Source organism: Copadichromis virginalis, linkage group LG20 (assembly GCF_057382275.1).
Source record: "Copadichromis virginalis isolate Kocher_CV1m ecotype Utaka linkage group LG20, C_Virginalis_male_GT1.1, whole genome shotgun sequence".
NCBI lineage: Eukaryota > Metazoa > Chordata > Actinopteri > Cichliformes > Cichlidae > Copadichromis > Copadichromis virginalis.
Window position 1 is genome coordinate 28,146,435 of NC_140637.1, and position 144,179 is coordinate 28,290,613.

At 40.3% G+C, this 144,179-nt stretch overlaps 4 protein-coding genes and 1 long non-coding RNA gene across 9 annotated transcripts; 1 reads left to right on the forward strand and 4 right to left on the reverse strand.

The window, feature by feature from the left end:
- Positions 1–3,019: 3,019 nt before the first annotated feature.
- On the reverse strand, positions 3,020–21,699 carry nfatc2a (nuclear factor of activated T cells 2a). 3 transcript variants are annotated; one of them, XM_085444501.1, is made up of 10 exons: positions 20,299–21,699; positions 18,994–19,915; positions 18,719–18,887; positions 16,179–16,381; positions 15,907–16,079; positions 14,089–14,229; positions 12,202–12,257; positions 11,974–12,106; positions 11,170–11,850; positions 3,020–4,944 (listed from the first exon to the last, which is right to left on the reverse strand). In XM_085444501.1, the coding sequence occupies exons 1-10, from the start codon at positions 20,429–20,431 to the stop codon at positions 4,889–4,891; spliced, it is 2,667 nt and encodes an 888-aa protein (XP_085300627.1). In that variant the 5' UTR covers positions 20,432–21,699; the 3' UTR covers positions 3,020–4,888. The 3 variants fall into 3 exon arrangements, with proteins under 3 accessions (XP_085300627.1, XP_085300626.1, XP_085300625.1); XM_085444500.1 differs by having other exon boundaries at positions 11,176–11,850; positions 11,947–12,106; XM_085444499.1 differs by having other exon boundaries at positions 11,947–12,106.
- Positions 10,435–44,990, forward strand: LOC146685040 (uncharacterized). Its single transcript, XR_014917233.1, has 2 exons — positions 10,435–10,687; positions 44,678–44,990. It is a non-coding gene; the product is annotated as an uncharacterized LOC146685040 (long non-coding RNA).
- atp9a (ATPase phospholipid transporting 9A) lies at positions 29,138–96,906 on the reverse strand. 2 transcript variants are annotated; one of them, XM_085444498.1, is made up of 28 exons: positions 96,724–96,906; positions 63,062–63,206; positions 59,664–59,777; positions 59,358–59,466; positions 58,281–58,339; positions 57,313–57,364; positions 56,232–56,326; positions 55,852–55,932; positions 54,927–55,002; positions 54,405–54,481; positions 54,017–54,177; positions 53,773–53,915; positions 53,058–53,170; positions 52,176–52,385; positions 49,825–49,986; positions 49,155–49,247; positions 48,954–49,037; positions 47,827–47,997; positions 46,288–46,386; positions 43,662–43,751; positions 43,263–43,407; positions 41,657–41,721; positions 39,514–39,669; positions 38,156–38,220; positions 37,843–37,951; positions 37,695–37,752; positions 34,659–34,862; positions 29,138–30,952 (listed from the first exon to the last, which is right to left on the reverse strand). In XM_085444498.1, exons 2-28 carry the CDS (start codon positions 63,176–63,178, stop codon positions 30,816–30,818), a joined length of 3,045 nt encoding a protein of 1,014 aa, XP_085300624.1. In that variant the 5' UTR covers positions 63,179–63,206; positions 96,724–96,906; the 3' UTR covers positions 29,138–30,815. The 2 variants fall into 2 exon arrangements, with proteins under 2 accessions (XP_085300624.1, XP_085300623.1); XM_085444497.1 differs by lacking the exon at positions 96,724–96,906 and adding an exon at positions 65,553–65,720.
- Positions 67,941–75,375, reverse strand: sall4 (spalt-like transcription factor 4). 2 transcript variants are annotated; one of them, XM_085444220.1, is made up of 4 exons: positions 75,133–75,375; positions 70,647–73,079; positions 70,258–70,562; positions 67,941–70,147 (listed from the first exon to the last, which is right to left on the reverse strand). In XM_085444220.1, exons 1-4 carry the CDS (start codon positions 75,197–75,199, stop codon positions 69,710–69,712), a joined length of 3,243 nt encoding a protein of 1,080 aa, XP_085300346.1. In that variant the 5' UTR covers positions 75,200–75,375; the 3' UTR covers positions 67,941–69,709. The 2 variants fall into 2 exon arrangements, with proteins under 2 accessions (XP_085300346.1, XP_085300345.1); XM_085444219.1 differs by having other exon boundaries at positions 70,258–70,565.
- A 536-nt stretch (positions 96,907–97,442) lies between the features above and the next one.
- Positions 97,443–101,838, reverse strand: zfp64 (zinc finger protein 64 homolog (mouse)). Its single transcript, XM_085444502.1, has 6 exons — positions 101,493–101,838; positions 101,160–101,327; positions 100,939–101,082; positions 99,833–99,895; positions 99,491–99,742; positions 97,443–99,384 (listed from the first exon to the last, which is right to left on the reverse strand). The coding sequence occupies exons 1-6, from the start codon at positions 101,512–101,514 to the stop codon at positions 97,973–97,975; spliced, it is 2,061 nt and encodes a 686-aa protein (XP_085300628.1). The 5' UTR covers positions 101,515–101,838; the 3' UTR covers positions 97,443–97,972.
- Positions 101,839–144,179: the final 42,341 nt, after the last annotated feature.

Here is a 144,179-nt window from a genome sequence, read left to right on the forward strand (position 1 = left end):
AGCATATACAAGTTACATACAGACACATACAATATATGTCATGCTGTTTTTTTTACAGTTAGGTCCATACATTTTTGGAGAATGGCCAGTTTTTAGAGGTTTTGCCTTGGTACATCACTACAGTGGATTTTAAATAAAACAATGGAGATGTGATTGAAGTGAAAAACTTTCAGGTTCAATTCATAGACAGTTAATGCATTGCATTAACTGTTGGCTTGTTATTGAGCTAAATAGTGCGTTCCTTCTTTTAATAAATGCACCAGATTATTGATTTGGCCACTCATAAGGTTTTTGCTGTCTCTCTGATCCCCCACACCCACACCCACTAACACTGACATGTCTAAATGCAGTTTCAACACTTGAAACTGCATTTAGATCTTTTCTCTAGATCTTTTGCTGCATAAAAGAAAAACAACAAGGAAGCAGGCCTCACCTGCCCATAAAACTGCTTGTTGGTCAGTTGTCTAATTATTTTTGAGCCTCTGAAAATGGGCAGATATGTATAAAAATGGCCATAATTCCTAAGATAGACTTTGTTAAGACTTTTGATGTAAAGCTGAAAGACTACACTTCAATAATATCTTAATTGCTATATTTAAAACACGTTGATGGTACACAGGAGCAAGAATACAACAAATGTGCAAAAATATATAGACAGAACTGTACTTAGGAGTTAGATACATGTAAATTAGTTGGAAGACTTAATTTTTTGTCTTGTTCATGATTTGTATCCTGATGTAACAGCCACTGACTCTTAATTTTTTTAAGCTAACACAACTATTCTGAATCAGTTTGATACGGTTTATGCAGGAAGATAAATAATCACGTTAATTGTATTTCTTCTCATTCTCCATTCTCTGGAGTTTACTGTCCAGGCAGAGATTTGTTAACGTTTTTAACGTATTAAATTAGTTATTGCAGTGTGCTCAACGATCAGCTCATTTTCTAATGTAGATCTCAATACATCTTACATTTCTGCATGTTTTACAGTCTGCACAGCACACACATCTCTTACTAACCTATCACTGAGAGTCCTTGAAACACTGATGATTTAGGCTTATGTTATGATTACAAAGTGACATCCGCTGTGTATATTTCCCATGCCAAACACATCTGTAACTGTGCACTTCTAGCTAACCATAAAGAGGCTCTTTCCTGTTTGTCAAATCTATTTTTGCCCATCAGCTCTTTTATGTAATTTTCAGTCTTTTTTGTTCATCCAAGGGAAACTGAACCCCTTTTAGAGCAATGTGATTCAGACTTGCATTTGTATTTCATAAGCTGCATTTGCGGCATCTACTGTTTAGGTGCCAAAAATGGTTTCAGAACGGTATAACATCATAAAATGTATTTAAAAGGCTAAATTAAGCATGCAGCTGCTTTGTCAAAGAAGCTTTTGTGAGCTGCTCATGTGTGCCCTGTTAAATTCAATTCTGAAGTGAGTGAATTTGCCAGTTCAGTGGTTGAAAAAATAGAAAGCACGCTGTTGAAGTATTCCCATTATTCCAAAAACAGTGTACTTGTGTTCTGTACCTCAGTAACTGTCTCTTGATTCCAGTGGAGAGCTGTCAAACAGCCCCTCCTGTTTCAGAGCTCCATTCACAAGTTCTTGTCTCCCTCTGCAGGACATCAGCAGAGCTCACCATTTACTTTTAGTTTTCTCTGGTCTCACTAGCTGTCACTGTAATACAAGCTATAAATTGTGCATGTTATGTTTCATCATTTTTAGCTGGGATACGCGATATTTATACCAGATTTAATCTTTTTTAAGGTCATTTCCCAATCTGTGTTTCACCTGAGTCAAAGTGAGATTATGATTAAAAGTTGGTCATTTTAAGTTCTGCTAAATGGACATAATCAAAAGCATATTTAATTTAAATAAAACCATAATATTGCCAAAATGCATCATGTCTAATTATGGTCTTTATTTTTTATAGCATTTAAAGTTTTTCACCCACTAAACCCAATACTACGAGGAGCAGTTACTCACCTGAAGCCCAGGACACTGACTCATGTCTGAAAAAATGAGTCTTCAAAGTGTCTGCAAGAGGATAAAGCCACCTTTATTCCACACAACTGTTGCTCAGCAGCTTCCACTGCCATATTTACTCATATTTTAACGCCATATCAATGCACCTAAACGGCCGGCTAATGAAGTAATTAACCAGTTGTGACTTGGGCATGTTTTAAATCTGGATTTAAGTGTGGCGTTTCATTTGCAGTTAACAAAATATAAATTTTGTGCTCAGTTGAGCTTGATGGCCTTTTTGTGAGGATGATCTCAGAGCGCTTTTTTTTTTTTTGGAAATAACACAAAAATGAGCTGAATGAAATGCCATGCTCATCATGTATTTCATTCTTAACCGATTTCACACAGTTAATCTGTATGCACTCCAAACTCATTACACCATAGAGTGCTAAAGGGCACATTAGTCATCCAGGCATATCTGTGCGCGAGTGGGCCGCAGACGCCTCATGCAGAGAAGCCCACGTGCTTCTTTTTCACCCATGATGATGTCATATCCAGAGACTTCCTGAACACAAGGTTCATTCACACAGCCCTCCTCCCGAAAATGGGCCGAACACCAAACAAGCTATCTCCATAGCAACTGCAGCCTCGGGGTAGCATGTGAGTCCCCTTCTTGTTGTTATTTGTTATTTGAAGGAGGATTCAAAACTGTGTGTGTACTGTCCTCCCTCACGTGTGCCCGTGTAAATACCGCATGACATTCAAAGGGTCGAGTTCTGGATATTTTCATTCCGTATAAGCTATTAGCAAACATACAGAGTCTCCAATGAATAGGACTACATCTGTCCCTGGCGCAGTACAGGAAGGGAGTAGTTGATGAGTCACTGTCTTCTTTGGGTCTATTAATTTACAATTTTCCTCTCGAAAATGAAGAGACCGTTTTAGCTTATATGCCCAGAATATTTAAGGTTGATCAGAATCTAAATGCATGTTAAATTATTCATTCACTCCATTAATAGGAAAAGTGACACATTTAAACAAACACCATCATAATGTGTGGCGGGATTATTTATTGCTTCATTCAGGAATACAAAAATGGCATCAATAGGTTTTTTTTATTATTTAATTTAAATTTTTTAGAGGCACAAAGGCTCAAACAGATTGATGACAATTCTCATCATAGAAAATTGAATAAGACAGTATTAATAACATTTCCATTACCATAGGATGTAAAATAATAAGACAGACAAAAATATACTATAAAACTACTATAGGTAAGGTTAATGTAAATCCCTTCAGATTACAGATACATGGCAATAAAACAAAGACAACATATGTGTATTCTAAAGAAAAAGAGAGAAAATGATATATGACAACAAATTACTTCTCTTAACGCTTTATTTACTATTTACACAAGAGGGGAAAAAGGTGTTTCATACAAATTACATTCAAGAAATGTCAGATGCACTTGTACTGCACTGGCTCAATGAGAAATATCCTTAAATGATCAATATTAGCTTTACGAATATAACAAAATATAGTTATTTTCTATCAAATAGGTCCACATCAAGTGCTAACTCTTGCGACTCAGGCCTACATTTTACTTTAATGTAATTTTACTGCTTTAGAGTTACATAACTGGCACTTTGTATTTAATGTACTACTGTTCACTCAGAATTACACTTAAACTTGTGCTTTTCTATTTAAGGCGAGATATATGAGCACATTGGTAATCCTGACTGTATAGCTATTTTGTGCTTATGTTTTATGGCAATTACAGAAAATAATTTCTATGCTCTTTGCATCTGCAAGCACAATAGTTCTGAATAGACAGGCAATTAGCTCCAAGCATAATGATGGCCATTGTGGATAAATTCAAAATGCAGCTATTCACAAAACAATACACAGTTTAAACTTTGGACATTTTGTTGCTGAGTTGTTATTACAATTTTTAAAAAAAGAACAAAATATCAAATTAAATCAAATGATCTCACTTTAGTTTGCATGAGTGAGACTTAAGTTAGATTGTTAGCTGCAATATTGGGAAATAAAACCTCAACTATTGTGCATGGAAATCATTTCAAAATGAAGCACACGTCCCCATAAAGCTATCTTGGCACCTGGATATAATTGAATATATACTATATGAATAGGAAACGGTGCATTATTCACAAATAATATATAAAAATAATAATAATAAACATTGAAATCCCATTCTGAAAAACAGTGCATATTAGGAGATGTCACAACAGTTCATTTGTATATGCTTAAGGCAGCAGTGTGCGCTTCACAAGAAAACTGCACTTAAAATGAGATGATCAACACGTAAGCTTTGGTCAATCTTTACATGTAAAAAAATACATACAAAAAGACAAAACACGCACTTTGTGCACAAAGGATGGAAAAAATGACCAAAAAACAAAGAACGTTGTACGTGTGATGACTTTACATCGCGACATTAACCTGTTGATGTCGTCTTTTATGATAAGGCAAACCGGTGCGGCTTTCTTGTCTGGACATTATGGCTATGCTGTTTGTGGACTTCAACATTTTATGTTTTTTCTCTTTGGTTATAAACAGTGTTTCCACCTGAAAAACATCATGAACAACGTAAGGCACAATTTTCTGCCTTTCCTCAGTGGTGTTATCTGTTGGAAACCTGTCGGGTGTTGATGGCAGACATTACGGGTCAAATGAAATCTTCTGTTTGCCAAATGTTTATGGCAGGAAAACATCCAAAACAAACACAGCAGCCATATTTCTATCACCATGGGTAGCGAAAATAAGGAAGAGAAGGTCTGATTGGTAGTGGAAATGCGTCACCTCGATGGACTGCCCGTTAATGTCTGTCTGTCTGTTTGTTTGTCGGCGGGGTGGGGGGGTAAGGGTATGTTGTCATTTCCTGCTGGAGTCCCTCCTCTATGTCTGACCTCTGGCCTGAACGCCCGTCAGATCCTTTCTTATGATTTCATTCACTGCAAGAGAAATAAAGACGCCAATATCAGACACTGACGCGATCAGTTTCACAAAGAAATTTCCAAATGATAAGAAAACAATGCCTTCCTGACAACGTAAAACAGTGACATTGATAACATTCCTATTGGAAATATTCCTCAGTGAGAACATTTACAGTCTGACTGATATCCTGTGAAGGGCGTCGATGGAGGGTAGACAAATGCTGCATTTATATAGAGTAACCTCTAGAGGTAGCAAGCAATTGCTGGTTGTTGCTCAGCCGATTACAAGTGTGTGTAAACACACACCGACAGCAGAGGAAGGGGGTTGAAATGGAAACTTTCATGGTGTCACAGCTCTAAAAATAGGAGCACTGTGTGTGTGGGGGGGCATACAACTTGCATTCGAAATAATAATAAATACACACATAATAGGTGCAGTTGTTTATCTCTCTCAGCAGCACAGGTTTGAGTTCATGGAGTTTTGTTTTTATCTGCTGAGTAAAACAGCCGAATAGTAGAGACAAGGAAGTGTAACTACTTGCTGTATAGTCTTACTTAAACTTCCTGCCTGCTTAGGTAGTTCAGCGTTAAGAAGCTAGGAATGATGACTATGTGTAATATGTCACTGCTTCACAAATGCCATGCCGTCTGTGTTGAGCTGTGGTGTTTATCTGGCAGCCTACTGTGTACACTCTGGCTCTCAGACATTATAGGCTGGTGCCACTGCTTCCACTATGCCCCGGGGAAGTCATTAGGACGGATGAGTAATAAAAGTATTTCAAAGAGGACCAAAAAAAGCTTCTTGCCTGTGACAAAGCCATTACAGAGCATATTATGCCTGTGATTCTGTAACCATGGTAATAGCCTTCATTTTAGTATTGGCTTATTGAACCGTTAAAATGTGATTATCCAGCTAGCGTAGTTCGTATAGCAGTCTGTCAGGTTTGCAGAGTTTTCTGCTAGAGTTTGTTTTTTTCATTCTTTTTTAAAAGGATGCTTCTGATTCTGTTTGACTTGGTATTCCTCATTAAATACACCTTAGTCAGATGTTTTATTTAGGAAATATGCCTCCTTATTAACAGGGTAAACAAGAAACCCACTACAGTCGTGAGCCAATTAGCTTAGTTTAGGGAATAAAAGCATGCTAACCAGTCACCTAAGCTGTCAGTCATTTTTTTTTATAAGAACCCAAACAAGGAGTAATATGTTTACTTGTGTCATTTATAAGGATACCCAACTTTCACACACATTTTTACCTTTAATTTCATGCCACTCGAATAAAAAACATGCTGGGTTTTTCTGCTCTGAGCGAGTTTTTGGCTTACAGCTGTTTGTAGGAGTCTTTCCTCTGATTTTATTAACTACCTGCAGCTTCGTGCGGTGCTACAGCAGCAGGATCCAGATAGTGAGACATCTGCATTTTTGTGTATGGCACAACAGTCATAATTTTCATGACTTGTTATTCCTAATACACAAAATAGTACGTTGCAATATGTACTTTTTTATGCCATTTACTGTTACTGTTGAAGTTGGTATTTCAGTGTCTGTGAAATCAGCAAATCATACATGAACCCAATAAAATGTCATCTATGAATGAAACATTTGAGTTATTATTGTGTTGTGGGAACCCAAGGTTAACATAAGTTGCCTTCTTTCTAACCTTACAGAAAATGACTTGCTCATGCTCATTGGGCTACATATGTAATAATTATCCATTGACAAGAATACAAAAAAGTTGATATATATTAAGATATTAAGCTGCCTCTGTAACTTCACACCTACGAATATGAAATATTCAAATCTGATTTTCTAACCACTGTTAGAAAAAAAACTGCCATCTTGCTTTAGATAAAGATAGATTAACTCAGTTCAGCCCAACTGTGTATGTTCTATTTCCATCTTTAATTTACATAGTGTCAAAGCTAAGGGTGCGACTACATTTAAGCTCATGTAAAACAATGTCTGACATTATCTCACCCACACAGCTGCACTTCTGAGCAGGCACAGAGCAAACCGAAGACCACAAAATATATTAGAAGCTAGGAAGAGTCGTGTTATGTTTTTTGGTTTGTTTTTCTGACTCGTTTTTGGTGGAGTGTTGTGTGGTTTTTAGGGGATACAAACTATAATTCTAATTCAAACTTAAAGTACCTTTAACCTTAACCCAGTCTTTGTTTCTTTCTCTCAGCCTCTCCCTTGTCTTCCTTTGTGAAAGAGCAGCTCAGCGCTGAGTGCATTTTTTCAGCCAAAGCAGCTTCTGAGACTTCCAGCACTGCAGGAGTAGCCAAACTGGATGCTCTGCTGTCGTCACAACATCGGCCTCCCTGTTTATTTTAGTCTGTAGTGGAATTCCCTCTGACACCCAATGCCTTAAAGAAACTTTCATCTATCCAGCAGTGCCACAGGATTTTTCCTGAGTATAAAACCAGCTTAGAGAAGGAGCAAGAGTGCCACAGAGGAGCAACATACAGTGGGGCTTTACTGATTCGAATGAAGGGTTGGCACACACTGGCAATTTGAGGCAGGCCTAGGGAACACTCAGACTAGTCTGTTCAATAGGTGAGTGTCTGGCTCCTGAGTTCTATACCAATGAGCTGGACTGTTTACCAACCAAAGGTGGGAAGAGAGGGGAGAGAAAGGGAGGGAGAGAAAGGGGAAACTCTGTACAGTAGCTGACTCAGTTGCCTGTTGTGAGCTGGAATGTGTGCGTTTGTGCATCGGCAAGTATCTGCATGTTCATACAGTGTACATGTTTGGACATACAGTATTTTTAATATTTTCATATGACCGAATCTATTTAAATGAAGCTCTTATTTCACTGCAATGACACTGAAGCTAAAAACACATCCACTGAAAAGAGAAAGTGGAGGGATCGGACTGACATCTAACTGCTATTCTAGCTACAGTTCTGGTGTGTCAGCACTTAGAGTGACAAGCTTGCATTTTCAACCAAAGCTCACACACACACACACACAGTGAAAAAACCTGCTCGCGAGTGTTATTGTTATTTTTCTTGACGCTGGCATGAAGGGACCGATTTGAATCTGATTTGCATGAAGACATTTTCTCCATAATTCATTTTCTGTTCCTATGAGAGTCCAACTGTCAGATTGAGCCTTAAGTTAAAAAAAAAAGAAGATTTTTTATAGGTGTTAAATCCTTTTTGGTTTAATACATTTTGTTGCACATTAGCATTCAGGAGCAGTTTGAATTAAAATAAATTACTCCCTTGCTGTATTCGTACTGCACACAGTGCAGACTGCAGATTTTCAGCACCTGAAAGACAAAACAAACAGAGGTTGTTTTGTCTTTCAGGTGCTGATGCAGCAGTTGGAGACCCAGCATGTCTGTTAGATTCATCCTAGACAGCATGTCTTTTGTCCCGTCTTCCTTCTCTCACCCCAACCAGTCACGGCAGCCGCCCCTCCCTGAGCCTGGTTCTGCTGGAGCTTTCTACCTGTTAAAAGGGAGTTTTTCCTTCCCACTGTCACCAAAGTGCTTGATCATAGGGGGTCATATGATTGCTGGGTTTTTCTCTGTATGTATTATTGTAGGGTCTACCTTACAATATAAAGGGCCATGATTTGGCACTGTATAAATAAAATTGAATTGAATAGACTTTTGTCGCCCCCACCCCTTTTTCCTCTTTTTCTATTCCTCCGCCACCTTCTCCTTACTTTAGCCAACCTGGCCTTCCCCCCATGTCTGCTCCAGCATAATACCCACTCTGATATTAATGCAAATAATAAAATAAAATAAATAAACAGAGAGTCTATAGTGCTCCTTTTGGCAAAGAAAATGTGTTTGGCACAACGAAGCATTCAGACCATGATTCTGCTTGCTAAAAATGTCGGACTGGACAGGTTTAAAAAAAACAAAAAACAATTCGCATTACCGTATTCGTATTACACACAGTGCAGACTGCAGATTTTAAAGCTGTATTGTAGCATAATCGCATCTGGAAGGGCGCGATTGAGTCTTTAAGTCTTTCAAATGAGATGTAAGTGAGCTGAGACTAATGCACGTCCACCAGGCTGTTGCTATGTGCTTTATCTTTCCTGCGCTGATCTCTACCTGCTGGAACAATTTCACCTGCTCCACTGCCTCCAGGCTTTATTCCACACCCACCAAATCTGTCACTTTCAGCCTTTGTACGCTGTGCCAGTTGTTCTATTTTTGCTCTGACAAACTATATGATATGTAGTAACTGATGGGGGTGATTCTTGACCTTTGCGGTTCATAACAAGGCAGGCTCTGACAGGCATCTTTCACCAAGTTGACTAGATAATGTAAATAAATACCAGTCAACAGAAGAACGGTCACGTCTGAATACCAGCAGAGGGCACGGGAACTTTTCGAAGGGCATAAAAATTCAAGCCCTCTGCATGGGAGAAATTAGAAGCCACACTTTGTAAGAGAACAAATAGCGGGTTTTCATTCAACACTCGTCTCTGGAGTTGACACACTTTAAAGTCCCTCTGAGATGTGACAGTTACGGACCACAACAGTGTGACGATACCAGGATGTGGCATCACCTCTTTTTCAAAAATGACTATAGACTTTAACACATGGCTTGATGAGTAATGTTGACAATCTCACTTAGGGCTATAAAACACTTTTTTACCTAACATAAATGAGTGTTATGCGGTCAGGATCAAACTTCAACAACCTTCCACTCAAACTGGAAGGGATTTTTTCTGCCTCACCTATCTTCTCACCCCCTAAAAATGTTTTGACTCTTGGGTAATCCCCCCTCTTTTTCTCACTAAATAGCAATGATGGCATGCGTAGGTGGCATGTCATCTGTTGGGAGTGATAAGACAATGGCAGAGCAATTGAGCTACAAATGCTACATAAGGTTAATAAGGTTTTTACATTCAGGAATGGTGTGAACTTATAGAACTGGCATTGTCATATTGAAAATTGTAAAATCACTTGACGCTCAGATTAATAAAAGACAGTTTTTAATCCCAGGAACTGCAAGTAGTTTTCATGAGATAAAGGGTTAAAGTTAAACTCAAGCAGGGGCACCTGGGGAAAATGACTGACCGTCATCAGCTTTTGATGATGGGAGGATGAAAGAGGGCCCCAGTTTGACCATTTCTCTAACTCCTTGTTAATTCACCAGCTCACAGCCCTGTTGCTGTTTACTGTGGAGGAAAATCCTGCAAGTTCCATCCAAAAAACACAAATTCCATTGCTAGCCTTTTTTCTTCGTTTCATTTTTTCCATTGAAGCACGCACATGTGCAAACACACACAGCTCCTTCCCTTTTCCTGCGAACTACCCTCCACCCTCCTGCTATCTTACAGGGATCAGGCGGGATCTCTGGAGGACAGCAGCTGCAAATAGGAATTTCTTGTGCCAGATTGGCAGAATCCCGTGGTCGGAAAAAACCTAAACCTCTGGTGGGCTCCCCGACAGAATTGAGGGGCATAGGGCCAAGGAGAAATCCTGGCCAACTATAACAAACAAAAAGGCTTTCCCCAGTTCTCCCAGGCAGCACGTTCCACTGTTTGACAATGGTTGCCATGGAAGTTGTTTTTCACTTCATAACAGTGTCAACATGTCCGGGCGGTCAGCACAGTGACACTTTTTTCTCCCTCTCGCCCTGTCTTTAATGCATGAAAAAGCTCATTTCCTGATGTTTGCCAGTGCCAGATGAACCCCTACGACCAGCAGAATGAGCATTTTTGAATGGAGCAGAGCATTGACGAGCAAAGTCTAACTTTAAAAACCACCCGGCTGACAAAAACCAAAGGTAAGAAAAATACTGCACCGCGTTCAGAGCTGCTCGTTTTATTTTAAAAGATTGGAGGTTTGGAGAAATTCTAAGGAAGAGGTATAACCTCATGCCTGCTGCTGGATGTGGCCTGACATTAATTTTGTCAGAGGGTAGTGGGGTTGACAAGCACAAGTATAAACATATGACTCACAATCCCTGTTATTTCCACCTTGAATGGAACATAACTGCACCTCCCGGCAAGGATTGTTTTAACAGTGCGAGTTTGTTCTGCTGGCTTTGTTCAGAGGAATACTATAGCACACAGACTGGATCAGGATATGTGAAAAGGAGATACTGTAAATATCCTTGAATTGTTCTTGGGAAAAGTCATATCTTTGTTAGTGGATCTTATCAAATCGGAACTGCACCTATCGATCACGTTGTCTGGCCCTGAATCTGGAGACTCAGACACAAGCTGCAATTGACCACTCACACTGAGTATAAAAGCATTAACTTACACTCACCATCATCTAGGTAGGCCTGGTCCAAATTCTCTTCCTTGACAGTCACTCGTCTCTGTCCATCTGCCGAAGCGTCCATCTGCCCCGTCCCAGCTGGAGTTCTGCCTTTCTGCTGCTGAATCACGGTGGGGTAGTGCTGCGGGTGGGTTACTGCTACCTGGGGGGGTGTGGGTGAATGGGTGGCAGCTGCCTGTGGGGAATAGCTATCGCAGTATATGATCTGCTGGTTGTCAGGTTGAGGCCCAGTAAGGGGTTGAGGTTCACCTGCTCGGATCAGGTGGTGGTTGGTGGGAGAGAACTGGATGATAGAGGGGTGTTGACCTGCATTGATTGGCCCCACAGACTGAGCCGGGGAGCCCGTGTGGACCAGGACCGATCTGTGGGGGTCAGGCATCATCCCTCCGGTCTGCCACATAGCAGGGCTGCCACTCAGACTCTTGCCTCCACGTGAGTACACGATGGCCGGGCTCTGCTGCTGGAAACGTGCATCCTGGTTTGGAAGGCTGGAGCTGAGGCGCTGGCAGGGAGCCATGCCAGAGACCAGGCCATTGTCTGGGTGGAGAATGCCACGTGGGCTATGGTAGTAGGAATGAGGAGATAAGCCCAAGATTTGAGGCATGGCAAAGCCCATGCGCTCTGCTTCATACTCATCTATAGGCTCCGTCTTAATGGATGGAGCTGAGGAGGGGAAAAAATGAGTAAGATGGCTGTGAACAATACCACGAAAATCATTTAAATATAATTCTTTAAAAGCAGTATGTGAAAAAAGCATACCAAAAAGAGGCTGAGCAGCATTCTTACATGCCAGTGGTGTGTAGGTGAAATGCTGAGGCTGGCTGCGCTTTCTTTTGCCATTGATGACGTAGAAGTTTACTTTGACAGGATGGCAGACAGATGCATCCCGGTAGGGCGGCACCTCCACAAACAGCATACTCTACAAGACAATGCTCTATTATGTACTGAAAGTGATTCATTTATTTGAACTAAAGGGTAGATATCCAGAATTTAAGTGTCATGTTTAATACATACAGGTTGGCTTTTGTCTTTATCCACCGTTGCTTCCATTTCCCAGATTTGCTGCCCATCTAGAAAGAAGGAAAGAGAAAGCGAAAACCTAATTACACTTAAGAACATGTGGTAATTAATTCTACAGGGTAAGTGAGGTCGATTGCTTCCAGATGTACTTGACAACGTGCAAATTTGGAAACCGGTGAAACTAAAACGATTGAGAAATTAATTTTCTTTCTTTTTCAAGTGTATTTTTGCTTATTTTATTTCACCAATTCAAACGTAGGGACGTGCATTACTAGACAAATCTACTGTATGTCCCCACGAGTCCCATTTGAGTTACAGTTCATGTCGACAGAAAAGGCATCTTTGTGCTTGGAGATGATATCACTTTTGAAACCACTTCCTCTTACCCCACAACGCACGCCCAACAATAGAGGATCGGTAGGTTTACCCCAAACACACATACAGCCTTCCATTGTTCGGAAAGACATGTGACTTTTGAACGTCCTGAGCCGACTAAATAGTAACGTAACAAGGTGAAACACCTTGGATTATATCTATGGCGGTAAAGGTTTACGTTATCTCACACTTCATTAGATTTAAATGCAGCTGTCATTTATGTGCAAAAGTTGAAAACAACATGTGCCTGCGAACGTAAACTCCACATGCCCCAACACATGACAGGACATGTGCTGTTTGGAGTGCAGTTGGGAAACCCTCTGTCAGATTGTGAATTAATAACACATGGCTAAAATGAGTCAGCAGGAGAAAAGGGGGGATTCCACACATGTTGACAACTTTTTTTCTTAGCTTTCTTTTTATGATCAACTTTCTCCACTGCTACAAAACGTGACCATTTCTGCTTTCTTGGCATTTCTATTTGTTTGCATTTTGTTGCAATTCTACTCCAAGGGATACCCCTGACTGCGTGTACTTTTGGAGATAATTGCATGTGGAGGGGGGGGAAAGGGGGCAAGGAATGAAGCTGGAAACAGAGAAAGAAAATTTACTTGGACAGAGAAGCTTTCCTTCTCTCCGTACAGCTTTCCCTGTCCAAGCACAGGAGTCAGGGGAGCTCCAGCCAATAGCAGCTGAGGGATTCAGAGGGATTTCACAGCCTCACTGATCCAGAACTTTGTGTCATACACAAACTCTTCAAAACATCGGCAACCCCTCTTTGTAAGATTTCTTTTTCCATCTCTGTATTACTATCCATTGCTGTTGTTTCATAACACAGCAGCAGGGAACCCCAAAGAAGAAGAAGAAGGAGGAGAGGAGGGGAAGCACCTGCGATGTGCATGTCCAAGTTTTATTTTAGGTAGCCTGTAGATTTAAAAATACAGCATTGATGCCATTTAATCAAAATAAGGGAAACCCAGAACAACAGAACTTCTGACCTTTGACCTAAGACAAGAACCATAAAAGCTCCCAATCATAGTACAAATGCTTCAGTCTGGCGTAAAAATGTCAGAAGGCAAGAAAAATTACTGCACTTCCTCGCTGCTAAAAATAAATCCTTTTGTTCCGTCCATTTGTTTCAACAAATAAAACAAACTTTTATGTGACACCATTGATCAAATAACGAGAGGCCCGTGTGACTGATAAGACATGAAGGTGAGGGAGAAAAGGTCAAAAGGAAGTCAGGCAGCAGCGTTATCCTTCAGATCATGCAAATAATTCACGCAGATTCATCTATTAAATGAAAGCGAAGACACGTAACAGCTATGACCTCGTGCACAGACACGGCCAATTATGACTCATTAGTTGTCGTTCGTGTCGTGTTGTTACTGTCACACAATGTTGTGCAACAGTGGAATTGACAAATCGACAGACACCACAAAGATTTTATGAATTCAGTCACTGATTTGGTTTGAAAGCAAAGCATGTTTTTGGAATGCCGCTTACCCTGTGTTTTCTCCATAAAAATGACCTTGGAATCGGAGCTGAAGTTCTGCCCAGTCAGGATCATCTGCTGGCCACCCAGAACAGAGCAGCTGTCCATGTCCTGCTTCTCGACCATGGGAAGCTCGTGAGCTGAACGCTGAGCTGCAGGGACACACAAAAGGGTGGCATGCAACATTTACTGCCTTTCTACTGGTGTCACTTTCTCCAGTGTGTGGATTTTCTGTTTTTCTTTGTTTTTGTGAACTTCTTTGCTTTCTATGCTGTTACTTGGACGCTATGCAGCAGGTATTGGCAGTTTTCCCCAGCTCTGACATATCACAGACTACATAACCAATTTTTTGTCATAGCCCAATACTGCAGAAAAGAAAAAAAAAAAGCATGTAACAGATGATCTGAAAGTTCACTATTGATTTCTCACAAATGCAAAACAACTCATTACCAAGAAGTGACAGTGTTTGGCACTAAACATTTGATGCTGAGTCATTCAACAATCTAACCCAGTGCTTTTGGTTTTAATCAGCCGAAGCTTAAAATCAGTCAAATCACAACCTGCAAGAGCAAAGGGGAGTTGTTGCTGTCTCAGCCCATTTACAATCAAGTACCGTACAGAGACAAAGAACAAAATAAAACTAACACCGAAAAGAATGATGCAACCTCTAAAAACTGTAAATGTGCTGTGCAGTCAAATCATTCAATCGGACAAATATTTCCAGTTGATTGAAATATGAGAACCGAATTGAACGTTTAGATGAGGCCGATACAAAAATGCATACAATACTCAAACGTGCGGAAAGAAATACACCTGCTTAACTGGAAATGGACATGTTATGTAATATGTATATGTTAAAGGGAAACAGATAATATTCCCGTAGCCATCAGCTTTGTATTCATTTATTCATCTTTTAAAAAAAAAACAAGACAGTTCCTCACTGGTGCCCTATTGTCATCAGTTCAGCCGTATCTCCTGTTCAGCTGAATCTCCACATTTACTGATGGGAACTGAGCTACTGACAAACACGCCGCTGACCTTTAAATCGGCCGGTTCAACCTACTACACTGAAAAAGGGTAGAACAAAGAGGATGACACAAGCAGGTGCCTCATCTCCTCAAACACCCCATCACTGACCCTCTGCTTAACAATACGCCTGACAGATGCAGCACAGGTGTTACTGTGCGCTGCTTTACGCTCGATTGGTTTTCACATACAATGATTTTTCAGAAATTCACCTTTAAAAAAAAAAAAAAAAAAAAAAAAAAAGAGGTAGTAACTGTTGTTTCTCCCTATCTGTGATCCGCGAGCAGATGGAAAAAAATACTTACAACATAATATTGTATTCTGCATCATGACTTTTTACAATGGCAGGAGCATATTGCAAGCAGATGGTGCAACACTTGACCAGGGTGTTGATTAAAGCCAGATAAAGGCCCTTCTTGTTTGAGTTTTGATTACACCAGGTGCTTTAATAACACTGTGTACACATTCGCTGATGTACCCAAACACAGACTTTACTACTGTGCACATACAAACAGGTACACAGACACTGTCACATGCTGTGCCCACCAACTGGATGGAAGCCCTGGTAGCATAAAGAGGTCTTTCATACTATCAGGCAAGCTCCAAACTCATTTGAATGTGGGTTCTTTTTTTTATGTTTGTTTTGTATGAAGTTTTGTTAACTCTTGAAAAGCAGTTTGACCTCAATGGGAAGCGCACATGCTGAAATTCAAAAAGCTCATGGTCTATCAGGACGATATTAGTAGTTACAATAACGCAAAAATAAAACATATTGTTAAATGTAATTGTGTGCAGCTACTTACAGCACTCAATGGGATGTGAGGCCACCTGGAGAGAGACGTGCTGTCCTCCGGGCTGAGGTATGTGCACGCGAAACACAAGTCGGACTCTGGTGTTTTTCCGACCGACGTCCGTCTCGCCCTTCCTCAGCTCGATGTCGGCGTTCCTGAGCTTCAGGATCCCAGCACAGTCGATGCTGCGACGAGAACGAAATGTTCAGAACTTTAATATTTAAAACATTAGACTGCGAAAAGACAGATCTGGGGTTTAAAAGTGGACACTATGCTTATCTCACATTGCTTTCATGTTGTTCTTTGGCTCCAGCGGGATCTCGAGGACTTTGGTGCCGTTGATAATCTTTTCGAAGCTGGTGGTCGTAACTGTTTTGCCAGTGATGCGGTGGACTTGGTAAAAGGCATGAGGCTTGAGGATGCGCTCGTCAGCTGTACCGATAAAAATCTGCAGGCCAAGAGGCTCCTTGCCTCTATAGCCATGTAACTGTAAACGAAGAAATAGCACTCAGTCATTTTCTTTTCTTTTTTTAACTTAAAGCATCCTCTGGAAAGCAAGGAAGCAGAGATACAGTACGAAGGAAATATTTCAGTCACGTTTAACTGGTTGTGCTTCTCCATAACCGCTTTCTCTAACTCTGCATTTCCAGATGTTGCCCCCCTCCAGTGATGGCAAATCTGTGTCAGACCCACGTGCAAACACATAAGTCTTTTTTCTGCAGCCTTGAACGGAAGCCAGCAGAGAGCTCAAATCCTACGGCCTTGTGCTTGTTCTTTCCGATGGGATGAAGGATTAAGCGGGGATTCTATCTTTTAAAGTTTAGCTGAAATGACAAGTACCATATTGATTAAACCGCGAACATGAAAAGACCAAGATGCTACTTTTAACCTGTGACTGCCTCCTAAGGAAACCTGCAAAAACCACAAAGCATCAACTTGCATCTAAATGCTGTTTTTATGCAAACTGTGTAGTGCATAACCTTTATCATAGAGCACAAACATGAATTGGATTGTGGGTAATGGAAAAAAAAAAGGCTTCGGGTCCCTCTGCCATTAGCCTGCAACACGCAAAGTTAATTTAAAGTTGTTTCGAAACATAATTTCCATTCAAAAGAGCTCCGTTTAACTGCGGTCAGGGGAAAAAAAATCAACTTGTTTGAAGAAATTATCATCTCAGTGGATGCAACTGTCAGGCTTGACAGCAGCTGCTCAGTGTGAACAGAAGCTATGGCAACATGAATGAGCATGCTCCCCTCCAAACAGAAGGAAGCTGACTGCAAACACTCAAAAGGCCATGTGAGCAGCCGGCCAGTCGTCATGGCATTGGCAGGACCCGTGAGTCATGACAGAGCGCAGTGTAGGAAAAGTAAAGTGGAGGGCAAGAAGCTTAGAGAGAGGCAAAGAGAAGAAGAGAAGGAGGGAGGGGGGGGACACAGAGAGTGAAAGAAGGGCAGAGGAAGGGAAAGAGGAGGTGAAGGAGTGCAACCGTGGCTAGCCAGGCCTGACCATCTGATTGGCCGGCAAAGCAGGCAGAACTGACCTCAGGGTGAGGCCTTTGGGGATGGGCATAAAATGGAAAAGAAGCATTAGAAGCTTAATTTCCACAAAGTCCCCACAGTCACAGACAAACACAGCAGTGAAATGTTGCCACAGTAACACAAAGAAAAGGAAGTTGTATCTATTTATGGACCCCAGCTGTAACTGTGTCAAGGCTAATTTTAAAGTGGATATTTGAATCTTATTTTGTGACTAGAGAAAAACTAAAATATTAGTATTTTTCATTTTCGTCTGCAATCATTATAACCACAGGCCGTATTCAGTTTCTACACATAGGGGCTGAACGCTTCGATACTTCAACGCAGCTAACGCAAGAACCACACAGTCAAAACCTCTTACACAGAGTGCAAGAGGAAGTCAGAACAGCATGAGAACAAATATGTACATGTGGTTAAAACCATACGGCGAAGGTGCACTATTGCAGACTATTTTAAGCTTTAACACCAAAAAGAAAAAAAAAATCTGAGTGTTAGAGTTGATGAGTGACCCGAGGGTTGTCCTGAGTGTGCACCCTGGTTTCAATGCGTCATTTTTCTGGGGTTACAGCAGCTATTTCAATTTGTTTTAGAAAGTGAAAAAAAATGGAGAGGTGCCATGACAGTAGCCACAATAACTAACACAGACTCATTTTCATACAGATGACCCCGGGCAACAATACCACCACTACCGCCGAGTGTATAATGAGTAGGAAATACTATTACACGCAAGCCCTCCCACCAGGGTTGCCTGAGGCTCTCGAGCTGGACGGCTAATTTAAAGCGGAACTGTTACTAGTTTCCTTATTCCTTACTTTGCTGCTGTGTATACTGTCAAAGCGGTGGACGATAACAGAATTCAGACTGCTCTAGAAACCGTTCTAGGCACTTTTTTCTGTGCTTGGTTCTGTATGATGTCAGTTAAACGGACACCTGTAATACAACGATTTGAGGCACACAGCTCTGTATGTGAACACAGAATCTCCACCCGTGTTCAAACCTCCTGTTTACAAGGGCCAGCCAATCGGAAGAAAGTTGGCAGACCAGTATAAGAAAAATAAGGATTAGGTTTAGCTGTGAATCATTAGACTACTGAAGTAGAGCCCAAAATATGGGAATGGAAATAACTATGAATGTGCACTTTTATGAATAACCCTGACAACATGACTTCATATGGTTATTCACCAAAGTAAAAAACAGATTTATTCATATTTACTGATTTAGTACTTAAAAATAAATCATAGGCTTAAGAATTTTACTTAATTTTTTTATAGTGATGCTTTTGGCCATACCTGCACAACAGGATGTCCTCCCGTGGGGGCTTTGACTGCACCCCTGCTTCCTTCTGTTTCATAGTGAGCTCTGTGATGTGGTTTAGGCTGCACATCAATGTGCAGTTCATACTGGTCGGTGCGACGAGGAATCGGCCATTCCAGCGGTGGGAGAGAAGCCACAGGGATGCTGCAAAATATTAATTATTCATAAAATTATAGAATTATTGCATAAATAAACACACATGGAGAGTGGGAGCTTATCGGAGTGAAGCCTCACTTCATGGCCAATTTACCTGCAGAGGCTGGAAACCAAAGGCTTGGGCCAGACTGAAGGAATAACAAAGAAAGGCTCTGCAGCAGGTTTGGTCTTTATGTCCTGATCACAGGACACCATGTAGTTCCCATCGCCATGATTCTCTGGATACAGAGTGTAAACCTGGTTGGATGTCTTCACTATTTTAGTGGGAACCAGGTTTGGATGATTGGTGCCAAAACCATTCATGGCATCAGTAAGGCTGGTGTGTGTATAGTGGGCGCCTATGTTGTGATCTTCATGGCCGTTATTGGGGGAAGGACTGCGGGACCGGTGCCCAGGGATTAATCCTGGGTTTCTGTACATGTCGTAGGTGCGTTTTCCCTGTGGGGAGGTGGAGCGAGAGCCTGGTCTTGGTGAGGGAGAACGGGGTCCGAGGCCGTCGTCACCTAGGCTGGTGTGAGGAGAGGTGCCTGGGGAGGTGCGAGGGGAGCCAGTGTGGATGTTCTGCAATCGAGGGCAGAGATCTCCAGGGTTCTGCGCACTGCTTGGGGAGACGCAAGGTGACGCCCAGGGAGAATAGTTCTCAGAGTGCCAGCTGGTGGAGGAATTGCTGCTGGCAGGACTCAGGCACTGGGGCTCACGGTAGGCAAGGTTTTCATGGCCCGGGACAGTAAGGGTAGGTCTGGGGCTAATGTTTAGATGGTGGTTCTGCAGAGAGTCCCGACCATGACTGTAGTGCTCACGTGAGGGGGTGATTTCAATGCGAGGGCTCAAGGCTGCAGGTCGGGTACTGTCCAGGTAGTTTCTGGCTTCCTGGTTCTCGTATCCTGTGAGAACTTCGATGTGCTCACTGTAGGCGGGGCTGCACGACTTGATACCATAGGGTGAGGTCTCCTCCAAGGGGTAAGCCTGCTCAGATTCAGGACTGAGGACTTTTGGGGGTCCAAGGTTGGAGTCATCTGCAGGGAACAAAATGTTTACATTTATTACAATGCACACATTTGAAAGAGAAACGGGCATATGTTTGTTTTTAAAGAAAAGCGCATGTTTTTCTTTACCAATATCACTCAATGAATGAATGAATCTTAATCAAAGACGTGTTTCTTTTCAAAAACAACACAGGTTATTTTTAGCTCAAGTATACAGTTATCAGCTGAAATATTGACTCTTTTTTTTTCACATGGCGAGGCGTCAGAATCCTCATTGCGAAGTCAACTTTACTTCCTCATTTTTCATTTCATTCACATTAAGCAACTTTAAAGGCCTCGCTAGTGGTCAACACAGCAGAGAAAGAGAAAGGCAAGCCAACTCAGAGTGCCAAAAAGAAAAGTCTCGGACAAACCTTGGTGCCCCCCTGCAAAGTCACTGCACGGCGGCTCATATTCAAACAGGTACTCAAACTGCAAATCCTCATCGGGGCAGCTGACTCGACTGAGCTCTTCCACCAAATCTTTTTCGTCGTAAAAGGAGGTCATCTGTCTATTTTTTTCCTAACTACTCCTCTGAGTTCACACGAAGCGGCAGGGACGTGGACGGCGAATTGCGGTGTAGATGTGGATTTGGGGAACCTGTTGTCAATTCATGCATCGGTGAGCAGCAGAAGGTGAAGCGCACACGTTTCCTGTTCAGTTCGCCGCGGTTATTTTCGTACGGAGGCGGGTCTATTTACACACTGAATACAAACTCTTTATGTTCATCCCCGAGAGTCCGATCACGCCTTCTCTCTATGCTGATGCGTCAAACAACAAAAAGCGCAAGTGCAGTTTGGACGTGAATTAACTGCTCAGATCAAACAGAATACTGATTTGACGGGCTACACAGCCTGTTGCTGCCCCCGGGTGTTTGACATGGTGACATAGCAGGGTGCCGACTATGTTCGACACCTGTCAAGCTGAGTTACCATTAAAACGCGGTTGTGCATCGCTTTTGCGTGGACTTAGATTAAAGAGGATAGATGGCTGAAAATATAAACGTTTATTTTATCTGATGCATTATCTCGTCAAACAATAAATCCTGTCCCGGACTGGATTTCGTAGTGACGTACTGTTTTATTGTCACTGAAAACCCACGGGTTCTCCTGAGGGTATCCCCGGATTTACGCACGACGCAGCACACATACCAGGGCGTTCCTTACACCGGTAGCATGTGCTCTGTCAGCAAAAAGCTAAACAACGGCAGTAAACTTTAATTTTTCTGATCTCGTTGGTGGTGTTATATAGAAATCACAACTTTATTAAATCGTTGATTATAGGCTTATTTGTTTAAATCCTTAATGAAGACGGAAAGCGTGTATCCCTATCAGAGAAGACGATAGCATCTTCAAGTTTTCATTAACTGATGAGAAAATCAATCTCTGCATGAGCCTATCGGTCTTTGCTACGTTGCATTTGGTAGACATGTGCAGAGTGCCCTTCTTTCTCCCGATCAGCATCGTGCAATCCAACAAGTAATTCTCAATGGCAATCAAAACTTTGTAGGCGACCGTGATTTCAAAAGCACGCGCTGTATGCTGATTTAAAGCGCCAAACATCAACATCCCAGCTGTCTCCGAAATGTTAGACAGACAGCCGACAAATGACTGCAGCATTTCAGGCATGAACACACTAGTTAACACTAGTCTATAAATTAAAAATCAAATGGGTTGATTACCAGATAATCACAACACTTCAGCAGTACCTTGATCCATCGACCTCATGGTGTGGTACTGTGCCAGCCTCCAAGTCTCTCTGAACATCTGGATACAAAAAACTGGAAACAGGAATGTAAAAAAAGAAAAAAGAAAGAAATATCTGGAAAAACTAGTGTCCTCTAATAACCATAGCAGAAGAAACTCTCTTCGGTTAAAATGCTGAAAGCGGAGTAAAACAGGAAAGAAAAACTCTGTAGACGTTCAAGTTAAGGCTGCGACACGGCAGCTGCGCGCAAACTCCTTTTCTGTTCAAAAACATGCGGCCGCATCAGCAGTGGCTCTGGTATGAAGCCCCTCTTCCTAGAGCTCTATAAGGATTACTTGAGTATCGAGAGCGGCTTCCTTCCCCGCTCTGGGTGTTTATAATGGTCCAATGCTGTAAAATAACGGGATTCCCTCAGTGTTTCCTCCTGTTTGTGCGGCTTTGCCATGGAAACCTGGAGCTGGTCCATGTCGGAGACGCAGGGCTTTCCTGCAAAGCCCCACACTCAGGAATCCATGACGTCTCCAGCTCCTGCGCCAAGGCATTTCTGCGGTTCTCTCAGACAGTAGCACACAAGAACCTCATTGTGGGTATGAAGAAATTACTGTAGGACATTGTAGGAAAGAGAGAGAAAAATGAAAAATAGCTCTGAAGTCTAATCACAGGCTACGCTACGTGAAATTTACTTAACATAGTTCACCCTACTCATTCTTCTACAGTTCAGTTTGAACTATGAGAGACCAGGCAGTAGTAAGATGTAGCTTTTTGGAGCAAAAACTAAATCCTTTTTTAGGCTATGGCTAATTTTGAACATGGAATATGGAGAATTCCATTGCTTCCATTGTGGGAAGACGTTACTACCCATTTCCATTTTAAAATGGAAATCTGCTGCATCTTCTAATACTTGGCTGGAAAAAAATCTGAACAAGACCAGGACATAGCGTGTCCCCAACAGACCTGTAGACACATTTATAATTCATATAGAAGTTATATAACCCAGCATTTGAGGAGAGGAAGAATAATGCTATTTTGGATTTAACTGAGCTAAAGATTTGTTATGTATGAAGGTTTCTGCCAGACATCTAAATCACAGGCTCACTTCTTCATTCCAAGAAACTTCATTTACTGCATTGTGGAGGGAGATCACCTGAGGTCACAAAGACATGGGACTTTACATTGTAGACTTCATCTTTTTACTCCCAGACGTGATCTTTTTGGAATAAATCACTAAATAATGAATAGGAATGATATTTCACACAGCACAGTTTTTCTCGTCTCATAAAACTTAAAATCGCACTCTTGGGAATTCAGGAGGGGGGGGGTGGCTCATCTATCTACCTGCTGAGGTTTCCAGCTTCTGAACAAATACTGACAGAAAACTTCAGGAAGAATGGTTCTGAAGTTTTATCGTCATAAATCACCCCTAGCAGCAAAAGGTCTTTATTTTTCATTTGGACAGGAGAGAAAAAGTTTACGTTGTAGATCAGTGCTCCTGCTAAACCGCTACTGTTTCACGACCATATGTGATGAATTGCGATGTTTTTAAGAAGCTGAAGTTTATCCAGAATATATTTGCATAATTAAGAAACTGGGAATAGAACATTAAGACTTTCACATATTGCCCAGGAGAGGAAGACATGCTGAATAAGCCATCGAGAAGAGCCAAGTTAAACTATACATTACCATGTCAGTGCCAAGAACTCAAGCCTACTCTGCTGCATTAAGTGTAGTGTGTTACTTATGACATCTGTGGAGTTTGTATGTATGTTCAAAATACCCCCAAAATAAAAATTTGCCAGAAAAACTGAAGTTTTTATACTATTTCATTGTACAATGTACTACTTTCTTCAAAGAACAGCACTGCTGGGATGTAGGGGTTGAGGACCTGCGAGGATACTTCTTACTTATCTTTGTATTCTAGTCCTTACTTACCACCATATGCGCTCTTCTGTAAAGGGAATTATGCACACTGTTATATGAATTCTTAATTTCTTTCAGGCACTGAACAGTCTTCATTTATAATAAGAACAATCTGAAGTGTTTCAAAAGATTTTGTGTGTGTTTGGCTATTTTGAGACTATATTTGTAACCAAACCCACAAAGGTGCTCCAGCTCAAACAGTCAAATGTCTCACTTCTTTAGTTAGCAAAATGGTTTTCAGCAAGTTCAGATATAGCCTTTAAAATTGCATTAGCTAACACATTGTGCTGCTGGAACACAGGAGTGATGACATGTCCAGTTCATGTTAACGTTACCGGTTAAAGCAAATTTAAAAAGCACATTTGCTTTGTCTCAGACTGCATCTACATTTGGAATGCCGAGCCTCAGTATAACCTCAGGGAGTGATCCCATGCTTACGTTAGTCATATTAGTCCCAAGGCCAGTCAGAGGAAAATGTGTGTACTTGAGAGAGAGAGGGGGGTGTAATCAGAGGATTTATTTTGGATTGAGATATTGATCAGTCTGTGTTAGGGAGTTTGTGCTAGACAGCTGGGCGAACAAGGTGACTGCAATGAGTCTGTAAACCACAGTGGCCAGAGCCTACGTTTTGGGGGTAACCATCCAGCAGGCTCGTCTACCAGCTCTAAATTCCTCCACTGTTACGGAACACTTATGCAACTTAAATCATGAATGAGTAAATGAATATGGCACAGGCTTAAGAAAGGAAAACTGCCTGTGTCCAGACAGTCGAGTTTGCACTTCCGTTGTTTTTTTTTTCATGAGCCCACTTTTTCCAAGGTCATGCAGTATTTTCCATCACTGTTAAAGAGCTAATTGAGGTAAAGTTGTCTGGGTTAGAGCACTGCCCTGTTAGAGTTTTCCAAGGGTAACATGTGCCGCTGAGCTCCTAAAACCAAGCATATGGAAATATTAAATTGTCCAATGGAAAGCTCTCCCAGGAAATTCAGGGGTCAATGAAAAGCATGGACTTTTGACTTTGTTTGGGTCTTTTGATCACCTCTCTTACTTGCCAGGTAAAGTATAGCTGCTTTCTATTTTGCAATAGCTCTGAACTTTTCACCTCTTGACAATAAGTGGAGTAACTGTAAATTTTCTCAGGTGAGCAGCAGGATACAGACCATAACAAAGAAAGAAAATTAAAAACATAACAGTATATCAACAGGTTTATTAGTTTTAGTGGGCTTAAGTCCATGTCATACACCGTTTAAAGCATGCAAACAATGGCTAAATACCAAAAAACAATCATATGAGAAGACTGACACCACTGACATGTTGGTACCCTGCAAAAAAAAAAAAAGGCCAGAGAAAACTGGCAGTTAGCTTAATCCAAAGACTGGAGATAGCAAGTCTCTGCAAGAATGGAAGGTACCCAGTTGAATCCCCCGCCCCACGTTCTTCTGTCAAGTCAAACATCTAAGTGAAGTGACACGAAGCAAAATAAATATGACTTTAATATTAGCACAAAGGAATCATTTTCAAAACTTATTGCAGAAGCTGTCAGCGCACACCTCAAACATTTATGGATCGCCTTTTAATGATGTGGAAGCCTTAAAAAATTAGAATGTGTTTCACAAGTATCACCAGATATTAGACAAGTGCTGCGGTGGCTGGCGAGACCACTACTGACAAGATTTCAGTTTGGGCAGTGCTGCCTTGTCATTGTGCAATAAAGAATCTTTATTTCCTTCCTGCCACAACTTGAGATCTGTGGAAAACATTGTCCTTCTTTTTCCAAATCGTGCAAATGAACTAATATGTTCCACTAACATGGAAACTACATACATCCACGCTGGACGAAACCAGCTCATTATGTAATAGGATTCTGATCAATACTGGAATGTCTGTAGAAAGAATTCAAGTGTCTTAAATCCAGTGGAAAAGTGGCAGACTGCAGCTCACGGATTTTCCCCTTTTCAGCACCACATAAAATCTCACGAAACAACATCGCCCCCCTTGTCGACACTTCTTTCTGTCTGTTGTCTTGAAGTTTCCAGTTCAACTCAGCAGTGTTTCATTAGATCTCTCTCTCTATCTATTATCAGTGCAAAAATGAAAGCATAAAAGTCAATATTTGGTAGTCATAACAAAGTTAAATAAATCCTATCCAAAACTGCAGCTAAAAAAAACCTTACTCCTCCTATTACAACTCCATTTATAACAACAATTGAAGGTATTTTGGGCTCAACAATCACAACTAATCACTCCTTTTTTTTTTTTTTTACTTATACTGCAACGAAAGTCTTAAAGTGTTTTGGGCGGTTTTGTTTGATTAGTTTGGGAGGTATTACCCAATGTCATTAGTGATCGCTGGGAGAGGCAGCGAAACACATATGCAGCCCTTCTTTAACAGTGGTGGGTGCCGAGACAAATCAAAGCATTCCAGGCCCACAGGGTTATAAATAGTGTCAGAGAAGGGTGTGTGTTCATGCCTTGCAAAGTTTCTGTGAGGAGCCTGTCATTGCCAAAATCCAGTGTTTACACAGAGCAATAACAGCGAGTAGTAAACAATTCATCTGCAGTGGCGTGTTCATTATTTTGTGTCGTTTCAAATAATCCGTCAATGGTTTCTGTTATTTCAAAGCAGCTCAGCAGATAAGCTTAATGTGGGCTATAATCCTAGGAGTGTTATTCAAATTTGGTCTATTGCGCGAATTCATTATGCCTTTAACCAATCCAGAAGCAAGGCTGACCTCAGGCTGAAACCATGCAGCAGAAGTTAGTGTTGTCTGTAGGAAATTGGCAATGGCTTTGGGACCTCGTTGATGTGGCTGCCTTGGCCTTAAAGTTGGGTATAGATCCCACATGTTTCCATGATATCATTTGTATTAACCACTCTAGTCAGGGGCCTGTTACAGCTGGTGGTATATTCTGTAGCAGATTCATGATAGTCTGCTTCTCTCTTGCGCTGTTCCACTGGGAGCTGTGTGGAGGATGTTTCCAAGCTGGAAACAAATTCATGTGTTGAAGTGCCAAAGATAAAATGCAGCGATGTTGTGGTAATTAGCTTAGATCTGTTACATAAAAGCTATATGCTACCTTTTTTTTCAAAGCCTTAAAGTCAAAATCTTATGAAATACTAAATGTTAATTTGAAGATTTACTGAGATTGTTAACTGGATAGTGAACTTGGCAGCGAGCCAGCAGGAGCTCTGTAGCTGGCATCGGGACAGGAGGAAAGACCAAAATGTTGAGGTTAGCAGGCAGCTCTGTTGATTCTGGAGTGGAATTTCAGTTTTCATGGGACAGATTAAGTTAAATGGTTTCTTTTAATGGTATAACTTACGCATTTGGGCATGGAACAAGAAAAAAAAGTTGGATAAACACTGTAGTTTTAATTTGAACATGCCGTTCTGAGGCGCTTGACTGCATTTTGAAAAAAGGAAAAGGTTTTATGACTGAGAATCTAGTCCTGTTTAATCCTTGAGCTGAAATGCCAAGCAAACACAAACACTTTTAACTTACATGAACAATTAATAAGGTTGCTTCTAAAAATTCTCACAGAGCATGGACATTGATTTAAAACAGATGCGTTTTCCACCAAGTTATGGATTTTATGAGCTGTGATAATATTTCTAATAAAGTCAGATGATATTTTGTGTTATATTATTTCTCATTAAGACTGAAATAAGATTAAAACATGCAGGTCGTGACCATGAATGGAAAACAGAAGTGTCTCTAGGTACCAGGGACTCCCTCCTCTGGTGAGAGAGAGCCAAACATCCAGGCTCTGTGTGTCCTGTGTAACTTGCACCTCATCAGAAACTGAAGTGGAACACAACCAGAGAAGCCAGGATTGCTTCAGCAGACAAACATAATTTGGTTTCAATCCAAACTCCATTAACAAGGATCGCTCAGAGGAAATGAAAGCATTAAAGTTTCATTCACAAATGTTTTCTTTATATACTCTTCTTGTCATAGCCTGTTGCTGACCACTGACGTTTGGTTAGGCAACGCTGAGCAAAAGGGATTACAGTTATCACCTTTATTTAACAAGGAAGTCCCATTGAGAGCAAATCTCTTTTGCAGGAGAGGCCTGGCTTAGGTAGCAGCCATATCTACTCAAAACATCTCAAAAGCTCTAAAAGAAACCAACATAAAATAGAGTATACAAGTAGCCTTATCAGTGGCCTCTCAAGAAAAATAATCAAGAAATCTCCTTCATCCCCTTTTTTATTTTTTATTTTATTGGATAGTAGACCAGTGAAGGGGGAAGACACACAGCAAAGGGCCAAGGGTCACACTCAAACCTGGGCTGCTGCACTCTGGCAATGCTCACCTATTGAGCTAAAGTGGTGCTCATTTGTGATGCTTTTAAATTCACCACCAAATATATATCCATGTTTAAGTTTAGGTTTTTTGTAAATTATGCCATGTCCGGTGTGCATAGTAACAAAAACAAACACCCTCGTTAATTGTAACTGTTGGTACTGAGACAGAGAAGGGTACAAAGGTCAAATATAGAAGAGAAATATACCAGTGCTGTTTTCTGCAAGTTGTATTTGATGGCCAAACTACCAAATCATAAAGACATGGTAAGTGACAAGCTTTGTAATAAAATAATCCACAGTACAATAAAAAAAATTTTTCTTATAATAAAAAATAAATTAACTTTAGTTTCTAAAAAGAACAAACAAACTTTACTTTGAGCTTAGAACTCAAAGAAGATTTGTGACATCTACATTAAAGAGAAACTTGTCATCTAATCATATACTGGTAAGTATGTACCCCTTCATTTACCATCAGATGTCACAAATTCCTGCATCAAATCATCAAATTCCTGCAGGCAGGAACATAAATTTTGTTAAATATTTAAAAATCACTTTTAAATACAGTTTGTAATGAATGTACACACATGCTGCCCCTGTGGGGCAGCATGTGTGTACATGACAGTATCGTCAGCATAAAAATGTATTTTCGCAGGAATGTTCTTTACTAAAGCATTCATAAAACAAGGCAATAAAATAGGCCCCACAATAGAGCCCTGCGGCACACCCTTAGTTAACTTTAGGGTTAACAAATTTAGGGTCCTCTACATAAACACAGAGTTCAATTTACAAAATAATTTCAAAATCCTTTAGCCTAACAGCCTCAGGACCAAGAGTAGCATTAAAGTGCTTTTTTCAGGGGCAATCCTTGAGCCACTGAATCAAATGACTTAGATCCAGAAACAAGACAGCACAGTGTACTTTCCTGCCCACGGCACCTATGAGATCATTTATCACAGTTGTAGCAGCAGTAATTATACTGTCTCTAGTCGTAAAACCAGACTGAAAATAACCTTAAAATGTAAGCAGATTAAAAACTTTTATAATAGCAAACTTACCTAAGATTCAAAGATTTCAGGATGATCTCCACCTTTAAAGAAAGGGAGAATAGAGGCAGCTTTCCAAATATTAGGTAGGGAGCTGGACTCGTATTAAAAATGTGAGCGATTGGCTCGGCAATGATATCAGCTGAGATCTTTAAGATATAAGGATCAGGATCGTCTGGAAATCATGGTGTGAAGAAGAATAGTAAAAGTAAAAAAATATCCCCAAGGATGGCACAATTAAAGAAAACATGTTTATTAATTATCATCACAACATTAACATCAGCACAGTTCTCCCTTTTTTGTTCTGCTCATTTGAGTGCAAACAACATTGTTAAATAAAACATGGCAATAAATTAAAAATTATGTTATTTACAAGCAAGCAAACCATTTTAGCATCATTTACGCTCTGCACTTCAATTACAACATAAAAATATACTAATTAGTTGTACAAAAAAAAAAAGATTCAGTGCAAACAGCTTGCTGTAGTCAGTGAAGACTGAAATTCCCATTTAGCATACAAAATTAATTATGGCACCCTGGATACTGACATATTAATTACATAAGAGAAAAGTAACGCCTTTTTAAAACTGAAACAATGTGGTCATGTTAGCTGCTGATTTTTCACAGTCCACCATCACACCACTAGTGAAATGAAATATGAGGAGTGTAGCATCGTGAAGCTTTTCTTTGAAGGTGCAGTACTAATACTTATTGACAATATTCACATTTGGATGAGTAGTGTGTTGATTTGATCCCTTTTTTTGTTGTTGCAGTGAGAAGTGAGGGGGCCCTGGATTAGCTGACATGAAAGGTGGCGGCTGGACGCCGGTCACCGGGGTATTTTCAGTTATGGCTTTAGGTCACTGTAACAGTGAGTCATCATGCAATGCTGAAGCGTGGCCGTTGCTGGCCTGCCCAAGTGGCCACATTAGAGACTGTGCATTCTCCTGTGAACAAACAGCCTGTCGGGAGCCCCGGCGGAAGGCTCGGCTGCAAATAACCGGCACTCCTTTGTGGTCGTTTTGACCACGCTCCACAAACAATAACAACTCAGGGTCCGCACAATGAGACAAGGACAGATTTAACATCAGACACCACGGGTCATGCTAAAATAAACTACCACACCACCTCCGCCGTGCTGGGATGTAGCTTCGAGGTGACGCATAAACAAATGCACAAACTTGCAGACGTCTGTTTTATGCAGTCTAGCCAGCAAACTTAACCGTAACCGTACAATTCTCAAACTCTGTTTAGAAATAACTGTTTAAGGAGAGTGTGACCCAAGTCCTGAGTGAAAATGCTACGTCAAATTCCAGTTCTTAGATTAAAAACTAATTTACTATTTAAGATGGAACTGGAAATTAGACCAAATTCCTTTGCAAAACCAGTGATACAGCTACAGATGTCTAAATGAGTTAACTTTCCAGTGTAATTTCCTAAATATAGAACAAATTGGACCTGTAAAATTCACTGAAAGCTGTTTGTATTTTGCATTTATTACATTCAGACTAAATGGTTTCAGGTATATTAATGTTAGGGATGTTTTTAATGCTGACAGGACAACTGAAACCAGTCTAAGCTGGTCAGTCTAATCCATCCCACAATTTGTTGCAGGTGCTCTTCACAATAACGATCAATCAATCTGTCCTTTCATGAAAATACATGCAATTAACACAGTTTTGTTGTTGTTGTTTTTTTTAAACTGACACAAACTCTCCCAACCAGTAAACAATCTGTCCCTGTCGACTCAGTCTACATTTGACATTTCTAACAAGAGTTTTTCAGAGAAAATTAAAGGGCGTTTATCTGTATTTGATTCTCTGGTCAAGGTGCAGGTTTGCAGTTCAAAGAGAGGAAAATCTTTGTGTTTTCCCGCAAAAAACAAATCCTGAGACCTCTCGGAGGAGACCTTGGTTTAAGAGGTCAGCTTGGAGTAATTGGGTGGAGAGAAGCGTCTGCGCAGGTACTTGAGGATGTACAGGGGCAGACAGCTCACCAGCGTGATGACAGTCACTTTCCACAGGAACGATACGGTGGTGATGAAATAAATATCTGACACAAAAAAGAGGTAAAGGTAAGATCGTTGTCATAGGATACAAACAGACATGTCCCACCATCATACAAGAGTTCAGGAGGGAAAACATTTTTCTCTTTTTTCTTGTTCGCACCTGCAACTCAGCAGGTGTTAAGAGTTCAGTTCTGACTTCTTTATGTCTGGGCTACAAGCTGATTGTTGTTGTTTTAGGGTGTCTGCAGGTACAGAATTTTAAATACCTTTTCAATGCCACTTTGAATGAAATTTAAGACCAGACTTTTAATCAAAATGCAAACTTGCAATAGAAATGCACATAAATAAAGTCTAAAACACATTCACACACAGTGCAGTTTGCTTTTTAAGTATTTCCAGACACTGACTTCAACCATCAACAGCAGCTGTTTTTCTTTTTGTCCTTAAACATCTTCCCAGTTTCACACACTGAATGCTGGCTACCAAGGTCTTTTTCATCACCTTCAGAATTTCAGTATTGCAAGACTTGGTGCTCCCTCAGGGTCAATGGGCATAAAATGACTTTTCCCCTTGTCTAACCTTGAGCCTAACCACCAGGGTTTGTTTGTTTTGTTTGACAATTTTTTAAGTGGTGTTTTAATTTTTAGCTAATGCTAAAAGCTAAAAGCTAACATGTACTAATGTGTCAGTAAAGTGGTGACACCGCTAAAAAGACTGAGGAAACTCCAACCTATGTTTAAGGGAATTTAATAGTTTTGAAGGTGTTTTAATTAAAATGATGCATATTATTATTCTGTTGTAATTTCACTCAGTTGTATACTAGAGATGGCACGATACCACTTTTTTATGTCCGATACCGATACCGATATCATAAATTTGGATATCTGCCGATACCGATATGAATCCGATATAGTGTTTTTTAATCAACAAAACTGTTTTTTAAATATCTTGCTGCATTTTGTATAAGTTCATACTCAAGTTTAAAACAACAAGTACACTAAAGCTATTCTGTTATACCTGTATGCAAAAAAATATATTTCATAGTTCAGCAATACTGATCAATCTAATAAACTTAAACCTACACCATCCTCCCTATTCTGGTATTTTAAAGCGTACTTAGCATAAATATTAAGCAACCTAACTAATAGGGTTCCAACTCCCAGCAACAACAAAAATAAATAAATAAAAAATAGGGAACCACCCCTCACGCTCCACCTCATGATGCTTAATCGACGTAATCAACCTTAATTTGATGCAGTGTGAAAAAAAATGCACAGAAATCAATTATTTTTCAAGAAATATTAAATAGATTCAACATCTTTCTTCAACAAAATTGCAGACTGCACAGATGGTACCTTCCCAAAGGAAAAAGTACTATAGCTTACTAGGGTATATATATTAGACTTAATAGTTACTATATACAGTAATTGACTTCTATTCATTTTACATCAAATTAAAACTTTGGGTGTCAGATAATTATTTATTAAAAGCTCGACATTTTAAATGAGAATAAGAAAGAAAAGTATGTCTTTGTGCTCCCTTTTCCCCGTTAATGCCCTATCGGCCCCCCTGGCTAAACTTTGCTAGATCCGCCCCTGCACAGTTACCAGCCGTCAGCTACGTAGAAAAAGATCCTCGAGTAGAAAGTAATATTAAATAAATTCTAACAACAGCTGATCAAGCTTAAACGTGCTGCTGTTGTTCAGCCGCTGGTTTCCTCTTTCTGGTGCAAAGTGGGCCAAAAACAAACTAGAGACACGGACTCGCAACAGAAAAGCCGATCAGCTGATCGTTAAGCAGTTTCATGATTGAAGTAGCAGCAGGAGAGGCAGTCGCTTGTTAAGCTTAACGCAGGAATGCTTTACAAACATTCAGAGATGGACTTACACACTTGCTTTACTTCTCTCGGGATAACTTTGTCGGAGATGAAATGCCGGGTTGCTAGCGAAGCTCCACATGCTATCCAGACCACCAACAGGTCCCGCATGCCACAGCCGCTCTATCAGGTGATGCATACTGCTCCGACGTTCTGAGGTGAGTTACGGCGTGTTGCAAGTTTTGTGAGGTGCTTTCGTGATATTTAATGGATCGGATTACATTTTTTATTTTTCTCCGATATCCGATCCAGTAATTTAGGTCAGTATCGGACCGATACCGATACGTAATATCGGATCGGTCCATCTCTATTGTATACAGCATTTGTATTCTATTTTTATCCTATTGTATATTTTATTCTACTGTATATAGTATTTTATTTGATTCTATTCTGTACAGTTGTGTACAGTATATTATTCTTATTGTATTCTAATTTTTGCTATATAACTTTACACTGTCCACTTTCTGCTGTGACAAAACAAATTTCCCACATGTGGGACTAATAAAGGTTATCTTATCTTATACTCATGGGTGTAGAGACAACGGTTACAGCGTTAGAAGGTGATGGAAACAATAAGAGGATTTTCAGACAGGATGTGGGGTTATAAAGCTACATCATTTTTGTACTTCAAAACTATTCTTTGTGCAATGAAAAAAGGAAATGAGACCATGATGATCTCAGAAAGCACGACCACACTGAAACACACTTAATGCGTATAATGCTTCTGCTTTCATTTTTGCATCAATAAGGCTTTGAAGTAGCCTCTATGCTGCTCATTGTTCTTCAGCAGGCCAAACTACTTCCTATTGTTTTTCTAACACTGGCATGCACTTATACCTCACACACACACACACACACACACACACACACACACACACACACACACACACACACACACCATCTGTACCCCCGAACCCTATCAGTGTCTTACTGGAAATGCACACCTCGCAGTTTACAATTTTATGGTATACATTTTCCATATTTAAAAAAGAACACAATTTCCTTCAGGAGTTCTTGACCAAGTCTTTTTGAGTTAAAGCCATATGGGTACAGAATGCTTAGAATGCAGGAGACAGAAAAATAAACCCTGGAAAATGTCCAATTAAAAGTGTAAACTGCACATTCAGCAGAAGAATAGGCTTTAAAATCTATTCTAGTCTGACTTGAAGAGGGAGAAAACGTGTACCAAAAGGGTATTCTTGACCACATGCCAGTCATGATCCTCAGTGGTCGAGGTTGCAGGCTGAAAATGGAACTCCACACCCCACATAAAGCTCAAAATAAGACCTTGAAGAGCCCTTGGTCACAGTATTGTGTATGTCACGAATCTTAATATGGCACAACTAAAAATGCCTTATTGTTTGTCAACTAAAGTAAATGTGTGGGTGCAACAGGGCAATAAACTGTTGTTCTATGAATGTTTTTCTTTTAGATTTTTAATGGCTATGAATTTATTTATTTGGTTGGAACATTTTTTTGGGTAATATTCTCTAACACACCTTTGCTGTGATAAACACATAAACCTTGGAAGCTCACAGGAAACTAACTGGACTGTAGGCATTTCCTCTTTGATACTACAGCATGCCTGACTGTCGTCCACACCAGGAGAATTTGTCAATACAGTCAGCTTTGGACTTCCTAATATTCAGCATACCGCTGTTTATTATACACTAGAGACACAATATGAATGAGCGGGGTCTCTGTACTGCTGACGTACTATTTCAAGGTCAGCAAAAAAACAAAATAACACTGTAGTGAAATCAATTCAGAAATGAATGCATTTTCCTTTGCTTCCCCATGAATTAGACAGCGCTTCAGCCTGAAAGTCACTCTTTGTCTGATAAAGGCATCTGTGTGTGATCGTGTTAACTTACCGATGAACTCGTGCAGGAAGACGAGCGAGGCGATATAAGAAGCCAGGCTCAGGAGCTCGGCAACTATCATGAGCCAGTGCCATGTCTGAATGGTCAGAGCCACCATCAGTAGCTCAGTCAGGATAAGAGAGGTGAACGAAATGGCAACGATATGGACAAATTCGGACTCGAAGAGCAGCATTGCTCCATACATGATGATGCTCCCTGTGGAGGAAAAAGAGGCCTTAATGTAATTAAAGCTTTAAAATGTGATAATTTAACTTGATCCACCTCCTCAGCTCATCCACAGTTTGAAATAAGCTGTTTACCATTACACTGATACAATTTGTTTTTATTAAAATAATGACAATGAAGATATAAAATATTTATGGTAATCTCATCGTATAACAATGACAATAATGAAACTTCTGCTTTGAATAAAAGGAAAACTGAGGTGCTTAGTTCAAACTGAGAATCCAAATGGGGGCGTCTGCATGTTTGTGTGACTACAGTGACTTTGAATGTGCACCATTGTTCGTGACAGGAGGGCTGGTCTGAGTATTTCAGAAACTGCTGATCTACTGGGATTTTCCCAAACAACCACCTCTAGGGTTTACAGAGAATCACCCGAAAAAGAGAAAATATCCAGCGAATGGTAGCTTTCTAGGATAAAATGTAATGTTGATGTCAGAGAAGAATGGCCAGACTGCTTCGAGTGACAATAAGGGAAGAGTAACACAAACAAGCACTCGTTACAACTAAGATATGCAGAAGAGTATCTCTGAATGTACGACACGCTGACATGCTAAGAACAGACACGCTTTGATACCAACTAAACTTCATTTACATGTCACTGCCTAGCTGGGTACTGACGATAACACCAGTGTACCATCCTCTACATTGCGGAGGACTATAAATACCTTGGAGTATACATAGACAATAAACTGGACTGGGTTAAAAACACCACTGCACTTTACAAGAAGGGCCAGAGTCGTCTCTATTTTCTGAGGCGGCCGAAGTCCTTCAACATCTGTCGGGCAATGCTCAGGATTTCCCATCAGCCTGTTGTGGCCAGTGCTATCCTCTATGCTGTTGCATGCTGGGGCAGCAGGTTGAGGGTTGCAGACGCCAACAGACTCAAACTGATCCGTAAGGCCAGCAATGTTGTGGGGATGGAGCTGGCTTCCCTTAAGGTGGTGTCGGAGAGGCGAATGTTGTCCAAGATAAAGACGATGTTGGATAATACCTCCCACCCACTCCACGACATGCGGGCTAGCCACAGGAGCACATTCAGTGAGAGACTGAGATTACCAAAAAGCACCACTGAACAACACGGAAAATCATTCCTGCCTGTGGCCATCTCTCTGTACAGCTCCTCCATCTAACACACTGTAAACACTGCAATAGTTACAGCCTTTTTGCACATGCTCTTTTCTACTATGTAAAATTCCTGTCAATTCTTGATTTATAATCAGGGGTGCACATAAGTGGTCCGCAGGTGCGCATTCGCTGTCAAAATAAAAGACGCGCACCAAATGACAAGTTGCAACGCGCGTTCACGCACTTATAAAAGGCAGTGTTTTTGTCCGCTAGAGTGGGATTTTCACGGCATATTCTGCACCACATCTCTGCGCGTTCATCATTTATTTGAAGCCAGCTCACCTCCCGCAACCACTTTTCCGAGAATACGCGCTTCTTTTGCAGTTCCGACTCCTTCTGACATTTCTTTGAAGGTGATTGCTTAAAGGCGCTTCTTCAACATCTTTAAGAGTTCTAAACAAATGTCTGTCCTCCTCCAGAAAATCTTATGTACGCAAACGCGCGTTGTGACTTCTTATCTGGTGTGCGTCTTTTATTTTGACAGCGAATGCGCACCTGCGGACCACTTATGTGCACCCCTGTTTATAATTGCAATCACCTCTGTCAATCCTTGATATTAATTATTGAGTGATTTGTATATATTGTGCTATTTCTTAAATTTCCTAAATCTGTAACATATTGTTAAATAGTCTAGTCTGTTTCTGTTATTTATACTGGAGCAACTGTAACCACATAATTTCCTTGGGGATTAATAAAGTATGCTGATTCTGATGCTCGATAACAAACCATCATGTCACAAAGCTCAAATGCTGTGAACATCGCAACGTGTTCACTGTACTCAATGTTCTCCAAAGTCAGCAGAGATCAACCTAATAGAGAACCTTTGCAATGTGGATGTGGAGAAATGGGAGATTCAGCAACTGTTTATTTACTTTATGTTGTCTTGTCAATATGTACCAAAAATCTCAGAGTAAAGTTTTCAGTGCCTCGTTGAACCATCGCAGTAAAGAATTAAGGTAGGCTGACAAGGTGTACCTAATAAAGTGGCCAATGTGTTTGGCTTATTACAGAGACTAAAAAAAAATTAATTAATCAAAATATTAATTTAAAAGAGAAAAATTTGCTCTTATATAAGAAGAACAAAGCCTACTTCATTACCTCCTTAAAACACCATTACATTTAGGCATTTCCTGCATATTATGGTTGTTATGAGAGATTTTCCAAAGTAATCTTTGGCCAGTAACAGTAGCACTCTTCTATCTAATAGAATCGTGCCTCCTTTAACATACAAGCATGAATAGGACCGAGAAGAATGATACAAACACACAGAAGTGGTTTGCAAAAAACGCCCTTACCACTGCTTGGATATACAGTGTTTCGACAGAAATAGACAAAAAAGGTTTCGGGGTGTAGTTTAGAATGCCCGCGTAAACAGCTTTCATTGCAACGGTCCATGTCGGAAAGTTACCTCAAGTTTTTCTTTAACAAAGTCCCTAAAGAAAAGAAGAAAGTGTGTGGGCTTTTCAAGAGTGATAAGTCATGAACCTAAGCAATATATCTTGTTTGTTTGACGGGGAGTGACTCATCAGTCTGCCAGTGTAGACGTCTTGTACAGATACAAACATTTAAACAAACATATGACCTGAAATACAGCTTAGATGTTGTAAAGTACTTAAAAATTAAGTATATTTAGAATTACTGACTCATTGCCAGCAGTTTGCACAAACTCTCTCTTACCTTGATATATACTTATTAAAACCCATAATAGGAACGTCTTGAAAGATAGTGGTCGACCCTGTGAAAAGAAGACAGTGCGTTCATATTCACCGATTCAAAGCTACGTGCCTGCACAGCAATAGTTAATTTGCGAACATTTACTAGATACCTTCAAAAGATCCTTATACAACTCTGGGTATAGCATGGCAACCTCTGACTTAACATCTTTGTCCAACACCAGGGAGAAGACAGGGAACATGGTGTAGATAGTGGAATAGCTGAAACAGACAAAAATCGAGTGTGATGAATACTTCCCAGATAAAATGTCACGTGTACAAATTGGTTGAAATCTTTCATTGTAAGATTTTGCATATTTTCCCTTTTAAACGTTTCAATAGTCTTAACACAGAGGAAATGCCAGGGACACAAGGCAGCTAAATGCTCTCTTGATAAGTCATCTCCATTCAGAGCGTGTATCTTACCCAATAATCAGGAATCCTTGGTAGAGTGGGACTGAAGCAAAGTAGAAAACAGAGGAGAAAACTGCCTAAAGAAACAGAAGAAGAACAAATGAGAAACTCTTATCTGAGATTTTTCTCATTTCAACACCCAAATGATATTATAAGCAGTATTGGAACATTGACACACTGATATTTGAACTCCATGACAGAAAAAACACCATACTTTCATTAAAGGAGGCCTTTTATACTCATTTTTAATCGAGTACTTTGCATGATTCACATTTTAAGGGTAACTGCTTTGGCCATCCTTAATATAACCATCCACCAATTCTAATAACATTTCTATGGAAAAAAAAATGGGAAAGTGTAATACGCCCCATTAAAAGAAACCCAGCTTAAACATTAACCTTCTGTGGGAACACAAAAATCAAAAGGTGACCACAAGGACATCATTCTAAATCAAACTACTGCAAATACTTGGACTACAATGGTAAATTCTACAGTTTAAAATGATGAGATGTCAATTAGTCAGACAGCTGCAAACTGGAGAGGTCACAGCTCCAGCTGTGGTTGGTGTTATTGTGAGACATGCGGAGGAAGGCCTCCCCAAAACCCCAAAGTCCACGATACAATGAGTCATGGGTTGCCCCTCCACCGCGGGGGCTGATGTTGGACTGGGACATGGGAACTAGACAGACTTGTTAGGCCTGGTGGGGGCAGTTTAGAAGGGCACCACAGACTGCCTTCTCTGAGTCATCATGCATCCCGCCCTTTCAAGACCACCCCTGAAACCTCTCCCTGCCTCTCCCCAAACTGATGCTCTCTACATTTAGATTTTAGGTGCTGTGAGTAAGAACAAAAAACACCTCCCTGCATTAACTTTAAGGCTGCATACACTTTTTTTGCAGTGTGGTTTTGGCTACAAACAAGCAGAAAAGGGCCAAACCGATTAGCTAAATTCAAACACTAAACACAGTCCTTTTGCTTGTAATCATCTCAACCTTTTTTTGACATTATGCAGTTGAGCATGGGAGTAAAGAAAATAAAGAAAAGAGAAATATCTCTAGATCACTGAAGTTTACTGTTTTTAGAAGGTTAAATTTAATTCACAACATACTGAAATATCTTGACATCCTGATTACCAGCACAATATTTAACACAGAAAAAAGCACCCTCTCAAGTGTGTGGTGCATTACCTAAATTGTTACAACTGGAGACTGATAAAGGAGTAAAATATAAAGTAGTGACAGTTTTGCAAACTAAAACAAGAAACTATCCCACAGCAAGTGGAAAATACTTGTAGTTCTAAGTTATTCAGCTTGATGTTTACATGACTCATGCACACAAACCAATACGACACTGTGTATTTGTTAGTCTACCTGCATGGTGCTGATGCACAGGCTCCTGTGGATGACAAACTGGCTGAGGGCCGCAGACCTTTTGTAGCTGTTCCGCCCATGGACCATGAGGAGACGGCCTAAATGTTTAAACTGAGTCACCGAGAAGTCGGCAGCCAAAGAGGCCTGCTTTCCTTCCTGCCAAACACACAGCAGAGGACACTGAGGACATACTGCGCAAAGACTGACCTGAAAAGCATGCTTTGAGTATTGTGAATTGATTTTGTACAAATAAAACATTTTTTTTTGGGGGGGGGAAACAGACTGAAGGTACAATAAGCATAAAGTTCATAATTAGCAATACAAATTTACAAAAAGCAGCATTGCACATAATAAGTCACCTGTTTAAAAATCGAGCAAATATTCATGTTTGAGATGTTAGAACCAGAGGATTTTCATAGAAGAACTGCAGATTTTCTGTTATTAAACCTTTAGCTTCCTCTCTGACAAGCAGCCCAGGAATAACTGTGTGGTTTTCCACCTTTTATTTACCATCATAAGATTATGTTTGGAACATACAGAAAAAATGTATTTAAGATGCCAAGTCCATCCTGTGAGTGCACCATCTTCCTTCCAAAATCCAAATGGGTTTTCAGCTTTTTATGCACATTAGTCTGAACGAGTTTGTCTATGCAGTATGCATGAAATGAGAGAGTTAAGATCTGGCAATGATGCCCCCTATCCCAACAATCTTTGGGATAGGGGGCATCATTGCCAGAATGGTGGTACTGTAGTAAGCAACCATTTCCTCACAGTAAAAGGTTTCTGAGTTCCAGCCTGCTGTTATTTGTTTTCATGTTCTCTTTGTGCCTGCATAGAATCTCCCCTACAATCCAAAGTTGAACATGTTATCTTAGATCAGTGGTTCTCACTGCAGAAAGGACAACGATGCCACGCTAAAAATATGGAGAAAAAGTTGTAGGAAAAACTTGATTGACTGTGGTGTGAACTTTCTCAATTTGGACATAGCAGAAGAAAAACCTGAGAATCACAGAATCTGCATTGGTGTGGATGTGAGTATGCATGGTTGCCTCTGATAGCCCTGTCTCGGACTTGTCATCCTTTACCCAGCCTCTCGCCCCAATATCACCTGGGACAGGCTTCAGCTGTGTGAAACCTTATACGGATAAGCAGTTAAGAAAAGCGATGGACGATAAATACACAGAAGATAGCGGAAAAGATAAATTGTGTACATCAGTGGAGTCGTTTGGTACAGGGCCACGAGAGTTGAGGCCCGGGTGTGAAATTATGGTTTTTATCGTTTACCCGGTTTCCCTGGGTCTTTTCCCGTGTTGTAGTTGTGTGTCTTATTTTGAAAGAAATGTTTACACGTTACCACAGCAACCAAAGAGCATTAAGGGACAGAGAGGAGGATGTTACTCTCATTGCTGTTGGCGCATTTCAGGAGGACGCCGTTAATAAAGTTACACAATTACACAGTGAATTCGCGTTTATTATTATATTTACAAAATACCACAGTTTTTGTCTTGGTCGTATCATTTTATTTTGTTGTATTTATGTGCGACACCTTAATGGTCTGACATTAAACCGGTCTGTAGTGCAAAAAAGGTTGGGGACCGCTGATGTATGTCACCTACAGCATCTTTTAGTTTGCAACCAGATTTGTAAGTTTGTTTCTCTTCATAATAAAGATAAAATTTACAGTCAACTATTGAGCAGTTTTTAACTTTTACGGTCAGCTGTACTAAACTCCATATTTTAATATGCTTATTTACTTTATGTTAAAAAGTAAAGAGTAAAGACTAAACCAGGAGCACAGCTGCACCGTCTGCTGTCGGTAATTCCACTGTTGTCACAAATACAAGGATCCATGTCTGAGCATACTAACCAACTTGACAGGCAACTTTCAGAGAGAACAATGAGAAGTAGAAGAGACGGGCTGATGGGAGATTCTTACTTTTATGTTAAATATACAATACAAAGCACAAAGCATCCTGTCATTTTGTTTCCTCTATTCACACAATAGTTCCTCAAAAAAAGGAATCATCTGTGTGCATGTCCTTTTACAACTCTCTGAATGTGAGAGAGATCTTGACAGGAAACAGAAAGCAAAAATCTGTGCGAGTGGCACGTCAATGTGAAGCGATGAGATGGAGAGTCTTACTTTCCCCTCCACTCCCACGCCACAGTCCGCTTCCTGGATCATGCTGACATCGTTTCCTCCATCCCCTAAGAGAAAACAAAAGCCATAGAGGTGTCAGGATTCACATCAGTGACTCACCAATACAAACTTTTAGTGAAAGTATCAAGTGCATGTTCACAAGACACTCCCTTAATTTGGCCTGATTAAGAGATCCAAGCTCCTACAAGTTCACTGGGTTGCAATTTAGAGTAACGCATATATATATATTAGGGGTGCAACGATACACAAAATTCACGGTTCGGTTCGATACTTTGGTGTCACGGTTCGATATTTTTTTGATACAAAAAAATGTTCATGCCTTTTTAATTTGTCATTTATTAAAATTATAAATATATATTTTATCTCAAAAGTACAGTTTTTAAATTTAATGTTGCTGAAACAACAAAGTAATAAATAAATAAATCTATCTGATCGAGAAATCACTCATCTTTGGAAAAGAGAGTTTATTACAGAGAAATGGCTCTTTCCAAAATAAAAGCTATACTATACTCTTCTTCTGGGCTATATTCTCAGCAGCATATTATACATATCAGGTCCCCTTAAGGAGAATCATGTGCTAACGGTTGTCTAAATGACTCGGGTAAAGTTTGTAGCATGCGTGCTTGTTGTTTTTGTCTGCTTCCACTTGCAGTAAATGTGCAGTCATATTCATTGTGTTCCCACTAGTGCTGTCAGCGTTAATCTCGTTAAAATGACATTAACGCCATAAGGCGGCAAATCTCCGTTAACGATCGTCCTGTGCGTGGGGCTAGACGGCCAACACGTTAATGAGCTAACTGCGCTAACGCACTAGTTCCCACCAATTGAGCATTGTGGCACGTCCTACATACTGTTTTACTTTTGTCCATGATGCGCTTACCATCAGGGTCATACGTCACATGAAAACCAAGATGGTTCCAAACGCCAGATCTGAATGAGAGTGGGGGAGGTTCAATTTTGGGTAGCGTTGAGGCAGTTGCCATGTTGCAACGAGCTTAGCTTCTGTCTTGCTAGCTTGCACTGCGCTCATTGGATCTGCACTCAACAGTGCAGCCTAGGCGGAGTAGTCGAACGCAGATCCACTGAGCTCTCAACACAGACAGCATCGTCAGAAGAAAAGTTGATAAAATAAATAAAAGAAACTGTATTGTTCGATACATATGCGTACCGAAAGCACTATATCGAACGGTTCAATATCGATACGAGTATTGTTGCACCCCTAATGTGTGTATGTAATTAATATGTATGTATAGACAGACAGACAGACAGACAGACAGACAGACAGACAGACAGACAGATAGATAGATAGATAGATAGATAGATAGATAGATAGATAGATAGATAGATAGATAGATAGATAGAGAGAGAGAGAGAGAGAGAGAGATGTAGATTTATATATAGAGAGAGATATAGCTTTTTTCATTATTATTCATTATTATAATAGCATAACAACATTATAAAGTTGGAAACACATATTAAAACTAAAACAAACAAACAAACAAACAAACAACAACAGCAAAAAAACAGTGCAAGGAAGAACTTTAAACAAATGAAAAACATGCTGGCCCAGTTTAAATTTTCCACTCACCTACTGCACAGGTGAGTTTGCCTGTGCGCTCTTGCAACAGTCGGACTATCTGAGCCTTCTGAGTGGGGGTGCATCGGCAGCAAACCACAGCGGGACACTGGCACGCAAGCTCCATGAACTCATATTCATAATACTTCAGACAAACCTGCAAGAAAACCAGCATAATGGACAGATAAAACACTCAGGCACCCACATTTAACTGCTTTCAGCTGTGGCGCTCGAATACCTCCACTCAACTTACAGTTTAGCTCCTATTGTGGTTGAGATAGTGACTCTAACCACAGACACCACTTCCAGAGTGATATATTGTGCACGCTTCATGCAGAATATATGTCAAAGTTTCATAAGGAGATATAAGTTAATGGGATGTGGGTTAGACAGTCTGAGTGGCACACTTACCTCAAGCGAGTCCCCCGATATCACCAGAGCGCAGTCATGCTTTCTCCTGAAAGCGTTGAGCTCCAGGTGGGCTTCCCCTCGTGTTGTCACCTATACCAATAGCAACCACATTGTTAAATGCACTTGTATGCCCCAACAAAACACTCTAATGTAGAATTATCACAGGGGAAAATCTGCCAGGCTTTGCATGTTTGTCTCTCTGTTATCAGACAGAAGAAGGGAAGCTTGTCTCTCTCCAACTGCAGCAATGACAAATGTTAGAGCAACCAAACACCTAGCTGACATTCAACTAGCTAAATACACTAGAATTCAGTCACACAACTCACGAGTGTGAGTTGTGTGACTGAGGGGGCGACCGTGGCTCAGGGGGTTGGGAAGCGCATCTGTAACCGGTTCGATCCCTGGGCTCTCTGTCCTGGTCGTTGTGTCCCTGGGCAAGACACTTCACCTACCGCCTACTGGTGATGGCCAGAGGGGCCGATGGCGCGATATGGCAGCCTCGCTTCTGTCAGTCTGCCCCAGGGCAGCTGTGGCTACAACTGTAGCTTGAGTGTATGAATGTGAGAGTGAATGAATAGTGGAATTGTAGTGGAATTGTAAAGCGCCTTGAAAAGCGCTATATAAATGCAAATGTTTAATTTATTAAACAGCACCATGTAGCTACTGAATAGCAAGTATAATTCGGCATATAGGTTCCTATCTCTACTTGTGTTTGAAATAAAATTGGAGTGGCAATTAAATGTTTCTGTGGAGCCTACAGGCGGATATCAGGTTGATGTAGGGAATAGAAGTAAAGAGCAGGATGAGCCTGAAACTTCACTCAGTTTAAAACCTTACTGTTTCCAACCGTCAAGTTCCACTTTATATCCACGCCTGTCCATCCTTACAAAATATCTTTAGTTACGATTATTAATTGAGAGGTCAGAATCAAATACTGGTGACACAAATTGAGCATCTGACCACATGTGAAATATTGCTATACTGGTGAATAACTGCACGATTTCTTTTTCTTGCAGAACAAGATGATGTCACAGTGAAAGTGAGCATTTGGATACAAAATGTGCAGCACAAAGCAGATGAGAAGAGCACAAAGACATAGGAGGTTCAGCCAAGTAATCAACTAAAAGACACCGCACAGACTGAAAATGCAACTGTTAGACAAGTGCATAAAATTTTACCATAAATAGATTGTGAATTCTTGAGTTTAGGCCAATTTTGATCTTGTACCTCAAGTACAGTTACATGTTTTTGCCACATGTAATTACTCAGAACATTACGTCAAAGCGACTTTGACATTTTCCCATGAAAATATAAGTAGTTTTTCTCTGAGTCCAAGTGAGTATATTTCATTAAATTCCACCAAAGGTATCAAAAGCTATTGCATTTATGAGAATGGGAGTGACACACGACCTGAAAAGGAAGTAACTGAGTCCACAGATGCAGGCAAGGCTGGTACAAAAAACCTTAAAATTGTAATATTAGAAAATATTAGAAATATTAGAAGATTTTAATATCACAAAAGCTGGACTGTAAATGACTGAACTGAAAGAACATAAGATCATTCAGATTAAATTAAAAAGTAAAATTATTGACCTTTTAGCTGAGCACTGTGTCTTAAAGAGGCATGTGTTGACACGAAAAAGGCATAAGGTAATTTCACCCTATTGTAAAAATGTTTTTATACTTACCACAGAGGAGGTTAAAATGAAAATTATGCATATGCAAATTATTCAGGGTTTGTCCTTACATTTGCACACAACTAGCCTGTAGTGTATTGTTGATGTATTACAATGCAAATATTAAAAGGGTGTGTTAAAAGAAAAATGGAAAGGGGAAACGGGATAATATCCTGCATAAAAAAAATTGAAAAAATAAACAGAATTTCTTTACAGTTGTGTCAGGTTCAAATATAGACTCAAATTCTCCAAAAATTCAGCACTGACAAGGCATGGTGTTAATCTGTCAACAAAAGCTATGCTCTGGAATGAATATCCTTCAACCACTGACAATTCATACGTCAGTCCAGTTCAGGCCATTGGTGGCCACCAGGAAACTAATCCAGATGTGTGTGTAGCAGGCCCAGTCAGCACACCCCCGTCCCCCGGTGACAGAGGTTTTTAAGCACTGCCAACCATTGTTATTCTCTTCCAGTAACCACAGTTGTACGCAAGTTCTAACCTTCCTATATGGCAGACGCTCCTTCTGCTCTGGCATGGATCCAGAGGTTAAGGCAGAAGGGGACTATCAAAGCAGCTACAGTGCCTGAAACCTGCAAAACAAATTAGGAAGTGAGCCCTCTGCATGTTCCCTCTGGGAGTGGTTCAGCTGGTTTCTCCTCTGTTTGAGCGAAGGGCTGTTTGTTCTCTTTGACAGTGGCTTGGATGCTTTCACTGGTGGGAGGTGATTTATTCAGCTGTGGATGCTGGCTCGGCCTGCATGCGTAGTTGTGTTGGGCTGTATGACCACTAGCTAATGGGCCTTGGTCACAGAGCCTGGATGCCCGTGGGTTGACAGATTCAAGAAACTGTCAGGGCAGCTTTGAACTGACATCAGCCCTGGAGTAAAATCAACTATTACCCACTAGATATGTGCACAAGAGAAAGACGGGTCTGTTTCTTGGACTTACTGGTCTGAAGATATGAATGTCCTGGTTGCGGGTGATCAGATGGGCGTTCTTAGCAGTGCACGTGGCCGTTTCAAGCTTGTCTCCGGTCAGCATCCAAACCTACACAGGAAACAGAGACAGAAATCCCACTCCAGTGTCTTTAAACCCAGATATAAGACTTTGAGAATCATCTTGATAATAAAAGCCTGTAAAGATTGCTCCACGGGCTTTTAAGAAAAAGCCTGTGGAGCAATTTTACCAATAAAAACAGTGTTAGTTTAGATCTTGTGCTTCAAACAAAAATAACACAAGTCATCACACAGACTGGTATCACAGCATCCAAATTCTTTCTCATTAGTATTTTGGATCTTGCATATAAGAGAATTGACATGACTGATTCATCAATATCACAAAAAAGGTTTGGGGGAATTTTATCCTCAGATCTTGACATTTCTGACTCCACCCAAACACAGCTGAATTTCATTTTAACAAATTACATGAGTGGTAACTTTTAAAAAGCAATGTTCTGTTCGTGTGGTTTATTTATAAAACACACACATTTATTTTTTTATTGGATGACTTTTTAAAGAAGAAACTGACTCCATGTTCAGTAGTTTGTCAAGAGTTTTGGAAAACTACATAGCTGCTGATTTTTAAAAATTTTTAAATGCCATGACCCAAAGAAATTTGACTCTATTTCTGTCTGCTGTACTAAAGCAGAGGATGAAAACGGGCTTAGAGTAAAGACTTAAGACTGTAAGTTGAATCGTTATCATATTTGTTGCCATGGTCACAATAAACCGGAGAAACTGAGATTTGTTACTTTTTCTGAAGTTTAGTTTAAGTGCCTCTTGTTTACCTTTTGGTGTGAAACATATGAGCTACGCTTGTGCTTTAGCACCTATGAAGAGCATACTGGGAAAGAGCATCCTTTTCAAAGACTGACGCTGTGTCCACACTAATACGTTTTCGTTTGAAAACGAATCTTTCCTCTCCGTTTTAGCCTTCCGTCCACACTGAGACAGCGTTTTGAAAACGCTCTCCAAAGCGGATACATTTGAAAACGCTGTTTTTGTGTTACTCGCAGCAACAACTCCACCTCATTGTTAGTCCATTTAAAAAACTCGGTGCTTTTCCTCAATATTTTGCGTTTCAAAAGACGTTTCAAAGAGCCAGAAAGTAAATAAACGGCTGACAGAAATGAGGTAGGTCGAATCGTCGTGCGTTTCACGCAAGCACAGTACTGGAACGTAAGCGTTTTTGGCCGTTTCAATGTGGACGCACAACTCTGTGAAAACGACTGAAAATGATAGTGTGGACACGGAACGTTTTCACGAAAACGCCATTTTCAAATCTATCCGGGCTAGTGTGGACGTCGCCTGAATTGAACATCTAAAATAACTAAAGTGTCAGTTTTAAAGTTTAAGGGATGGAAAAAATGAAGGCTGTATTGAGATACATACAGCCAATATGAAAAACATATGTGCTTGTCTTCTTAGTTTGTTGCTACTGTGCACTGTAAGGCCATTTACCCACTCCACCCCACCCCACCCCACAGACCTTGATGCCTGCATTGCGGAGGATCTCCAGAGTGGGCCTGACATCAGTCTGGAGCTGATCCTCCACCCCAGTCAGACACAACAACTCCATCTCCATCTCAAGACTCTCAATCACTGTGGCCACCTTCAGAGAGCGGTCATGGACGCTGAGCTTGGCCTGCACGTACCGTGCCTGGAGAGTCGTAGTGGGAGGATAAGAAAGTTTAAATACTGTGAAATTACTGCAAGAAGTGAAACAGCCAGGAATAAAAGAAGAAAACAGGAATGTGGCTGTCAGCCAGGAGAGTCAAGAAAAACAAATAAGGAATAAAATGAGCTAGGAATATGTCATGCATTGTGCATACATAAGGCCAAATTTGCAGTCTACCTACTATATACCATCCTAAATGCACTGATACTTTAAATACAAAAATAGCAAAATACAAAAATCTGTGTATAAATGTAAACTGTCAAGCAGCCCTGAAAGCTATAAATATAGCTTTGTTAAACAAAATAGCTATACATACAGCACACTGTACTTACAGCATACAGGACAGACATAATCAATCAGTTAACGCCCATCTTTAGCATTTCAGCTCGAGGGCAATTTGTGAGTGAGATAAAGCAAAAACAATCTGTGTGACTCATACAGAAACATAAACTCTGTGTGTGACTCAGTTGGTGACTCACTGCTGCCCACCAGCTCTGCTCACTCAATTATACACTTCAGTAATAGGCCTGGGGCTAACAACTGCAGGGAAGACAGCCATGCCCTGCTCAAACAATGAGGGGGCCTGGTGTATGTGAGGAACAGTGGGGTAGAAATACTGAAGGGGGGGTCAGAGGTTAGTCTAATTACCCAAGGACACACTTTGACATTTAGAAATGCTGAACATGTCTCCTCCAAATATCAATATCATGTGTAATGCTTGTCAGTCGACAGATGCTTAATGTAACTTGAGCATGTTTTACTATCACACTGTTGAAACTGTAATGGCTTTACTAGACAGGGACCAAACAATGCATGTATAACAACGCTCGTAAACCTAAGCACACTTCAACAGCCCCATCTTCTCATACTTGAATCTGAAACCCAACTCTGAGCTCTGTCTTAGATTGCTGTAGGTCAATTTCATGGAGGGCTGTTACCTCAAAATCCTGATACTGCTCCTCTGTCAGCGACTTTTTGGAAACCACGAGGACTCTCAGACCTTCCCTCGCCATGTTCCCACACTAGAAAACACAGACAACATCTGCATGTGATCTAAAAGTTTGTGATTTACTATTAACAGGAATAAAATCAGTGTCATCAGGTATGCGGCATGACTCGTGGGAAACATAGAAACATACCTCCTCCTCCAGCCAGTCGTTATACTGGACGATGCCTGACATCACCACATCGGCACCTTTCATGTAGAAAGTGATCTCTCCTGTTGATTCATCCTAGAAAAACATTGATTTGTGCTTTATCATGTGCAAACGGTACATAAAATTGTATTTAATATTTGGTACAATGATTACCCAGCCGTGCTTCTCGCAGGGGGATTTCTACTCAGCGTGCACAAGCCAAAGTGCACGTGCGCCATTCTATTATTTAGTGTTGCCTAGAAATTCATAACTTATTTTGGTATCCACAAGAGAGTTTAAAAGTGTTTGAAAATATTATCAGGAGGAAGTCAACTTTAAAAATCCCTGGCTTCCTGAGCAATATCCCAGCCAGCAATAATAAAGTTAGTCATCCGACTTAGTCAGAGGTCACAAGGTGAGGTTTTTCTCAGATTATACACTTTAGCACAAATCTGTTTTTCGTTTGTTTTCCTTGTTAAAGTCAGCACCAAGCAAGAATCAACATCATAGCAACAACCACTGACCTACATTGACTGTAATTGAAAGTAATTTCTAAGCAATAGAGATGTGAGGAAATCAGTACATTTCCTTTGTATCAAAATATATTGAGCAAGATGGACAGCAGCCACTACTAACACTAACAACTAGTAATAATATTAATTTTGGCACTCACTCTGACTATAATTCCCATCCTTTTGCTCTCATAAGTGAAGGGAAATATCTGAAGGATTGTGAAGTTCAGTATTTGGCCAGTAGGGGTCCGCAGCTGCATGGATGACTGGTCTCTTCCTACAAGTGTAAGGCCGACGCTCTCAGTCCACTGCACCAGCGACACCTATCAAAAGCACAGTGTAAAGGCTTTAGTGAGCGGTCATTAAAATGCACAACTGACACTAAATATATATAGAGCACAATAAGAAGGCAAAATATGTAGCTTTTAGCTAATAACACATATTTCTACCAAATAAAATATTATCATCATTCAAGAACCCATTAAGAGAAAGTGACCTCTGCCTGGGTCATTTTATTATTTTCATGGCAAAAGCATTGTCAATATGATGTTCCATTACTTGAATTACACAGAAAACAGCGAAGGCCACTTTGAAGTAGACTGTCAGAGAACATCAATAGCTCAAGCATTTTCAGCACTTAAGACTATTGATTGAAAAACTGGGAAGATGTCCATTTCTTAACTGAAAATATAGTTTCTGCTTGTTCCTTTCTGAAGGACACAACAGACGACATCCATTAATACAATAGAAGCATGTGTGCGGGGGTGGTGTGTGTGTGTGTGTGTGTGTGTGTGTGGGGAGAGAGAATGAGGGGAGATGGCATTGCCCAATAACTTCCAGACTAGAAACCAGATCACATTCCCAATTCATCATCCATCTTCTGCCAGGACGAACAGCAGAGAAGCCAAACAGATGCAGATAAGAGACAATAAGGGAGACTGCTCTGCTCCTACAACAACTTTAAAATCACAGATTCTGGGATACCAAAATTACTTATTTTGGAAATATGCACCACATAGCCTAAAAATGTCTGACCAGAAACGCTTTAGCGTCATCAAAGCTCTGACTACTGAAGTGTTTGTCATACAGGTTGGGAAGTATGAAGATTATGCTTAGTCAGAGTCTAGAAATATTCACTGTGGAGGAATTTTGGGATCGGGTGTCTGCCACAACAGCACTACCTTATAACAGAAGCATCTGAGTTAGCGGCCCATTTGTAACTGGACTGAATAATGCTTGACCCAGATGGCTTGACTCACAAACACCACATGGCTGACATGTTCTTTATGAGCCAGAAAGCAAAGTGATTCAGATTTCACTCCTCGTTGAACCAAACCATACAAACGAACATTTATTAAAATTTTAATAAATGTTGAACAAAAAAAAAAAAAAGAAAAAAAAAAACTACTTTCATCTGCATGCGGATGGTGGCAAACTGTCAGTTTACATTACAGTAGTAGAAACCATACATTTAACAGTCACTGACATTGCATCTAATGTGCTCACACACAAAACCAGATCTATAAATAAGACTTCCTGAAAGCTGTTGCAAAGCAAACTGAATCTGCCTCGATTGTATCAAACTGACTGAATGCAACTTTCAGGTCTCAGCAACTCAAAGCCAACTGTTTTATCCATTGTGACCTAAAACAATAAAACGGCTCCATTTCCTACCAACAACGCAAACCACCGATGCCAGACTTTTTTCTTTTTTCTTTTCTGGTGACCACCACATAGTGTATTGGGTGCTATTAAAATGCAAAAAAAAAAAAAAAAAAAGGAAACTCAGAGGGGGCTAAGTGCAATGGGCTGAGGAGCACATTAAGGAAATCCGTATTTACATGGCAGGAAATGGATCGAGTCGAAGTCCGCAGCCTTTTTCCTGACGTTCAAAAGAATTCATACTGATCAAGGACATCAGTGTGGACTGCATTTCTGTGAGACTCTCCCTATTCAAGAAATACAGACACTCTTGTAATGGCCTTGACCAAAAACACAAACCTACGCATCTTATATGCTTAGAAATCTGCTTCCCTGTTTTGCTCTTGGTCTTAGTTTGGGTAGAGTAACTACATTTTAAACATTTCAAACTGAAACATCAAAAAATAAGAGTTCAGCTTTATATATTAACATATATCATCTGATGAATGAATAATAAAGGTCTAATCACACTTTCAACTTCAGCACGTTGATATGAAAACAGTCTTTTAGAGTCATCATTTGTGTACGGATCAAAGTGAGGTGTCCTGCAGGTTTTACATGTGTCCTTGATCCAACACAGCTGATTCAAATGGCTAAATTACCTCCTCAACATGTCTTGAAGTTCTCCAGAGGCTTAGTAATGAACTAATCGTTTGATTCAGGTGTGTTGACCCAGGGTGAGATCTAAAACCTGCAGTACACCGGCCCTCGAGGCCTGGAGTTGGACACCCGTGTTTTACACAATAATAATGTGCATATCATTATATGCCTTATAGGTTTTTATAAAACAGCATTTTCTTGGACTGGATACCTCATCTGGGCTGGATGCCTGGTAGACTCTGCAAGTGTCTTCGTAGTGCTGCTCGGCCTCGGCCTGGTCCGTCACGCCGTTGGACTCGTACACGGGTGTTACGTTGTGCACCAGGGCGATGGCCTTCACAGCCTCGTGAACTCTACTGCTGATGGTTTTTCGAACCTTAGTGGCTGCTGGAGCCCTGGAGGCTGGAAGGTCATGGGTGGGCTGAAGAGAATTAGAGAAGGTACTGTTAGTGCAAGAAGAACAAAGAATATAAACGTTTTAACAGACTTCTTTTATGTGAGTCTTTCACTGTTGCCAGCTGTCAAGAGAGGGGAAGTATTCTAGCCAACAGAGCTAATTATCAGTACTGTCAACTTAAAAAAAAAAGATCAAAAAACCATGGGCCACTAGTGACTGAGAGTTTGTGAGGAAGCTGCATTAACACTTGAAATGTTTCACAGACTGAGGAACTAGCTTCTTCATTTCAACAGTTTCCATTATTGCTATGTTAGCAGCCTGTAAACATAACCAGATGTGTAGAGTAAATATGAACTATTTGCTTCTGCATTGTGAATTTGCTATTTTTAGAAGGCTGCATGTTCTCAGGGTTAATGATGGTGTCATTAAAGGAGTCCGGTCAGTGCTTCGCTTGTGGGCTAATCCTGTTTCCTGCTCTACTAACCTCTGGTGTCAAGAGGGATAAAGAATGTCATTTGAGGTCAGGAAGCATTCAGCTGAACAATAATCACAAACTAATACATTTTGTAAAAAAAAAATTGCTTTTTTAATCCTTTCAAGAGCTTTTTAAATTTGAATCTCTTCTTCTGAATACTGGGACACAGTTTGCTCAATTTAGTCACTTTTTCTTCTTAAGATACACATAACACCTTTCACCTGCGTGTAGGCACTGAACACATGGCTCTGTACTTCATCCATTGAGTCCATCCCATATGCCACAGTTCCAAGATGGAGCCGTCTGAACACCATTTCATTTTGGGTAAGAGTTCCTGTTGAAAGTTACATTACAGACATTTAAACAGTAAAAGTTATCACGCTTGACAGCACAAATTATGACCCTATTGTAGAGATTCAATTATCTAACTAACAAACAACAATCAGTCACCTGTAACAGCCACATATGGTGACCAGAAAAATGCCAGAAGCATTTGACACTACACACAACCTCCGTATCCTCACACTTACTTTAAAAGCATTTCTGCCAGTATATCAAAAAGACTTCAGGGGACTTACACATACATTAGTGTGACCTGAAGACCCCACTGGCCTTATCGCTCTCTGGATGTGGAAATGGCCGATCATTTTATTAGGCATGAGGGCTGTAAATCTGACGAGTAACACCTCCTGCCTGTGGAGGTTCACTGGTGGAGGTGTTATGCTCTAAAGGTGTGTATAGATGAGAGACTTTGATTTTTTATGATTTAAAGGTCCTGTAAGTCTCAGGGAGCAAGAAACCCACCGCATAGCAACGCTGCAGGGTAGGAAACAGCTAAACTCTGTCTTACAGAATACCTCCTAGGAAAATCCTCACCACTTTATCCTCTCGTGTTACTGCTCAACTAGGTCAACAAAAAACGGTATGCTAGGTTACCCGTTTTGTCAGTCAGCAGGTAGGAGATCCGTCCGAGCTGTTCAGGTATGGTGCTTGCCCTCACCACTGTCCCAGGGATCTTTGAGTCTTTCTTAATCATCCAACTGAAAACCATCTTTCCCATATCCAGATTTACACGCAAACTGCATCAGATAAAACAAGGAAGCACGCAATTTTTCATTCCTCACATGTAAATATAACATAGCACTGCAGATGCCATTAAAAAAAGAGCGTTAAGTCGGACCTAATGGGCACAATGTGGGAGAAGAGCAGCAGGAAGCGAAAGATTTGCAGGTACCAACGGCCGGCGAAGTGCTGGAGGGCCACCATGACCAGTGACACCACAACCAGGGCTCCAAACAGGATTTTAGTCAAACAGTTCACCTCTAGGTCAAACAAACCAACCTATAAGAGAAGCAAACATAAAGCATCTACTTACTGTAAATATAAAAGATCTGTGTACTGACAAAATGCAAATGTAAATAAGTGAAGCAACAAATTAATTTATCTGAATAATTAAGTTAACTCCAATCACACATATACTGTATAAAAAAACACATACTAGGAAAAACACCTTCATGCAATTAAATGATCAGACTTCTGTCTTCCAGCTCTGGCTTACACTACTGTACCTTGTGCCTAGGGTTGGAGGTGTTCATGACACTGCGCAGCTCCTTGCCTGTGTAAATCACGACCCCCACCACTGTGCCTGGAGTAAGTGAGGCAGAGACAAAAAAAAGACCAAAAAAAACGGCCTCAGGGCAATATAGTAAAGGTACAACATAAAACACAGCATGTCAGGAAGACGTTTTCCAGACTTATAATCTTGACATGAATAGATTTTTCCAAATGAAGAATGACATTTTGAATGGAGGACGCAGATTTCTAATTGCTTAATGAACAACACATGCTTGTGCCGGTTAAAGTGGATTCACTCTCCCACAGACGAAGCACACTTTCTTTACAATTATAGTTAGCGGTGCCTCTGCTTTTTTAGAAAGGGCTACCTCATTGGGCTTTTTTCCAGAGTGTAGATTTGATTAGATACACCATCAAATCAACAGCTATGAAGGATCAGTGCTTTAGTGAACACGCAGGTCCTGGTTACTTGGATATTAACAGCTTTATAGATGCACCACCAGTCAGATATTTACCAGAGGCAATAACAGTGCTCGCCCACAGGGTGTTTTCAATGCTGAGGCTTTCATTAACTGGTGGGTCTCCATCTTCCTGTAACAGTTGATACAACAGACATGCAGAATGATTACTAAGGACAGAAACCAGCTCGTCTCTGCTTCTCCTAATTGAGCCACAGATAACCTATTAATCGGTTTTATCATTCAATGTTTTAGTAGTCAGCTGAGACTGAAGAAGTCACTTGGATGAGTGACGAAACATTTCTCCCACAAAACGCTACGTCAGATGAACAGAATCAACTTTTGGAGATTTACTTACCTGGATGATTGAGCATGCATCAAGACATTCAATGTTTTAGAACATATAACACAGCAAGCGCTAGGGAGTTAAATTTGGACTCTTTTACTTGTTGGGGTGTGTTATATGTTAAGAGTTTTGCAGGATTTCAACTTTTTATCGATGTAGCTGAGTGATTGTTGCGGTGGGGTCCTCAAACGCTTTAAGGAAACTCATTTTTAAGTCTGATCTAATATCTATTCAACCATTTATCAAATTCAGGATTGCTGAAACTGGAGCCTAATCCAGCTATCACTGGGCGACAGGCGAGGTACAATCTGGAGAGGTCACTATTGTATCACAGCTCCTGATCTAAAATAAGACATTCAACAACTTAAAAGTGTCACTTTCACAGTTTTTATAGATGAAACCAATAAATTGTGTTCTATAAGACAACAATTGAGAGCACAAATACACTTCAATGAGCATCTTTCTTTCTGCATGCTTCTGTTGAGGGGTATTTAACAACACTGATATCACTGTACTCAGTTCAGCACGGTTTCTGTTACAGCTCGAGCATAAAAGTGACAAAGACTCAGATGTTGGAGATGAGATTAACATGTCTGAAGGGAGATTAGGGTTCAGCGTAACAATGCAACCACTTACCCTGGTAAAGGTTCCGATAAAGTTGTGGATATCAATGTTTGGCTCTTCTGCATACACGTATGATCTGATTTGGAGAAGGTCCTGTGAGAGATTAGACAACATGACTTAAAATTACCTGAAGAAGAAAAGAAAAGGCTTTACAAGTCCTACATGGTGCAGAACATTGTACATGCAACAATTATTAATGAATTTAATGTTTAGATTGCATACTTAACTTAGCATGTAGTGGCTAAATAAAAGACTTGTTTCTCTCAGTTCAAATTACTCTTGTATTTATTAGTTGTTATAAAAAAAAAGAAAAAGAGAAACAACAACAGGGCAAACATTCAGTTTCCAGTCGAATCGTTACTGCCAGCCTCCATCTACAGTTTACAACTCACGCCAGCAGTTGGTAGTCTCTGCGTGCAGGCCACTGGGAGGCGTAGTTTCCAGTCCGTCTCTCCATCAAGCTGGTCAGTCCGCAGGAAACAGGAGCCTGGAAAAGAGAGGACAAGAGCTGCTACTGACGCCATATGAAAACAGTCACCTCTAGGGGGCAACAACAGAAAGGTTTTTATTTCAAAGAAGGAAACTCATAAGCTCCATTATTGATCACTTCACTGCCTACAGCAGATTATCAACCATACTGAAGGCTAGACTGCGAGTTCATCATATTCTCATCTTTTCTAATAAACATCAATTTTTTAAGTTAATGTTATGTGTGAATTTATTTTAACATGGGGTCACAGATGAACACTGACTACTGGGAACAGGATTGAGCAGTTTATTGCTGTTGGGGTAGAAGTGGAAGCGTCTACCAGACCCCTTCCCCCCCACTGGCCAGCATGAGTCATCCTGCCCAAAACTCTAAATCCTATCCTAGGCCCTTCATAATTGACCTAATGGCCTCCACATGGAATGGGAGATAACCGAGCACTATTTCCAGTAAAACAAAGTTGATGTTTTTCTTCCCCCAACAGGAAGACGCAACAACAACAAGCATGTAGCGTTTCTTTCTTAGTCACATTTGGATTTCTAGGCTATAAATAAAACAGCAGCAGCCTGTGCATTTCAATTTAAACCGCCTTAGTCAATGTTTGGTGTCATCTCCCACAAATGATACACTAATCCATATTTGATTATTCAGATGAGGGATCTTCCCCTCTTGTCTTCTTTTTGTTCTTTGCATTTGATTTTTTTTTGTGTCCCTTGATTTTCCTTTTCATTATCTTCTCATTTGAAAGACAAAATTAGTCAGAGACAAAGATGAAAATCAAACAATGTTTTGTCTATGTGGCCGTGGCAACTCGCCACAATAACTTTGAGTGATAACTTAGTAGTGGTCACGGTTCCGATTTATACAATGTAGGACTTCCTGTCGCAGCTCAGGGCTAATCCCTGCACCTCAGCGCCTTTTTAAACAACTCATTTCCCCAGCCGGCCTGTTGTGGATATATGGATGAATGACCGGCAGATGTTTACCATTTCTTTCAGAGGTCCTTAGAAAGATCATGTCAGCAGGAACACGCTGGTTCTACAAAGAAAGGCAGAAAGAAAAAAAATGGCGTGAACCTTACATCCTGATTCTATACTTTCCTTCTACCTCCTTATGCTCTTGTGACTTTTTTTCACTTCATGTGCCACATTACCAACAGTCAGTCAGTCAAAAATATTAAGCCCCTCAGCAAATCATTCTGTCATGGCCCTAAAAGGACCCAAGCCAGCTTTTACACTCAGCCTGACCCGGCCATTTCACTCAAGATATTACACATTAAATTCACATGACCGCTTTGGCAAAATCTAACTGTTTAGATTTAGTTCACGTGATTAATAGCAGTTTAACAAAGCAAGTCGCATGGCTTTTCAAAGTGAGATTTATTTGAAAACTTTTGCCATCACCTCCACCGATGACTTAGTGAATTGTAACCCAGATGACTCGGAATCACTCGGTCATATTAGCAAAATGTGTAGGACAACATGTGTGACCTTTCCCTCAACTGCACTTAATGAGTGATTCAGAGAGAAGCCCTCCGCTGGAAACTGAAGACAGAACGCGCTTCTCACATTTCATGTACAAAGACCTCAGGGACTCCAGTCTGTCCGCGAGGGGAGCAACACAGCAGATCCAAAACTCACACAGATATCGAACTAGAAACTATAAATGAAATCTCGAGATAAAACTAAAGCGCTTAATTGAATTTGTATTTCAGATCTAATTAAAAGGCATTTCATGTTCACATATGCCACGCGCGCATCGAGTCTGACAGGCCGACACTCAGCATTGATCACAAGATTACAAAATCTTTACTAACTCTTTTCACCTCAGTCACCAGCGGAGCACAGAAGATTAACAACCCCCTCATTACTAGCTGTCATATAAACGGTAACTTGACAGGTCTAAAAAGCAAAACTATTCACAGATGTGGATGAAAAAAAAAACTTCAACAAACCTTTTCCACAATTATTAGATCACCAACTTGAATGCCGCTGCTTTTAACCTTCACAGTGCCTGAAATACAGAAGAAAACATAAAGTTAAGTGTTTGGCAAGTTTGAATGTTGATTAAAGTCTCACATACACAAAGCTATTTGAAACTTTTACGTGAGTCATGTAGTTAAGAATTTAAATGGAATCTAGACCACCCAACATTTAGATTTTTGTCTTAAAAGTTTCCCTAATTATAAGCTAGTGAGAGAATGTGGTATTTTTTCAGCAAATATGTCTTCACAAAACCCAGACCTCTGGGCGAATTGCATGGCTCACTAGTCACCTGAGTGAATCTGGGAAAGTAAGTCTCCATGAAGATTTGAAAGAATGCTGGGGGAGTTGAGCCTTTTCTTTCATTCCACTTGGAATGAACGGCAAAATTGTTTGGAAGAGATCACTGACCCTTGAACTCTGCCGTGACCTCTGAGCTTTGCATATGTAAGACATTAAAGCACATTAATATCGCTATGCATTCGGGTTCATGGAACTTTACTCTACAAATGCATTTTACATTTTACACGCTAACACAAAAAAGACCTATTCGGTAACACTTCACACCACAGCTTTTAGCAGAAAAGCATTAAGTGATGAAATGTTCTAGATGGTTTTGACTGATCATATGGCAATATCTCATGCACGTGTATTCATAAACATACAATTTAAAGGAACTTAGACAAAATAACTGCAACCAGTACACCGAGTTCTGACACCATAAAGTTTCTATAAACCACAAAATATGCAGAGGGGCTGCCACCATGGAGGCAACCAGTCATTGTGTTTATGGGTAAAACAAGCTGCCACATCAAAGAGGCAAAGTGATGGAAACCACAAGAGGTCCCATGCTTTTTATTGCTGGTAGCACTTTATACCAAGGCCTCTTATGTACACTTTTACATCTCTGCTTTGAATTACCCACCATTTCCCCCAGCCCCAATAAGTTTTAACAGGACCAACCTCCTACAGTTAATAGACATGTTTGCTAAGAAAACAAAAATGCAACACAGAAATCGACGCAGGTAAAACCTGCTTTCAGTTCTTACCTCTTGTTGAAAGCTTGCTGTAAATCTGAGAGTTCACTTCTTTGTCTCGAAGGTAGCACCTAATTTCTTCAATTGCCTCTCGCATGATGGTAATGATCAAAACAAGACCCTGGAGAGTGACAAGTCACAGTGAAAAAGTAACTAATAAAGTTTATGTGAGTGCTGCAACTGTGGAAGTGAAAAGAAATAGCTAAACCTTAATTTTCAGCAAAAGTACATTTTAAAAAAGCATTGAAGAGGAACACAAATAATGGAAAATGAAGCTGATTGACCTTAATGATTAACAGTAAGTGAAATGCCACATACCAGAGGGACCCAGTAGGTGTAGAGAGCACCTAAGCGTAACTCCTCGACAAATTGAGAGCAGGCCAAAAGCAAAAAGTACAAGTTGAAGAAGTACTTGAACTGATTGAACAGCACCTGAGAACAAAAAGGCAAAGGATCAAGAGTGAAATATTCACAGTTTCGCAAAGCAATGTGCATATGGAGGCTGTTGTTGAATATACACGATTTTCAGTTTCTGGCTTTCCCACAAAGAATAATAACCAGGACTGTGACAAACAGAATTCCAAGTATTATTTTAAGTAGGGTTTAGGAGCTTCATTGTGTAGTACACATTTGCCTAGCAAGCAAAAAATCCCTAGTTGGATCCCGAGAGGAGGCACAAATCCCCCGGGGGCTGCGTTAGGAAGGGCATCTAGTGTAAAAATCTGCTAAAATGCTGCTCAGATATGAGGACCTCTTGTGAATAAGGGAGTAGATAAAAGCAGCTTTCATATTAGATAGGGTTTAATTTACCCAAAAATAACATGTGCTGCCATTTCCCAGAAAACAAAACAAAACAGGAAAATGCTCACTCACTGCCTCAACCATACACCAATGTCACAACCTTCCCCCTCAAAAGTCTACTTTCCTGCTTGACAGTATGTGACTTAATAGAGAATTTATTTGTCATCTGATCATCAATGAAAATGCCTTTGAGTATGCCTGAAGGATTTTTTTTGTAGTTTCTTTCCGTTATCTTTAGTTTTGTGTAACAAGTATAATATGTTATTTAAAACAAATCTGTTTTCACTGCAGTTCCTCTAATGACCACTTGAGGCTGGCTACAAAAGCGAGTCATTTCCCATCTTAAAAATTACATTACAAAGTACGTTTACAAGCTTGAACAAAAACTGGTTATGGTCTCAACCAGTAGCTTTTCCTCCATAACAAATGTGTGCTGCATGAATCTTTTAATAACACATCCATATTGGATGCTGCTAAGTCTTAAAATCCCAGCTGTGGAGTCTTTGATTGTCAAGTGTGCCCACACAAGCAGCTATAGCTGATTGCTGTCTCCTTGGCCTCATCTCAGTTAATTCACTGAGCAGAACCTCACTTCTACTTTTAACAGGATTTTCTGGCAAACACTATGAGCTGCTTTGTCATACAGCTTATCCAGTAAGTTTGTGATTCAGCTTTGTTGAGCGATACCCTTGTATTTTATCGGTCTTCTACTTTTATAAATCATCAGGTATCTGCATCAGTACTTTTTACTCATCCAGTTTACAAATGCAGCACTTAGCACTCCACCCTCTCTTGCAAACATGATGATTTTTAGCCTTAGAAAATGACAATGGGCGCATCCAAAACACTAAAAATAAGGCCTCAAAATGTGGACTCGCCACCAATTAGGTGACGTCACGGACGCTGGATTCATCTTTCACTATTACTGACATGCAGCACCCAGCAAGACATTGTTCTCTCTAACGGAAATGCTCTCTTGGTTGAGATGACGATGCAATCTGAGTATACCAGCGCATAGGAAGACCACTAGCTGTGAGTTTGCTGGCCTATTATCTTCAGTAGTCTTCCTTTGCCATAAATTGGGACAGTCAGACATCACCTGGATCTTTTCCACATAGCTGGCAGGTTAAAAAGCATTGAATGTCTGACCGTTTGTGTAATTACACGAACAAATACCTGTGTCCGAGAATGTCTAGAACAGCCTGGAGATGCAGTAGAGACAGCTAAAGGCTTGCCTTTTAGAAAATGCAACGACACAGAGTTGAAAGTGGCAAAAATAGCAGTTTAACTGGCAATATGTTAACACGCTAAATTAATAAAGAATGAAAATGATCTGACACTGCAATCGTATCCTTTTGAGTGAATTAAAAATCAAAGTTAAAAGATGTTAATCTAGAACTAAAATCACTCCAATTAACTGCAACATTGTCCACATTTACACACAATATCCGAAAAAACCAACCACAGACGTAGCATTGCAGCAAATCTGGCAGCATCTATAGGTGTATAATTTCACAGCTCATATAAGCATCTCACGCACCCTTACTAAAGAAGTACACTTTTCAGTTAGGCGTACAAATCTTTTCATGAACCAACAGATATGGAGCAATGTGCAAACATATATGGCTACTTTTCATCTGCCAGCGTCAGTCTAAAATTCAACACACACACTACAGCTTTGCTCAGTTTCATTACCATCAGCGTGTGAGATTACTACCAGAAAAACTTTTCCTCTAAGAGGAAAGCACATGAGCAACAAATATGTTTTAAATATGATCTAGAGAAAAGAAGTTCTTCACATGAACCAAAGTAAATAAAAAGCATCTTGATTTGCAATGCAAAAAGGCTTTGCTCTTGTCTTTTGCTTTACAAACAAATCTGAGCTACTTTGAACGTCTGACTCCATAAGCAAAAATAAGATCTTAAGACAACTGAATGCCTGGAAAACAAATGCATATGTAAATAAGTTAGGGAAAATACAAAAATCAAAGGCACATAGCTCGGTAACTGCCTTCCATGCAATATCCAACCAAAGTCACAGCTGTCACGCAATATCAAGAAAGTGCTTGTATAAGACCTGGTGCTGCGCAGGCGCTGGTCAGCTGGTAGCTGAAACTATGATGCATCTCTCATTCATTCGAATATGCAACATTGTACTGTTTAAAAATGGCAAATTATCTCTTTATACTACTTAGATGCAATCGGAATAAAGTAATAAATATTGAATTCACAAACCAAGCCCGTCCTGCATATCAGGGCTAAGACCGCACAAACAGTGCATCTCTCATATCCTCACATGTATCATCCAATGTTTTGGGTTAGGTTTAGTGTAAGCATAAAGACAGACTACAGTACTCTTATAGGAAACTAAAGAACCAAAAAAGCACTTGTCATTCATAAGGACCTGATCTTATCTGGAGATGCATCACTCGGTCACTTTCTTTATAGTCAGCTGTTTTTATAAAACAAACACTTCACTATTTTCTGCTTTTTTTTATTGCTTACTCCTGTAAAAGTGACTTTTGGTTGATTAACAAAACATGACATTAAATACTCACAGTTGGTTATGGTGGATGAACCCAGATTACACCCTACTCTATTTAGTGTTTTTATTAATACTGTCATTTTTCAACCAATGCTAAAAATAACTACTAGCTGCAGGCCAAACTAAACCAAACCTGATACTCTGAAGCAGGATAATTTGAAATGAGCATCAATGCCTTGCATACTTACATTACAAGCAATCAACAGGGAGGATTTAAAAAATATCAATTAAGACAGACATATCCTATGATGCTCTGAAAATGTGCCGATCAAACAGACAGTGAATCATGACCAGGAGGAAAGAGCTGGATGACGGCTTCGGGGGGTTAAACAAAGGGCAGGTGAAGCGGTGACCTTTGACTGGCACTAACCCCAGGCAGGAAGGTGAAGAAGTTGTACTTCTGGTTGTTAATGACATTCCTGGGGTACCTCTGCTCCCTTTTTTCTGGGTGGCCGAGCCACACGGTGCGGGGACGGAAGTCACCCATGCCACAGCATCTCGACCACGGGCAGCACCTGAGAGGAGGAGGAGATGGAAGACACAAGTAACACTTCACATTTAATTCCAGTGTTTGATTCTGTAGTAAGGATGCAAAGACAAAGACTATTATGTGACGAAAAGACAATTGATATTTGGGAAGTATTTGAATTCACTCTCCACACCCTGAGAGAGCTGCATTGAGGTAACCCTAATGAATTTCCTCTCACATCTTCTTGTTAATGTGTTGCTTATTGTAGCCAAATCCCACAGCGCACACTGCACTGAGCTACAGACCCATGACCAAAGGTGTCTGGAAAGATCATGCCGTGAAAAATAAATATTAACTTTATCTTGGAAAAGCTGGTCACTCCCTTCAGACTAAGAAAACAAAGCATTTCGTAAAATCCAACGAACAGCTCAGTGGCTTTGCGATTAATAATTGAACCTAACTGTAAACAACATATTTGACTTTTATGGCAGATGACTCAAGTCTTAGATGCCAACAATATCCTGTCTGCCAGGCCTGACAAATTAAAAGAAAAACATCATAGCACCGTAGCAATAATTCAACAACCCTGCAGTGATAATATTTACGTCACTTGGAACCAAGTAGACCCCCTCATACTTGCAGACATAGAAAGAATAAACATGGAAAGCATAACACAGGCCATTAATCTGACTTTGGTGCAATGGCAATTCAAACCCACCCATCCAGACAATTTAAATTGTATTTGTTATGCAATACTGTGTTTCCTAATTAACTGTTTAGAGTAGTATCAGGCATATATAATGAGCAGTCATTATGCTAACCTGTGAAAAGTAGCTAAAACACCCAAGCTGACATATTCAAAATGTTCTCCCTTATGTTAATGAGTGTTACATGTACGTGTTATCAAAATACAGGTTAGTACTGTATATCAACTGATTATTTTTCTAATGCTTTTTAGTCTTTCTGTATAATTCTATATCTACATCAACCGTTAGAGTGGCTGTTTATTCACTAATAAATGGGACACCTAAATGTGGACTGTTATCAGCAATGAGATGACCTTTCCTGATGTCGGCTGCCATGTTTATCCGTTGTGCTGGATGAACTATGTGCCGGAACAAAGTTCAAAGATAGCGCGATGGAGAGATGAAAGACTTATATTAATTATTTTTTCTCATATTATTTTTTAACCTTTTTTCACAAATGGGGGAAACAAACAATCCGCCCAATCCCGAATTTTTAATACAAATTAAATGTGTAAGTGATTTATACAGAGCTCTCCCACTCCATCAGTGTTTTTATAAAGACCCACTCGACCTCCTGAGACACAGCACCGACTAGTTTGTTGATATCTTTAATTAAAAAATTACTAAGGAGCTTTACAAAGAAAGTCATGATCCACCTTTGCTTAAAGGCTCTAGATTATTTAGTTAATGGAAAACAACAAAATCTCTTTATGTAACATAATCTCAAAAACACAGAGCTCATAAACAACGAGAAGCTGATAGGTATAATGTTTTGGGCATCCACTGGAATGTGTGTGAATGTTAGACAGAAAGCAAATGAAACTAAAACCTCAATCATTTTACTTTATTACACCAAATCCAACGTATACGTGTTTCTTTGATATCATTAAAGACTTATGCAAGGCCCTCAAATGTCTTATTCAAGTGTGCTATACAAATAAACCCTCGCCTTGGCATGCCTCACTCTGTAGGAGGCAAAGAAAGTGCACTGGCTGCACTAATGGTCACTATATATCACACTGCCAGCTAGAAATCATACACCCATCATCCTTGTATATATGCAGGCCTTTATTTCTGCAACATCATAGCTCGTTCGAGGATCTTGAGTCTTTATAACAGGAGGTGACATCACCATGGCAGCCTGATCAGTCTGCTGGAAGCATTTCAGCACTGTGTCTCTCCACTTTCTCCATCATTATTTCTTAGGCCTGCCCCTTTTTGTGGTGGTCAAATAACACTACAGAGGATCACTTCGTCCGTATGTAAAAATTAGGGGCAGAATGTATTTAAATCAGGGCAGACAGCCTGAACTTAATGTCAGGCGAGCAAATATTGACAATGGGCGTTAATATGCACTTGCTACTGCAACCCCGGAACAAGGATGTGTCCGGCTAACATTAGCCGTTTCAAAGCTACAATGAATAGCTACATCATATTTATTAGTACATCTACGGGCTGCTCGTCCTTATGTTTCCCTCCGTACTGATATATTTTACCCAGAAAGCTGCTTAGCTGGTTTCTGAGACAATGTCGACGCGCTCCTGTAAACACTTTTAACCGCTACAGTGACAGCAGGAGATGCGACGAGCGAAGCACGTAAACAAATGGCTTCACAGTGATAATACCGAGCTGTATAACGCCCTTACCCATTTCTGTGTTTACTGTCGTGTCTTTTCGGTCGCCTCACGGGTTGTAGAGGGATATTGTCGGTCATTCCTGCAGCCCCTTGTCGCGGGTGGAAGCTGGAAGGAGTCCGCTTGGCTGTGGAGCTGCTGGGCGGAGGCTTCCCTGAGTGACAGCTGGGACAGTGCTACACCAAGCAAACCAATCTTCCACTGGAGTACTATACCACACTCGTGTCATTAATAATTACTTATTGTATTATTTTTTCAAATAAGGTGTTTTAGTTTTAATAGTATAGTACTAGTAATAGTATTTTTTTTTTCAATGGGGTGGCACAGGAAAGACCAAAAACGAACGAGACACAGTGAGGAGTACAGGAAATCCAGGACACATTACATTAGAAATAAATACAGTAAAAAATATATATATTTTAAAGAAAATCGAGAGAGACAAAAAATTTTAGCAAACAGTTATCAAGTGAAATTTGGCACTAAAAAGTTTAAATAGCTGAATTAAGTGTCATAGATTTTATTTGACATTAAAATAAACAAGCTGTTGAATTTCATACAGTATTTCTGGACTGTCTTGACTGAGGAGTCTTCTCTTTTTAATCAAAAATTATTGGCTTTATTATTAACTCTTCCAACCCCTTGTTTTTTCCTTTTTCATTATTTCTGTCATTTTTCTGACATGTTGATAGGACCATCTCAAGGACTGCTGCTCTGATACTCAGCTGTACAATATCTTTTACTTGATAAATGTTTATATGTTTATTAAAATGTTATCGTTTTAATTTCAATGCTACCTGATGACCGCAAAGCCTGCAGCAAAGCAGCCCCAAACCATGTTGTTCTCTCCACTGTGCTTTACAGTTGGGGTATGGTTTGGGTGACAGTAAGGCTTTTCTCCAAACACAGGTTTGTGCAGTTTTTATGACCCATATTTGCTAGCACTATTCTTATTCAGCATGGTTCTTAAGACTAGAAAGGAGTGGTAATGATTTGTTTTTCACTAATTTCAGCATCTTTCCAAAATACCCACAAACAATCTGAGTAGAAAGTGATGTGATCTGATAGACTGTAATGTGATTAACACATATCGCTCAATCCATCCATCTATGGCAGAAGGCCATTTCCCTGAGCCTGGTTCTAAGAGGTTTCTTCCTGTCAAAAGCGTTTCTCTGTATTATTGTAGGGTCTTTACCTTACAATAAAAACCACCTCGAGGCATCTGTTGTTGTGATTTGGCATTATGTAAATAAAACTGAATCGAACCCATCCATCCTTCCATCCAGGCGTCCAATATTAAAACACACCCCAGTGTAATGCAGTCAAATGGGCCAGTCATCAGCCTATTGGGGCATTTTTGAGCACATTAGAAGAGATCTCATAAGACTGTAAAGTGCTTATTTAAAAAGGCTTGAGCAAGGACAAAAGGGTAAACTTAAACGACTGTAGCAAATTGTAAAATTTGTATAATGAGTTTAACCTACAGCAATTAAATTTGCATCCCACAACTTTGACCTCAGCCTGTGACAGAGAAAGAGTCGATTGAAAAAATGATGCGAAAAGGCAGCCACTATGAAAGCATCTATCGTGCGTCATGTTTCAGATATACGCATAAAACATTGCACTATCTTTGTATCTTTTTGTTGTCTGTAATGCTGCTTCCTTAACCACAAGGCTTTTCCCAGCAGGTAGCTCTGCATGTTTTGATTTGGCAGATTTTTACACTAGATGTGCTTCCTGACACATCCCCAAAGGGATTTGTGTATCCTCAAACTGGGGAGCTTTTGCTTGGTAGGGTGAATGTGTAAACCACAACACTACAGAGCCATCTTTTTGTTAGCCCTTACAAAATCTAAAATGATATTGCATAAAAGGTACTATTAAAATGAGCTGACATGCAAACAACTCTCAACAAAGACATCTGACGGTTTTGATTGCCATTCTGTATTTTTGCATTACAGGTTTCTCTGTATATCTGCTCACTCTGTTTGCCTGGAACTACTTTGTATTCCATAGGGAGACTTATGCAAACTAATGGATCATTTCAAAATTCCTCAGGAAGAGGCCACTGTGCTGATTACCAAAAATGGACGATTGGATACCATGCTTCAGTTGGGGATGCAAATAGTTTTTCGTTGAGAATGCAAACTGGCAAAGGATTAATAGCTCCTGTTGGGAAATGAGAATTTAGAAAAAGAAAATAAAATTTCCAGTAGTTATTGAAGGGTGAATTTATGTAAATAAGGGATTTTATGTACATTCAAACAAGCCTGTGTAGCCATAAATATTAGCCTAGAGGTCTGGCTAGCACAATGCTGTCTAGTCTTAAGGCTTTTTAAAAATGTATTTATTTATTTTCATCGCTAAAGTTCGATGATCTTTGAAGTAATGACAGGAGGAATGTTGAAAAAGTCACCCTGATTTTATTTTTCAAAAATCAGAAAACATTTATGTGAAGGAAACCTTTGGGGAAAAAAAAAAAAAAAAAAAAAAAAAAGGAAGAAGAAATATTTACACTGTAAACGGATCAAACTGGCTCAACATTACTTGAACTGTAGAGACAACTTGAAAGCAGTTTCTGACATGGTTGCTAAAGAAAGGCACAACTTGGCAAATGCATATCAATAAGGAATGTACAGCAGGGACCTACAAAGCACTTGGACCATTCTGAGTTGTGTAAAGTGTCAGACATACATTCATTACTGTTCAACTCAGCAGGTTGAGAGTGAGAAATCTTATCGCATTATCGGAAAAACTAAACTAAACTAAACAATGTACCCAGAAACGTACAGAGCATTGCATTGAGTGTAAGGGGCATGTGGGACAACTAAAATCTAAGAGAGGTAGAACTTACCCCTAAACTCAAGCACTGTGTAATATAAATAAATTAATCATGCTACAAGTTGTATATTACCGTAAACAGCTGTTTGTTACAGGAAGGAAATACACATACAAATGTTGGCTTGACCTCTTCCCCTTTTAGCCAGTACAATTAAGCAGTGACGTAAATGTATCTATACAATGTAAATGAAACTAAAACCTTAAATAAAGTGCAGGCATGAGAACATTAAGCATGGGATAGCCTTCAGAGCTCAGCCAACAAAATTTTACTCCGTAGTTGTAGAAGTGGACTACGTGGGTGTAAAAAATGATTTTAGTAAGCTGACAAAGATGTGATATACATGCCATGTCACAACACAATATCTCAAGTCAAACAGCACCTTTGTTACAACCAGATGGTGCCATGAAATCAGACTAGGCACTTGGAAAAGGGTACAAGTTATTAACTACTGTATCCTGGCACCAGTGCAACCAAAATTCAGCTATGACTGAACTGTTGCACTTTGAGAGATTTTTGCATTGCCCATTACATTAATCTGATCAGAACGCCTCTTCAATTACAGACAAGCTAATAACATTTACCACTACAAATATGTACAATATCATGTAACCTATGGCACACAACAGGAGGGGGAAGTAGTATGGACACATGTGGTCAAATACGTCATTATTTCTGACTCATCAGGCTGGCACGTTCAGGTTATTTTCCTATTAAAGTCAAAATCCTTCAAAAGTATCAAGGAGACAGTCTTGAATTAAAGCAGTTTCAAGTAAGTTATACATTCAATTTCTGGAGAGACAACAAAACAACTCACTGGGGAAAAAAAAAAGAAAACAAATACCCGCATATATAATTACATGAAATAAAATACAACTACAGTAGTTTTTAGGGATGCACCAACTGGAATCATGAGCTTGGGATATTGTCATTCTCCTCCCTTTCTGTACCAGGGAACCAGAGAAATCTTTTTATAACTAAATTAATAAAGTTTTTCAGCGCTTCATCATGCCATCAAAGTTTATGCAACAATAGACAGACATTAATCGAAAGATCAGCAAGTCTTCTTTGTCAATGTCCTTGAAAAAAAATAAGCTGCTGTATTGATGCATCCCTAGCAGTTATACAGATTTGACTAGTAATAACACTTAAGAATCACTGAGATCAGGAGGAAAATAGCTGCAATAAAGTTAATTGGACATTTTTAACCAATTTAACAGCAAATCAACAAGGATTTCTCAGAATATTGATTGTACCTCAATAAAGAAGAGAGACATTCACAAAAGTGAATGTGTTTATTACCTGATGGATAAAGAAAGAAAGACAAAGGAAACTAATTAACTGCTATTTTGCCCTCTTCCATGAAATGTGGAAACTGTGATTTTGGCACACTGTCTGAGCCATTTTTCTCAATTTCAGCCATGGTGGCAGGCAAGCCTGAGTGGGATCCATCAATCTTCATGAGGCCTCCAGTGGAGCCAATCAGGGGCCCACCAGCAGGGCTCCCAGGGAGTGGGATGCCACCTCCCTGGATGACAGAAATTTCGTTGGTCTTCATGGTCAGGCCACCACTGAAGGTAGCAGTCGCATACTGGTTCCACAGAGATGGGTCAAAGTTCATCGGAGGAGCGACCAGCTCTTTGGGGGCCTGCATCATTTCTGGCATCATCTTTGCATCTGGGGTCATTGCAATCAACGCCATGGGATTATCTAGAGACAGACGCTGGCCACGCCTTGATGAGTTGTTCCACATGTGGGTGCCAATATGAACCTTAAAAAAAACCAAAAAAAAAAACCAAAACACTTATTTTTCAGTACATCATCTATATACATGAACTCTAATGCCTAATTTAACCATTTCTCAGACAAGTGATGACTCACCTTTAGATTTCCCTTCGTTGTGAAAGCCCTGCCACAAATGTGGCAGGCGAAAGGCTTCTCTCCTGTATGTGTGCGCTCATGGATCTGCAGGGCACTGGCAGAGGAGAAGTTCTTGCCACAGACATGGCACACATGTGGTTTGGCTGATCGTCGTGGTGCAGGGGAGACTGAGGAGGGCATGGCTGTTCCCTGAGGCACATGGGAGCTGAACAACCCGTGAGGGCCCAGAGGATTCTCTGGGGGAACTTTCATCTCTAGACTGGCCAACGTTGGTGGTATCCTCATGAAAGGCATGTTACTGGAAGCTACTAATACAGAAAGATTGAAGATTAGGTCTACACATTCAAGATGACAGCATCTAATACACTTCACTCAACTTGTAAACTTACCATAGTCTCCATTTGAAAAAGACATGCCAGGCTCTTCCTTAATTGCTTTTGGGGTGAAGCTGCTGGAAGCTGTGAGGTCAAGTGCGCCACTTGACTCATCTTTAGCGTCACCTGACTCTGGTTTTGACCCGCTCTGGGGAAATTCATCAAGAGCAGGCTGAGGAGATTTGCCATTAAAGTTGTTAACTGGAGAAGAGGAGCGAAAAGACGCAGCCGAGTCTGAGATGGAGGGACTACGGCCGTTTTGATACTCCTGCTCTCTCTGAGCTGGTGGGGATTCTTTGGATGTTCCTTCACTTTCTGAAGTAGTGCTATTTTGTCGTTTCAGTGCAAGAGCATTGGTGAGATTCTTCAAAACATCTAGGCTGGACATTACAGGGGCTGCAAGCTTCTGTGGTTGCTCCTCAGCGGCAGATGGCAGGGAACTGGAGGAGTCATTTGCTGTCTTGTTAAGCTCTGGCTCTTGATCTTCCATGCTGGCTTCAAATCCGTTGGCGTCGATAGACTTCTCTTCTGGGAGAGAAGGCACAATTGCTTCTGCTGGTTCAAACTGGTTTTCTGGCATGGGGGTGTTGGGGATCTGCCCACCCATGTGCATGCGAATGTGCTGCTGTAGAACCACTGCATTTGTGAACTTTTTCTGGCAGATTGGGCATGAGTGTTGCATTTTAAGAGGAGTGCTAGCCCTGTGCACACCATAATGAGCCTTGAGATTACCCTTTGTGGTGAATGCGCGGCCACAGATTTTGCACTTGTACGGCCTTTCGCCAGTGTGTGTGCGATAATGCATTTTGAGTGAGCTCTGACAACTCAGTACCCTATGGCAGATCACACACTCATTGGGATCACCAGTCTTCTTCTCCAGTCCATCCACCATCTGCTGAAGTTTTGCTGTTCCAGAGCTTTGCTCCCCTAAGAGAGAATTACCATTCATGTGGTGCAATGCTCCAAGCATCTCTTTAGCATCTTTCTGGTTGGGCTCCAGGCCCACGTCTTGGCCATACACAGACGAAACATTTGGGGAGCCATTACTTGTTGATGGCGAGGGTCTCTGGGAAAATGGATCACCCCCAAAGCCATCAAATGTTTTAAACCCTGGCATGGATGATGGGCTGAAAACAGCCGCTGGGTGACTTAGCACAGGCTTCATTTCGGTTATGTTTGACTCATCCATGGGTACGGACATACCAAAGGGAATCCCACTGCTGGTCGGAATATTGTCAAGGTGCTCGGGTACAGGATGAGGATTCATGCTGATGTTGGGATATTTGTCTTTATGCCGCTGGAAATGCACTTTGAGGTTTCCCTTGGTTGTGAAACGGTTTCCGCAGATGTTACACTTGAAAGGCCTCTCCCCGGTGTGAGAACGCAAATGAATCTGGAGGGCACTGTCATTGCCAAAAGTCTTTCCACAGTATTTGCACTTGTGCTTGTATAGTGGGTCCCCACTCTTTGATTCCGGTGGGATGTTCAGCATCTTGGGCTTCACTTTTTTGGAGGCATCGATCCCTGCCTGGACTCCACTGAACACGCTAGGGAAGCCCAGAACACCTGAAGACTGTGGCATGAGTACTGGTAAACGTCCGGCTAGATCTGGAGCACCCTTTAAAAGGTCTGTGTTTGATGTCATCGAGCCCATTCCTGCATTCAGAGCAGGAGACATGCCAGTGGGTAGAGGTAGTTTACCTTGCTTTAGTTTCTCCATGGAAAGGCTCTGACTGCCGGTTCTTTTTCCTATCAGTGCTGCTGCAGCAGACAGTTGCTGAGAGAGATGTGCACCAAGGGCTCTCAGAGGATCCATTGTTGACTCTACTGATGATTGGAGACTCTGTGGGACCATCATGGCTATTTGGATTCTGATCTGTTCGGTGAGCTGGATTTGCTGTAGCTGTTGCTGCTGGAGGCACACTAGCTGTTCCAGGATTACTGGAATGGCCTGCATGGCATCCTGTGAAGTCTGAGAAGTGTTTGAAGGAATTTGGGAAACAGCCACTTTAGTGTCAGCCATGGTTTCAAGAGTAACATTTGAATCTTGCCTTTTCGGGGAGGGTTGGAAAGTCATCACAGGACTAGCAGACATCTCTCCCCGATCCTGGTGTCTGGAATCATCTGCATTTGCACTGGACTCCTCCTCCAATCTTTCCAGCTGGTCTGTGTTGGCACGCGATGGAGAATGATTGCTGGAGTGGCCGTCTTCGTGATCACTGGCAAGGCCTTCAGAAGAACCCTGTGAATATTTCTCAGGCTCGTCACTGCCGTCTCCATCTTTCATGATGACCACTTGCTGACTTTTTGTGCAATTTTTCTCATGTTCAAGAAATTCTTCTTCGTCGAAGAATTCAGCACAGCACTTGGTGCACACTCTGGTTTCATCCATTCTGAACCTCTTTACTTCATTTCCAATCTCCTCAGCGGAATCACCTTGATGAATCCCTTCAACGAGAGAATAAAATATTTACATTAATACTTCTCATACAATTACAACCATGTTCGTCAAATCAAATAATGTAATTCCTGTAACACATTAAAGGCTACAATGTTTTGTTCATTTGTCAAGATCTGAGATTTTGCTGATTTGGTGTAATGTACTTATTCACTGGCTCACACCATCACATCTAAAAGGGTCCCCCCCCCCCCCGTTTTGTCCACTCTCTCTAGGTAACTGCACCAGGCTGTAAAAATTGTGAATTGCTCTATTGTCCAAAGGGCCTGTAGAGGGCAATCATTTATCTTTGGCTACCTAGAACAATGTCCACAGAAACAAAGAGCTACAGATTGAGTATCAAGTTACACTCAAGTTAGATTCTGAAAGAAAAAAAGAAAAAAAAAAAAAAGACCCCCCCCCACCAACAAAAAACACACACAAAAAAGGAAACACCTTACACTAAACTAACCCCAGAAACAATAGAAACAATTTCTCTAAATTGCAGGTTTTATATTGTATAAATGAGAATGGCTCAAACACAAGACAGCTTTACATTTATTAAAACACTTCCCAAGCATTTTTCAGTCTTTTGAAAGATTGATAAGTGCTCCAAGTGAGCATTTTAATTTGTGTGCTAACCAGAGACCATTTCACAACTGGGTGTATTGTTAAATGCTAATGCCTGGAAGAATGGGGGGTAGACCACCTGTTTGCATTTGCCCAAGGAATCTGCTGGACTTGTTAATTGCTCACCAGGCGGCACTGAGGCGGTGTCACGAAAAATTTGCAAACAGCATTACATTCTGATCCATGAGGAAGCGCTAACTATGGCTCTGCAACACTGTTAACGTCGACTGGAAAAGCACCCATGATGCAGCTTAGCAGCATTTAAAACTAAAGAAAAAAAAGTCCTTATCAAAGCGGATCCATCATTAGATAACTACAGGACGCAGCACACTCGCTCGCCACTTGACGGCGCATGAGCCTCCTGTGATCACCTTTGGTGGACAACATGAGGAGGTCAGAGATAACCGTTCAGCTTATGCGGGCTGAATAAGATTCATGCATAACCTTTTGGCATTTTATGCTCTACAGTTCATGAAAAAAAGGAAAACTTGTCATCCCAAGTTTTCTAATTATGAGGGCTACAGCGGCGCTGAAGTTTGCTTATGGCAACACCAAAACGCACCCCCACCCAGTCTCCACAAAAAGGCCACTGCTCCATCCCCCACCTCTCCACATATGTACGAAAGGAAACAGTCATGCATTAAACTGGGGGATTTATTGCCTTTAGGTCGGCTTACTACAGAGTCATATTTCATACAGTTTTGGGTACCTTTGTCTGAAACTTCCAACTGAGGCGCAGATTTGCAAATAAACTCTCGCCAGATTACACAATTATTAATTACAAGGGGCAGAAAGTACGGATAATTATAATTACAGCAGAATAAACTGTAACGATACCTATGGGAATCCGGCACAAAGAGTCAAAGGTACTGCGCAAAATCTAAAAAAGCCGATTCAAATTTAACAGTAAAACCAGCTCGCAATACGTGAATGAAATAAAGTTACACGACAGGCATCCTGACCAAATTAGGTAATTATTCTAAATGTAAAAAGCGTAAACAATCCAAAATGTAGCAACGTGCCCTTCAATGAATCAACAAAAAGTTCAAAGTACTTTACCGTCTTTAATTTAGTCCGCGAAACAACCTCAATTCATTCATTAGAATCAAACCGTCAATATAAACAACGAAACAAGACAAAACAGAGCCAAGAATAAACGATGCTTTTCGGCTTTTACCAAAAAAGAGAGAGACAGAAAGCTTACAATGTTTCAATTTAAAAGAGCCCCTCGTGGAGCACCTGATTTCTAAATGTGTCGCTTCTCGACCGAAGTTTTAGCCCCGGTCAGTTGAGAGGGACAGCAACAGGTCAAAGTGCGAGGAGGACAATGTAAAAGCAGCCCCTCTCCACACTTTTAAATAAAATGTCGATACTGTGTCATTCCTACATGTTAACTTTTCTTGCCAACAAGCTCATCTTTTTGCGTAAACTTACCATTTTCCATCGATCCGGGCTCGTCGGAGTTGATGTGCTGCGGTTTGGCTTGCTTGCGCCGCGACATGGTGCGACCATCAGGAGCAAAGAGTTACAGACAAATTTCCTCCCCTTCTTCAACAGATTCTTCGGCTCGGAAAATTAACCCCTGAAGTAGAAATGCGCATGTCAACGTAATTATTATTATCAATAATGCATTGCGATTTATCACGGTCCCCTGACAGCTGATTGGCTCTGATCCAAGCGCTCACACATTATTTAAATGCGCTCCCTATTGATGAGCGGAGCAGAGTGCCAGAAGGGGGCGGGAGGAGCCATGCTAGTGGATGGCGCTCTGGATGGAGGCAGGGTTAATAACACCCAACTTATAGTACTTTTCCTTGTTCAGGAAAACTATATTTTGCCTGCCACAGAAAGACAAAGGCGACCGAGAGTTCAGCCAAATATTGCTTCTTTGACTTTAAACTCAAAGCAGCGAAATTTAATGATCCGATCCTACTTTATGCCATTTATTTTCATTAAAGCAACTTATTGTTTATGGGTTTTTGGCCATCCCTTTCCAGGAAACTCCACATATTTTACATACAGCGTTTTGTATCCAATAGCATCACTGTAGACTAAGTAGGATGTTCCTACAGGGAAATATGGCAAAATAGTTCTACAGAAAGTCAGTTTATGCTCATCAAAACATAGGCTATAACCATGTACATGCACATATGTGCCCCTCCCTTTAATCTTTTTAAAAAAAGAATATTGTGCACTAGTAAATGTTGATCTCCTAAATATGAAACGTTAGAGTAGTTTTGTCTCAAGGATGTACACTAATGGAGGGAACACAGTCATCTAAGGATACCGTTGAGCCATAACAGGAAACAGAGTCAAACATGAAATGAAAACAACGTCTTGTTGGTTATATTTGAATGAATGAGAAAGCCAAACGGTCAAGCTCCCCCACTACGCAACTCTTTTTTCAAAATAGCTCAAAATGTGTGGTTTTGCATTGAAGGAGCTGGTCAATAAATTATTGTGATGCTAGGTGATGTCCCTAACTGCTGTGTGGTTAACCATTTGCAGTGGTGTATTATTTATTAAAGAGGCTGAATCTGTCACTGTATTTCCTGCTGCTGTACTCGCCATAATAATGTTGTTTTGTCAGGGGGGGAAATCAAAATAAAGAAGAAAAAAAAAACAAGGGTTCTGTTATGGGATCAGGATGATGCTGGAATGACTCTGTTGGTCCTGCTTCACATTAGCATTCACATTGTTGGCACAGTCGGTGTGCCGAAAAAACATTCCAGGAAGTTCACTACACATCACAAAGGAGAATTTACAAAGGGGGAACCTTTATTAATGCAGAGCACAGTGATCACCTCCTGCATGTTTATAGCTCACCACACAACAGCAGTCACCCACAGATTTCTAAAGGGTGCTATATGTTCCGGTGGAAACACACAGTCTTGCTGCAGACTGTGTGTGGGGCAAAGTATAGGAATAGCAGAATATGGTTGTAGTGTAACCTTGGAGTTCTATTTGTAGGTCTTTTTCGCAGATTAACTCATGCAGACATTAATTGGTATACCAAGGGCATACTAAAGTGTTGCTTTCATAGAGGACAGTGAAGGTCACTGTAGTTTGACAAAAGTGTATTTTGGGTAAAATTATGCATGTTCGCAGGAAAAGAAGCAACAGGCATACAGATATAAAGCTTGTAAAGGGATTAAACTGTTCGTGGAAGCACAATTGACACATAAATGCAGATCTTGTAGTCTATTAGGCAAGTTAGGGCAAGTGTGTTCATGCTTCATAGATTGAGGCTTGAACGTTAAAGTTTTAAGAAAAGCAAAAAACAAAAGTATAAACCGCAACACTGTAGTTAAGGCTGGTTTTCATGCAACTTCCTATGTGAAAATCAGATCAGCTTGCACTGTATCCTTTCAATTTTTTATTTATTTATACAAAACATGTTTTTGACCCTGATAAGTTCAGGAAACATTTTTAATTTGGATTTTCTTTTTAACAAGTAGCTCCATGCATGAAAGAGTGATTGATACTAGGAGAAAGCGCTGATGTTCATTTAAGAAAATATCATTTAAATGACCTACAGACAGGAGTATGCAAAGTTTCAGTAACTCTTGGTGATACTGGCCTTTCTACCATTCTCTATCACTCTAAAATGCCTCAGTAAGTGTTATATAATGCCACAGCTGATAAGTGTGAGACAAAGACACAGCATTATATTCAAATAAACAAATGTCCTTTAAGGGACTTGCTGAAGGTGAAAAAGAGGGGAGTGTTGTCTAGACAGTTTATAGCCCCAATAAGAAACCATACTTCAATACGCTCTTCTTCAACATTCAATCTATACAACTTAAACTGTGCACAGTTGTAAAATTTGGAAAAATGGCTGACTGCTTGGAAAAAAGTTCCATAAGTAAATAATCATAATTAAATATACCAACGAATTAAACTAAAAACTGTTTTCTATTCGACACACATTCTTGCTTTGTATAATGTAATACACCATCGAGACATATAGATTCAATGGCCTTGTGTTGAGGTTAGACGCATTTGTTGGTGCCTGAAATCTATAGTGATCATTTTGCACTGTTCAGTTTCAGTTATGTAATTTTTGAGAAAAGAGAAACAGCAGTAGAAGAGGCAGCGAACGCAGAAAGCAAACCTAATACTGTGTCCTTGACCAGGTCATGTATCTGACAATAGTATATCTACACTGGTGACAGAAGGTCTCATAAACGGCCAACAAGGCAGCTTGAAAACAGCCTCAGGACAGTAACTACTGAGTTATTATTTTCTATATCCTGGCCTAATTTTCACCCCCTCCTTGTCTTTTCACAAGAGAGTGCTGTGGGATAGAGAGACTTTAAGTTTCTCAGATGTGTCACTCGATGAGCTTTACGACGACCTTGCAGCGGACAAACAATAACAGCCTGACACTTGCTCAGGAATTGTGAATTGAACATGTGTTTTTTAGGACTCAGTAAAAGATGAAAGGCACAGAGCAATCGGGGAAGGGTGAGCCATTTCACCTCAGTGTGACAATCAGTGCTGCTGTCAAAACAAGCAGATTTGTTTTTTAGCTTTATTTCTGGAAAACCTTTACTCTTCCTTGCTGTCAAATAAAGTGATATAAACAGAAGCTTGCAGAGTTTGAAGAAAACACACCACGTTTGGCTTTTTTCTATATATTCAAGTCTAAAATAAAAGGTAGAGGTTATATTATTTTGTAAAATTGTGCATTCTTGTGATAAAACCTAAAGGCTCATAGCACATAAAAGCTACTACGCAGTATCATTAGCTATGAATCTCTTTGACATGACCCTCATCAACACTCTTGATGACATTTGAGTGTCATTCCCGAGCTCCTTGATCAAATCACCGACATTACACGTGTTAGATTGCAAATAATTAACTGTCTACTGGAGAAGCAAAAGGGAAAAATGGCATTTTTGTTCTATGTAAAGACCTAAAAAAAACACCATGCCAGGCTGTCTGACCCTTTTAGATGTTTTCTCACCAGCAGGACACCACAAATAGTCTTTTAATGGTTGACTAGCTTCTTGCTCACTGACATCAGGATTTCTTATGAGTGTATTTCCCAGATCCTGTTTTATTATTTTATCCTTTGATGGCTTTCTTCAGGTGCCCCTTAAAACATTTCCTCCCTTGTAGTCATAAATAACGTCATTAAATTTACACAAAGGACAAAGGGGAATAGTTTTTTTTTTCATGCAAGACTTGAGTCCCATGGAAAGGGTAAGCAACGCTGAGGATAGGAAAAGAAAATGAAAACAGTTTGGGTGACCTTTTTTGTTACTTAGGTCCAGTGATTTCCCCCTTCATATTTGTCATATCAGAACGTGAGCGCTGCTTGAAGGCAATCAATGTGCCTTTTCTTAAGACTATACAGTCATTTTCCCTGCCACTGTTGATTTTCAATCACCTAAACATGGCATTATCTAGAAAATACAAGTATAGTGGCTCTCTGCAATTACTATAGTGTCCGACTGTTTTCGTTATTGATCAGCAAACACCCTTTGCAATGTCCTCCTTTTCATGAACGTGTATTTTGTTCTTTTGTTTGGTAGCATCGGCCTAGAATAGAGGCTGAGGGCACTGAGGTGAAAGGTATTGGATGTTTGCTGGCTGTGCCAATATTGTTTTTCCCGGTGAATGTTTCTGTTTATGTAGAGCCTATTAGATAAACCAGCTGGCTAATTTTCTTCATAGATGTAGATGGGTTGTCTCTAATAATTTCTTTCTTTTTAAAAAAAAAACAACAACAACAACAACAACAACAACAACAACTTGTCTCTCTATTTAAAAATGGACTGCACGTTTTGTTACCCTTCTTGGAAATTTGACCTTCACTGTGCAGAACATTGTACGTGCAGAGCTGGATGCTAAAAGGCTCTTTTAACATTTGTTTGCTGAAGGGGGAAATTTTTCTCTGTCATCGTCGTAAATGTGAAGTTAAGTCCAGGTTCAGTCCAGGTCCAACATGCAGCCTGCAGTGTGGAAACCTGACATTTCCAGTGGACATGTGAACCTTTCAGAGAAACAGGACCCATCTGTGTGCATTTAGTGCAATAAAAGCAGTTAAGCTTTTTAAACAAAGAATGTTTACTTATTTGTGCATTCTGCATTCTTCATGGGCCACTGAGTGTGAGTCTAGCTTTTTTTTCTAAGAGGTGTCTTAATTATTTTGGGATATATAAAATATATCATTTCAAATAAAATTTCAAATATATACCATTTCAAGTAAATATAAAAAAAACCCCATTTCATCGAGGGTACTTGATTATAAAATGTTAAAATTTAACAAACGCGTTTCCATGTAAAGAGTTTAACCGGAAATTGTTATGACACCTGGGTGGAACAGGAAGTATAAAAAAACTCTTTAAACTAGATCTGTGTCTTCAGAGATAGCGAGATGAGTGCTTATTTGTCTCACACCACTGACTGAGAGGATGGGGGGTAGGGGCCTGAGGAGATTATGTGCTACAGCATTCCACAAACAACTTCTACTCTGCTCGTGAATTCTTTGATTTTAGCTTTCGGGTGTAGTTTCTGCCCAAACTGAAGTAACTGTTTCGGCACACAATTTTAAACAATTTCAGGCGCTGACATCACAAAATGAGTCAGTGTTGGTTTTATTTGTTAAGTCCTGGTCTACAGTGATGGCAACAGTTTAATATCCAGCTCAACTCTGAGTGTGGGATCTGTGTGAATGTGTGTGTCTGTGGCACAGGGGCTAGCGGGTGAGGGGAGAGATCAGTGGCCCACACATGGCTGTAATTTAATGGAGAATTGCCCAGTGGTTCCTGTGCAGATGTAAACACAGCAATAGTCAGGCTTTTGTTATTGCATGACTATGACAACTGCCTTCATCAATAAACAATAGAGTGTTGGGGGAAACAAGGGCTCACTGTATGAATAGAACCCCACTGTGTCCACTTCTCACTCTCGTTTTTTTTTAGTTAGAGCCACAATAAAGAAGTCTGTGCAATAATAAGATTCGATACCTGAATTTACACATTAAAGAAGTTAATGCACAACCACAGATATATCATTTTTAAGACGCTGTTTAAGAAAATAAAGATGTCAGGGAGAAAAGCATTACAATAAGGCACTCTTAATTTACAAATCTTGATGGGATTATCTAAAGGAATTATAGTTTGGGGGATGAGGAGGTGAAACTTAAAGAATCTGCGACACAATAAACAAAGAGATAGGGAGAGCTGGGCAGTCCACATCAAGCTGTGAGTCAACAGGGGGCCAATCATTCAAATCTGAGATGCAATCTGGGTCAGGGCCATAAAGATTTACAGGGTGGGAAGTGGTGAGCAGAGGGGCTGCAGGATATCAGTCCTCTCGCACTTCTAATTAGCTTATGAGAATATAATGGTTATACAGCAGTACAGCGCACCATCCAAATTTGGTTATATATGTTCATTTAAGTTAATGAATAATCACTCTCAAGCGGCGGGATGAAAGGGAAAACTATGTACAAATAATTTAATTCTAACATTTCTCTTATTGTGTTCTTTTGGAAGATCACATTGTTTTCAGTGTCACCTGAAGACGAAACTAACTCAGCTGGTTCATGGGGGATGAGAACATGTATGGTATGGTGCCAATGAAACATTAATGACTGTAACACGTCTTTGTGTGTCAGCAATGATATCATGGGGACACACATGCTCAGTTTTTGCAAAAAAGCAGAAAGTCTATCTGGAATTTCTTATTGAACATATAAAATCATATTAACCTAAAACTGCTTAAATATGAGAAGACAAAAGTGAGTGTTGCCATAATGCTGACATTGTCAGACATGGATATATTTTTTTTAAATATCTGGGAATAAACCTTTAATTTTTGCATTACTAGTGGCAATGCAACCAGATCTAAAAATAAATAAATAAGTAAATTATTAAATGCAAATTAAGTGGTAGATTTACCATCAGCTGAAAGCACTCTAAAGGGCCCTTGGGAATCGAAAGGGTAAATCTTTTCTAAATACAAAAGAAACTGGCAGCCTATAGCACTTGACAGTGAATGCGGTGGCCCACAGACTTTAAAACACCTGGTGGGCTTTGAGTCTCTGGGTGGAGGTTTACAGTGGCTGCAGACAAAGACAGCCGTGGACCTGACGTACCAGATGTACTGACGGCTTTTTGTGAGCACTGAATGAAACTGTTTATCCCCTCGGCTTCTGCCTATTGTATTCAATAGTATTTACTTGGGGGCACTTAAAAAACAAAATCTATTCGCATTTCCTGTAAGACGAGCAGCCTAAATATCATAGTTCTTATTACTGTGTGCTCATAAAAACTTATTAGAAGTATCTTCCTCTTGTCCCATGCAGGCTTACATGTTGAATAGCACTCTGATTAAAAAATTACAATAAAAAATAATTGAATAAGACTGCTAATTCTCATTCTTGTGAATACAGTTTAAAAAAATCAGATCTCATACTACCACAAGTACTGCACAGGAACATGGATAAGGGTGCATTATGGTTGTTATAGCAACCACAGAAATGGCTTTTCTGCTGAACAATAGTCAGATGGGTCTTTGGGGAGGCCCAGTGGCAACTCCCCCCCTCCACACCCACATCTGCCGCCCTCACATAGAGACTTATGGGATGTTCTGCTGATTATTTTCTGTCCTGCTTCCCCCTTTCAAAACTGACAGGCTGAGAGAAAGAGAATAAAATTAGGAATTCTGCCAACATCTGTGGAGGGGCTGTGGTGTGGTAAGCTCTGCTGTGACAGTTTAGATAGAAAGTTTGAAAAAAAAAAGAAACATTTGGAGAGTGTGCTGAATTCATTCGAGTCAGTGGAGTTGAAAGGTGTGTGACAAATGGTCTTATGAGCTTTGCAAGGTTTATAATGGCAAACAATTTAGAGGAAGAGTCAGTAACAGGCATCTGAAAAGGGCTGTGAATAATAACTTTGCATAGGATCCAGGATAAAATGCAGGACATAGGTCACGGTATCTATTATTCTCAGACTGAATGTATACATTTTATGGTACAATTACTTTTTAATGTTTCCTCTAGCAAAAACAATGAATTCGAGGGATGTAAACAGCCTCACTCTCTCCTGTAATATAAGGAATTGTTTGAAGTATAGAGAGAAAAGGGGTGGGGTTACTCTTTAACAAGCAAAACTGTAAATTAAAAGCTGGATAGAAAGGAGAAAACCCTATAGTGCCTTTGTCTTTTGATTTCTAGACAGCAGCCTTGGAAGAATTGGATCGAAGCCACCTGCGTGTCTGCAAAGACACCATGCAGACCGAATACAGTGCTTAGTAGAGTCACATAAAAGATCCCAAAGCTGGTGACTCCTAATATAAATAAAACTCCCAAATCTAAAAACAGGATTTATTATTAACAGGGCTTATTAAGCTCTCGACATCAGTTTTATTTATTTTTTCCACGAATTATTGACAAAATTTTCTCAAGCTGCATTCCAACCTTTGCAGCGTATCACACTAATTACTTTATTGATTCATACAAATACAACTTAAAAGGAGGGGAAAACGATAAAATTCAGCTAGAGCACATGAAAGTGGATTTTTCTTTCAGAACAAACATTCAATAGATGTTTTAAAAAGAAACTCTCTGCAATGAAGCACTCAAACTTGCATTGCTTGTTTGAATCCCTGCCCTATCCAGTTAACTACTGATAAATAAGTGCTTTCTCTCAGGTATGCTTCTATTTAGCATTCACATGCACACACACACACACACATGCAAGCACAGATAAACAGAAAGTAATCTTGTCGTCATCATAGGTAGTGACCAATGATGCATTTACAGGCAGGAAAAGAAGGCAAAAGAAAGACTTTAGACTTCCCCCGCATCCATATTGATTAAACAAATTTGCCACAAATCATTTTACAAATGCCCAGCGGGGGGCTATAGAAGTTGGTGGAAATACCCCATTCATGCTCCGTCCTCCCCGCAGGGCTGGAACCTCGACTCTTGGCTCGTTTAAGCGTGCTGACAGTCTCTGATCCTCTGGCCATCTGCGGGGTGGGCTGGTCAGCGCCGAGGGGTCTTTGTGTTCTAAACTTTAGGAGATTTAACAGTGAAACTAGGAGAAAAAAAACCTCTTAAGGTGAAGGATCCCCCCCATAAATCTGGTTTCTAGCTCATTTGCAAGACACACAAATCAAACTGTGAAGTCAAAATGGCGAAGAACTAAACTGAAAGGACGCCTAAGTGAAAAACGTCTGTATGGTGAACAGTTTCAGTCAAACTTTAAGTGATTTTTTTCCCACTGTAGCTGGAAAACAAGTGGCATTCTCTGCAGCACATGGCACATGCCTGTTGTGCTCTTTCAGTGACTCATACAAATTTGGAAAAAGATTAGCCCCGCCTCCCTACCCCCCACCACCACCACGCTTCTCTTTGTGAATGAAAATGGGAGGAGACAGCTTATGTGGAATCTATGTAAGAATGACTATTTTTGAATGCAGGTGGGTGTGTACATGTGCTGAGTTGTTGTCTGACAGAGGAAAATAACCAAAACTGCTTCGATTTTCTTCTGTTTGCAGCGGCTGCTTTTCAGCTGTTGTCATTGTTATTGACTACTTGATTTTAGCTTTTTGATAATGCAAAATTAACACAAAGAGGCAGGATACAATGCAAAGTAATGCAGCACTGTGATTTGACCTGCCTGATGAAAACCCTTTAAAGAAACTTTTATCATTCACACTCTCCAGGTCCTCCAAATGTTGAAGTAAACATCAGCAGTCCTCAGTGTGGCTGTTCTGTGTAAAGAGGCCATTCCTCCTCTTCTTATAACCTCAAACACATGGTAAGCTCCTATTATTTTAACTGCTTCCAGTTACTTTAGATCTCACTCGACCCCTGAGTGCAATCAAGGGAAGGTATGGCCACATTAAAACAACCAGGCAAACCACAGCTTAGGTTACCCTTGTTATAAAAATTGATAACATAAATGATTCATTAGTGATGTTAATTCATAAATAATTCATCTTGAATCTGGGAACAATTGTGAATGCGTATATATAAATCCTTCAAATTATATTTTAATTGAATATACATGACTAATCTGGTCTCAGATCTATTTTAAAACTCCTGTTTTTTTTTTCTTACTAATCATTAGATACATGTGTCTACTTTTTTTTGTGCCTCTGTCTATACAGAAGTCCAAAGATGATGATGAGTGGGCTCAGAGGGAACAGCTGAGTTTGTTTCTGTAGAGAACAACAAACTGGTAATGCTTACAACAGCTGTGCGACCCAAGCGTATAAGAAGGCGCTACTGAGTGGGATTTTCACCTGTGTAACTATACACATAAAGTAGCTTTGTTATGATTAGCTTCAAGTCCGATTCATGCACGTACAAGCACGTGCTCCGGATTATGCACAGCTCACGTCCCGTCAAACATTTACTGGAATATTGAATCTATTCCTGTATTGCACAGCTCATAGACGGGCCCTAAATGCTTCCCCAGAAACTCAATCCAACAAAACAGGCCATCGCTCATAAAGATGCAACATGAGTGATGTGAGCAGAGCAAGTTATAGTGACCCTGGGACACACAACTCTTCCCTTCCCCAAACATGCAAATTCCCCTGCTTTCTACACATTTTTGATCTTTAGTAAACAACACATCGGATTCATTACAACATGTGTCCATACACAAGTTTTGCATTACTTGTAAAAAGTTTCAGAAGAGCAGCAGCTTCTTTCAACAACAGGCTGTTCATTTCATTCTGCTGCCGGTCGCTATTTGACAGCAGGTTGTTTGAGCTGCTGAGTCGTTTTTCCTTGCTTGCTGCTGCTGTTTGCATTGGTTGCAGACTGGATGACTGAGTAAACAAGAAATTGCTAATAATAAATTTTAGACCAGACAGTTAAATATCTTGCAAACACATCGCTCTGTATAGTTGGATGCTGTGTGCATGAATATGTTTTTCAGATAAATATAAAAGTATGTCTAATGAACCACCTCCAGTGGCTTAAAACATGAGAATGGAGCTCACGTTCAATAATTACAAATTCATATTTTGTATGCTCATCGATAGTGCGTAGGTTCCCACGTGCACACTCTGCTATGTAACTCGTCTTCAACTCTTTCTACCCGATCTAGTCGGAAGTTACAGAGGCTTGGTCCTCCAGACAATGAGATAAATATACTACTCCACCCTTGCCTGCAGATTTTTCTCATAAAAAACCCTTTGATAGTTTAGCCATCTGGCTCAGCCAAAAAAGTCCTCATAAAAGAGGCCCAAATAAGGTCAGGGGTCACTCCCTCCCTAGGTCAGGGGCCCTGGAAGGTTGTTATAGTGGACTTTACTAAAGTTGTCAGCTCAGATCCCCTTGACAAATTAAAGCACATTCTTCTGTTTTTTACTAGTATTCCATTACAGTCAGACTTCCCTAAAGGAAATGTTTTTCAGGACAGATGAGAGGTCTGTTACACTGATATGAAATATGAACTCACCTGGGTAGTGTAGGTTGGGACATGAATCATTTGTTTTTCATCAATATTTGATGATCAAAATCCAGTTATTTATCAGTGTTGACCTTTTTCTTTTCAAAACCATTATCTATGTGCGGATGAGAAAACGGCCTTTACTCAACACGTAGTACATTAAAGGTGCACTGACAGCCTGTCATTAACCCTGACCTGTCTGAGCCTCCGTCCAAATGTCCAGAGGATGAAAGGCTCGGACTGGAGTTATCTCGCAGACGCATTTAACTGACTGCTTTCTGTGTGTCAACACACAGAAACTGCCTGCTAACACGACGCAGACACTGGGAAGTTTCATACACAGACTGCAGAGATTTCAAGCTACTGTTTCCCATTTGCAAACTTAAAATTGGACACATTTTGATTTCTTGCTCAACTATTGAATGTTTGACTCATGTTTGTAAGGTTAATATGAGGCTACGGCATAAATCATAGCTTAGCATGAATACAAAGAAAGAAATATGTTTGGCTGAGTCTCTCCAACGGTTAAAGCAAAGTAAACAAACAAACTGCATATAAAAGATGGCATTTAGCCACTGAGATATCACTGAATAATTGTGGAAGTTGGGGTCGTAACCAGGGTTAGCACCTGTAATCTAATGACCAGTAGAATGACCAGCTACACTTCCAGACCATATTAACCTCACAGCTGTTTTTAAAGCCTGTATTTTGATGGCTGACAGTGGGGAAGAAATAGTAAAACTGTGAGAAAGACCAGGGGAAAAACACAGCAGATTGGCCTTGGTATGGAGTTGAACCCAGGTACCTCAGACTTATAGCATATCTATGCAATCTGCTCAACCCAATGAGCTAAACAAGCACCCTCAACTGCTGTTTTAAAGCCCTTTGGGGCATTTTGGCCACTATGAAATGCCCAAAAGGAAGCCACTACATTTTTGTTTTTGTTTTTGAAGACATTAGTGACCCATTTAGAGAAGATGGTTGTCAGCTAACGCTAGCAAAAATAATTAAAACTAGCAAGGTATATTTAAAAAAACCCTCCAAACATTTAAAGCTTTTTGAAATAATATATAGTATATATTATAAATCCTAACGCTTGATTTTCATTTTTATCATTAAATGAAATTTAATTTGCGTTCATTTCGCGTGTCACGTTCAATAGCTGTCACTGCTAAATAAAGAATTGAGATTATGAAAGAGCGGCTGATTTTCCCTAACAATAAAAAAATATTCTAAATAAATACCTGGAGGAATTACCAAGATGGCTGTTTAGTGGTGAGGCTTTCAGATGGACTTAGGTTCAACCAAGGAACAATGAGGTCACATACAAAGACACATTGTTTCTTCCTACAGATCTGAACCAAGCTAGCAATTTAGCATATAGATACAAAGCACTGTTATTTACAAATGTACTACTGTCATCTAACTCTGTAAGGATGAATGTAAATATACTGCTTTATCAGCCATAAATAAAAGACAGATGGGCGGAAACATCTGTGGCTATATGACAAAAAAGGCGATTCTTCTTAAACAGGCACTAAATCATTACAGAGATGAGGTGGGAGAATAGGAACTGAGCATTCATACATCTGTCTTTATACCCTGCGACTTTCACACATCTAAGGATGTGTTTGGTTTCACCCCACATGCATTCAAAAACCCATTAAAAAAGTTGAGCAAATGCTGAGCATATGACAGCCCCTATGCGACTGTGGGAAGGACTACACAAAGGCAAGTGTTTTCCACCACACAGCTGCTCAGTTGGAAATTTGTCTTGTTCCTATTGTCTTACTCTTTAAAAGAAGTGCTAAAGCTCTCACTCCATGCTCCAGTCACTTCCTAAGAAAGGTGCTATTGGATGATACATGTGGCAGAGTGTCCAGTTTCAGGGGAAATGGTGAGAGAATTAGTAGGGGACGATGAGCTCCATTAAACACTGAAGAAGTAGACCTGGAAAGGGTGTCTGGAGTAATCAGCGGTGCACAATCTACAGGTGGGGTATGGGAAAAGAACCCCCGCCAGACTAAAATCATATCTTTAATGACCACAAAGTGTATAATTTTTTATTATATCTTCTTAAAGAATTAACAGCATTGTTATTATAAATAAAACAATAATAAACTACAAAAGCAAACATTGCTTTGAGGCGTTAATAAATGATTTATCATAAAAAAATTGCCTTTTTTTCTTATATTTTCTGTAAAATAAAGTTTAAAATTGACAGAAATAGAAAAATAAAGCCTTCAAATTCCAAACAGACAAATCGGCAAACCTTTAAAAAACACATCCCTTTTGACGCTGCGACTGAAAATGAGAAAATTTTTCTCACAGAACTTTTGCCTGAGGGTCCGAGTATGAGGGGGGGGGGGCTCCATCACAGCACACTGTTATTAATCTTAGTTAATTGTAGGCTTCTCCATTCAAACACCACACAGCTGTATTTTTCATCATTAAGCCTGTGTTTATAGTTGGAGGAAATTGGCCTACAATGTAAGTGATAGATAATCAAATCTCAGGAAAACTAACAGCTTGTGGTCAGCTACCACAAACCACACACTGTTTATCGAAGCATTCATGCTCTGAACATGGGAGAATCTATTGAAATATGCTTTAAACATGAATTAATCAGTTACAAAGCAATCTGAGCCATTGTAACTGTTACCTAATTTACAGACTGTGGTTGTCTATACAGAAGTTTTATTTTTTTTTAGTTATTATCCATATACTTGATTTTCACTCAAATGTCACTATTTGATCTATTTTACACTTGTTTTTGCAGTGTTTCAGGGAAAACATCTTACTTTTTAGTCGACCATATTGGTTAAAAGGAACTGTAGTTACTTGTAACAAGCATTTTAGTTGTGCTCCATCTTAACCAATCATAATTGATTGATTGATTGATATTTGTTTTTGCTAACATCAGCAGCATCCCGACTGAGGAGATTCTGCATAATAAATACTACTTAACTTCAAGTAATGTCTTTTGCTTTACATGTTTTGTTCTGTTTTTATATTGTGGTCCTAATAAATTTATAGAACGCTTCAACTTATATAGTTTTTTTAAAGCACCTGATTTAATGTTTTCTTTCATGTACTTTTCTGTGAGTTGGATGTGGCATTCCTTCACTGGCCATAACACAGCTTGCATTCCATTTGTTGCACGGTGATGGCATCCTCTTTTGAAAAGGAATGCATCATGGTGGAATAATTGCCCTACTGCTCTCAGTCCACTTAGTTAAAAGGGATTCAGATGGTTTGGGATCTCTGTCTCTCTTCCCCCTCCACCATCTCGCCTCTCATGGGGCAAGGAGAAGAGGAGAGTCTGAGGGGGATGGGTGTTTGACTTGGGAGAGCAGAAACTGGGAGGGGGGGGTTGAGTATTTACATAAATGGCCAATCTAAGTTTTTCAACCTCCATTTTAATCTACAGAAACTAAAGGCAACCTTTGCCCTAAAATGACGACCCCGTCTTCTCCTTATCGATATCTAAAGTTAACACGTAGGCTGGCATTCCACAAAGATTCAGAGCATTAACTTTCCAACAGAAAGTGACGCGCACAACTAACAGACATGGATATTGGATTATTGCGGCATTTTAGAGGTCACATGATCCTCTCGGATCATGCGCACCTCTCGTCGGCTGCTGGGAGGTCCACCAAGTCTCGGTGGTGGAACAAGTGTGATCGCATGAGGCTGTGGCTTATCTCAGCCTACACATGCATGTTCACACACACCCCCACATGCACACATCTACCTACATTGCACTTGTTAAGCATGGTTTAGCAAGCATAACAGGTTCTAGAGTTTTAAAGTAATTTGCTTTTTAAAACTTTCTAGTGGGTGTATCGCTCATGAAATACTCATTAATGCGCACTTAAATTAGTCTCTGGCTATTCAACTACAGGACGATACTTCTAATGGAACAATAAGTAAATAAAATATACTAAAAGTCATAATTTTTATTAGGAAGAGTAGCTGATTTTAAAATAAGCATAATTAACTATGATTTAAAAAGGCATGGTGTGCTTTGGAAGTTTCAGTTATCCATAAACATTTAGATGCTTTTATAATATTTGAAGTTGATTCACTGCTGCTTTCACATCACTCACCTTTTCAATTATATCACTGACTGTCATTTGCAATACTGTACTATCATACTTGTGTACTTTTGTCCATCCTACTGTCTCAATCTTATGTTTTCGACTTCTCCCTGCTGTGGTGCTAATTAAAACAATTTCAAGGACAAAAGAGGAGAAGCTATTGTATCGCACAACCAGCAGTGCAACAGACATGGTGTCAGAGGCGTGCAGTTGTCAGGGATTAGCTCCCCTTTGCTGGCACAGATGGATACATCAACCACCACCAGTGATGAGTGGCTGAGCATGGACAACTGCCTCAAAGGAGCTTCTAGCAGGAATTTAGGTCCAAAATCATACAACAAGACAACCACATCTGCATTTTAGGAGGATGACACGAAACAAAGGGTCAGTTTTGATTAACCTGTTGCACTGCAGATTTGTGGCAACAGACTAAACCTGCTGATCAAGATAAACATAATGCATATTCAGGCATTTGAAGCAGGTTTTGTTAGAAATAAAGAAAGTTGATTGGAACCACCAAATACTGGCACCACTATTTTGTCCCACATTATGAAATCATTTTATTTATATATTTTATGTAAATTAAATTAAAATTCTCTGTATTATATCAGTTAATAATGGAGCTATAATAATGCAGCTGGAATAGTATTATTAGCTGTTCTTCCCACCCAGAAACTGGCGACTAGTCGCTCCTATTTATGGGAACAAACATTCCCAACACCCAGATCTTTCTTCACATTCCTGAGCTTTGTTGAGCCAACCCCCTTTCTAAAACAGAGAGATCTGATGGTGACAAATCTTCAAACCAACTTCCTCTTTTTCCTTTCAACTCAAGTAATGGCCCAGTGAACTGGATTCTCTGTCCTGACTCACATCCTCTGTGCCATAATATTTATGCTGCCTATTCAAATGGTGGCATGATCAAATTGCTGCATGAATCACACCACAGGCACCAGCTCACTAAATTACATCCTGACTAAGAGTCTGAATATTAGTCTGGGATAATGTGATATTAGCAACAATGGCTTACTTTCCCTGTATTATTTATTAAGTTAATTTAATGCACCTCTGATGACCGCAGCTGCTTGCCTAACCTGAATTGCGTATGAATCTGGGTGGAAATCTTGCTAACTGTGGCGCTGACAGTCAATGCCTCATCAGTGCTTTTAGGGCATTGTTGTTATCTCCGTGGCCAGGTCAGACTTATCTCACAGAAGGAACTGTATGTGAACAGAAACAATAGGCTTGATTGAGTGCATTCCCCACAAGGTGTTAGGTTACACGAGCCTGGTTTATTTAATAGATGATATCTGTCTGAAGGCACTTTGCCACATGATCTTTATCGCAAACGAAATGGTGCATTATTCATAAACTAATTAATTTTCTGTCATGAAGACGTGGTAGCAGGAAACAACCCGAGTCGACTTCATAACAGGGTAATACAATCGAGTTCGAGCAGAGAACTGCAAGAAAAAAATATGTAACTAATCGATTAGTCATTTTAAAAATCATATCCAACAATGCCAATTATTTAATTTACATGTGAAGAAAATACATCTCATCCATAAGTCCTTGTGCATTCATTCATAGGCTCACATACCCCCTGCTTGATTTTTAAACAGACACAATGCAATGCAATTAGCTTAACAAAGAAAATGGTAATCCACGAGCCGGTATGAGTGCATGGGTGGGGTGCATCTGTAACGACCCGAGAATGACTCTGAGAATGCTTCTGAGGAATTTTCACACCAATAAGCTGCAGGAGAGCCAGACTGAAACAGCAAAGTAGTGCAACTGAGAAAACAGGGGGGAAAAAACCCAACTTCCATTCAAAAAAGCATGAATTTCACAAAGCCTGCCTCCTATGCTTTAGTCAGGGGTTCGAATGTAAATGTCTAAACATTATTATGAAAATAAAGCCATTAATTAAACGGCGCAAAAAACGCAAACCAGGCATCCTAGTCTGTATTTACATTTATCAGTAACAGTAAGATCCATTATCAGACCACCAGGAGATACATAGCTGGGGGTAGATTCACATATGCTAATAAAGCAGATGTCCAGAGTCCTCAACACATTCCAGGCAGCCTATAAAAACAAAGTGTCTTTCTTCCCCCAGGAGCAGTGCCCCATCCCTGACTGTCTCCAACAGTCACAAAGATTCATATAAACACTTGGTGTTATAACCTGATGATCCCAGCCGTGCTCAGGCTCTCCCTGCCACTGTCCCTAAAACAACCACAGCATTTTGATCTCTTCAGACTACAGCTCCCCTCGTTTTGGGAGTACTCTGCATGTTTGGCCAAGGTGTTGGTCATTGTTTGAAACATTTCTATGACACTGGAAGTTTCGGCCAACGGCTCTGTGTCACTGCTGTCCAGTGTGCTGGACTCCAGCTAAATTCATCAGCCATTGTTTTCTCTGAGCAGGCATTTATGATGTCACTGCAAACATAAGCTTTGTCCTCAGATGAAGGATTAGCCAAGGTTCGTGCCCTTATGGGGTCAAACAAACATCAAATATGGACAGGCTATGACTTTCCATGGGGTTGGGTGGACATTATGGTGGCACAAAGACAACTTTATTTAAAGGTTAAAAAAGGCTGGCCATCCCCAGTTCACCAAAGCTTTTTCACTAGTAACAGTAAAACTGGAAATGTCTTCTTCTCTATCGTATTAATTGTAATATTAATACTAGTAAAGAGTCTAAATCTTACCCTTCATCTCTTCACCATTCCATTCCTGAGCATCTCAAACATTTCTATGGCTCTGCCAGTGACTCCTGCAGTGCAGTAAATGATCAACAATGATTATTACACAAACAAGATACACTGAAGAAATTATAGGTAGGATGCAATAAATGTATGTAGGGCCACCACAACAGATTTAGAAATATAAAAGTATTTCTGCAGTTCATTAAAAAGAAAATGTTTTAATTAAGTAAAATACATCAAACACACAAAAAGAATAAAAACTGGGGAGATTTTTGACGGGGATGCAGTTTTAAAACCCCCACATTTCTCAGGTGAAGTGTTTCAGATCCACCAAAGGCTTCAGTGTTTCCCATTGTGTAAGAATTATTGAGGCAGCAGTATCTGTGCGCATTAAGCACTCTGAAAGCACACATGGTAAACAAAGACTTAAGCGCATACACAAGCATGTGCGCGCACACGCACACACAACAATGGCTTGTATGTCAAAAGATTAGATTTCCATCGTGTTTGTTGTTTTAGGATAAGGCATGCGTGAACAGAGAAAATATTTTGCTTGCTCATAGGCATCTGCTGAGAACCAATGGAATTTCTAAAATTGTAAATAGGTTTGTTTGCTTATGCAACAGTTTTGTTCCTTCTTTGAGGACAATATTCACAGTTAACACATAAGTATTGATTCAAAAGCCACATGTGTAAAAAGCAACTCCTACCAGGGACTAACAACCAGTGTGTCCTTATAATAAACACATCAGTAATTGTACAAATACTCTTATTATCAAACTTACTATGACTGCAATTATGGAATGCTTAACAACAATCAAATCACCGTATAAAGGCAGTCTGATGAAAACAAATGTTGAAGCACACAAAAACTGACTGTGCTGCTCTGCAAACTATGAGACTATGCGGACAGAGAACACACAAAGCAACATGCTGACATATGAGAATGATCAAAGGTTGTCGCAAAACCGAGCATAAAAAAACAAATCCCATATCTGCGCAGAGCCAAACCTGATGGCCCAAGACTAACACTTGGCTCGGGTTCCCAGCAAAACCTGCATCCGACCATATATGGAATAAAAGAAAACAACTGAGTGCTTGTTTCCCTTTGAATATATGGCACTGATGTGCACGGCCAAAATCATTAAAACATGCATTTGTATAGGGTTAGCGGCACAGAAACAAGACAGGAAAACAATAGCTAAATGTCTTTGTTCCTGAATCACAAAAGCTGATAGCCGGGTTATTTGCATTCACAAGATTACGTGCAGCTATCGCTGCAAAACGGTGAAGCCCACATTGTCACAGAGGAATAAAAGACATTATTTTAAAAGGCACTGGCTCTGTGTTGAAGAGCAGGAGATACTGTAGCATTCTTTTGTCCACTAAAGGACTTTTATGGGCTCTTGTGCTCCCACTGAAGCCATGCCTATTGGCTCAAAATTATACTTATTTTGCTGCCCCCACCCCGAGGACTGGTTTTAAACTCTGCTTTCAATCTTAAAGTAACAACAACAAAAGGGCCTGTCAGAGTAATGCTTCCTGACAGCCCAAGATAGACGACAAAAGACAAAAACAACACCCCAAACACTCAAATGCTAAATAAATACCACAAAATAGTGTCAAAGCTTTGAGAGAGTGTGAAAAACTCAAGAATCACAGGAACAAATTTGAGCAGCTTTGAATTGTGCCCGAGTTCATTAAAGAAGAACAAACATGCAGCGTGAAATATACAACCACCCACAGAGGCAAAGTCATTTTAAATCCAGAGTTTGCCCTAAAGTGATACTATCGATTCCTCTCGTAGACGCTACAATAGCCTAATAATGTCTCAGCAAATAATCACATTGCATTCAGAAAAGCAAATTGAGGTGTCTTTTTGTCCCTTGGCTGATCACATACCGCTTTCATCATGAATTTCTATCAGAAAGACAAAAAGAATTGAACACAGACAAGATAAAAGCCTCCAGTGCACTAAGAAATCAAAATTCACTTAAGATGTCAATAGTGTCACAGCCAGAAGATGCCTGCATCGGAAAAACAAATCCATATCAATACTTCGCCAATCAGTTAATTTCATTAAGGCATTCAATGCCATTTACTGATGGGATTGCAAATTGTGTGCAAACAAACCAAAGGTCAAATATGCACTGTTGAACCGAGGGACAGATTGTATCTGAAGGAATGAAAAACTGTTTGGACTCGGTGGCTGATTAATAGCTACCTCTGATGACAGAAGTGGACAAACTCAATTCATTTAGGTTTATTTTACTACCATTTTCACACTATTTAGAGCACCGGCAGTTTTTTGCCAAAGTGTCATCTTGTTCTGGTTGTTGTCCATCTTTCCATCACCTGGTCCTTTCTGGATCTATTTATGTCCAGAAGGAATGCATCACAAGTTACGATTTCTTTAAGCAGCTGTGAGTGGAAATTGCTTTTTGGGAAGCCATTTATGGCCCCCATTCAAAGGCTGGCATCTCAAACACAGGAAGGAAGGAACACAGAAGTGCTATACAGTATGAAGAGCTTCATTTTAAACTCATCCTAGCATTTATCAAAAAAAGAAAAGCAAGCAAAGCTTTAGGATTTGCCAAGAGAATGCACTCTAGTTAGCTTTGAAATATGAAAACAAGCTTACAGACCAAATTGGGTATGATTTATACTGTAACCAATTCACTATTTTTCCAAAAAATGTAAACAGAATAAAATAAATAAATATAACAACTCTCTTCAAACCTTCTCCCCAAGTAGGGCTCTTAAGACATTGTAACCCATAGAAAAGGCACTTAACCCAGCTATGACATCACATGTGGAAGAGGAGAAGGGGGAAAGAAAGGGTCTGTCCTCCTCAAGGGTGCTTAGGATTATGGCCTGGAAGTCTGTTAGATAATAGATCAAAGAGATACATCAGAGTGCTTTGTGGTTTTCCCACATAACACTCATCTTCATGCATAATGGAATTTCAGGATTTTTTCCCCCCTAGTTCCACCTGAAGAAGAGGTGACACAGAGTGGTTCGAAAAATCTGAGTTTGAGTGCAGGCACTCATAATGCAACCCAAGTGCAGAACTGATGCAGATTTAGTGTTTGCATGCTGCTCTCTTTGTGGTACATTCTTCACTATAAGCTGGCTTTATGTTGCTTAAATAATACAAGAAACAGAACCTAACTTCAGATTTTCCCTTCTATTTAGGAGCAAAATGAGTATTATGATCTGTCTTTTAATTTCAAGGTAGAAAATAGAGAAATAGTAGAAAAAGCACAGCAAACAATCTAAAGAGCTTGCTTAAGTTACATAAATGCACAAACAAAAACCAAACATGGTAACCACCATCTACGAATAAGATTTTAGTAGTAGTTTCTGTGGCATCTGGTGGTGGCGTCATATTTATTAAAAGTTAGCACTGTTATCCATGGAAGCTTTTTTCTGTCACTGGAAATAATTGAAGTTGAAATTTTAAGTTATCCTGGGTTATACAATGGATTATATTTCAAACGATTAGATTTCTACCATGTTTGTTGTTTGAGGACCTGCGTGAACAGAAAATAAGTGTAGCATTTTAATTTGATAGGTCAAATACTGCATTCACACGTAAAACAATTATTAGCAAATGTGGGCTAAAGCTAGCACTCAAACCAATCAGCACACAATTAGCATAGTTTGGATACACCCAAGTCTCTAAAACAATACGCCTAACCCTTTCATAAGGATGTCTCAAATTAGCCCCCTTAATTTTCAGTTCAAAGCAGAATTCACAAAATAAGTAACTATGCTTTCTTACCCAGCTAGGCTAGCTGTTTTCCATATCCAGTGTTTATGCTAAGGTAGCTGTCTCCTGCTCCTTTATTGACAGACACAGCAGTCATTTCATATCAAACAATTCTTGGCTAGCACTTTGAAAAAGACAAAACCTTCAAGTGAGTAGCAGTCGTATCTTATAGAAACACAATGGTATAAAAAAGTGCAGCATTTCTCAAGAAAATTAGTAGTATGGGGATATTATAGAAAAGCCATCCTTCATATATTTTCAGTGTTAAAGCACACACACTACAGTAATACCCTTACTGTGCAATGACAATAAAGACTTATCTTACTAGCTAGAGTCCCCTGTCTAAAACAGACACCAACTCTCTCAACCTACAGTGCTGGCAAACATGTTTTTTAAACCATCAAACCACTTCATCTGAGTTTGTGGCCATGCTGAGCGAGAAAATGTAAGAGTCTGCTTCAGCAGAGCCATTAGTGCTCAGAGACCAGAAAGAAATCAATGGTCAAGTGTTTACACAGGAGAATCCTATTCAGGTGCAGCATCCGCTCTCTGCAAATACTAAGTGCTTAAGTCTGAATGTAAAAATAGGAAGAATAATAGAAAGCAGCAAGCAAAAAACTGGCTCTTTATTGAAAAATCTATCGGGAATGCGAGTCGCCTTTTAGAAGCTAAGACCTTGATATGCAGCCTAATGCTTTCTACAATTGACATCTACTTTTTCAGATTCAGAATGAGGGCTTGAAAAAAATATTTATTTTTAACAAAAGCTATACATACAGAATATGTATAATCAATACCACGGGGCAGCAGTACACTTACAGTCTGAATACTCCATAAAGCAGAGCAAGTTTCATTATATACTCTCATCACTCTGCTGCCACCTAATGGACAAACATAAAAATTACATCATACAAATACATTCAGTCACTTTCACATTTTGTTAATTTGCGGAATTATTCTTTTATTTTTTTGTATGATGTTGCTTTAAATTAAACCTGATTTCAATTAAATATTGTAACTGAAATATGGTTTAATTTCAATTTTTGATGCCTGCAAATATAACACTTGAAAATACAGTGCATGAAACAAGGTTAAAATTGATGTTTTATTCTAAAATGTTAAGACTAAACAAACGACACCTCCAAAGCCAACAGTCTTGCTATTTTAGTGGTTACCGTTAGATCTACAAGTTACTATCAGCAGAGAAATAGCTTATGATGCAGTTACTGTCTTTTTAACTTTCAGAAACACACAACGCTGTTCACTGTGGGATGCTTTCGAGTGTGTGTGAATTGGAATAGAGTGCATGAGGGGAGAGCTGATCCACCGTGCTCTGCTGAGGAGACACTATAAGTGGAACGCCGTGGATGACCACATTCTGGCTGCCCAGGCTGATGTTTGGCACCAGTAATGCACTTTCCTCACAGGGTAAGGCACTCTCCTCAACCGTCACCATCTCTGCTGGCTTGGACATGTCCACATCAGGCAGAGGTGCTGTGGTCACCAAAGCAGAGTTTCCTTCCGTAACCACTGTAATCTCTGTGCCACCTTCCTGGATCAAAGCATTGAGCCCCTCCAGTTCAGAGCAGGTGGTGATGAACGTCTGTGTGCTGCTGCTCGAGTCCTGAGCGGTTATGGCCGTTTGCATCAGGGCCTGGTGGAGCGGGTTGCTGGCATCGTCGGTGCTGAGTTGAGTCAGGAGGACAGTCTGGGGTTCAAGAGTGGCTTCTGTGGTTTGGGATGAACCGAGTGGTTGTACAGGCGCCAGCAGGTTGACCTGCTGGATCATGGAGTTAACTACCATGTCCTGGTTTTCTGGGCTAAGCAAGACCATGTTGCTCTTATTCTGGCCATCCCCACCAGTTGAGAGCAAGGGGTTATCCTGGCCTAACGGGTGAGATACAATGATTTTAAGCTGTGTATTACTATAAGGAGGCATTGGGTTACACGGGATAGGAACTTCGAGCTCAGAGCTGGTTTGTGACATGGTAACGGGAACCAAGTTAACTGCTTCTGCTGGGGTAGAGAGCTGGAGTTGCAACACACTCTGAGTGTCCCGATGCTGCTTTTTGTGGCTCCGCAGGGAGTCCTCCCTCACAAACGAAGCGTCACACGAGTCGCAGCAAAAGGCTCGAGCTGCATCTAGTTTGGCTCGATACCGAGAGCTGACAGGCTTCGGAGAGTCGGTGCCTAAATTTTTGCCTCCACCTCTGCCTCCTTTCCCACCGCTGCCTTTTTCAAGCTTATCCGACTGACACTTCTTCTTGTGAATGACAAGATTGCTGCGCTGCTTAGAGGCAAAGTTGCAGAAGTCACATTTGAAAGGGCGGTCTTCAGAGTGGATCCGCTCGTGGACCTTGAGCGCCCCCTTGCTGGAGCAGGAGTAAGTGCACTTGGAACACTGAATGGGCTGAGTGGGTTGGTGTTCTCTCAAGTGTTGTCGCAGAGCAGTCTTGTTGGCACACTTGAAATCACAGTGCACGCACTGAAAGGAGTTCTCCGTGCCATGTTTGATCTGAATGTGCGATTTCAGGTTTCCTTTCATGGCGCAGCAGTACTCACAAAAGTCACATTTGTAAGGCTTTTCGCCGGAGTGAATCCGGATGTGCCTCTTCAGGTCTGAGTTTATTTTGAACTTTGCATCGCATTGTTGGCACTGAAAAGGTGCATCCCCTTAGAAAATAAATACATAAACAAAATAAAGCCAGTTTTAATACCAGTCTCTAAGCTACAACTGTCACACAGCTGCTGACAATTTTGGATTTTTTTGGCTACCTACCTGTGTGAGAGCGGAGATGCACGGTAAGTTGGCTGGAGTTGCGGCTGGCGTAAGGACAGATCTGGCATTTGAATGGCCGTTCATCATAGTGGATACGCAGGTGCTTCTTCAGGCTGCTGCTGTCTGCTGCTGCATAGGGACAGTGTTTACATTTGTGTGGCTTCTCACCTGTGTGCGAGCGGCTGTGCATGTTCAGCTTGTCCCGCCGACTGAAGCGTTTGTGGCACAGTTCACATTCAAATGGCTTCTCACCTGGATGGCAGACAGAAAAACAACTGGGGTTAAACCTTACTCTAAAGGGGTTTTGCAACTGAAGAACATATTTTGAAAGCATTAGCGTACCGGTGTGAGTTTTAAGATGCCGTTCCATGTCTTTTTGGCCATACTGTGTCTTGAAAGTGCAACCTGTAGATTGTAAAAAAAACAAAACAAACATTTTCTTAAATTGTGTGCAGCCTCTGCATTTGTGAAAAGTCCAATCAACACTGTACTAAATAAATACAGTGCTGTGAAAAAGTTCCCGATTTCTTTCTTCTTCTTCTTTTGCCTATTTGTCACTCTGTTGATGCTTTGTGCCCATAAATTTGTGGGGGTGCATTTATAAAACTCTTTTATGGTTGTTTTTACTTGTGTCATTTTGTACATTTTAGTTCTACTTTACTGCCTCTCTTTTCAATTTTTTGCTGATGCACAGCATTTTGTGTCAGCGGTGGCTGTTTTACAGCACTTTCCAAAACTGGAATGGAATTTTGAACTTGCCAATGTGTTTTTTGGATTATTGTCCTGCTGCATAAGCCAAACTGATTTTGTAGTAGAGAGCAGAATTCATGGTTCTTTGAATTATAGCTAGTCATCCAGGTCCTGAAGGAGTAAAGCAGCCCAAGACCATCACAATACCACCATGTTTGACTGTTGGTATGATGTTGTTTATGAAATGCTGTGACAGGATGCAAACCTGCCAAAAAGTTAAACTTTTGTCTCAACAGTCCACAGAATATTTTCCTAAAGTCAAGTTTTGCACAGTCTCTTTATTATTGTTGAATAATGATCACTAGCTTTAACTGAGGTAAGTAAGGCTTAGAGTTCCTTAGATGCTTAGATGGGTTCTTTTGTGACCCCCTGGATGCTCCATCGATGCACTCTTGGGTGTAATTTTGTTATTTATGGATTACTTTGCTTGATTATCTTTTCACACGGGCAGCTTTGGATAGCTTTTTTTATTCTAATAAATAATAAATGAAATTAGCATTTAAAAACTGTATTTTGTATATACTTGGGTTTTCTTCGTATTTTACTTAATAAAGTTTGCTTGATGATATGGAACAGGAAAGTGAAGGAGGCAAATACTTTTTACAGCTATTAATGGTATGGGGCTTGAGTGGCAGGAAGTGCAGTTCTTCCTGTTAGAGATTGAAGATCTGTGTTCATCAGCAGCAAGAGGCACAAACCTGAGAAACAGCAGCTGTGTCTCTTTGAAGTCAGGGCAGGTTTTAGTTTTTTGGAAGGTGTCTTTGGGGCTTTGGTCATCTTTTTGACACCTCTCACAACACAGGTCTGGTAGGTCTCCTCAAAAATAAACTCAGTGCTGGAGTCTGAAAATAATTTGACAGGCAAAGTCAATTTTTCATTCAAATTATGGACAGCAAAAGCAGAAAGAGGAGTATGTTACCTGTGAGAGTGGATGTGGCAGTAGTGGTTGGGGTGTCAGGTGTGGACAGGAAACATTCATTTTGCTTATGGGCGAGAAAGACCTTATAATTATTGTACTGCTTTTTGCAGGAGCCACAGATGTGGATATCTGGGCTCACCTCCACCACCACAGAATGACCTGCAGCCACTTCGGATGGCAGAGAACACAAAACAGGAAATAACGACTTCATAGGACGTTGCATAATGTACATCTGTGAAAGTGATTACAAGATAGCTACAATAATTTGGAGCTAAATCGTGATATCATAGATTTGTCTTCCAGTTATGAATTTTAGCAACTGTTTTGTTTTACCTTCAGCGGTGTATGCAGCCATTTTCGAGGTGGTTTTGCTGGAGATCAGCTCATTTTCTGTGTCCTCGCTGCGTCCATTGTAGTTTTAAAACATGCCGACTGGGGTCAAAAAGTAGCCAATGAAACATCACTACCTATTTCCAACTGCGAAATCTACCACGGTTTGCATATCAATAGAACTAGCACTTCACTTCTCTGCCGACTCCACGTTTTACGACATTCTACGTTGGGTTTGCGGCAACCGCACAAGGCTTTGCTGGTGTCGTCATATGCTGCTTTGGGAAACGTGGGAAAATCAAACTACAAAGTCTGATCACCCAAATCAACTTATAAGTCATTAAATAATACTATTAATAAAGCTATCTGACTTAGTGTTTGACTGTCCTATTTAGAATAAACCAATATCTATTTAACACTGTGTTAATTCTTTTGCAAACCGGGATTTTAAAAGCTGAAATTGCGTATTTATGAGCACTTGAACGCAACATCGTTGTGTGGTGGTGCCCCCGGCCCATTCGAGGTCTTCAGGCTCTGCTTTCCAGATGCTGAACAAAACTAAATCTGATTTCAAAATTTAAAATTCTTTAAAAACAGAAAGTATATTATTTAAAGGTTTAACGAGTAGCTGCATTAGTTGACTTGGAGAGGATAGTAGCTATTAGCTTACCTCTTTGTTCCTAGAAAGCCACCAAAACGGTTACTACTTATTAGAAATGTCACAAAGAGAGGCAACGATGGCTTTTACATGCATGTTGAAACTATTTGTTGGGCCATATAAATGTCAAATTCTAACTTACGTAGGCACGGAAATCAGCAGTTAGCTTTATTGTTTACTCTAGGCAGCAGAATATTGCCTTAACACTTGCTGTGGTGCCTGCAGCGACTTAATAGAGTATTGCTCGTGTGCAAGGTAAGCTTTCAGATGGTAGGCTACTTAAATATACATGCTCTACCATTTTCAAGTAAGGGCAATTTGCTTGGTTGTTGGTGTGAGTGAATGAGAATGCCTCTTTTTTTTATGCCAGAGCAGTTGTGCTAGTGTGAATAAGCCATGAAAGTGACTGACATACAGCTCCATTTTCAGTGGCAGGTCCTTAACTGCCTGATTGCCACTGTGAAGCTCAGGAATTTCCTTACGCTGACTTTCCTGCATGGCAAAGGCATAGGACTGATTCCTTCCCTGCTGAAACAGCAAATCCTTGAGACAGACAGGAGGTACACACACATATTTAAGTACACTAGACACATGAACACACACACTTAGACTTGCAAGGCCTTTCATAGCCTACCCACATGAATGTGACTAGTTGATTATCACCCTATTTGACTTATGATTTCACGTATAATCCATAAATGTTCAGTTAGTGATATGGTAAATGTATTGATGATATTATTAACAAAGTACTGTTTTCTTAGCAGTTTGAAATTTGATGACACAGCTCAGAAGGAGACATGGAGACATGAAAATGAGCTAATTAAATAAATAATTGCATCTGACTAAAGAGGGTGCAAATTGCATTCACATAAATCCCCCCCTCCCTCGCAAATTCAGTATACTTAAATGTACATCAAAAGACCACATTTACATGTGACACCCAAATGATTTAGTGGTGGTGTAATAAAAAAAAAAGACTTATGTCCCTCCCGCCCTTCTCCCAGCAGTGAAGAACTGGCCAAAATGCTCCCTACTTTGATCTAGAACTGTAAATCTGTTTTTCTCACTTTTCATACTCGAAGCTTAGGATTCTTCTTTCTCTCATATGATTGAGCAGTTTGGTCACTTCGTTAAGTTCAGAAACACTGCAATAACCGCAGTGAAAATATTCCCAAACAACAATTGTAGTCATTTATTATTTGGGCAGATCGTTTTTCCACTTAATGAAATATCAGAAAGTAACAAGAAGTGCTCATCACAGTTTTTCCCAGTTTATATGTTTCAGTTTCTGCTCAAAATAATTTAAGATCCAGAGATATTAAATTTCAGTGATATGAAGAAGAAAAACATGTAACAAGTTGAAACCAATGAAAATTTGTTGTTTTACATCCCCCCAAAAAAACCAAAACAAAAGAAAAAAAATCCATAAACTCTGAATTATCTAATTGTTGTCATTGTTTTCACTTGAACTAATCAATCAGTTCACTATTTGATTAATTTCCAATAGCTCCTGGTTGAGCACACTGCATAGTCTTGATTGTGTTTTCCCTAGGCTTCCATCTCTTGTTAGAAAACAATAAAAGCACTTTCAGTTTTTGCATTCAGAAACAAACTATCATTTGGACATCCAGCTGTGCCAGTCCTAATTTGTAGACATGCCCCTTTCCCATTCATTGAGACACCCGTGTATTTGGTGAGTGATGTAATGTCCCTCTTTTCCCCAATGAGACAAGGGCAACAATAGGGGGGAGTGCCTCTGTCACATTATTTTCCCCCACCGAGGCACGCCAGCTGCTTACAGTTGCTTAATGGCTACGAGCTGTCACAAGGCATCACAGCCCACTGCCACACAGGAGCGGCAGATGCTTTAATTGCACAATGACTTGTAGGTTGTCAACAGCAATTATACCAGGCTTCCACCTGAGGGCACCCAAAGAACACCGTCGACTCACTTCACAGACATAAGCCTCAAAAGCCGACTGCTGCACGCAAACCTGATCTCTCTCGCTTGCATCCAGATAAGAGCTGCCGATGGATTCCAAGTCTCCTCTAAGCTTAATGGTTTACCCATGTTCTGCAAGGATAAGGGCAGCATTGTCAGACACAAGACTCAGGACCCCAAAATCATATTTAGACATAAAATATTTACCCAGCTTTGTCACCTTAGGGCCCACTGCCCACCGTGCTGCGGCAGGTTGTGGTGTGCAGAGTTTGAGTAATTTTGCTCATTATTAATTCATGCAATTTTTTTTTTCAGGCGAAGCTCATTTGCTGCCGCCAGTCCTAAGATTATCATCATTAAGAGGAGGCAAATAAATTGGTGAGTTCAGAGCTGTGCTGCAACCTGCTTCAACCCGCATTTGTTCTTATATGTTAATGATTTGTTATTTGTACAGTTCCAAGAAAATAAGATAGATTTGTTGTCCGTTCTATTTCTAGACAGTCCTTAACTCAGGAAACCAAAACACGCACGGCGACCTTTGGTTTGTGTCGTGTCAAATTGAATGGCTAAAAGATGTCCCATGTCCCGAGTTTGTTTTGAGCCATAAGACAAATTATACACACATGTATGAATTCCTTTGGTCAACAGCTGCCATCTCAGCATCAGATAAAACAGAGCCAAAGTCTGGGAACCATCAGATGCCTCTGACACTCCCACTTTATCATATAAGAAAAAAAAGACACTGTACACAAGCATGCGCACAAACACACACATTTGCACAGCAAGCAAGTGCAGCCGTGCTACACACAAAAGGCGCACATGCTCACACGCAAATCAGTGCTATGCTCTTTGTATCTGCCAAGTGATGCAGATGATAGGGCTGCATATGAGTGCATGCAAACCAGAGAGGAGAGGGTACATGTGGCTTCATAGACAATAGCAGGCCATAGCCCTGGGAGGAGTGTGTGCAATCCCAAGGAACATGCTGGGGTATAAATTAAGACAAAAATGTTAACCCCCCCCCCCCCACTTTAAAAATAATGTAGTTTAGAATTGTCTGTATTGTCAAGTATTAAGATCTAGCGTGGTAGCATGCATTAATGCAAATGTGGCCTTAGTAGCAAATAAATAATTAGGTTTCTTCTCTCCATCTTTAAGGTGCACGTCGCTTAAAATAGATGATATTTTTGTCATCTGTTCTGTCATGTTTATCAGTGCAGTCTGCTTTGGAAAGAAGGTTCTGTAGGTTGTGTTTCACTTTAGTGTCAGCAGGGGGTGTCCAAAAGCAGTCCAGAGAAAGAGACCCCTGTGCTTGTTTGAAGCAGCTTACAAGGCACTGCTCCAGTTTGTAGTAGCTGACATTTTGGAACCAGTGGGTCAGCAAAATGGAGAAACCATGGAGATGTATCAAAACCAGTGAGACTTTTGATCACAGGATTGTTGTGTGTAATTTATTATGGGCCTTTGGTTATTCTTTATCGCGAGTCCTAATTATTTTCGGTGGGAAGTGACCGTTACTGTGAGCGCACGAGTAGTTTTCAGGTGTTGCTTTCTTCTTCCAAGTAGAGCAGAGGAGGAAATGAGGCCATGGGCCGAATATTTCAGGTTTAGGCCGATCTATGGAGCTAAATCTAAACAAAAGGCATGTGCATGCTGTGTGCGCGTGTGTGTCCGTGGTTGTGATGTGTGAGTATGAGTGTGCGTGCATACATTTTTTTGTGTGAAATTGTCAATGATGTCACAATGGAAGAGAGAATCTTGATAGTTAGACAGATAACAATGAGGGCGGCTTATTCATGCCCTCCACACACACATACGCACGTGCACACACACACCTATAGTCACACACACAGCATCATCATCGTCACAGAGGGAGCAAGGCTCATAATTGGACAGAGGTGTCTGTAGATAATGAAGCCAGACCTCACACCTGCCAAACCTTGGGGATTTCTCTTGACTGGCCACTTAAATCTTCCTCACTCTGTGGGTCTGGAGGGCAAGAGAGTGAGTAAGGAACTAATGGAAAAAAAGCATGCGCTACAGGGAGGATCCCTGTCAGCACGAATGTAGTGCGGACCCCCACCCCCCACCCCGGCTAACGCAGCCCCCACAGCTCGTTCCATACAGCACCCACCTCACTTCACTTCACTGTAAATCCTCTGGTGTCAAGGATTTCAGACGGAAATGGGGAAATGCTGCACCAGCTATTTTGTTTCAAACTCTCAAAACACTCGCTTCTCCCAAGTTGTCTTTGGTGACAGCGTTGTGTGCGGGAAGCGTATTGTGCCAGCTTTTAGTGGGGTGTCATTCGAGGTGCTGAAAGGGAAATCAGATAGACGCTTCAACGGAGAAATACTTCTATATAGAAAGTTTACCTGACAGTCATCAGTGACGGTGTGACACTATATCACTGGTAGCAAAAAGCTACACCAATTAGGGATCGAGTTTACTCTGGCAAAATCTTAACAATTTAAGGGCAACAAAATGGGATTTCACTCTGTCTTTCTTCATGACTCGATCCGTAAATGAGGGTTGGAAATCATTGTCATTCAGTATACAGATTAGGCACGGATATAAAAGCAGTGGAGAGATTTCTGCTTATATGTTATTCTTTTGTTTTTGTGTTCCATAAAACCACAGACAGCAACAAGACACCAGGGGGTTATCACTCTTTGTTAGCTTGTCATGAAGTCAGCCATGCCAGTTTTAACATATGAGCTTGTGTCTGCTGTCAAAGGGTTGTAGTGGTAAATGGTGAGAATCAATAACTTTGTAGTGCTAACAGACACAAATAGAGACTGGTAGCTTTGCTTGTTTAGCCGTATCCAGATGGCCTGAGTATATTTGTCATATTTTATTCTTTATCCTGCAGATGTTGGATAAAAAGGATAAACACGCACCTGTCAAACTCTGCTGTTTTGTGGAAGCTGTTTTGTGCTTCTTATGCTACCCGACGCCAAGTCATGCATTAATGCTTTGACTTTAGGGCTGGAACAAGGTTACAGAGGGAGCTTCAATCATTTTTCTCTGTTTTCAGGAGGAATTTTCATACAGAGACAGTAGCGGTTCTCCTGATGGAGATTTGCATGTGCATCTAAATAGACAACAGCGTTAGACGGAAAGAAACAGGATAATGTTCACAGCAGGATAATGTGCACCATTTGATTGGGTGCAATGAATGAATGAAATCATCACCTTTGGAATGAGGCTTTTATTCGGAATGAAAGGGGTCAGAAAACTTCTCTTATCTTGGATACTTTCGGGTCATTTTTCCAATGTCCAGGGCAAGTTGGGAGGTAAGTGAGCCCAGGTGGCTTTCCTGGACGGTGATACCCAGGAGGGAAATCTTGTAATCAACGGCAACAAAACCAAGCTTCCACGGTGATGGATAGTCTTGCATGTCCACCTAGTGTCTGCGCTAGGAGTGCTCAGCATACGTGGGCGATAGCTCACCTCATCCTCCCGCGTGATAGATGGATATGGATAGACAAAAAGCTGTGTGAGTGCAGCCAGTTTTGGGAAATTCGCTGTAACCGTAGACCCCGAGTCATCATCGTCCCATCTTTTACCAGCTTTAGACACTTTTAGTCGTCGGGCAACATTCGCTAATGTGGATCTTCTTTCCAAATTGCGATGATAAGCAACGCTGAAATGTGCCCTGAAATGAAATCACACGGAAACCGAAAGCTTATCAAGATGAAACTGTGCAATAATACAAGAATTATCCATCACCATCCATCATGTATTTGTTTGCAGGAAACAGATTACATGGATCTTAATTGAAATATTATTTTACCTTCATTTGAATTATTTATGCGTTTGCTGACTAGATTCATACCTCAGAGAAAAACATGAACACATTATGTGATGCAAGAATGTGAGTGTGTATTTGTGAGTATTTCTCATATATTATTCAAAGTGTAGAGTCAGAATATGGTCTTACGTAGCCATATGAAGGATATCAAAGGGCCCATCTTTGATACAATTTATTTGAGATCCACTGGCCAGAGCCGAGCTGTCCATTGGCCTTACATCGCTAATGAGATCGGGGGTAAAATTGAGAGTGGTGGGCTGGCTGTCATCCGCTAGGTGATGGTTTTAAGACTAAGCAGTGATACTTCATTAATTAACCTTCACATTCTATGTAGATCTGCTCATCAAGATGCAGTTAATTAAAGAAAGGTCATTCCAAGGGCTGCTGGGAAGCGGCATTATTACAATGGAGGGATGGCACTGCTTTGAGCGAGATAACACGGGGGAGGGGGCAGGGAGGAGGCGATCACCCAGTCATCACTGAAATGGCAGAGCGGCTAGCCAAAGCCAGTTTCTGAACTCCTGATGTGGACCGCCATGGTTCAAGAAAAAGGAAAAATGTATTTTTTAGTTGTTTGTGTTTTTATTTCTTAGTTTCCCTCCTCTTTTTATATAGAAATACACTGTTGAAAGGCTCTAATGGAGAAAACCTCACTAAAATATTCATTACACTCAATCGACAGCATCTATCTTTTAGCATCTCACTATAGTTTTTCTGCTTTCTTTTTGCAGCCCTGTTTCTTTCCTGCCAATTCCTCGGATGAATTTTACTTACTCTGACCTTGCTCGGTGTTCAGAAAAAAAAATGCCATCTTGAAATAAATAAAAGGCCAGGAGCTCAGCGACATATAAAATAGTTATGTGTCATCTGTAAGTGAAATCCACTTCAGGTTAGTGACTTATTCATTTCAATTTCCTGCTGTCTGTCTATATATATATATATATATATATATATATATATATATATATATGTATCTTTGTCACTGTCTACTAAAGCACAGCTCAAAATATGTAGTCTTGTTTCAGAAAGTGGATCAAATAGGTACTGTGTTTTGTTCTAAAAGTCACTGGTATATGTCAATATGCCTCTGAGGCTTTTATCAGTCACAAAGTGATTGTTTTTGTGCCGGCCTACATGCCAACCTAAGGACAGCAGCAGCTGGAGCGTACTATGAAATAACGCGTCTATACAATTGCCTCTTGGCCAATCGCACAAGTGAGATCAGACTTAGTGTTACAAATGGCTTTCTGTAATGTTTTTGCCAAGTTTTATTTTTTGATAATGGCACCCCCCTCCCCTCAGCGCTGTCTTGTTTGGAACCTTGGTGTCAGTTTTTCAAAATGTTGCTCTGCTGCAAAATTGCAGCGAGACATCGGCACCTCCCCTGTGTCCACTCAGTCCTCCTGTAGTCATCCCTGAGTGTCTTTTGGCATTGCTTCCTATGGCAGGTGTAGAGACAAACGAGAAACAGTGCTCAAACCTGCACGCGCTTGCATTCAAGGATGTGTGTGTGTCTCTCTCTATATATATATGTGTGTGTGTGTGCGTGCGCGTGCATGTGTGTATATCCCTCCTACTCTGCAACGATACAGTAACTGCTGACCCCGGACACAGTGCCATTATGGCAGACGAGCAGGGCTCCCCTGGCAGCGGCTGGAGCGGCTGGTTGCTAGGTGGAGAGACATTACCGCGGGCCTCTGCAATAATTTATCCTAAGAGCGCGGCGAGCCGTCATGTAGCCCCTGACAGAGAGCTGCAGTACTTTATCTGCCTGCCTGTAAATCAGCCATGTGTGGGTGCAGACGGCAACATTGTTTGATCTCTTTCAGACACTCTAATAATCTGCTCCCCTCTGATTGATACCTTCACACAACAAAGCACATTACACCAGCACACCACAGCAGCCATCAGTGTGTGCGTGTATGTGTGAGTGTGTACGTGCATGCGCCGACGTCTAGCTGTATGAAAAGTGTTCACGCTTGTGTGTGTGCGTCTTTCTGGTGGTCATCAGTATTGCCAGTGGCCAAGGGAGGGAGGAAAGGGGATGAATTAGTCTTCTGCAGAAACAGAGAGTCATTTGGAGTCTCTAACCCAATGACAGGGTAAAGGGTTCACAAAACGATCACTGGATAAAAGGAGGGGCAGGAAGGGAGAGGAAGTGCCACAAAACTAAAAACAAAATACAGCAAAGAGGATAGCAGAAACAGTTATTCTTCTATTAAATGGTGGCCGCTATCACAAGTGCTATTTTTTTAAGGAGTAGAGCCCGCTGTTGATGTAGATACATGCAATCAGAAGCAGCTTATGTATGAAAATATTTAATTCAGGCTTTTATAATTGCAGACTCTACAATGTATTTTCTTGCAAGGAAAAAAATATATTTGGATGAAAAATGTTGCCCTCTTTGGTTTTCAATACAGCAAACATGTTTGAAAATGAATGTTTGGTCTAGGCTTTAACAAACATAGAACTACACAGCTGAATGCTCAGATTTTTTCCCTTAAAATGCTGATATCTTTTCATGCCATCCATGGCCTTCTTTCAGCTCAAAGTGAATTGCATCCTTTCCAAATTGCCTTCCAACTCCTTGCTTGATATGGCTCATATACAAAGGAGAGCAATGTCCCGTCCAACAATACCCATACCATTTGTGCTGCTCAGCTTCAGAATGTCATTGGTTTGAGTGTGACAATAAAACATAACTCCACCTTTTCTGTGGGTTGCATTGGAACATAGCTTCCAATTATTCAGCCCCAAATTCAATAGCAATTTTCTGCTCAATGAAATAGTGGTTTCAATCTCTAGAGTAATGTCACTTTAGAGAGATTTTCAAAATGGCATGTCTGTGAGTGAATAGATGGACGCGGGAGGATTCATTTTGCTTGAGGAAATGATACTTGTCTGCTGAAGCTTGTCATTTATTGATGAAGAGAATTCCTCCTCACATACTATAGAATGGACAGACAGTGTGTACAGACGTAGTGGGGTTTTTCTGGGCAGATTTTTAGTTTTTAGTAAGTGTTTCTAAAAAGGATAAAAGATGTCAGCCAGATGCATAACGTTACGGTTGTGTTTGGTCAGATGGAGCCCATTTTGCTTCAGTGCAGCATTAAAAGTAGCACTGAACAATAAAAAAATGCAATTATAAGTGTGTTTGTGTGTAATGTATCAGTAGCCCATCCAGGGCCCCATAATGAATGCAATGCAACGTGCGATCACTGAGCCGTGCGTATGCCCCGCTCAATGCATCTCTGAAAATAAACAGAGCAATGGAAATGGTTCTCATTAGTGTTGTTTTCATATTAAGTCCCTCAGACAAGGTTGACAAACCCAGCTCCCTGTGCCAGGCTCCTCGGGGACCATCGCTTCAATACAGCTAGGGCAAACAACACCAGCCGATACCAACACCATTACCACCTCCTATAGTTACTTATCCTCCCCTCCCTCCCTGCGGAGTGCTCTGTCTACACAGACCAGAGGAAAATGCATTAAGATCTTCCAGCAGCATAGAGAAAGAGTCCTGCTTTCATTTATCACTATTGCTATTGGCCCTAAAAGGGACAAATGTCTGTTCTCCATCTCTGAGCAATTGGAATTGGAGAAATGTGTGCTGTGTGTGTGAGATGGAAGCTATTTTGTGCTCCAGAGACGATCCACTGCGAGGCTGTTTAGCAGGAAGGGAACAGGTGTGCTGAGCTTCTGGCTTCCACCATGTGTTCCAGTTGTTTCATCTGCACCTGTTTCCCCAAGTCCTGTATATGATGATCAAAACACTTTATTAACCATAAAGTGCTCTCGCTCATATGCCACAATGTCACTGTCTGTATCAGGCACATATCATTAGAAATAATTAAGTCGTGTGGCGCGTATTATTGTGTCACAAGTTACATTAACAAGGAAAACATGTCCAACCTAAACTTGAATATGCTACTTTTGCAGATTAATAAATAATGATTTAAACTACAGTAGAAATAGCTCGTGCAAGAATATAGTCGGCAGCAGCAGTAAGGAGACGCAGGCTCCATGGCGTTGTGATCTGTTTATATTAAAGTACAGCTTTCTAAACAATAACAGTGGCATTGCCATAAAGAACCGAAAGAAGTTGTGCTGTGTCGGTTACACATACTTCTCGAATACATGAAAGCACTGTTTCATCTATATGTGGCTGCATGTAACAAGTTTGATTGTAATTGTGATCAAAGCCATGCTGAGATGTGATATTTGCAGCAGATAAACAAATTTGAAAATCTAAAATTTGTCTAATAAGATAAAAATGAAGTGTGAAACTTGTGATGGTCTTGACACACTCATGATTTTAACAGAGAAGTTATTTGTTCAAGGCAGACAAAATGAAATGAAGTGAAAATATGCCATCGCTGCTTAACTTTAGGTGCCTTGAGACTACTATTGTTGTGAACTGGCTCCATATGTACATAAAAGCCAATCAGTCATGTTGTTCATACATAAAGTTAGAGAGATACAAGTTAAATCTGGATTTATGTTTTGTTTAATTTGCCGGTAGGAAAGAACTACAAAATTAAACAGGTGCATAGCTGCAACTTTGAAGTCAGCCGATAAGTACACTATGCATGCTGAATGTTTAGTGTAACACTACCCCAACACGTGTTGTCACGTAACCATTAAAATGTGAAAAAAAAAACTTCTTATAAAGGACTGTAAGTGTTTTTCCTCCAAAATTGGTTAATATCTTCATTATGTTTTTTAATTAAAAGATGATGAAAAATACCAACTTTATAGGGCAAAAATGACACCTGTGGACTTGTTGAGTTCAACCAAAAATAAAGAACATAATGGTTATCACTTTACTTTCATGTAACATAATCAGAAGCTTGAACTTTGACACCTATGACTGTTTTTAGGTTGTACAGAAATGTGTCTTTCTTGAATGCCTGAAGATAATCTTTTCCAACCTTGCTCAAATATCCACTCAAACTCAAATCTCAGGGTCGCTGATATCTCATCATGGCAGCATTCTTGTAAAGTCACAGGAAAAAAACTGTTTTGCAAAAACATGAACTTCGGCTGAAGGATGAACTGGTTGGAATTTGGTATTTGAAGGTCAAGATCACCTTGACAAAATGTTTTTTTGGTTATAACTCAGTAATCTTCTAACAATGGTGGTACCATTTTACCAAATAACTCACCAAATATTATAATAAATAATAAATAATGATGTTTGGTGGTTTAAAAATTTATATAAAAATTTGATATCCTGACAAATCGCTATTTTTTCCCCCTAACATTTTATATTTATAATTATTTATTTGCTCATTTATGTTTTGACTCTTCTCAGATTGGCTGAGTGTTTGTAGCGTTTTAAACACCTGTTGTCAACAGGGATGCTACAGAGTGCCCACTGGTGGACAAAGCATGTAACAGCCACACTTATGATTGAAGGGTGTTTCTCCTGTCTCCCCTGTACTTTCACATTTTAATATATTGGTAGTTATAAATGCTGATACTGATAGATCAGCAAATAGCTAATATTCACCAGTAATACTGGCCTGCCAATAAATCAGTCGGCTCTACATTTTACACACATGGGATGACATTTTACACTCAAATTGTTAAAGGTCAATTCACCGTTACGTCAGAATATTGTGCAAGAATACTTATTCATAACCATTACTTATTAAAAGAAGGATAGGTTGTGAATTTATTTCACATTTGATCATATACTGAATTAATATCAATAACCTCAGGTGCCCACCTAGGTGATTTTGGCTTTACAGTGTTGCTCCATTAAAGATGTCTATGAAGCATCCATGTTTTAGAATTTGTAGCATCCTTGCATCAACATTCACTTTTGTTGCATTGTTTACTGTCATGGCTTCAACTTTGGGCTCTGTCAGAATCAGCTTAATTGGCCAGTGATGCACACATTTCTCGACTACATATGAGCCTTAGCCCTGTGAGCTTAGAAAAGCATACAGAAAAGGGTGAAAAATGCTAATTTACTGGTCTAGGAAGGCATACAGAGTTACAGACGTGAGGAGGAAATTCTAATTTATTTGAAAATAAATGAATTCTTGCTGTTTTGATTTCTGTTGATCAACTAATCTGCTAATTGAGTAATTGTTTTGGTTGTAATCCATGCTTAATCTTCTGTAGTTTTTCCAAAAATGTTACTGACCAGACTTGTGAGCTGAGCTGAGCTTGATAATACACTATGTTGCATGACTATAAAAACCAAATACTTAAAATATCTATCTATCTATCTATCTATCTATCTATCTATCTATCTATCTATCTATCTATCTATCTATCTATCTATCTATCTATCTATCTATCTATCTATCTATCTATCTATCTATCTATCTATCTATCTATCTATCTATCTATCTATCTGCTTAAAAAATTGTGTTAATTAACCTAATTGTCTGTCTGGTTATTGCCACATAAACCTTGGCATCCTTGAGGAAATTCACTGGACACCATGTCTTAACTTGAAGTATATGACTGTTTGTAAAAGCACAGGTGTTACCTATAACAAAGCGATGGCTCTTTTTTGTTCCAGTGAGCCATGACAGATTATCAGTGAGGCAGTGTGCACGATACAAGGAGCCTGAAACTAAAGTAGCTAAATGGAATTCAGACATCATTAATTTTGGTATTTACAACCATGCTTGTCCTACACTTGCACGTTACAGGAGACAATCTAAAACAGGAGAAAATCAAAATGATACTTAAACCTTAGTTGCTCATCTTCACAGACAATTATATGAATTGCTTTTAAACACACTGATATGAGAGCGATCTTTAAAAATGCATCTTGCCAGTGTGTCTAACATAGTCGCATCCTCCCACCTAGCACAAAGAAGTTACTTGGCCCACCTGAGCTGTGATTTGGCAGGACACATCACACTGCTGCAGGCTACTGTAAATATCACCTTTCTTGTTATCTCCAAGACCTGCTTTTCCAGTAAATAGGGGAACATGTAATTCAATATACTGTCGGCTCCTGTGCTTTCAGAGGACATCTAGGTGACATGACTTAGTGGCTTACTTAATAAGTAATGGCCACATAAAGATGATATTTGCACTCAGATATCGCCTTTTTTTAGATTAATGCTTTTGATCACAGGGAAAGTGGTAATACAAAACGAGTAGACGGCAGAAGGTATGACATCTCAACACAATCTGGTGCATTAGGATTCTGGAGTACTTTTCATGCTTGGCCCAAACAAACTTCTCCCCCCCCCCCCCCCCCCCCCTTTTTTTTTATTATTCCCAGTGCTTCTGCTGCTCTTGCATGATATTTTTGACAATGCACAATTGTGAATTATCAAAGATACCCCATGCTTTGATATGTGAGACAGGCAGTGATAACTCAAACTAGCTTGCATGCTACAATTTATTGACAATAACGATAATATTGAACCGCATGTCCCACACTCTAAAATGAAATGGTATTTGGCTGTCCTCTGTAATACTGTTGTCGGTCCCCCTGGTATTTTGTAATTTGTTGCAGTGTTTGTGTTCTCTTTCACACTTTAATATCACAGTATTGCTTCAATTTAAGCTCCAAGATAAAGTTCTATTTCATTTTGTGGGATTAACTTACTGTGTAGCACACGTCTCAAGGTATTTGTTGTGTTTTGTTTTATCTATGAATTATTTAGGAGCTTCAAAAATCGAGAATGGGTTAGAAGACTGTGTGTTCTGTCTCTCTCAGCAATCTCAGTCAGATGTTTAATTTGGTCTGCTAGCGTAGAATAGCACTCAACACGACTGGGATTAGGTGGTTGGCTATGTAATTTCCCTGAAGGAGGAGCATGTTGAATTGGAGAATAATGATAAAAGAGGTACTGAACATTTGAAGCAAGGAAATATTAACTCATGATTGCTACGTGCGCTTGAAGGTATCACGGATCTTAGCTTTCATATTAAATACGTTGCAAAAATAGAGAGAGTTTTAGGGAATATAGTCACATGAACCGCACAGTTCATGCTAGTAAGATGTTGCTTTAAAGTCTGCGGCAATGCTGTAGCCATCCTTTATCGGCTGATTCTACATAATTTACCCAACATGCTAAAGTTCACTAGGTCTATTAATGAAAGATTCCCTGTTTTGCTTTATACTCTGTAGCACTTTTTAAAAATGCTAATGGACTCCAACAAGCACCTGAGCAAGGATGAAAGTGCCCTAATTCCTGCTCAAAAGGTCACAGAGATGAGTTATAGTGGTATAAGCACCTGAAAGCTATTCCCTTGTTAGATTTGACAAAGGGAGGCTGCCATTTCCCACCTTAAAAATAGTGTCGGGTAATAAATGATCATTTGTGGAATGCAGTTGCTATCGGCAGTGACTTTTCCTCTGACATAACTTTACTGTTGGCTGATTTACATACGGAAAGTTGTCCCCAAAATATTTAAAATGGGCATTTTATTCATGATGCACAGCAGACGGTAGTGACACACACAAGAGCTCTTATTGTTCTTCTTAGGGGAAATAGCTAATTAGTTGGCCATGAAAAATGCCTGCGTCCTTGTTTTACTGTCATCCTCTGTTTGACTCGACAACATTGTAGGCTTTTGTGGAGATTTGCAGTTATACATCCAGAATCAGCACAAAATAAAATATCTGCATGCCCACACTTTGCTTTTACCCCACTGAGTTACTGACACATGCACGCTACTATCAATTATGAAGCATACTGGTCTCTGGATAAGCGCTGCCGTCTGTACAGTAGCTGCCGTGTGCACCGCGGCATATGTGATAGTCCTTTTCAGCAGCCCTTTACAGGTCCCGGGAAGGTGCTCCTGGTGTGGATGCAGGGCTGTAGAGCAGGGATCACAATGACAGTTTCAGGTAGAGGAGTCTATTAATAGTTTACCTCTCAGCCAAAGCATTTCATCATTTTTGGTGTCTGTGGGCTTCCTGCTTAAAAAGGGGGTGAAGTTATGCATCTCAATCTACCCCTTCATCTTTCATGTTGTTGAGGATTATAAATAAAAGGACAGACTTTGACCTGAGCTATTAGTTACCCGGGATCCTGTGGCTAGATGGTGCTTTGTCTTCTGTCAGATTCTGGTGTTTTTCCTTCAGAAGGCAACAGGATTACAATCAGAGTCTTTGGGAATACCACATGAGATATGATACCTGCTACCTAGAATTGAAAAGGAGGAAGACGGATCAACAAAAGACAAAACAAAACCAATCAGTCAAAATCAGCCAAAAGGGAGCAGCAGAACAGAAGAAGGTGGAGAATTTGACAGTAGGTCAAGCTATGGGTCAGTGTGAAGTACCACTCTGTTGATTGCTGTTTTTCCCCTTGTGTAACTCTCTTGTTTTGACCACACAAACTGCCCCAATGTCCCCAGAGATGTGCCCCTCTGACAGAGCGATGAAGAAAACAGAAACCTCTCGCTCTCTCACCTTCCCCGTGGTCCAATAGAAAGGCCCAACATATGCCAAAGCAGCCTGTCAGTGCTGCTTGTTGTTGGACAGACCTTTGATCTTGAACAAATAGAGAGTCTCAGAGCACCTGCCTTGGGGCATGAAGAAATATGGGCACCACAAAGGGTCAAATTCTAGAAGAAGGCAGTAAAATTAAAACCTTTATTGCCATCTTTATGGCCTCATTCGCTATGGCAATTACATTATCTATGGAAAATGACAGAGCTTTGTTCCCATTATCAGTGAAATCTCTGGCAAGGAGTGTCTGATGTGCTGAAAATGAAAGTGATGTATGTCAGTCTGAATAGATCACAGCGAGTGTGGACTTACAGTATGTCAAGGTGGTTGTATTCAGCAGTTTAACGTGCTGAAATTTGATTACAATTTGCAAGTAAACAGAAGTGCTCAGACATGCAAGTAATCAATAAATAATACGAAAAAAACTTTTTTCAGCTCAGAGTGTTTCTGTCAAATCTAGATTGACAGCCCTCACTTGGAATTAATGATTTTGCTTTTCTGCGACCACTCAGACGCTAACCACCCGAAACCCCACACATTGACTTTTCTCCACAGATTGCAACTCATCCATTTTTTAATTGTGTTCATTTTTACCTGGGTCCCACTGGACTCGGTGCAGCGGTGGTCGTTGTCATCCGTCTGCTCTGACAGGAACGGAGAGTGAGAGAGTGGCGCCACACCACTTTCCACCCCAAGCTGATGTGTCAGGCTTATCACACAGCCGAGCGATCCTGAGGTGACATCCTCCACTGAATCAGTGACATTTCACGGACGGTGCAAATCTATCCATCTTTGTCAAGCATCCGCCTCGATTTTAGCATTCCCAGAGTTAGCATATTGATCACTGAGAAACGCATGAGTGAGGACTTCTTGTTTTCTGCTCCTTAAAATGGGCATTGTGAGTCCACGGGACTCTTCTGTCAAAGTCTACTGCAGTGGGCCTTAATCTGCCCTCCTCAAAGTTGCATAAAAGATGCAGGGCTTTTGTCATTCAGGACCAAGAGACACACCAAAGACTTTCTTTAGTTTATATCAAAAACTTTGGTCGGGTGAAGTTTCTACAAAATGAACTCTTTCAGTATAGTGTTGTTTTCATTAGTTTAGTTGTTTTACTCTCATTAGTTTTCACTTTCTTTTTTTCCTATTTAGATTTAACAACTTAAATAGAGACTGTTACAGTTTTTAATTTTTATTTTTAGCTGTCTATGATAAGATTGGATATCCCTGGAAAACAGCCCTGACTTAGTCCCACACACCTTTGGTTCAAACCTTCTGTTTGCAAAAGGTACCCAATGTCTTACAGGCAGGGGGGAAGGACTTAAAACAGCTTGTTTCAGGTAGCAGATGAACAGAGGGTCTGCAAAAAGCCACAGTTTTGGTAGAACAAAGAGTAGCTAATGTGGAAATGAGAATAATATGTCTTCATTATATATAAAACAAACAGCTGACGAGGAAATCAATTGGGGAGGCTATAGCTCAGGAGGTAGATCAGGTCATTTACTAATCACAAAGTTCCCTGGCTTCTGCTCCGGTTTCCATGCCAAATATCGTCGGGCAAGCTACTAACGTCAAGTTGCTCTCTGATCCATCCATCGGTGTGTGAATGTTAGATAGAAGGCCCTTAAGCATAGGTCAAAAAGTACTTGTATGAATTTGTGAATCATGTTTTAGAAAGTGTAAAAAGCACTGTATAAGAAACAGTTCATTTAACATGAAATAACGTTTGATAACTTGCCAAAATGCTGTTGAAGTTTAGACACGTTTGTGTTTGATAAACCGACTGCTTATGCTTCCCCGAGCCGCTTTAGATTACAGCTTTGCTTTTGTAATTTAAATTGCTGTGATGCATATTGAAACAAACAGGAAGGAGCCCAGTTTATAATGGTCAATATCCTAACCACCTGGGCCCAGCAGTGTGTAAACCGTAGCAGCTTCTGTTATTTGTGTTGGGGAGCGGGTGGGGGTATGGGGTTGGGGTGGGGGCGCAATGTAATAATTGATTAATAATGCAAAGCTTTAGGGAAAACTATAACCCCTAAAATGAGGGCGATGATTGTGCTTGCGCCGAAGCAAATCAACAGCGACAGAATAGCACCAGGGATTACAACATCTGCAGTCTGCGGTGTCGAGGTTAACTTGTCCTGTGATTACAAAACGCATTTACCGGGAGCAGGTGTTACATTGACACTGTTGCGAGCATGTATGTGCAAAGGATGGTGCAAACCGAAGCGCGCGCATGCACGCACACACACACAATGTGAAGCACCCAATCATACAAAGAGCGTAAGAGAGCAGAAAGGAGAGAATGGCTGCTTTCCTAACTATATGCCTTTGGCCGCTCTGCCTGTGAGACCCGTGTGAAAACATGAATGAGCAGCCTGCAAATCGATAGGGACAAGAGATCTAGTGTCTAGCAAATCCAGTGCAGACTGACATGTTCTCCATGTAATCTCCTGCATTGTGCTACGAGGGGAAAGATTATCCTTCTCTGACTGGCTGGTAAAAGGTTGCTTTGCTGTAGTTCATGACTGTGTGAAGGGAGGGAGCATATGCCTCTCTGTGAATGATGCTGGCTCCCCCTCCTCCTCTGTCAGAGGCTGGATTATGTCCAACATTATCCACCACCACCCCCCCAGCACACACACCCGACTCTCCAATAAAGGGCTTTCTCTCTCCTCTTCTCCTTTCAAAAATCATCGGATTTATGACAGTGGATTTCGGAAAAGTTCTTCGCCAATTTTGATGCCTGCTAAGTACCCCGCCAGGATTAGAAGAGGCCTCTTGATGTGTGCACTCCACGGTGTTGAGCAATGCATTGTGGTCAGGGTGATCAACTGAGGAAAAAGGGGAGTAGTACAGTGTGCATAATGATAAGGCTCGTTGTACATGTCAAGTGCTAAAAGCAGAGAGTGAGAAAAGGCCTGTGTTTGTTTAGAATCAATAGAATACACTATCACATTTAATTTGTCTTGTGCTGCCTTTTCTACCTCTTTGCGTTGCGTTCATAAACAGCAGATTGGAGGAGACGGTTAGCTCCACTGTAGCAGTGCCATTATGGCAGATGCAAGGGAAACAGAATAAGAGCTGCTTGAATGAAATGACCGCTTACACTGACAGTAAATTGAAACTTAACACTGCCGCACAATTTACAAAGGCATAATAAAAGGCAGTGACTATCTCGGGATAGACTTATAAAAATGCAGTATACATGTTGTAAATTGTAATGAAATACAGGAATGACTTTCCTGAAATAAACAGGAAAAAGTTGTGCGATATCTGATGCAAGATTTATTGTGCCACGCTTGTATTGGCATATGTGTGTGTGTGTGTGCTCTTCAAGTCTAGACACAGGAGGCAGACAGTCACCTTCACAGCCAGCTATCCCTCCCACCGGTAGGCCTGCGTGTCTCTCTGTGATGATGCTAGGTGGCCTGTATGTGCAGCTGTATATTCCGACTCACTGAAGCGGTTTTGACTGTCTGCCTGCGATATGACTGACAGAAGGTCTGGCTTTGGGCAGGTGTGAGACGAGGAAGAGCCAGCTTAGACTCAGTTAATAAAGCTTCAACCAGTTCCTCAGTCTGCCCTTGGAGATCGCTTACATCAAAGCACCAATCAAAAACTGGTGCAGATATAATTTGTCATCAGGGATTTCCTGGTGGAGAATTATAGAGAAGATACAGGCCGATCAATACTATGGATTTTCACTGCAGTGGCTGATTGTCCAATTGCCGTGAAACATGTACCGAGATAAAAGGGCACGCCTGCCATTTTGTAACAGACTGCCGAGTCAGCATAGGGCTTGTCAGATACTTATAGGCTGCTGTGATAGAAAATTATCATGCTGCAGTGTCCAAGTACTATTTAACACATTTTCTCTCCATGGGACGTGATTCATCTCAGATTTCCTCTTTCTCTGCTTTTGAAGGGGCATCACTCTGCGTCATTGTCAAGTGGGGCTCTGGCCACACATGGATGGTGCTTAAAAAGGAGCAGACACACACGGATGCCAGTGCAATGCAATCCCTCCGCGGGAAGATGTCAGCTAGAATTAAGAAAGACGTTGGAGGAATATGTTAAATCCCTGGAACACTCCACAGCACTGACCACTTAAATCACTTAATACTGACTTCAAATAATTCCTAATCATTTCAGATTAACTTCCCCAAAACATTATTTGAACATGAACATTTTCAAGAGGCTATCTTTTGGAAGACTTGTTGAACACGCTGGCATTTACCTCCAGTCACACCACACAAAAACTACCTGTAAACATATATTAAACCTCTGCTCTCAACAAAGTTAAGCCTTTGTCTGGTGTACCATCTGCCTGAAAAGCCTCTGTCAGGCCTGGAGACCAGTTGGCAGCAAGTACTTGCTAGGAAGGTATATTCCCCATGTGGTTGGCAAGTGTTTGCTGAAGGCTCTTGGCTTTTGCTAAGTGCAGTTGGTTTTAAAGGGTGTGGCTCACCAAAAAACCTTCTTGCAATATTATTGGTTACCAACAGATTGGCATGGTTGCATGGGAAATGTGAACTTGTCTGCACTCGCCAACTACTTACCAAGCAGTAGGGGAACTTTTAAAAGTGCAGCAGAATCTAAATACAGGGAATGTTGGCCTTCAAAGTAGACGTTTCCATGCCTTAACACTGCAGCCAACATGTTTCAGAAGGACAAGGTTTTACTTTGAAGGTGAATGGTCTTTGTTTGACTGCCAGTAACCTCCAACATCTGCTCACCAACCAGTCAGCTACCAGTGCTTGCCACAGGGTTGCACACTGGTCTTCAGGCCTTCGATGGGCTGCCAGTAATAACTAGTTGTTGCAAACCCCCTCCAAAAGACAGGAGACTGTCATAGTAATCAAAATTCATTTTCCTCTCTCCTATTAACTGAAAGATGCAACCATTTTATGCTTTATAACATAAGTTGATAAAGCACAAACAGCATAAACAAGGTCAAGATGTCCAGTGAATGGAATTTGCAGAGGTGACACTTAGCAGCCAGCTGCCTATGTGGGCACAACTGTCAATCAAAACAGCCTTGCCCCTAACTTTAAGCCTCATCAATATTCATATGGAAGAGTTGGACAGTTATCGTGAAGGAGGAGATGATTCATACAGGTCCAATCTGCAAAAATTATTTTTTAAAAACATTGAAACTGGTGATCAACTTGCTGTGAAGCAAGCCTCATGTGGCCAATAGAGGAATTGCAGTTTATGGCACCACTGCGTTGATTTCAATTTTGTAGCCCCTGCGGTTGCAGGTGGGCGCTAGAGTGTAGCTGGTTATGTGTTATAAAGCAGAAGCTGGGGTTACTTCTATGGGAAGAAAACCCATTATACAGGCACCAGCATTAGTGGTTCCAGCTTTGTAATTTTAGATTAGGCACTGGCACCACTTTGGTGGAAAAATATTTGCTCTCAATTTTAATTAAAGAAGAGTAATATCCAAAAGCATTATGAATACCAGTACCTATTCATTAGTATGTTTTGAACAAATTCTGTGTCTGACAGATTTGTTATAGTGATTATACTTTGGCTCTGTGTTCTTAATCCTGATCTGGTCTGAAGCTGATCCTAAAAGCTGATAGACCAAACTCAAATTACAGCCATGTGGGGTGACGTAGAAGAGTGAATAGTGTCATGCCAGGTTTGTGCAAGTAGACTCAACCAGGCAAGCAGTGAGCTCAGCAAAGTCTCATTTGTCTTCGGGAATGAGAACCACAAGCAAGCACATAAAGGCTGTTTTTTCTGGGTAATCTTCACCCCACAGTGACTTTCTTTAGCCACGCTTAATAGCTCTGCGTATGGAAATGTCACTTGGATGTTGGTTAACTGGTTTACCACACTGTTCAAGACTTAAATATCTTAACTGTGTTTCATCTGGGATGCAGATCCCTTTCTGTGTCCTGCTCATGATGAATTGTAATAAATATAGCAATCCCTTAACTTTACATCTGGTGTAATCATCAGGTCAAATGTCATCTCTTTGGTTTATGATGTTCCCAACACCCAAAGCTTTAGATCTAATTAGAAAATGTTAGCATACTACAACAGTAAATGAAGATGTGAACATGGTCGCTTTTTTATCTCAAGGCACTGCAGTCCCTATAGTCTCAGAGCTACTTGTAAACGCTGTATACTCTTAATTGGCTTTTTAAAAAAGATTATATGTAAGGGAAAGTTTTCAGATTAGTTGCTAGATAGGTTAAAAGTACAGACTGAAAGATACAAACTTCATTAACAAGTTAATGTTTCTTCTGCTTTTCTTTTCTTCCTTCTTTTTGGGGAAATTCTTGCCAGATGGACAATACCGTTGCACATGTCATGAAGGGAAAACAAGCACTTCAGAGTGGGTGGGCCTTGTACCATGGAGCACTGAATTGTGTCCAGAAATGTCTGTCTTTGTTGTATATGCAAAGGCAGTCTCCAGACTGAGGGCAGTGACTTATAGGGCTGATGCCAGGCTGGGAAAATGAGCTACCGCAGCTCAGTGACAGAAGCACTGACCCTCAACGCAGCCATCTTTTACTGTTTACGGATGTACTGTTGCTGTAATGACCTACTTTTAAAGCTACATTATAATTTGATGTATTAAGGGAGAGTTTGGTGCATTCCTTTTAGGGGTGACAGAAGGCCACAAGAGTCAAAGGAGATAGAATTCATCCGTCAAAATTAAAGAAATCGAATATTACATGAGTTTTGGTTTGGTATACGTCTCTTTAAGAAAAAAAAATTCGGAAATGTTTTTCAGTGGAATACTTAAAGAGCCTTTCCCTCCAAGAAAACTAAATGTTGTTGTTAACAAGCTGAATTCACACTATTTGTTTTGGATCTATGATATTGCTTAACTGAGCCGTACTTCTTCTTTTCAATGAATCTGAGTCTGTGCCACAAATGAATGGGACTTTTATTCTGAAACACTCTCTCCACGTAATCCTGCTTATGCTCCTTTTACTCTAAAACACACAGCGTAGCACTGAGTTACAAATGTTATTAGATCGCATTCACATATTTGTCTGTTTGGGGTAGATTGTGCTTCGATCCTAAAATCCTCACCACACCACCTGTTTTAGTGCAAATTACACTGCCAAGAGCTTGAAAATTTTGCTGTTCATCTCAGCATGAATACAACTGCAGTTGTTGGCATGCTGCAGAGATGCTGAAATAAAGACTCATGTTATAATTAGTTCAACAGCAATAAGATCTTCTCCACTAACGGGAAAATCTGTGTCACCGAACAGCCGGCAGCCTTAATTTTGCCATATTTTCCTTAAACCATTAATCTTCCTGGATTGGTAGCTAGAACAGGACCCCACCCTGTAAATGCAGGACAATTTGAGTAGCCAAAATGAATCAGAGGCAGGTCTGGCAGGACTAATCCTGCTTAAAGTTAATGGTCAACCATAACAAAGTTTACCATTTTGTTTTCCATCCTGTGTTGTCCTTCCCGTTGCCCGTCTCAGCTGACGGGTGTGGACATAAGCGTTTTGGGAAATATGCACAGCAAAATGAATTCATACTGTAAGGTAATGAGGACTTGCATGAGCTGTAATTGTTATTATTGCCAGACACAAATTGAAAAGCATAACCTGTCTGACACCAGCTATCAGTTGTCATTATGTGGGAAAACATGCCCTCGTTGCAGATAGCTGTCTGTTGACACCCAAAGTAATTGAGGAGGTAGTCGAGCTGTTGAAGGCTCTCAAAGGGGAGGACGAACACTTGATCAGAGCTTTTTTATGTCTTCTGAGATGATTTGATTTCACATAATGTCTATTTTACAGCCAGATATGCCATTAATTTGCATGATAGCGAGCCAAAATGTGACATTTTTATTTAGACGTCCCCACAATGTTTGGAGAACAATTGGGTGGTGTTTTTTCTTCTGTCAGTCTTTCAGCGCGGTGGCGTCTCATTATATCATATCTAACAGAGCAGTGAATAGCTGCCTCTCTCCTCACATTGCTGTGTCAGGTCAATGTGCCATTTTTTAAGTGGTGACGGGAGAGAGGCGGTGGGGGTATATTGTTGACAGCGAGATGATGATTTCACATTTAACTCTTCGTTGTTGTTTACCAAAAGCAGAAACTAATAGAAGAAACAAAGTAATTACTTTAGCCTGCATATTGTGCTACATCCTATATCATCTGGCTTTAAAAAAAAAAGGAAGAAAAGGACATCTCACAAGGAATTCTTGAAGTGTGATCCAATTTGAGTGCAGTGCAGTATCTGGAAGTGTATCTGTAAGACATCGTATACCAGTATTTAAGCCTTATAGTCCGATGGTGTCTCTCCTGTTAGCTCCTGCTGGCAAACTGGGCAAGTCTGTGCTCGGTGCCTGAAGCGCTGAAGCGAGAACAAGGGGCTTCTTTCCCATGAACTGGAGCCAAGTGCCAGCACTTAAGGTGAAGGGCCGAGGCGCTGGAGAAGTAATTTAATCTGAGGCTCTGCCCAATTCCCTGGGCGGCTGAGTTTAAGAAAGGTCACACAGAGAAACAGGCACTGGTGACCCCTTCCCAATTACGGGCGCTACAGCAGAACATATCACAGCACCGTCCAAAGTGACAGTCATTTAGCAGCAACTCATCTGAGGGGAGGAAGTGGGAGATGGATGATAAGGAAATAAAAAATGATTTGCCAGGACCTGTTAGCCACTTCTCTACACAGGCCTTCTGCCCCCCCCCCCCCCCCCCCCCCAGCTCCTCCCTGTCTTATTCACACACTCATAGACTCCCTCTCTCTCTCTCTTTCTCTCTCTCACTCACTCTGCCTCTTCCCACCCCCTGCCACCCCTGCTGCCCATCTCCCTCCTGCTCCACAGACACGTGACGACTCCGCATGATTATTGGCGCAATCACTCATGTAACAGCCTGCCCAGCTTTCTGTGGGGGCTCCAGTATTTGTCACTGTCACTTCCCCAAGTGCTCCGCCATTGTCTTGGAAATTGTATGTGTAAGGCAAGAGATGCCTGTGACCCACTTCGACAAGGGAGCCAGCGATGTGAGGGCGCTCATCACACAAAAAAACAGCAGTTTGATGTGTCCTATTATGTGTCCCAGCAAGAGCCATAAATAATTGTGACAAGTTTTTTGTTGCGCGTGAAAGTCCTTGACTCTGCCTCCTGTTCCAGCACCTCCTCTCTCGTATGGAGACGCTGCCAAGCACCCCCGATGATAGATGGCACGGTGCAGCAAATGACAACGGGATAGATTTTTAGTTTGTGCTTTGGAAGGGATCAGTAATGGTGCTTTGCTGTACAAAGCAATAAAAGAGAAGGACAAGAGACAGAGGGGGGAGAACGAGGGAAAAACAAAAAAAGATGCTTCGACGCTGAAAAGGGAAAAATGATGGCCAGTGACGCATGAATTTTGGACATTTTAGCACTTAGATAAATGAAATCAGGGTTTGTCAGAATGGACAAGTGCTGTGGTACTGGGCCACTCGCTGCAAAAAAAAACCCAATATATATATATATATATATATATATAAATGCATGGAATACATTTCACAGTATTAAACTGTCCACTATAACCGAAAAAAATAGTCTTTTCCTCGCAATAAAAGAATAAACTGATAGACCTCTGTACAACTGCATCGTTTTTGCAGTTTGTCTTCACCTTAGAAAAACAGAAGCTGTATGCAGTTGTTCAACTATTCATTTGAGTAAATGTTTTTGCTCTTTGTTCCTTGCCAAGCTGTGATTTCGGCCTGCTTAGCTGCAAAAAATTTCTGTGAAAAATTGACATGGACATTAGATAAAGTACCACCTGCAGGTCCTGGGTGCCAGGCGGGCAGGATACTGGAAGACAGTATGATCAGTCATGGTAATGAGCACAAGGCAGACATACATGCTTTGAATTATATGACTTTGAGGCCTGGGCACCCTCAAAGCAGGCCTCAGCCATTAGTTTAACCACTCTTTCCTTATCTCAGAGTCAAGCTGTGAAGTTTTTACAGCACCATCATTCTCCTCTTTCCTCCCTAAATTGTTCCACAGTCGCTGTGTATACTAGTAGACTTATAGCTAAATTAAGATTGTTTGTCTACTCATATCGTGTGATCTTCAGTTAAATGAATATGGAGAGCTTCTTTCGGCTGAATTGCTGAGGTCAAAAAGCCTAAGTGTGTTTATTTAAACAACGTGGAATGACGTGTTGATATCTGGAGTTTACGTGGCAAAAAAACACGCGAGCATGCACGTTTTTATCTTCGTTAGTTGACCGCAGATGCATTTGCTAATTGTATTCCGCTTCCTCTATCACAATTATTAATTTATCTCTTAAGACTACCGCAGCAGTGACGATCATTCATATCGCCGCATCCGATAGTTAAGAAGTGGGCTTCCGTAAAAATCCATCATGTACATCAATGCACATTACCGAGGTAATTAAACAGGAGGTAATACTGCCAGATATCGTAAAATATCGAGGGGTGATCATACGCCCCTTAACACAGTAAAGCCTCGGCACATGGAAATGATGCAGTAGATGAGGCATCAGCTGCACAGAAATCCAACACACAAATGTAAATGTAATTTGTCTATTTTAGAGCATCTGTACCTTATCCTGTGAAAAATACTAATTATTTGAAATATACTGATTACAGCTAGGCGAGAAAGTGGCATTAAAATAATTACTTGTGAGCCCTCTCAGAGTTTGTACATTTAGCACTGTACCACCATTAGGAATAATCTGTCCAATTAAAGGTTGTGTAATTAATTAAGTGCACATTCTGTGAAGAGGAGAGGGGAGAAAATTTATCAACCTGCTGAAATATGACCTATCTTGTCCAAAAGACTAATATGTTTAAACAAAAGATGAAAATTGATGACAACATTATTTGTAACAAAATGCTCACTGTGCAACTATGATGCATCTGTACTTGGATTTGGCTTCGTAGCATTGTCCTCACAAAAGCTGTGATGTATTACCCCCGGCTGCCTGGCGGTAACTTTCGACGAAGGGCGCTTTGCCTATCTCCTGGAACAGTCTGTTACTTTATCCCACTTCACATCTCAGGCCTTCACTGTAAGCATCGTCTGGTAGATAAAGACACTTTCATAAGCAGAAATGCAAAGATGGATTCTGTCGAGGTCCTACAAATAGACGTGTATTGTAACAACATAGGAGGAACTCAGTGTTGGCACCGAACGGACATCCTGATACCACCACCCAAAAGTGTAGCAGAGCAGAAAACATCTTGCTGCGCTAAACCTGTCGGGTCATTTCTGTTATAGCAAGAAAATTTGAGCCAATGTCCTGTGTGTGCCTCCGAGAGTGTGAGAAAGATGCCAAGTGCACATTCTTTCACCTGCTATTACAGTTTGTTGCCAGCTCTACATATGGCCTAGATCAACACTTCAGGGAACAGACATCAAAGCCCAACACTTAGTAATGTACAAATACAAACACGTGTCTGCTGCTAACATGACCAAGATATATACTGTATATGTACGTACATCCACCGTGGGGAGTGCAGTACTACCGCAGTGACACATTTATTTAGGAACTGAGTCAAGCACTCAGGAAGCAAGAGTAACTGCAAAAGTATTTCAAGAGTACAATGGCTGGTGTAATAATTAAAACAGTACTTAAGAAATAGGCACTTAGTGGTAGCTATTGTAAATTGTCTTTATTAGTAAACATCTTCAGTGATACGTCTCATAATCAGAATACTGTTAAGGAAAAGTGCAATGGGGAGTCATAAGCTAATGCTAGCACTCGCTAAGCAGGGTTTGTAATAGGGTACATCAGTTTGCTGTGATTTTAAATTGAAAGCATTTCCCTAAAACCTGTATATACCTTGTGTCCATGTACACATTTCTGTACAAATTTCAAATTTTGATTTGTCTCATCCCAATTTTCCACTTTGCATCAATCCATCGTGTTCACAGATGTGTGCTTCGTTGCATGATAACACTTTAACTTGCATATGTAAATGGAATGGTGATTTCTGGAAGTGTTCCTGAGCCCATGTCTGAGTTTTCCATGGTGCAATCATATCTGTTTTTAATGCAGCGCTGCCCGTAGTTCAGTGGGATCCAAATTTATTTACAACCTTATCCCTTGTGAGTTTTAGCCATCCTTTAATGACGTTATGTACAGTAGACAATGTGATACTAGAAGTTGAGGAGCATAATTTTAAATTGCTCCATAATTTGTATATGCAGCAAACACCTTAAGATAGCGGTCTTAAGAAAAAAGGGTGAAATTCCAACAATATGTTTCGGGTCGTCGAGTCTGCTATCATTAAAAAACACCATGGTTATAATTCCAAGAAACTCATTGGCAAACTGACAATTGATAGCTCATTGGCTGATATGAAAATAACAGTGAGGAGAACTTCCTCCTTCTCTGCATATTTTTACAAAACAAGAGTGCCATGCTGAACGTTTTGGCAGCTCAAGCTAACTTTTTGAAGTCCAGCCTAAGTGGCCATTTGAGGAATTGTAGTTTTTGGCACATCAGTTCTCGAGTCATTTTTCATTCCTAAGATCTGCCATTTGGAGGCACCCTCATCAGGGTTTTTTTGATCTTATCATTTCGCTTAGACCTTAGCCTTGTGAAGTCTTGTTGTGAAGCCTCAACCTCAGCATTTTGGCCTTCACCATCTCACTTGAACCAGACGAGACAAGCGAGCGGTCGATCTGACTGATAAACCGAGGAACATTGCACGCTTATGCCATAGAGACTTGCAAGAAAGGTCCACATCAAAGTGTACTTTTATTTTCTTTTTTGTCTGTAATGGGGGCAATAACTTGCAAAACAAGTGTCATCTCGTATTCAGTAACACTTTAAAACTCACAATTGACACCATAAACTTCTCAAGAAAGTGTTTACTGAGGTCATAGATCAAAAGAACTGAGGGCAGTTTTCCTGTTGTCTTTCATGCTATCAGACTTTTTTTTGTTCCTTGCATGCCATTAGAAAGAATTCACGTTTAAGGCACTTAAGTTCAAAACATACCTGCACAATCTGTTAGCAAGGAAAATAACAGCAGCAGAAAATGTTGAGAATAAGCGTTACTTCAGAGATGTATTATTTTATGATGCCTCATATTTGTGTGGTAATTTCCCACATGCAAATGTGCGCCTTTTGCATGCATTTAACATGACTGTATGGCTAAATATATGTATTCGTAATCGACAAATTGGATAGCTCCAGGAAAGCGAATATTTCTCCAGATAGTTTGCACATCATATTCACACTAATATTATTTCTGCACAGAAAAAACAAACTGTGATGCAGCAGGGTTCTAGTGCAGTGTAATATCATCTGCTGGAGCACACCATTGGTTTATCACATATGTGCAAGCCCACAGTTTGGCTAGATGACTGAAAGAAAAAAAGAAAAACATTACCAGCAGAGTAACTTTCCAGAGTTATAAAATCCAGTCTTCGAGTATTATAAACTGCAGCGCAGTGTTTTGACATCCGATAAGCCTTGAAATTTATTGATGTTTTACTTCAGCTTGACTTCCTTGAATGTATCTTATCATCTCACCAGTACATGGGAAAAAAAGCCAGCAAAAAAACACAGAATTGTTTTATGTCTGAATGCCTCCTTAGGTTCAGTGTTACATGTGCTGGTTGTTCATATTTTGTAGATTTAAATAATTACAATCATTCTTTCATTTGTCAAGCCTTAAAAGGTAGCATTTGATCTTAAATAGATTTGTATGTATAGCTTATGTAAGTATATTTATTATAATTTAACACGCCATTGTTGGATCTCTCATCAGTCTAGAGTTGTTGATTTCTGACTTTCTAAGGTTTCAGTTCCCACATTATACTTTTATTTTTTAATCCAGCCTCAGAATTTATTCCAGAATGGAAAAGTGTTTCATGTTCTCTACTGAAGCACCAGCTGACACCTTCTGTAAAAACATAACAGGCAAGGATAGGGCCACATAATGTCCATATTTTCTGTTGTATAAGCAAGATATACTTTGAGCTCTATGAGCCCTGTGGCCCTGGTATGTGCACCTTCCCAAACTGCCATCCAGCCGACAGCTCAGCCAGGCAAGAGAGGAAGAGAGGCTGATAGGAGAGGGAGACATAAATCCTATGTCCTATATAAAAAGAAATACTATCCGTGTCAAGGAAAGGTGGGATGCCCTAAAATGAATGATAACAGACTCATTAAAAATAACGGCCGCCTAAATGATAAATAGCTCGCCTTCTGAAAAGAGCTCAGGACAATGACTTTAACAAATTAAGACTGCAGTGCTCTGCCTAAAGCTGCTATTGCCTCTATGCTACCTCACCAAAAAAACAACAATATGTACAGTTCACCATTATGATCATCATACTCCATTATGTATAATTTTATCCATTAAATACCGCCCATCATTTACTTTGTTGTCTCCAAAATTCCACAAAACAGATTTTTTAAATTTTTTTATTTATGTGTAGCGGCAGGAAGAACTTGCTGAGAAAGTTATCCACGTGTGAAATAAAAAAATAAAATAAAAAACAAACCATAAGCCACCCAATTTATTCCACATCAGCTGGCATTTGCAAACGAGAGCCTAACAAGGACGCTGCTGGATTTGGCACTACAAACAGACCACGATTAAACATGTAAACCTGGCACCATGCTTAAAAGCAATAACTGGTGTCTGAGACAGATCTCACATTCCTAATGATGACAGTAAATTAAGCTAAACTATTTCCACACATTCAAAACCGTACACATCTTTTCGGACTGTAAAAACTCAGCCAGTGTTCATCAAGTATAAACATTTACATCTGTGTGACATAAACAGATTCCACCGCTGTAAATACTGCAGAGAAGAGACAGAGCCCGGGCCTGTCAGAGGGAATTAAATGAAGAATGGGTGACTCGTGCAAGTCGCTGACTTCTGAACTGATAGACGTCCACTCCCGAGCAGGCTTGATGAGGGCAGACGCGTCCATGTGTGCACCCTCTCCCTGTCTCTTCTGTAAACACGGACATTCCACGCACATGAGAACATCATTTGGAAAAAGCTTTGTCAAGAATTCAAAGACCTGCGATGACAAGACTTATGTGGCTCACCCAGAATGCTGTGTTTTATGTTGTTATCAATCATGAAAACGTCTCTGTTTGGAATACATGTAGTCAGATTGTCGGGCGGCGTAGCAACACGGACTCCGAGGTTACGTTCTGTGTCGCGTGGTCGCGGGGAACGTGGTCACGGCTGCTTTTAAAGTTAATAATTTTGCTGTCATTGAGCTTCCAAATACATTGGACGATACGTTTGTGGCATTTTAATCCCAGACTTTGTTGTAGCGGTGCCCAGTGCAGCTGAGCTCTCTTATCTGTGTGTACAAACTTGCACTTAGGACAGATACAGGAAACAAGGCTTTGATCCCACTGACAGGATGTCCCAAAACTATATCTGGTCTGGTAAAAACAAACCACATACCAAGTACTTGTGTTAATGTCAACACAGTTTTTGTTTTAATTTTATAGCAAATTCTCAAAGAAGCGTACACTGATCTTCTGGCTTGGTTGATTTGTTTGGTTGCCTGCGCTTTGATATTGAACATAACATTTAGACGGTGATACCTAAAAGCAAATCTAATCCATCCTTTAGGGATTTAACCAGTGTGTTTTCAGACAGAGGAGTGGACTGAGGGACTTTTCACTAAAGCAAACAACAAATAAAAATCCAGCTGAAGTAGGTCATCACTGCTGAGCTATGAACAACTGTTATGTGTGCAGCACATGTGCATAGAGAGCATACATATATTTGACTTGACTGTATATTAAGTGCTTCTTGATGCGTAAGTACGCCGGATTGCTTCCTACATGTGCTTATTGCTTCTATTTAATTGCATTTCTTAAACTGGAAACGCCACCCCTAAATTTACATGGGAATGCCATCATCTCAATCCCATATTATCTACTGTACTGTGTGCATTAAAACGCGCTTGCTTAGCTTACAAACAATGGCCCTTTAATCTCTCTAGTGATTTTAAACAAAAGCTATTTAAGGAAAATGGTAGTTTGAGTGAAGTTGTGGACAAGAGTTGCAAGGGAGGATGATGGGGGTTTCTAGGCAATTCAAGCACTTGTACTGCTTGATTATACATAGCAACGCTGTGATAAGGCTTCATTGAAATTTACAACAAGCAATCTCTACCATATGGACTCACCAAATGGAGATCACAGACTGGCAAAAGCAATCAGCTTTTTAATTAACAGAATTAACAGTGCGATGTTAAACCATAATGACAGCAATAAAAACAGTTGATGTGACAATCAAAGTGCACCAAAAACATTCATAACCATTATTTTCATTAGTCGGAGGGAAAGACAATAGCAGCGAGCGGGGTTATATTGGAGAGGGATCTCAGACCCCCCCTGTAATCACACTTGAATTAGCTGCAGATAGTGCAACTACTCCAATAGACTATAAAACATGAGGTCACAGAGAATACTCGTTTGGGTTTATCTTGGACACTTCATTTGATGTTGGCCCATTCTCTGAAGGAGCGAGTGTTGTCAGAAGCAATAAACATCGTCCATTTCTGAATGTGAGACCAGGCCCAAATCTACAAAGTTGGCTGATCTGCAGAGATTCATCTTCCAAACTGCTATTGGAACATTATAACCAGAGATCTGACCAGCAGCTGAAAGACTTTGGCAGAAAATAGCTGTTTATTGACCATAAAACATGTGCGTGCACACATGAAAGCACAAACGCACGCCCCTGCACTTACACGAGTGCAAGTGCACACACGCAAACACCTACACATACAGAGATAAACCATAGTGCCAAAGCAAGGGCCATACCCCCGGCAACAGCACACAAAAGAAAGTCAAATTATTAGAAATAATGAAAAGCCATCAATAAGAATTCTGCAGAGAGTCATTTCATTCTGTTTTCAACAGCGCTTTTCAGCCCATTATTTTCTGTAAATGTTAACATCGCCAAGCCTGCCTATTGATTCTATTATTTTTGACCTTGCATTAGAGTCGGCTAATCTCGCATGCTATAAAATTTCATTTCATAGTGAAAAATACTCCAAGGCCCTAAGGGTGAGTTATACACAGGTTGCGGCACCCTTGGGATTCATAAGTGCACATGCGGGTAAACAAACCGTACATTTAATGTTTCTTAGATGAGTGAGCAGCACTGGGGGTTTCATTTCTTCCTAAACCTCAAGGTTTTTTTCTTTCTTTTCTGTGAGGTGGCTAAAAGTGAGGCTTAGGTTGAGAGACTCATTCTAAGATGAATGCAAGCATCTTCCAAAACGATATTGTATTTTCACTCCCGTACACATGCCTGAGAAGAATGCTGATCCACAGAAGCCAAATAGCTTTTTTTTGTTGTTTTCAGTGCATGTATGAGGCATCACTGAGGACTGAGCATTTTTCAGATCACATTCAGGAATGACCTGAACTTGGCCTGGACGGAAAACAATGAAGCAGCACCTGCTGTACACCAGATATTATTCAATAGACACAAATGGCCTCATATAGTTAACTGCAGTGATTACCATTGTACAGTTCCTCTATCTGGTGATTGTGTTAATGTATAAAACAAATGATTGCAACTTTTAGTTATCATGTAAAGCAAACAAGTTAAACTTTTACTACTTTGCTTTGTTTAAGTTTAAAAATAAATAAATAATAAAAATCATGTTACGATCGGTTGTATTTTACTCATCGCCATGAAAGTTATCCGGTTGATTAAGTATGTAAAGATTAGAATTTTTAAGATGCAAATGAGACATCTCTATAAATTTGGGCTAATTCATTTACTTTTTCAGAATATTGAATATTGGATAAAACCAGGTTTGTAATCCTTGATTCATTTAGTTTCATTAGAGTCAAAAGTGTTTACAGATGGATTTCTGATAACAGAAAAAATCTGTTTTTTCCCCCCCTGTAAATCAAGCTCTGTTTCATGGCCTATATAAACAAAATCTTCTGCAAAAACCTTTAAAAATTAGACAGGAATAAACTGGAATGTCTGATTACATGCTGCTGGGAACTTCTCGCTCCGAGTGTCATTTTAAGAAAATAGCCTGTACTTAATTGTATGAATTTTAATAAACCAATATTACAGTGAAATGTCTTTCAATGATAACCTTAATTTAAACTTCTTTTTTTTTGGTAAAATTTCAAGTTCAAGTTTTATGTTAAAATAAGGAAATTGTGCGCATCAGATTGAAATTTTTGCTAGTCTGAAAGAAGAAATGTTACAGAAACAATTAGCGCACAGCAAAAACTGTTATTTCTTTGTTTCTTTCACTTTCTTTTTCTTTATGTTTTTACAAAAGCAGTTTTATAAGTAAAGTGAAAGAAATATTTTGTCATAACTCTCCTCCACCACCCTGATATTAAAGAGATTGAAGCAATTTTTCATAAACAGAAACAATATTGCATGTTTGATTACCAATGAATAACAAAGCAATATCAAATTGCCAAAAAGTACTTTCTTAATTTGTAATTAAATAATTCTTAATTCTCTGTCAGTATACAGAGTCAGATATCTGGCCTTCATTTCATATTCTAAATGCTGGTCACATCTACTTTATTCCACTAGTCTAATTTAGGGAGCGAGGAGGCTGGAGTCTGTCCCAGCTATCATAGGGTAAAAGGCTGGATAAACCTTGGACAAGTCACCAGTCTATCAGAGGGATGACACAGAAAGACAGACAACCATGCTGGAGTAACGCTATGGGACCACATACAGAAAGGCCACAGCTGACTGGTGAATTCAAACCAGAGGCCTTCTTGCTATGAGGTGACAGTGATCACCATTGCACCACTGTGCTGCTCTATAGTGAAGGGCTTCACAAACAAAGGAAGAATTATCCCACACAAAAGCATTGACTGCCTTTAATGGCAGCTGCAGTGATGGGCTAAATAAAAATGACATAAACAAAACAAAAACATATGAAATCAGTGTCAGCACCAACTATTGATCAAATTGTAGTTTCAAACATTCACATCTGCCCAGAATTACGCTGTTGGTGCATCTTTAACATTCCTATTGTCTTATTTTGTAGAGTTGCACGCACATGTTATTTGACTTTTTTTTCTCTTGTTTGTTATGTTTAAATTGGTCTCCAGTTACCACTATTGTACCATTTGTGAAAACTGTGCTGCCCATTAAGAATAAAAGTGTTTATCAAGAATTCCTGGAGGAACAGTAACTGATAACAATTAGCATTAAGCCTCTCTATATAAAATTATACTAAAATATTTGTACCCCCGCAACATCAAGGCTACTTGGAGTGCAAATAAAGTAAAAGAAGGAACAACTTTGTGCTGCCTTATAGCTGCAACGATCATTACAGCATCTTCACACCATTTCACCGTTCATTCTGTAACCAAAATTTGAATGTTCAACTCAACAACATCCAGAGAACAATAAAGACACAAAAGGCATCGCAGTAATGATAATGAATAAAATATTTCTATTCAAGTGTAACACCTGAAGGCACCTAACCTGTGCCGATGTGAACTCATGATACATTACTTAAATTACATTAAGAGGCAAGTGGGAGGTAAAGTTGTGAAATTCAATGCACAGAACTATAAAAGTTCTAAACTGAATACATTTATCAGCTTCACCACCACTTAAATGACCCCATATCTTGTATTTTAGGTGAATAATTAGTAAACAAATACTGTTAAAATCAAAGAAACTGTTCAGCATTATCATAGCGTTCATTATTATGAATAGAAAAATATCATTGTCAGCTCAGGTACAAATGTATATTGTGTATTTAATGTATGTTCTCCTAACCTGATGCATTGTCTGTTTAAATAGAAAGCAGACCTATTGAGTTAATGTTTCTGAATAATTTAGTCATAGCAGAGTCATTTCAGGACATCAGTCTATTGGACCGACGACAGATCCAATCTCCCCTGTTTTTCTCGAATCACTTGATAAGCAGGGATATGATCCTCATCCCACCTTGTTCATTGTTTTTTTCCCCTCAGATTAGTCCAGAGATGTGTGTTTATCTATTTTTAATGTTGCTCCTACCTTATCACACTTTTCAATTTGGAACTTTTGACACAAACATGCTGGAGCACTTTGCTGCAGCTCCAAAATTAGAGAGCCAGAAAGCAAACGGCAGAGGGAAAAGGAGAGAGAGAGAGAGAGAGAGAGAGACACCCAGTGATTTTCCAACTGTGGATGCCTGTGTTCTGGGTGTCACTTTGTTTAATAATCTCCTACCAATCCTTCAACTTGGGTGCACGTTCAGGACGCTTCAAACCATGAAAACAGCTGGCTTTGTGCAGCCCAACTGTCAGAGTCTCCTTTGCTGTCGATGATGGAAATATCAAACCAGTGAGCCGTGAGTGGACATCTCAATCTGAATCTCTTCAGCTCAGCTAAACCACAGCCGTCCTCCCACTGATAATTCATGCAACATACACTTTCATTAGCAACACACTGAACCATCCCTGCACACTTCTCTCCTTTCTCTGGTAGTTGTTCACAGGCGGCATCAAGCCCAGTAATTCTGTTAAACTTGAAATGAAATGGATTTTTGTCATTTCTTAGACTTGGCCATCACTTTGATATACAGTTGTCCAATGAACATCAATTCAATCCATTCAGGCCCCGGCACAGGCTCTTTTCAAATATTGAACAAAATAGCGCATTTAATGAAAAAGCCCGAGTTCAGTGATATATAAGAGAAAGCATTTTCTCACAAAGTACATAGTTCCAGAAATGATCTCCATTCTGAGAATGAGCAGTTTCTCCTTGATACCATCAAGCGAACACCACATCAGTCCCTTTCAGCTGTTTCTATATTATCATGCTGCTATCAATTGCTTTGCCTGCGTGCACTCATCCTCCCCATTTATTTTAATCATTGCAGCAAGCTAAAAAACAAGGCGCGGTGTTCCATGAGAAGCACAATCAACATCGATGTCTAAACATTTCCAAGTCGTTCATCACGTAAAAACAAAGAATGTCTGGGTCTCTATTTGGAGTGCCTGCATTTTAGATTTATTAACAAGTAGATAGGGTGGAAATTAAAACATAGTAGTGGAATCATTTTGCACTGAGAGCAGATTGCTGTCGGATGTTCGGAGGAGAGGCGGAAGGAATGTCGTGTTTGTTTTTTCTTCTTCAGACCACCGTTATGTGTTTTCAGTAGATGCGAGTTGTAGATAGAATTATAAAGTCCCTGGGGCTCATCCAAGTTTAACAAAGCACCAAGGACAGACAACCTTAAGCCCACACAGTGTTATAATGCTCCTCTCATGGAGAATGTAATAAATAAATTAGCAGATGAGTTTGGTTCTGACAAGTGAGGGACATGGCGCTCCCTGTGCATTTTTGATAGTGATCTAATTCATCTGGCAGGCGTGGATGTTGATTAAATCAGAATGTCAGCCACTTGACAAGACAAGACACAAGCCGGCGTGGAACCTGTTTGAACAGCGTGAGCCGTGCAAGATGGCCAGGGAGATTTGCAGCGCTGCGTGGCCGCTGAACTCCACGCACATCCCTGTTATCATCTCTTCCCCATAACATGTCCGGAGAGACAGAAAGACAGACGTGGAGGAATTCACCAAGGCCCGCCTCTTCTGTTCTCTCCCAGGGTGACATCAGCCCTCTGACACTCGGGGTAAACACAAGGGTGTGATGGCGCGACCATGTTGCCCTTCACTCACACGTGCTTGATACCTCCATCAAATCTCCTTGACAATCACAGAGCTCGAGGCAAGACAGACGTTCGTGCTGAAATCACATTCCCTGTAATTATAGGGAACAAAGCCTCTCTGAGCAGACTCACTATATGAAAGACCATCAATGGAAAATCAGAGCAAAGAATGCTTAGGGTTTGTCTGTCTCGAGCAGCACACAATAGGTGTATGATAAGGGGGGAGTTTCGGAGACAGAAATTGTTGAGGCAGGTTGCTATTTAACTGATGAGTGCCTCTCCAGAATCACTATATCTGTGGAAAACTATTGCTTTCCCCCAAATTCAACACAATATCCAAACCCCGTCTGCCAAAATATGACAACAGACTGATGTAAATACGCTTGGGAAACTTGGGAAATGATACACATCTTTTCAGATTTGCTAGATACAGAAGAAATCTAACTGACGTGTCGTCAAAAGTGTTTTTTATGTGATAGCTTGTTCAGAAAATACATTTTATTCGTCAACAAATCAATTAGCAGTTCATCTCAAATGTGGATTTTTTGTGAAGCGCACAGAAGCGGATCCATGGGCGTCTCCTCTCCTGCCTTCCCTTTCACCTTCCTGCATGCACAGCTCCAAGGAGGTCAAAGTTACATGTACAAAGTCACTCTACTAATCTTCTTTGTCACTCATAAAATTTACACAACATCTCCCTCATGGAGGCCTGTCAGTTTGCTGCTGCCTGTGGCTGTCAGAGAACACAGATAATTACTTGCAAGGATCGGAGAAGGCCTTGATTATTTATAGGGCTGAATGTCTGAAGAGAAAAAAATATACATGCTAGTTTAAATGATTTCCTGTTGCTAAAAGATCATATTATTGCAAAAAAACCTCCAAAAAACAGGGATTCCAATACGTAGTTTCTCTTTCTGAAATGTGTGAGATTAAATAATCGGAATCGTAAAAGTTGCTTTTGTTCGTAACACTCATGTAATGCATCGCTTCAAGTGAGGCTTTCTGCCAGCGTATTATATGCCAGGCCTTGACATGACATGCTGGACATGAGTCATGCATGTGAGTGAGCCTGGTCAGGAATGACTTCTGGATTGTCAGCATTGTTTCATGGTGCTTTTGTTCGCCTTGTTTTTGTGACTTCACCTGCTGTTTGTGTGTAATTCTCCCCCATGTTTGCAACATGAAAAGCCCGTGAATTGTACGAAGCTTTGTTGGAGAGAAAAGAGAAAAACAAGCATCCCTTCAAGAGAATAATGATCACGTTATTGTGACTAGTGCTTTTGATTCACCTTACCCTCTGATCATGATCAGCTTATTTTACTTTTCAAAAAAAAAAAAAAAAACAACCCAAAAAACAACAAGATAGAGTGTCAGGTTTTAATGTCCCAGTAGGGAGGATTTAAAACCTCTGAAAACTTGGTTTCAAGTCTTAAATATCTTTCAATAAAAAAGAAAATTAATTATTTAATAAACATCAATTAAATCATAGAAATCAAAATGACTTGAGGTTAGCCTTAATTTCAACAACAAAAATATATATATTTTAACATTTTTAGAATCAAATTAAAGAACAATCTTTAAAACAAGGCCTGTTATATGTATGTAAAACACCAGTTCACAACAACTTCTTTTGTAAAGAAGCAGTTGGCAATAAATAAACATGAACTAATATACTGGGAGCTTTTAATCCTTTTTAACTATTACCATTGGTTTTATTTGGTTACACTTCATGTTCATGTTCATCTTTCTTTAAAGGTGATTTAATAGAAAAAGGAATCTTGTACTCATAAATATATGTTGATTAGTGTGCATTTTCTATTCAAATTCAACAAATTGATGCATTCTCATAACTACATAGGAAGGTCTGTGGAAGCCGCCATGTTGTTCCAACATTATGAATACGGTGGCCGAGGTGGACGTTGTTGTTTCTCCTGATTTTATGTATTTGGCAAAACGTTGGCCATCGTACAATGAGCTAGCGAAACAACAACAGCTGGTTATAAGACTTAAAAATAATATTTTCCCTGTTTGATTATATTCTCACATGTTATGGGAGTTTATTCACTAAGTGTCTGAGTCCAGTATCATCTGAACCTGTCGTTCACTTCAGTGAAAGTTTCACTAATCCTGGCTAACAGTGTCAAAAAGGAAATTGCTTAGCTTACCAGCATAAAGTTCAAGAACTCATCCTCAACAATTTGGTGAAATATAGCGAGGTCAAAAATGTTGAACTCAACACAAACAGTAGTAGAAACATGCTGGCCAGCTGCAGCTGTTATGGGGGAAACAAAAAGCAACGGCCGCAGCCGTTATGTGGCGCAGTCTAAACATGAACCACCCCCCGCCAAAAAAAATGCTTTTGATCTCTCTTGACTGACTTAAACATGTTAAGTACTCCAGTGGCCAACATAGCTACAATTATGCACATATATTGATTGCAATATTATGACATCCAGAGTTGAGGTTTTACATACTGTACCTTTAAAGGAAGGAGAAACTACCTTTATCTGGACTTTTGCAATTGGCAGAATTTTAGTGAAGCAGTGAGTGAATCTAATTTCTGAATAATTTCCGTTTGCAGTAATGGTAATAGTTTCTGACTTTTACAGTATTGTGCAGAGTTACATTTTTTTTTCTGCGGGTACCCTAATCTACTAACATTGCACTGTAACACATGTGTAACTATGGTTGTTTTATGCAAAAAATGGGCACAGTTGTAGTGTAAAAAATGAAAGAGACTGTTGATTAAAACTCACAAGAATCAAAAGGCTGCGCTATACCTAAATTGAGATTAACGTACAATACATAAAACCAAATAAAGAGTACAAGATCAACTCTGCTTAATGTAATATTTATTTAGAGATATGGATTTCAAAATCTGTCAGCTCTCCTTCCGCCAATCCTTATTCAAACAATTCTACATAGGAGCTAGTACCTGAATTTACTGAGGGTGAAACAATTCTCCAAATCTGTAGATTCTAACAATAAAAAAGAAGGAAAAATAATTTCAAAACAGTGTTCATTCATTACCTGAATGATCCTTAAACGTTATAGCTTTAAGCATTACAGACTAGTATGTTTCAAGGTGGCATTACAACTCCACGTTGCTAGTAAGCATAAAAGCTAATCATAAAAGCTAATCACTATATAGCCATCCATCCATTTTCTTACGCTTATCTAAATTAGTTCAGGCTTGTTGCGGGGGGAGGTCTAGCTTAGCTGTCATACAGCAAGAGGGAAGGCACACCCTGGACAGGTCGGCAGTCTGTCGCAGGGCTAACACATAGAGACAGCCATTCACACCTATGGCCAATTTGGACCCACCAATTAACCAAACCACATGCATGTGTTTGGGCTGTGGCAGGAAGCCAGAGTACCCAAAGAGAACTCCATTCGAATAGAGAATACCCAGTATCACTACAAAGCGTGTAATGGACCACTGTGTCCATTTTGCGCTTAGGAGCGGCAAAGCAAAACAAAGAAGTTGCAGTAAGCTGCAGTACCAGCAAAGCTAAATACTTTATTTCAAGCCAACATGAAAATAATGATAGGAAAGTGTTTAAAAAGACATTATTTACACATTTACATGTAAATGCATGTTAGCAACCTATCTTAAGAATGACCCTGGAATGTACTTTATACCTTTTTTGGTCACTAGCGACTTCTTGGCTTTAAATATATTATCTCCCTCCTGCTGGTAATGTAACTTCTATATGCATGTCCATTTCACACTTTGGAGAGGCAAAGCGTGAAATGGACACAGTGGACCAGCGTGTCTGTTACACGCTTTGACGTGATATCAGTTTGCATGCAGACATGGGAGGAACATGCAAACTCCACACAGAGGCCCTAGTTTGGATTTGAACCCAGGACCCACTGTTCTGCCCCTGGTAGAGCTAGACTTAAAAATTTACCAAAGCTCATTTTGAATGCTTTCATGCATCCTATATAGAGACATGCTGTTTAGACCAAAACAAAATAAAGTGTGCTCATCATTAAAAAAATGTGTATTTCACTACAAATCTTGACTAATGTGCTTGTAGTGTACCTGCAGTGCAACGATGCAGTGTTGTGGTTGTCATCTAATCATCCTGATGTTTCTTCTGTGACATAATCCTGGTTTGTCTGTGTTTACATTTGTGCACTGAGTTACTTTTACAGCCTCTTGATGTCAGAGAGACCAGAGTCTCTATTAGTAACATGATAAGAGGTCAATGGAGGAACTCAAACACACATCACAGTAAATATTTGTATGGCAAATTCAGTGTCTGTTTTAGAACCACCCACCAGAAGTCATGTTTTCCCAGCTGAATCACATCCAGCTCAGAGTACTAAAGGAAAATCAGGATCTTTTTGTGTTAACTAAGCAAAAATGTTGCAACATACATAAAAATATTGTTTTAACATACATGAAGGAATCACTGAAAGTAAAAGAAGTGATCAAGAAAATGGGATTAAGGAGGCTTTAACCCTGCCTGTTTAAACCTCTAGTCTAACTGTGTGAGTGACCATCACGTGGCTAGTCATACCTCCAGACACATATGCCTTTTTAAATCTTGTACACTGCTTAAATGCCAGCTTAATAAGAGATGACAACTCCATGTGCAAATCAATTTAATATCTACGGGGACTGAAAAGTGCACATCACACATTACGAGCCAGGATCAAGCTGGGGGCAGGTGCCTCTCTTCTCAGAATTACAAGGAGAGTTTGCAGACAGATATGAATTTACAATTAGTCTCATCCTGGCGACTTCTTAAGGTTTGTGACAGTGTCTGGGGCTCCACTAAAGGCCATGTGTGTGAAGCCATGAATTTCTTGCGACAGGCTATGATACCAGAGAGGCTATATTTAGGGAGGATAACTAGTACTGCACGGTATAATCTGACATTTGTACCACAAGGGAGTCATACTGCATTGCTCACAAATGACAGTGTCACTGTTGGTTTGTGTCCCCGGTGGAATAGGTTAAAGAGAACAAAACATGTTTTTGCAGTGGAGTGCCGCTCTGCAAGACAGATCTAATAAAACTGTATTTGATTGTGGGGGTATGATCTGACTGCGGCTGTCACTGGTGAGTGAGCCCCCTGAGCGCGGAGACAGCAGCAGTCTGGTTGAAAAGGAACAAAGAGTCCCTGGGAGCAGTCTCAGTAGACTCTGAAACAGGAGTCTGTATGACTGGCCTGCTTTTGATGGCTGACTT

What these genes read in the sequence shown, in the direction of transcription:
- nfatc2a (XM_085444499.1), bottom strand. Translation starts at nt 20,431, where the DNA reads ATGACCTCCTTTTACGACGAAAAAGATTTGGTGGAAGAGCTCAGTCGA. An exon ending in ATAAAGACAAAAGCCAACCT is followed by an intron (nt 12,107 to 12,201) that starts GTATGTATTAAA and finishes ATTGTCTTGTAG; the next exon opens with AGTATGCTGTTTGTGGAGGT. An exon ending in TGCTGCTCAGCCTCTTTTTG is followed by an intron (nt 11,851 to 11,946) that starts GTATGCTTTTTT and finishes TCCCCTCCTCAG; the next exon opens with CTCCATCCATTAAGACGGAG.
- atp9a (XM_085444497.1), bottom strand. Translation starts at nt 65,620, where the DNA reads ATGACCGACAATATCCCTCTACAACCCGTGAGGCGACCGAAAAGACAC. An exon ending in CCTGCTGACTGACAAAACGG is followed by an intron (nt 53,171 to 53,772) that starts GTAACCTAGCAT and finishes AACTTTCAACAG; the next exon opens with GAACTCTTACCCAAAATGAA. An exon ending in TATCGGGGGACTCGCTTGAG is followed by an intron (nt 43,408 to 43,661) that starts GTAAGTGTGCCA and finishes GTTTTCTTGCAG; the next exon opens with GTTTGTCTGAAGTATTATGA.
- sall4 (XM_085444219.1), bottom strand. Translation starts at nt 75,199, where the DNA reads ATGTCGCGGCGCAAGCAAGCCAAACCGCAGCACATCAACTCCGACGAG. An exon ending in TTTTTCAAATGGAGACTATG is followed by an intron (nt 70,566 to 70,646) that starts GTAAGTTTACAA and finishes TTTCTGTATTAG; the next exon opens with TAGCTTCCAGTAACATGCCT. An exon ending in CAACGAAGGGAAATCTAAAG is followed by an intron (nt 70,148 to 70,257) that starts GTGAGTCATCAC and finishes GTTTTTTTTAAG; the next exon opens with GTTCATATTGGCACCCACAT.
- zfp64 (XM_085444502.1), bottom strand. Translation starts at nt 101,514, where the DNA reads ATGGCTGCATACACCGCTGAAG. An exon ending in TGCCACATCCACTCTCACAG is followed by an intron (nt 101,083 to 101,159) that starts GTAACATACTCC and finishes AATTATTTTCAG; the next exon opens with ACTCCAGCACTGAGTTTATT. An exon ending in ACACAGCTGCTGTTTCTCAG is followed by an intron (nt 99,896 to 100,938) that starts GTTTGTGCCTCT and finishes TACAATCTACAG; the next exon opens with GTTGCACTTTCAAGACACAG.